Source organism: Schistocerca nitens, chromosome 2 (genome assembly GCF_023898315.1).
Source record: "Schistocerca nitens isolate TAMUIC-IGC-003100 chromosome 2, iqSchNite1.1, whole genome shotgun sequence".
In the NCBI taxonomy this organism is placed as follows: domain Eukaryota; kingdom Metazoa; phylum Arthropoda; class Insecta; order Orthoptera; family Acrididae; genus Schistocerca; species Schistocerca nitens.
Window position 1 is genome coordinate 700,733,049 of NC_064615.1, and position 144,179 is coordinate 700,877,227.

Sequence of the window (144,179 nt, forward strand, 5' to 3'; positions counted from 1 at the left end):
TATGTATTTCATATATGAAACTGGCTAATTAATTTAGCCGAAGCTAGTTATCAATGAAAAAAAATCATATTTGAGATGTTGATTAATGAAGGGCTTTTTCTGGATCCACAACTTTCGCACTTTGGTGCTCTATTATGGATTCACATTTGCATAGATTCAGAAATGGAATGTCCTTTCCATCTAACTCAGCCCATGACACTCCATTCAGATGTGTAAAGTGCTTGTCATCTTATCACTAGTACGATCTTATTGTATACAACTGAGGTAGCAGTTGAATGAAATAAGCGAGTCGAAGTATAGCTTTGATCCTCAAATTCACTGGCAAATTAAATTGCGTGCCGGATGGAGACTCGAACTCGGGTCATTTATCTTTCACGGGCAAGTGGTTTACCAACTGATCCCGATTCGAGTCTCGGTCCGGCACACAGTTTTAACCCGCCAGGAAGTTTCATATCTGCGCACAGTCCGCTGCAGAATGAAAATTTCATTCTGGAAACTTTGATCCTGAGAGCGTAACTCAAAACCGCTTAATCTTGCTCTGATTACGAAATCACCGAATCACAAGTACAGACATCTAAAGTAGTTTAATACCCACGAAATGTATTGCTGTTAGCACTTTAGCAACATGAGTCTCTCAAACGGGACGGTATTGTGTTAGGACCATGCATTTTCTGTGCTCTGTGAGATACTGTGTGTGTCACCGCAGAAAAATGTCAGAGAGAGAGAGGCGGAGGGAGGGAGGAGAAAGAAAGAGAAGAAAGAGAGAGAGAGAGAGAGAGAGAACGAGGGGTGAACGTCTGCATTCAGCATTGTCTGCAGCGTAAACCAGGATCTTGCGGACACTTTGGGAGCCTTTATGTACACGTGTTGACACATGCAAGTCGTCGCACCTGTTAGCGTCGTTTTTAGCTTCCTGGTCGCGGGCTCTGCTCTTTGTCCTGCTTGTTCGTTTTATTTTGATGAGCACTTAAACGCAGAGCCTCTGCTTCCCGGTACTTCGAATCACAATCGTTTCAGTTCTTTACCGCAGCTTACTCCCTAGTTGCGTGCAACTGTGCACTGGAGTGGAGGACAAACATTATTTAACGACCAGCAGCACTGCAGTCTCTTGGAATTAAAGGCAACGTAGCCTAAACTAAGCAAAGTGCCACGGTGATAACTGACAGAATAAAAATGCGCGTGACGTCACACAACTTTCCATTTAAAGGCCGACTGGCAAGTTTTTGCTTTTGCTGGCTACTCTGGTCATAAGGCGTCACTTTGAATTTGAACTCTAATATTAATCAACAAATACGATTAATCAACAAATACGATTAATATTACTTCAAAAACATCAGACACTCGTTATTTTTCACTTACTTTCCACAAGCCGGAAGCACATTGCTGGTCGGGTTATATAAGTGAGGAAATTCATCTCGTCGTGTCAATGATACATCGAAGAGACGAAAGCAATGGGATAGCGATACGCAGTAGTATTGTGTGCACAAGGTATAAAAGGGCACTGCATTGGTGGAGCTCTTATTTCTCTCTGGTGATTCATGAGAAAAGGCTTCCTATGTGACTATGGGCGTACGACGGAAATTAACAGACTTCGAGTGCGGAATGGTAGCTGGAGCTAGACACATGGGACATTCCGTTTCGGAAATCGTTACAGAATTCAATATTGAGACATCCATAGTGTCAAGAGTATGCCGAGAATACCTAATTTCAGGCATTACCTTTCACCACGGATAAGGCAGACGCCGGCGGCCTTCACTTAACGACCGAGAGCAGCGGCGTTTGCACAGAGTTGTTAGTGATAACATACAAGCAACACTGCGTGAGATACCGCACAAATCAATATGGGACGACGAATGTATCCGAGAGGACAGTGTGGTGAAATCTGGCGTCACTGGGCTATGCCAGCAGTCGACCGACGCGAGTGCCTTTGCTAACAGCACGACATCGCATGCGGCGCCTCTCTTGGGCTCGTGACCATATCGGTTGGATGCTAGACGACTGGAAAACCGTGACTGTTGGACCCTAGACTACTGGAAAACCGTGACTTTGTCAGATGAGTCCCGATTTCATTGATAAGAGCTGATGGTAGGGTTTGAGTGTGGCGCAGATCCCACGAAACCATCGACTCAAATTGTCAACAAGGCACTGCAAAAGCTGGTGGTAGCTCCGTAATGGTGTGGGCTGTGTTTACATGGAATGGATTGGGTCCTCTTGTTCAACTGAGCCGATCATTGACGGGTACTAATGGGAAATGGTTATGGGCGGCTACTTGGTGACCATATGTAGCTATTCATGGATTTCATGTTCCCAAACAACGATGGAATTTTTCCATCGATAACAATGAGACATGCCACCGGTTTCAAGAATATTATGGACAGTTGGAGCGAATGATCTGGCCACCCAAATCACCCGACAAGACTCCCACCGAACATTTATGGCACATAATCGAATGGTCCGTTCGTGCACAAAATCATGCACCTGCAACCCTTTCTCACTTATGAACGGCTATACAGGCAGCACGGCTCAGCATTTCTGCTAGGGTCTTACAATGACTTGCTGAGTCCATGCCACGTCGAGTTACTGCACTAGGTCGGGCAAACGGAAGTCCGGCAAGATATTAGGAGGTATCTCATGACCTTCGCCACGTCAGTGTTGACACTTTTTCTATTATGTTTGAAAAATTAATTCATTCCAGCTATGAAATGTTGTTTCTTGTATGTCTAAAACTTCCTTAATATTGTAATGGGCTGACTTACCCTTGAGAGAATCAACTTCGTAGATTTTTTCTCCGTGGCTCTGTATCATTATTTTCAACGTTAGATTAAAGTGTGAGGAAAAGTTCCATCTGAATGGTAAATTAGCACGTAAACCTATTTCTATTCCAGGGCGGAATACAGGGGATACAATTTGCTTTTATAACTTAAATTTTATCTCAGTATACGTAAAAATATAATTTTACACTGGTTTTGTGAGAGCTCAAGAATTCATTATACAAGGAAAGTTCTCTCAATCATCGACTAACATGAGGCTGTCTTTTAATTTTGTGGTTAGGCGCTGTTGGTTACATCATGTCATTCATGAACTTCGCGACTTAAAAAAAAAATAATATGAGAATGAATTTCTACGAAACTCTCAAAAGACGGAAGAAGAAGTTGGATGATGAGCAGACGATCCTGAGGCGTCTGCACTTCTGCGTCATCCTTTCAACTTGCACATTATCCTCATATCCAAAAAAATCTCAATTGGATTGTCTATTTACGAAAGAGATATTGATTTACGCGATCTGCGATTTTGTAAATAATTACTGTCGAATTCTTGAACGGTTCCTTAAATCCCTAGCCAGTTGTGTGAGATTAGAATGCTACATTGTTTCTGATGGTGTGGCATTATGTATGCCTGGAGTCGATAAAAACGAAGTCTGGGCCCCCATTCAAAATAGCGTGCCACAAATCCACCTTGTGGATTTTATCAGTGTAATGTGATAAGTTTGTCGGCTGCAGCTACTCCAATTCACTTGTGTAATCAAATTTTGTACGTATGCGCAATTTAAATTTTCATAACTCAAAACATGTCTTCGTACCTCTGTATTTGTTTCCTAAACAATCGATAAAAGACGTTTATAACTCACACGAGATGTGTTTATGCAATATTGCTAATCTACATTTGGTTGTCATTCACACAAATTAAAAGTATATCAGGTCTACGGGACTTACTTTAACTCAGTCTCAAGTGACCTTAGCGTCTAGCAAAAATATATTTAAAGACAGCCGGCTGGGGTGGCCGTGCGGTTCTAGGCGCTACAGTCTGGAACCGCGCGACTGCTACGGTCGTAGGTTCGAATCCTGCCTCGGGCGTGGATGTGTGTGATGTCGTTAGGTTAGTTAGGTCGAAGTAGTTCTAAGTTCTAGGGGACTGATGACCTCAGAAGTTAAGTCCCATAGTGCTCAGAGCCATTTGAACCATTTAAAGACATCTCAGTCTCTGCCAGTTTAAGGGATGTAACGTTACAAAACTAAGTATAACCGAATATTTGATAACAGAATTTAGCTACCCGACAGTCAGCTCTATTTTAATTTATATTGTAATAAACTTAAAACGATCTGCTGTTGCATACCAAATTTGTGTGAATGAGAGTTGGTAGCAACCATACTTGAGTGCGCTATTATTCCTACCAAGCTGTCTGCCATGTTAGCAAAGTAACATAAGGGGAAATTTTTCCTAGATTTCAAACGAATGACAATTTATCTGTAAATAGTCTCATTCTAAAAGGAATTTTTGTGCTGAATACAAAACCTGTATTAGTTTTCTCGAGTCTGTAATGTTTCAAAAGAGGATTTAATATTATGATGTATATATTAGTGAAATTAGTTCAGCTGAAGCAGTTGGGTTACAGCTGCGTGTATAAAACATGATGTTTTGTCAGCCAGCATCAGCTAAAACGTCCGCTTAATTAAATTTTAATATTGTAGAACAAATTCCTTTCTTTGTACGTCATTCAATATCGGGTTAGCCAAATAAGTACGTCCCCAATGAAATCTGTTATAGTCTTTGTTTGCTATAGATCCTCAGTTCGTGGTAGCAGAATATGGGATAACGTGTTAAAGTGAATTCAACACAGGAAATAAGGATTTCTTACAGGGATCCTAAAACAAATTTTCGGAATGATTATGTAGTATCGGTAGAATCAGCTAACAATAAGCAATGTTGTGCTGTTGTCATGAATACGTCTCATGTATAAGAACGAAATGAAATTCACTTGATGTAAATTTTGGTTTGGGTGAAAGAGTTTGTTGTTAGGGTTTTGATCGACTTTATTTCGGCGCTCTATTACGAAATTGTATCACAGTTGTTCCAAGAAAAAAGAAAGACATCAATTTCCAGTTTACGCAACTGCAAAGAAAACAGGAAAAGGAGTCTCTCTGAAAGTACTTTTCTCGAGGTACTTATGTTTCAGACAAGTGATATCGCCGTGCATGCTACATGTGCATTTGCACTTAACACCGGAGTCCAAGTCGTAATGCTATGCAGTGACGACCGTCGAGAGCTGAGAGCAAAGTGGTGGCTGCTCATTTGATGGGGGCCGGGGATGGGCGGCGCAGACGTCTAACACGCCGCCGGACGGTTACGACGCGGCAGCCCGGCACATTTAAGCACATAACGGAGCGCGCAGTCCTGCCGAACAAGACACTTGGAACGGGGAGCCCGTCCATTGCGATAGGCACGCACCCACGACCGCCTCACTGCTGTCCCCGTAACTAAGGTAAAAAAGCTACATCGGACTCTGTGGCCCACTGCTGAAAGCTACTTTTCCTTTCCAGTTTATTTCACCTTTTACCTCATTTTCCTCTGAAATTTAAATCAGTTGCATTGATACCCAACAAAGACGTCTTCCAAAATTTTCAGAGTGTTTTATTCTGATCGACAGACAAAGTTCTACATCTACACTACTGGCCATTAAAACTGCTACACCAAGAAGAAATACAGGTGATCAACTGGTATTCATTGGACAAATATATTATACTAGAACTGACATGTGATTAGATTTTCACGCAATTTGGGTGCACAGATCCTGAGAAATCAATACCCAGAGCAACCACCCATGCAGCTTCAACACGATACCACAGTTCTTCAAGAGTAGTGACTGGCGTATTGCGACGAGCCAGTTGCTCGTCCACCATTTACCAGACTTTTCAATTGGTGAGAGATCTGGAGAATGTGCTGGCCAGGGCAGCAGTAGAACATTTTCTGTATCCAGAAAGGCCCGTACAGGACCTGCAACATGCGGTCGTGCATTATCCTGCTGAAATGTAGGGTTTCACAGGGATCGAATGAAGGGTAGATTCAAATGGCTCTGAGCACTATGGGACTCAACTGCTGAGGTCATTAGTCCCCTAGAACTTAGAACTAGTTAAACCTAACTAACCTAAGGACATCACAAACATCCATGCCCGAGGCAGGATTCGAACCTGCGACCGTAGCGGTCTTGCGGCTCCAGACTGCAGCGCCTTTAACCGCACGGCCACTTCGGCCGGCGAATGAAGGGTAGAGCCACGGGTCGTAACACATCTGAAATTTAATGTCCACTGTTCAAAGTGCCGTCAATGCGAACAAGAGGTGACCGAGACGTGTAACCAACAGCACCCCATACCATCACGCCGGGTGATACGCCAGTATGGCGATGACGAATACACGCTTCCAATGTGCGTTCACCGCGGTGTCGCCAAACACGGATGCGACCATCATGATGCTGTAAACAGAACCTGGATTCATCCGAAAAAATGACGTTTTGCCATTCGTGCACCCAGGTTCGTCGTTGAGTACACCATCGCAGGCGCTCCTGTCTGTGATGCAGCGTCAAGGGTAACCGGAGCCATGGTCCCCGAGCTGATAGTCCATGCTGCTGCAAACGTCGTCGAACTGTTCGTCCTGATGGTTGTTGTCTTGCAAACGTCCCCATCTGTTGGCTCAGGAATCGAGACGTGGCTGCACGATTCGTTACAGCCATGCGGATAAGATGGCTGTCATCTCGACTGCTAGTGATACGAGGCCGTTGGGATCCAGCACGGCGTTCCGTATTACCCTCCTGAACCCATCGATTCCATATTCTGCTAACAGTCATTGGATCTCGACCAAAGCGAGCAGAAATGTCGCGATACGATAAACCGCAATCGCGATAGGCTACAATTCGATCTTTATCAAAGTCGGAAACGTGATGGTACGCATTTCTGCTCCTTACACGAGGCATCACAACAACGTTTCACCAGGCGACGCCGGTCAACTGCTGTTTGTGTATGAGAAATCGGTCGGAAACTTTCCCCATGTCAGCACGTTTCAGGTGTTGTCACCGGCGCCAACCTTGCGTGAATGCTCTGAAAAGCTAATAATTTGCATGTCATAGCATCTTCTTCCTGTCGGTTAAATTTCGCGTCTGTAGCACGTCATGTTCGTTGTGTAGCAATTTTAATGGCCAGTAGTGTATATATACTCCGAAAGTCACCGAACCGTGCGTGGCGGGGGATACCCCGTACCACTTCCAGTCGTTTGCTTACTTGTTCCATTAGTAAATAGAGAGAGGGAAAAACGACCGTATATGTGTCTCCATACGAGACCTGATTTCTTGTACATATTGTCTTCGTGGTTCTTAAGCGGAATGTATGTAGAATCGTTCGGCAGTCAGCTTCATATACCTGTTGTCTAAATTTTCTCACTAGTGTTCTTGGAAAAGAACGTCGCCTTTCCTCAGGGATTTCCATTGGAGTTCCCGAAGCTTCTCCGTAACACTTGTGTTTTGTTCGAAACTAGCGTAACAAATCTAGGAGCCCGGCTCAGAATTGCTTCGATTCTTCCTTTAATCCGACCTGATGTAGATCTCAAACACTCGAGCAGCACTCAAGATTAGGTTGCATTAGCGTTCTGTGTGCGGTCTCCTTTACAGATGAACCAAATCTACCTGGACTTCTCACAATAAAACGAATTCGATCATTCGCCTTCTGCAACACAATCCTCGTATGCTCGTTCCCTTTCGTATCGCTTTGCAGCGTTACTCCCAGATATTTAAACGACGTGTCTGCAAGAAGCAGGACACCACTAACGCTGTATCCACACATTACGGGTTTGTTTTTCCTACTCATCCGCATTGACTTAGATTTTTGTTATGTTTAGAGTTACCTGCAATTCATCACACTAACTGGAAATTTTGTCTAGCTCATATTGTATCCTCCTACAATCACTCAAATTCGACATTTTCCCGTACACCACAGCATGATCAGCAAACAACCGCAGACTGCTGCTCACCCTGTCCGCCATGTCACACTTAGCTCTTGACGATAGCCTCGTCTCTGATGAACACTCACCGTCGAGGACAACATATTAGGTACTATTACTTAAGAAGTCTTCGTGCCACTCAATACCTGGGAACCTATTCCGCACGTTCATACCTTCGGTATGAGTCTGTAGTTTGGTGCCATGTGAACTGCTTTTCGGAAATCAAGCAACATGGAATCTGCCTGTTTCTCTGCATCCATAGTTCGCAGTATATCACGTGAGAAAAGGACAAACTGAGTTCCACATGAACGATGCTTTCTAAAATCATGATGATTCGTGGAGAGAATCTTTTCGGTCTGTAGGAAATTTATTACTGCCACGAGACTGTAATTAACTGCAGCAATACCTGCAAAGGTTCGCTGATTGGTGCAGGGCCTGGCAACTGAACCTGACCTTAAATAAATGTACCTCTTTGCTCATCACTACGCGAAGACTTCCATCACAGTTCGATTACGCTATTGGCAATAAGTAACTGGAAACGGTAACAACCGAAAATATGTAGAAGCAATCGTACGAAGCAGCCGCGATTGGAATGACGACGTAACACCTATGGTAGGAAAAACAGTTGTCGGGTTGAGATTCGCAAGAATAATTTGAAGTAATGTAATTGATCTACAGATGAAGCGATTTACAAAGCTCTTGTAAGAGAAGTTTTTGAGTACTGCTCATTGGGAGAGAGAATATCTAATGAAGAGTGTCGTGTTTCGTCATGGGGTAGTTAAGCAAGCGCAAAAACGTTACGGAGACGTACAATACACTCTGGTGGAAGACCCTACAAACCAGGCGTTGTGCATCTCAGAGAGTTCCGGGATCGTACATAACAACGAGGGTCGGGTTTCCTGTCATATACGTCTCCCGAAATGACGACGACGACGAGAAAATCAGAGGCGTTACAGATTATACCAACGTTTATCGAGAGTCGTTCTTCCCACGCACCATTCGCAAATGGAACGGGGAAGAGGTGAAATGATAGTGAGACGGAAATAACCTCCGCCACGCACCAGAAGATGGCTTGCGGAATATAGATGCAGAAGCAGATGCTGAAAGCCAGGCTAAAGGTTCGGCCGCGACGGCTTTTAACTCGCAGAGCACGGGCCGGGCTGACGTATGGCGGCGCCGGACGGCAAATGCGACTCACTTGTTGCGCTCCGCAAGACATATGCGAAACACGGCAAAACACTCGCGAGCCTGCGCCCCTTATCTCGGCAGGCCACCGGTACAGAAGCGCCGCAAATGAGGTGGTTGCTCTTCGAGAGTCCGTCTCACAAAGGCAGGGCCTGCTTAAGTTCATTGGCATTTGCAAATTCTAATAGCAGAGCGAAGAGGAGGGGGAAGGGTGGATGAGGGGAGAACTGGCACCAACGAGAGAATCGAATCCCGCAGCATACCGTCCCGAACGTTGGCAGCCTCGTGACCTGGCGAATGTGCCAACTAATGGACAACCAGTGCTCTGCCATGTGTAGTTGATGACACCCGGAACGAACTGCTTGCTAAAAATCTTCTGCTCTATCTCATAGCGACAGAATGATTGACCGACTATTGCTTACTTCACTAATGCGTCCATTTTCTTAAGAGGCACCCAACAGCAATCAAGTACTGTTAAATATTTGGCTCTGGAATTGGATGGCGCGGCACAGCCCTCCGGAATTTGCAACTCGCGCTGTTGTCGATCTCATTGCGAGAATGGCACGCACACAGATTCAGTCACACACACACACATACACACACGCACACAACACATTGAATGTATCTAGTACTGACAGCGCGTTTAAAACCCACATCTAACCTTCATGATTCAGGTATTATGTAAATGTAAGGGGCACTCGACTTGTACCCGTGGTCAAGGGGTTCTGGTACGGTAGCTCAGCGTGTTCGGTCGGAGGGTAGGCTGCCCTCTGCAATAAAAACTGAGTGAACGGATAAACGATTAACCTGAACGGGCGTCATGGGACATCCGGCCCTAACAAACACGAAGAACGATAACGAACAAAATTAGATAAAAAAAGGGGTAGCGTCTTTGACTGCTAATCAAAACGTTCTCGGTCCCGGGTTCGAAACCCGCTACCGCTTAAATTTTGATAAATAATCAGAATTGGCGGTTGAAGACTTCCGGCATAAGACGTTACCCTTATTCTGTGAACGGCGTTGTCAAAGATGGCGGAGGAGCGGATAGAGGTTCAGGGCACTCTCTTGTCCTTAGGGTGGGATATTGCCCCTAAAGGCGGAAGGATCAGCAATGGTCAACGGCATGAGGATGTAGAAGGCAATGGAAAACACTGCATGAAAGGCACACAACGGGTATCCGTAGGACATGTAGCTTGTAGGATGACGTTATACCGAGTCGGAGAGTGGAATGTCGGACGCTTGAACGTGGCGGGGAAACTAGAAAATCTGTAAAGGGAAATGTAAAGGCTGAATCTAGATATAGTAGGGGACAGTGAAGTGAAATGGAAAGAAGACAAGGAGTATAGGGCAATATCAACAGCAGCATGAAATGGTATAACGGGAGTAGAATTCGTTATGAATAGGATTCGTTATGTAGGGTAAAGAGTGTGTTACTGTGAACAATTCAGTGATAGGTTTGTTCTTATCGGAACCGACAGCAAACCAACACTGACAACGATTGTTTAGGTATACATGCCGACGACGCAAGCTGAAGATACAGAGACAGAGAAAGTAAATGAGGAGATTGAAAGGGTAATACAGTACGTGAAGAGAGATGAAAATCTAATAGTCATGGGGGACTGGAATGCAGTTATAGGGTAAAGAGTGGAAGAAAATGCTGGGCACAAGGAATGAGAGAGGAAAAACAATAATTGAGTTCTATAATAAATTTCACATAGTAATAGCGAATGCTCTGTTAAAGAATCACAAGAGGAAGAGGTACACTGGAAAAAGGCCGGGTGATACGGGAAGACTCAGTTAGATGACATCATGGTCAGGCAGAGATGAAGAAATCAGATACTGGATTGTAAGGCGTAAGCAGGAGCATATGTAGACTCAGTTCACAATTTAGTGGTGATGAAGAGTAGGCTGAAGGTTAAGAGATTAGTCAGGAAGAATCAAAACGCAAAGAAGGGGGGTACAGAAATACTAACGAATGACGAGATACGCTTGAAGTTCTCTAAGGCTATACATACAGCAGTAAGGAATAGCTCAGTAGGCAGAACAGTTGAAGAGGAATCGACAGCTCTAAAAACAGCAATCACAGAAGTTGGAAAGAAAAACGTTGGTACCAAGAAAGAAACTACAAAGAAACCTTGGGTAACAGGAGAAACACTTCAGATGGTCGATGGAAGAAGGAAGTACAAAATGCTCTGGGAAATTCAGGCATACAGAAATACAAGTCTCTGAGAAATGAAATAAATAGGACGTACAGGGAAGTTAAAACAAAATGGCTGCATGAAACATGTGAAGAGATCGAAAGAGAAATGATTGTCGGAAAGACTGACTCAGCACATACGAAACACAAAACAGCCTTCACTGAAATTAAAAGCAAGGGTGGTAACATTAAGAGTGCAACGGAAGTCCAAGTGTTGAATGCAGAGGTGGAAACAGTACACTGAAGGCCTGTATGAGGGGCAAGATTTGTCTTATGTGATAGAAGAAGAAACAGGAGCCGATTTAGAAGAGGTAGGGGATCCAGTATTAGAATCAGCATTTAAGAGAGCTTGGAAGACTTAGGATCAAATAAGGCAGAGGGGATGGATAATATCCCATCACAATTTCTATAGTCATTGGGGGAAGTGGCAACAAAAAGACTATTCACTTTTGTGTGTAGAATGTATGAGTCCGGCGACATACCATCTGACTTTCGAAAAAATATGATCCACACAATTCCGAAGACAGGTGTGAGAATTGTCGGGCAGTCAGCTTAACAACTCATGCATTCAAGTTGCTTACAAGAATAATTTACAGAAGAATCGAAAAGAAAATTGAGGAGAAGTTAGATGTCGATTAGTTTGGCTTTATGAAGGCTTAAGGCACCAGAGAGGGAATTCTGACGTTGCGGTTGATAATGGAAGCAAGATTAAAGAAAAATCAAGATATGTTCATAGGATTTGTCGACATGGAAAAAGCGTTCGACAATGTAAAATGGTCTAAAAAGTTCGAAATTCTGAGGAACGTAGGGGTAAGTTATGGCGGGCCGCATCAAACCAGTCGGAAGACAGTTAATTTTGTACAAGAGCCAAGAGGGAACAATGAGAGTGGACGACCAAGAACGAAGTGCTAGGATTCAGAAGGGCGTAAGACAGGGATGTAGTCTTTCGCCCCTATTGTTCAATCTGTACATCGAAGAAGCAATAATGGAAATAGAAAATAGGTTCAAGAGTGCGATTAAAATTCTAGTTGAAAGGACATCCATGATAAGATTCGCTGATGGCATTGCTATCCTCAGTGGTAGTGGAGAGGAATTACAGGATCTACTGAACGGAATGAACAGTCTAATGAGTACAGGATGTGGACTGAGGAGAGGAATTAGTGGCGGGCCGCATCAAACCAGTCGGAAGACTGATGACAAAAAAAAAAGCCTTACTTGCAAAAAGAGTAAATAACTTACAGAAATGTTTAATACACTACTGAATGCGGTGTGTCTTCAAGTTATATTCCCGCATAACACTGTTGGTTCCTGATGTTCGCGCTAGGTGGTATGTGCGAATGAATTATTCCAGCAGTCATCCTGGAATCGTATAACGATGCAGAGCGTGCGCAGTATCGTGTTCAGCAACGAAGCCACCTTTCATACATGCGGTGCATCGGCATAATGTTCGGTTATGGAGTTAGCAGGAATCACGTAGCGTAATCGAACATGTACGGAACTCGCGTAGCGTAAATGTTTTTTTGGGTTGTAACCTGTAACAAAATATACGGTCCTTTTCTTTTGCTGAGTCAGCCTTAACTGGCGTATCGTTATCTGGACATGCTTGAACATTATCTAATGCCTCAATTACAACAAGATACGGGCACTGAATTTATTTTCCAGCAATAGAGGGCGCACTCACATTAACTGTGAAGTTGTCGCGTATCCCCGTAGGAATGTGCCGACCTGGATTGGAAGTGGTGGAACAATATCCTGGCCACCACGACACCTGAGTTAACCCCAAATGGACTTCTGTGCGTGGGGTCACATTAAAGACAGAGTGTTTGTTCCTCCGTTTCTTGGAAACGCCGACGATCTGCGACAACGAACAGCACAAGCAGCCGCCACCATACATCAAGACTTGCTTCATAGGATCTGACGGGAAACTGATCACAGATGGGACACTTGTTGTCCTAAAAATGATAGTTATACTGAACATTTGTAAATGAAACTTGAAGATATGCTGATTCAGTGCTCCATCAAACATTTCTCTGAGTTGTTTACCTTTTTCTCAATTAAAGGTTACTTTTGTGTAACTAATTTATAAACACCCTGTACACCCATCGCTCTCACTTATTTGTTCTATATATTCCCATATCTGTCGCCTTGTCTACAATTTTTACCTGTCTTCCCTGATGTCTTAATACGTTCCATTTTAGCTCATCAACTTCTCTAGCTAATTTTTTCCATGTATTCCTATCCTCGCCGATTCCGTAGATAATCTCTTCACCCTTTATTATCTCCGTCCCATTAATTCCCACCGCCTCTACAGCTACAACATCACATCTCAAATACTTCTTTTCTGGGTTTCCAATGGCCCGTTATTTACTTCTTCTGTGCTCCAGACACACATTTTCAGAAATTTATTTCTCGAAATAGTGCCCATGTTTCACATAAGCAAACATTTTTGGCGAGATAGACTCCTATGTTTGTCCTAGTTTGCTTCCTACATGCCCCTTCGTCCGTCGTTGCGGTCTTTGACTTGGTCTACCGTGTGTTCACAGACTTTGATTTTCAGTTTGTCACTAATGTGACTGAAAAGCGGTACATTGTCGGTGTGCTCGATGCTGGTACTGCAGCTGCGAGGATTCACTGCGCTCTTACTTGGCCGAAAGGCGGTATGGAGGCACGTCTTTATTTGGGAGCCCTCGTGCTTCCGACGTTTCGCGCGACTGTGATGGGCCTGGGCTTTAATTACAAAACCTGTACCTCGCAGCAGCGTTGTGCCGAGTGGCAGTTAACAGCGTCGTGGTTTGTTTGGAAGCGCTGGCAGAGTGGCAGGGGTCCGCTAGGGGCGGCAGCAGCACCTGCAAGCGAGAGACCTCTTCCGGTGGAACCCGTCCCACAGGCTCCGAGGCCGATTCGCACAGACAATCGCCCCAGCAGTCCGGCAGCAATTCTTTCACACTGTGCGCTGCATCCCTGTCTCTCGATCCCAGAATGGACGTTAGGGTTTTTCCAGGTGTCCAAATTGATATACTTGGACACTGTTCAAAAAAATTGCTCTGAGCACTATGGGACTTAACATCTGAGGTCATCAGTCCCCTAGAACTTAGAACTACTTCAACCTAACTAACCTAAGGACATCACACACATCCATGCCCGAGGCAGGATTCGAACCTGCGACCGTAGCGGTCGCGCGGTTCCAGACTGTAGCGCCTAGAGCCGCTCGGCCACTCCGGCCGGCTATTTATAGCTTCATGGTTTTACGCTTGGAAGCGATCGTGTTCGAAGAAGGATAGAGCTAGTAGTCACAGGTTTGTCTGACTCAAGGGATAACGTAACAGAACTGCAGCAACATATGAACTGCCAAGCATTCGACTAATTCAGAAAACATACATACGAAGTTCCAAGAAGACTTCTGGTGCAATCTTCAAACGTTCTTTAGCCCACTGTGTATTGCTGCTGTAGGGTCCATTAAGATAAAATCAGATTACACATCGAGCATCTCGCTTCCCACGCTCGGGTTCCCGGGTTCGATTCCCGGCGGGGTCAGGGATTTTCTCTGCCTCGTGATGGCTGGGTGTTGTGTGATGTCCTTAGGTTAGTTAGATTTAAGTAGTTCTAAGTTCTAGGGGACTGATGACCATAGCTGTTAAGTCCCATAGTGCTCAGAGCCATTTGAACCATTTTTGAACCATCGAGCAAGTTCCTTCAGATGTTCTCACTCTTCAGTGCTACTCGCGTTCGGGAGGACGTCGGTTCAAACCCGTATCCGGCCATCCTGATTTAGGTTTCCCGCGGTTTCTCTAAATCGCTCCAGGCAAATGACGGGGTCTTTCCTTTAAAAGGGCCCGGCCGTCTTCCTTCCCCGTCCTTCCCCAATCCGATGGGATCGACGACCTCGCTGTTTGATCCCATCCCCCGAATCAACAAACAAACCTGCAGTTCGAAGACTAGCTTGATGTGACTCATTCACAGCAAACTTCTCTGTGCAGTCCCCTTCATCTCTGCATAACTGCTGTAACCTACACGTATTTGCATCTGTTTGCTGTACTCAAGCACTGTTCTCCCTCTGCAATTACCCCACCCGCACACCCTCTCCCCCACGTACAAACACACTCTTCCCTTAATCACTAAATGGACAATTGTTTGGTGCCTCAGGATGTGTGCTGTCAGCCGATCCCTACTTTTAGTCAAGTGTCATATGACTGTCTGTTCTCTCCAATTCGAATAGGTACCTCCTTATCAGCAGTCATCCGATCCAGCCATCTAATATTCAGCATTCTTGTATAGCAACACATTCCAAAAGCTTCTATGAATTGTTTTATCACCCCCTTTCACTTCCGTACAAGGCTACGCTACACACAAATACTTTCAAGGAAAGCTTCCTAGCGCTTAAATGCGTATTCAGTGTTAACAAAGTTCTCTTTTTCAAATGCGCTTTCTTGCTATTGGCAGTCTGCTTATTATATTCTTTTTACTTAGCCTCACAGTCAGTTATATTGCTACCCAAATGTTTAAAACTAGTATTAGTGTCTCATTTCCGAATCCAATTCTCTCAGCACCGCCTGATATAATTCGCTTGCATTTAATTATCTCATTTTACTTTTGTTGGTGTTCAGCTTATAACCTCTTTTCAATACACTATCCGTTCCGTTCAACTATTTTTTTTTCTTTTTTTTCCCCGTCTCTGGCAGAACTGCAAGACCGTCGGCAGATCTCAAAGTTTCAATTTCTTCTTCCTGAATTCAAATCCGTTCCCAAATTTCTCCTTAATTTTTTCACTGCTTGCTCAATGAACACGTCCAATAACATCGCTGATAGCCTACAACGCTGTCTCGCTGCCTTCTCAACTACTGCCTCTTTAATATCGAACTAATAACGAACGCGCGTTACCGTCAAGCAGTTGCTAAATCTAGAAGCCAGTGGCTTGAGATGAACACTTCGCTCGCACTGCATTAAACGCCTGCTGCACGTTGTTTGGACAACTCACGTCATTGCTGCGCAGCTAGCGCACGTGAAACCTCGCTGCTTGTACTACAGCTCTGTTTAACTCCGGCGCTGCGTTCCTGCAATTTGCATCGGGCGGCTTGTTATTCATGTATAATCTAGGACCTGACACTCGTCTCTCTGTTTAATTATCTTGCTGCTGGGGAGAAGCTAATGGACGGCCGGTTCTAGAAAATTTATCACGCCCCAGCCGCGTCGAAATTGCCGCGAAGCATTTGCAGATATTTCCACGAGCTGACAACGTGTTCCGACCAGACGTGACTGAAATACTGCAGTCAGCAGGAACGGCCTGTCTGTTCTGTTCTCCGTGCAGCCCCAGCCACGGAGAACAAGTTTACCACTTATGATTCCTTGATCTGACCTTAAGTCATGGAAATGGCTTTCAAATGGCTCTGAGCACTATGGGACTTAACATCTTACGACATCAGTCCCCTAGAACTTAGAACTACTTAAACCTAACTAACCTAAGCACATCACACACATCCATGCCCGAGGCAGGATTCGAACCTGCGACCGCAGCAGTCACGCGGTTCCGGACTGAAGCGCCTTGAACCGCACGGCAACCGCGGCCGGCTCATGGAAATGAAAGGCATCGCGGTTACTACTCCTCATTTATAAATAAATCATTTGTGGCTTTGTAACAATGTGGGCCAATTCTGGCAACGAACTCATAGCTTTTAGGGTATTTTTTCTGACTCTTATGAATTCTTTGAGCTCTCAAAATTTATACGTGTAATATGATGTCAGTAATGCATTTGCTCTGAAAGCAATAAACCTTGACAAGGTTAAACCCAATCAAGATGTGATAAATATTAAGGGGGTCGTGTACGGAAGTAGACAATAGAAATTTTGAAATAAGAAACTTAAAACTTCCAGGCAATAGGCAACTAGAACGCTGCCATAAATAACGTACAACTGTCGCCTTGAGGCCAAGCCGTCTTATACCATACTGAGCCCCTGCTGGCTACCAACTACAGTTTTGTATCGATCACTGGTCTAGATGGACTGTGCGGCTGGACCCGGAGGAGGTTCGAGTCCTCCCTCGGGCATGGGTGTGTGTGTTTGTCCTTAGGATAATTTAGGTTAAGTAGTGTGTAAGCTTAGGGACTGATGACCTTAGCATAAGATTTCACACACATTTAAACATTTTTGAACTGGTCTAGAATGTCGTGATGGCGAATTCGAATTTCGGATTTCAGAGTTCCAAGCATTCATATTTCTTTCAGTTTGGCACTAGAATCTTTGTATAATATGCACGGAGCAAAAGATCTGATTTTATTATTTTTCTTTAATTTCTTGAGCTATATAACTCTTTGCTACTGAACCTTGGTAAACACATGAAGTAAAAACCTATTTTTACAAACGCCGACAAATGACTGAGCACATCTAATAGTTTACTATAGAAAACACTTGGTTGGTTCTCTAAGGGCAATATATCTCTGAGATATACCATCGTTATCAGATCCAGCAGACTTTTCTACGGGAACGTGTAAAGAGTTTGGTCCATTCGGAACCTGTAGAGAAAACGTAAGATCTCATGTGCTATTGTTCAGCTGTTTTCAAAATTGCCAGAAACTTTTGATTGCAGGACTGTCACCTCTCGACAGGCGTAGTTTCTGTGTGAAAGAAGTGTACCTAACCATTTCTGTTTTAACACTGTGCCAGGCACGGATTTTATATATGACCTACAGGCTGATAACACCATTTGTAACACCAACAACTGAAGTGGAAAATCTTCTCTGTAGATAGGACGGCACATTAATTTTACGTAACTAAAAGATCACCTAGTATAATTTTAGGAAGATTCAGCAGTATTTTTACTTTCCTTCGTGCAACTGTCATGTATAGGTCACAAGACACATGCTCCTTAATTTTACTTCTTACTATGATTTTCTCGTAATACCGTAATATAAATGATGTATTCGTCATATTTCTTGCTAGTGAGTAGTTCTAAAGTTTTAATAAACTTCTTCACGTCTAAGAGTGCTTTCTTACCAGTTGTCTTGAATAATAGCTGCACAACTCTTCAATTATACTTTCTTAATTATGAAAGAAATGTATTAAAAAATGCGATGCATTTCTTTGCATCAGACTAGTTACTGTCGTCGATTAGTAACAACTAGGGGTAAACATGTGAAAATAATTTCAGTCATTCATAGTTAGTTGCAATATTTTCTCATCAGTTACAGTCCGCTGTATCCATTACCAAAAATTTTGAGACACAATGTTGCAGTACTTTCTAACGGCAGGCGCTGTCACTTTACATCGATTTACAGAAACGATACATCTTTTCTGTATTGTAGTCACTACGAAAGATTCTGACTTATTAAAACAACCAAAAAAACTTTAGCGCTTTACAGAAGTTGTTTGAGGATCATGTACGTGTAATTTACCCTCAAAAAATGTCAAGAGAGAAAATGTCGGTTTCCTTAATATTCCAATTCACACTATCCTCGATTTCTGGCCCCCGTGAGACTTTGGTCGGTATTTCCAAAGCTTGGTATGAACAGTTTGCTGTGAAACTGAAACAAAGAATTAATATGGACGTGCAACATTAACGTGTACCAAAGGAAATCATTCTTTGTTAATACACACTGAGACGATTGGTACAAGGCTGACAAAAATATTTAGCAGAGCGTGGTTTCGATCCACGGACCTCTGGGTTATGGGCCCAGCACGCTTCCACTGCGCCACTCTGCTTCCTTGACACCAGGATTTGATACATCAGTTATACGGTAGAAGCGGCTGATGCAATCTTTCCGGTTTTGCGTGGCATTCCGGTGCGTCATGCAGTAGCAGCACAGAGTATACGACCTGTGCGAGGAAGTGCGCGCCGCTGCTACGGCTAACAGCGCATACGTTTATTTTTATGACGGGTCGCTTGATACGATCGATAAACGTGAGGAACGTAGATTGAGGTGGAGTGCAGTATCATGATACAGCGTGTACCTGCCTGTAACAGCAGAGAACAGCTGAATACGGCTTCAAGCAACAACCCCTTCACACTGATGAGAATGCTGGAGAAGGACCATTAGCAGCTTGCTGCATCACAGTGACCGTGGCAAACCTCTTTTCTTACACGTTTAATAGGCAAATATGACTCGTGACGAGTAATTATAAGGAAAATACAAATAAATTATCATACGAAAAATACAGAAGTTTTTTTCCATTTAGAAATAGTTCTACGCAGTTCTCCAAATGGGTGTTTTTTTGTATGAAAATCAAATAGATCATCAATTCTCCTACAGTTTAAATAGAAGAAACGTTCTAAACCTGAACCATCTTCAGTTTAAGTACCCGAGCCGACACTTATTTAGACAATCTAGGAGGATCTACTATTCTCGTATCAACAAAATCTTAACACAAGTTGAGAAGCGTCACTCAGTGTTCTCTTCGGGTAAGTTGATTTGCAAGTGGGACAGAACGGCTCTTTGAAGCGTGAAGAATGCTGGAAATAGAGGCGTTTTTCAACAGGAACTACATTCGTCAAACGTGCAATTGTTAGTACAGTGCGCAGTGTATAATAGTCTGCCGCTTATTTTTTTTCCATATAAGACTCTAGGTGGCGTAATGTTTAATGTACTGACAGGTCCAGTTCGAGAACATTTCTCCAGACAAGCGAGACACGATTTACCGCCCCGGTAATCCCACCTGCCCTCCCCCGTATACATTCACTCGTGTCTGTTTTTGCAATTATTTTTGATGATACACGCTGTATAAAAATTTTGCACTTGTGCGTCTCTGGCGCCCCTCTCAACTAAGCACCCTCAATCGGTTGCTTGTCGCGTTTGGGCCTTAAGCGAGCCCTGGATGGTGGTACAGTATTCGGATGGAGCAGAAATCAAGGCTCCTTCTAGCCATAGCGCCTGAGGTACTCGTAGTTAGCGGACAGTGAGAGTGGGCTAGGGAAAGAAAATGCTGGAGGGAGGATAGGATTTACTGTATCAACAATAGTGAAGCCGTTACGTAAATAATTAACTGATATGGAGAAAGAAATACGTAGAGGAATGAGATGTGACTCTGAGGAGTTGTGCAAAACATAAATCTAGATGGTCGCCCGGGGTTTAGGACCCTATTCTTCCCTAGTGTGAGTTCCATTTCTCCATCTGGCTCATTTTTCTCCTGCTGGGTCATAGCTTTCTCAGCCGGAAACGCTCCAAATAGCGCGGCTGCCTCTGTTGAGGTGCACTCTGACAGTGAGACATACACAGAATCACCCCCTCCCCCCTCCTCCCGTCTCACCCCGTCATCCTTCCGTAGTCGGCCCAATCGCTCGACGTGAAGATTATCGAGCATCTTTCCTTAGTTTAATAGCTGGGCAGATTCATTTTGGTATCGCAGTGTACGTTGGCAATAGTTTAAAAAGCTGTTGCTAAGCTAGTTGCAGACTACTAGAACTTTCTAACGAATTTGTAGTGGTTTGGCACACGAAATTGTCACGACACACAGGCGTTGTCGCTGGAAACGCATTGTCAATTGGTTGGAACATTTAATGCTGTTTTCGACATCTATTAGGAACACAGTAAATACGTGATAAATACTTTGAAGACACTTCTAACTCCTTTTACGAATAACATTCGAAATACCTTCCTAAGAGACAATCTCCATTCCTTCCGAACTGACCATGCAAATGTATACGAGATGTGGCTCAGAGTCAAAGATATAGTACCAACAGCAATTGAGAGATTCATACCTCATAAACTGGTAAAAGATGGAACTGATCCCCCATGGTACACAAAACAGGTCCGAACGCTGTTGCAGAGGCAGCGGAAAAAGCATGCGAAGTTCAGAAGAACGCGAAATCCCGAAGATTGGTTAAAAGTTACAGACGCGCGAAATTTGGCACGGACATCAATGCGAGATGCCTTTAATAGGTTCCACAACGAAACATAGTCTCGAAATTTGGTAGAAAATCCGAAGAAATTCTGGTCGTATGTAAAGTACACAAGTGGCAAGACGCAGTCAATACCTTCGCTGCGCAGTGCCGATGGCACTGTTACCGACGACTGTGCCGCTAAAGCGGAGTTATTGAACGCAGTTTTCCGAAATTCCTTCACCAGGGAAGACGAATGGAATATTCCAGAATTTGAAACACGAATAGCTGCTAGCATGAGTTTCTTAGAAGTAGATACCTTAGGGGTTGCGAAGCAACTCAAATCGCTTGATACGGGCAAGTCTTCAGGTCCAGATTGTATACCGATTAGGTATGCAATATCTGATACAATAGCTCCCTACTTAGCAATCATATACAACCGCTCGCTCACCGATAGATCTGTACCTACAGATTGGAAAATTGCGCAGGTCGCACCAGTGTTTAAGAAGGGTAGTAGGAGTAATCCATCGAACTACAGACCTATATCACTGACGACGGTTTGCAGTAGGGTTTTGGAGCATATACTGTACTCAAACATTATGAATCACCTCGAAGGGAACGATCTATTGATACGTAATCAGCATGGCTTCAGAAAACATCGTTCTTGTGCAACGCACGAAGTAATGGCCGCTATCGACAGGGGATCTCAAGCTGATTCCGTATTTCTAGATTTACGGAAAGCTTTTGACACCGTTCCTCACAAGCGATTTCTAATCAAGCTGCGGGCCTACGGGGTATCATCTCAGTTGTGCGACTGGATTCGTGATTTCCTGTCAGGAAGGTCGCAGTTCGTAGTAATAGACGGCAAATCATCGAGTAAAACTGAAGTGATATCAGGTGTTCCCCAGGGAAGCGTCCTGGGATCTCTGCTGTTCCTGATCTATATAAATGACCTGGGTGACAATCTGAGCAGCTCTCTTAGGTTGTTCGCAGATGATGCTGTAATTTACCGTCTAGGTAGGTCATCCGAAGACTAGTATCAGTTGCAAAGCGATTTAGAAAAGATTGCTGTATGGTGTGGCAGGTGGCAGTTGACGCTAAATAACAAAAAGTGTGAGGTGATCCACATGAGTTCCAAAAGAAATCCGTTGGAATTCGATTACTCGATAAATAGTACAATTCTCAAGGCTGTCAATTCAACTAAGTACCTGGGTGTTAAAATTACGAACAACTTCAGTTGGAAAGACCACATAGATAATATTGTGAGGAAGGCGAGCAAAAAGGTTACGTTTCATTGGCAGGACACTTAGAAGACGCAACAAGTCCACTAGAGAGACAGCTTACACTACACTCGTTCGTCCTCTGTTAGAATATTGCTGCGCGGTGTGGGATCCTTACCAGGTCGGATTGACGGAGGACATCGAAAGGGTGCAAAAAACGGCATCTCGTTTTGTATTATCACGTAATAGGGGAGAGAGTGTGGCAGATATGATACGTGAATTGGGATGGAAGTCATTAAAGCAAAGACGTTTTTCGTCGAGGCGAGATCTGTTTACGAAATTTGTCACCAACTTTCTCTTCCGAATGCGAAAATATTTTGTTGAGCCCAACCTACATCGGTAGGAATGATCATCAAAATAAAGTAAGAGAAATCAGAGCTCGAACAGAAAGGTTTAGGTGTTCGTTTTTCCCGCGCGCTGTTCGGGAGTGGAATGGTAGAGAGATAGTATGATTGTGGTTCGATGAACCCTCTGCCAAGCACTTAAATGTGAATTGCAGAGTAATAATGTAGATGTAGAAGTACCTATGTTGTAGCGTACCTGACGAATGACGAGCAAATGTGCTTACGCCAAAATCTGTATCTACATCTATATCCAAGCGATTACTCTGCAATTCACAATAAAGTGCCTGGCAGAGGCTTCAATGAACCACCTTCAAGCTGTCTCTCTACCGTTCCACTCTCGAACGGCACGCGGGAAAAACAAGGACTTAAATTTTTCTGTGCGAGCCCTGATTTCTCTTATTTTATTGTGATGATCATTTCTCCCTATGTAGGTGGGTGCAAACAGAATGTTTTCGCAATCGGAAGAGAAAACGGGTGACTGAAATTCCATGAGAAGATCCCGTCGCAACAAAAACGCCTTTGTTTTAATGACTGCCACTCCAATTCACGTATCATATCTGTGGCACTATCTCCACCATTTCGCGATAATACAAAACGAGCCGCCTTTCTTTGAACTTTTTCGAGGTCATCCGTCAGTCCCACTTGAGGCAGATCCCACACCACACAGCAATACTCCAGAATAGGGCGGACAAGCGTGGTGTAGTGGTGTAAGCAGTCTCTTTAGTAGGCCTGTTGCACTTTCTAAGTGTTCTGCAAATGAATCGCAGTCTTTGGTTTGCTCTACGGAATCGTTCCAATTTAGGTTATTTGTAATTGTAATCCCTAAGTATTTAGTTGAATTTACAACCTGCAGATTTGTGTGTCTTATCGTGTAATCGAAATTTAGCTGATTTCTTTTAGTACTCACGTGAATAACTTCTCACTTTTCTTTATTCAGGGTCAATTGCCACTTTTCGCACCATACAGATTTCTTATCTAAATCGTTTTGCAATTCGTTTTGGTCATCTGATGACTTAACAAAACGGTAAATGACAGCATCATCTACGAACAATCTAAGACGGCTTCTCAGATTGTCTCCTATGTCGTTAATATAGATCAGGAACAATAGAGGGCCTATAACACTTCCTTGGGGAACACCGGATATTACTTCTGTTTTCCTCGATGACTTGCCGTCTATTACTACGAACTGTGACCTCTCTGACAGGAAATCACGAATCCAGTCGCACAACTGAGGCGATATTCCATTCGCACGCAGTTTGGTTAGGAGACGCTTGTGAGGAACGGTATCGAAATCCTTCCGGAAATCTAAAAATATGGAATCAATTTGACTATGTGTCAACAAATCGTTTTCTTCGAGGCAGTTCATAATGTTAGAATACAGTAAATGTTCCAAACTCAGGGATTACTCCTACTTCCCATTTTGGATATTGGTGTGACTTGATCAATTTTCCAGTCTTTAGGTGCGTATCTTTCTGTGAGTAGGCGGTTGTATATAATTGCTAAATATGGAACTATTATATAAGCATACTCTGAGAGGAACCTGACCGTTATACAATCTGGACCGGAGGCCTTGGCTTTATTAAGTGATTTAAGCTGCTTTGTTACACCGAGGATATTTACTTCTATGTTCCTCATCTTGGCAGTTGTTCTTGATTGGAATTCAGGAATATTTACTTCGTCTTCTTTGGTGAAGGTGTTTCCGAAAACCGTGTTTAATAATAATTCTACTTTAGTGGCACTGTCATCAGTGATTTAACCGTTGTTATCGTGCAGCGAAAATATTGATTGCGTCTTGCCACTGGTGTGCTTTATGTATGACCAGAATCTCTTAAGGTTTTCTGCCAGATTGCTTTGAGGAAATTATTAAAAGCATCACGCATTGAAGTACGCGCTATATTTCGAACTTCAGCAAAACTTTGCAAGTCTTGGGGATTATGCGTTCTTTTAAATATGGCATGCTTTTTTCGTTGATTCTGCAACAGCGATCTGATCCGTTTTGTATACCATGGGGGATCAGCACCATCACTTACTAACTTATGTGGTATACAGGGTGGTCCATTGATCGTGACCGGGCCAAATATCTCACGAAATAAGCGTCAAACGAAAAAACTACAAAGAACGAAACTTGTCTAGCTTGAAGGGGGGAACCAGATAGCGCTTTGGTTGGCCCGCTAGATGGCTCTGCCATAGGTCAAACGGATATCAACTGCGTTTTTTGAAATAGAAGTCCCATTTTTTATTACATATTCGTGTAGTACGCAAAGAAATATGAATGTTTTAGTTGGACCACTTTTTTAACTTTGTGAGAGATGGCGGTGTAATAGTCACAAACATATGGCTCACAATTTTAGACGAACAGTTGGTAACAGGTAGGTTTCTTAAATTTAATATAGAACGTAGGTACGTTTGAACATTTTATTTCGGTTGTTCCAATGTGATACTTGTACCTTTGTGAACTTATCATTTCTGAGAACGCATGCTGTTACAGCGTGATTACCTGTAAATACCACATTAATGCAATAAATGCTCAAAATGATGTCCGTCAACCTCAATGCATTTGGCAATACGTGTAATGACATTCCTCTCAACATCGAGTAGTTCGCCTTCTGTAATGTTCGCACGTGCATTATCAATGCACTGACGCGTGTTGTCAAGCGTTGTCGGTGGATCACGATAGCAAATATCCTTCAACTTTCCCCACAGAAAGAAATGCGGGGACGTCAGATCCGGTGAACGTGCGGGCCATGGTGTGGTGCTTCGACGACCAATCCACCTTTCATGAAAGATGCTATTCAATACCGCTTCAACCACACGCGAGCTAATGCCGGAAATCCATAATGTTGGAAGTACATCGCCATTCTGTCATGTAGTGAAACATCTTGTAGTATCATCGGTAGAGTATTACGTAGGAAATCAGCATACATTGCACCATTTAGATTGCCATCGATAAAACGGGGCCAGTTATACTTCCTCCCATAATGCCGTACCATACATTAACCCGCCAAGGTCGCTGATGTTCCACTTGTCGCAGCCATCGTGATTTTTCGTTGCCCAATAGTGCATATTACGCCGCTTTACGTTACCGCTGTTGGTCAATGACGCCTCGTCGCTAAACAGAACGCGTGCAAAAAATCTGTCATCGTCCCGTAGTTTCTCTTGTGCCCAGTGGCAGAACTGTACACGACGTTCAAAGTCGTCGCCATGCAATTCCTGGTGCATAGAAATATGGTACAGGTGCAATCGATGTTGATGTAGCATTCTCAACACCGAAGTTTTTGAGATTCCCGATTCTCGCGCAGTTTGTCTGCTACTGATGTGCGGATTAGCCACGACAGCAGCTAAAACACCTGCTTGGGCATCCTCATTTGTTGCAGGTCGTGGTCGACGTTTCACATGTGGCTGAACACTTCCTGTTTCCTTAAATAACGTAACTATCCGGCGAACGGTCCGGACACTGGGATTATGTTGTCCAGCATACCGAGCAGCATACATAGCATACGCCCGTTGGACATTTTGATCACAATAGCCATACATCAACACAATATCGACTTTGTCCGTAATTGGTAAACGGTCCATTTTAACACGGGTAATGTATCACGAAGCAAATAGCCCGCATCTCGTGGTCGTGCGGTAGCGTTCTCGCTTCCCACGCCCGGGCTCCCGGGTTCGATTCCCGGCGGGGTCAGGGACTTTCTCTGCCTCGTGATGGCTGGGTGTTGTGTGCTGTCCTTAGGTTAGTTAGGTTTAAGTAGTTCTAAGTTCTAGGGTACTGATGACCATAGATGTTAAGTCCCATAGTGCTCAGAGCCATTTGAACCATTTTTGAACGAAGCAAATACCGTCCGCACTGGCGGAATGTTACGTGATACCACGTACTTATACATTTGTGACTATTACAGCGCCATCTATCACAAAGCGAAAAAAGTGGTCCAACTCAAACATTCATATTTCTTTACGTACCACACGAATAAGTAATAAAAATTTGGGGTTCCTATTTTAAAAAATGCAGTTGATATCCGTTTGACCTATGGCAGCGCCATCTAGCGGGCCAACCATAGCGCCACCTGGTTTCCCCCTTCAAGCTAGACGATTTTCGTTCTTTGTAGTTTTTTCGTTTGATGCTTATTTCGTGAGATATTTGGCCCGGTCACTATCAATGGACCACCCTGTATATCTCTCAATTTCTGTCGATACTATCTCTTTGAAATCATTCCACAACTTTTCTATGCTTACATGACCACATCAGAAGGAGTGAAGACTGTCTCTTAAAGAGGCGTTAAGAGCATTGTTATCAGCGCCAGCAGTGGATTCTGTGCTGTATTCAGAATTCCTCTGCTGCACTGTGATTACTGAGCAATTTTATTTTCTTTCTTTCCTCCGGGTCGTCTGGAAGTTCACTGCCGCCATCGTCTGCGGTACCTCGGCGAACATCCACAGGTTTTGCTGTATCTCTGCAAATAATCTGGTGCAGACCAGCAGCATGCCAGATTATAAAAACAGTCTGGCGAGTTACTCAGACGCTTTGAGTAGCTTCCGGTTCAGGTTCGACTCGTTAAATCTGGCGGTCGCAGAGACCCCGCCCCAAAGATACCATCTTTTCTTTGAGGACCTTTGTCCAACAGTCAGTTGTGTGCTATCATCTTTGACACCGACTTCAAATATTCGAATATCGTACTTAAACCTGTTCAGGGAATACGTAAATTCACTATGAATTAATTTTCAGTTTATTGCTTCTTCCATCGGCACCAAAATAAGTAGGTTTTCCGGACTCTCCTACCTACCATTACGAAAGACAGCCACCATTCCTGAACATTAGAAATACAACCCGTTGTCGGTAAGTTGCTTGTTTCGTCGTCTGTGTTCCAGCTTACATCTTCCGTGCGCTAATACTGCCCATCTTCCTCTGACGTTCCTGTCGATTAGCATATTCGAAACGTTCAGACTAAAAGGATGCTGTGTAGGGACTGTATATCACGTTACAACATCAGATAAAATGTTGCGAAACTTCTATCCTGGAGAGTAAATAATTGCTGAGTTAGTATACGAGATGTAACGACAGTTAAATTTTTGCACTGCCATCAAAGCGCTCGAGGTAACGCGCACAGACTAAGAATTGGGGTCTTCGTTGCGAATGGGCGGCGCTGCTTAATTGTATGCGCGCTGCTGTCCGTGACGAGGAATTCCATCCGAGTCCTTGCAGCTCTTCCCACACGTTAAGTGGCCGACGATAGAGGTCCTGCATACTGACATGGGCTCCATGTTCGGAGAGCGCCCATATGATCCTATAACAAAAAGCTAAATTACGTGGCGTAGCAGGAGTACGATCCACTTAAAATGTTTCTCTGTGCTAAACGATTTCCCTCTGCGAAATAGAGATTCATTCTCATGTAAAGAGTGCACTTGCAATGTTCCATTTCTAAAGCGACGTGTGGACATGAAACCAATTCAGAAGCAGGCTGCTCGATTTCGTGTCGGTAGGTTCGATCAATATGGGAGTACTACGGAAATGCTACTTCAACTCAAATGGGAATCGCTGGAGGAAAATGGAGTTGGGTTTCTCTCAGGACGATCCTACTGCCGTCAATATACATCTCGCGTAAGGGCCGCGAAGATAAGATACGATAATTCAGGGCTCATCCGGAAGCATAAAGACAAGTCTTTCCTCCCTCGCTCCATTTACGAGTATGAAGGGAAATGGAATGACTAGTTGTGGTAAGAGGTATTCTCTGCCATGCACTTGCAGAGTGTGTATGCAGATGTGGATGTATCTCGCAAAAACGAGATAGGATTTCTATTTGATGTGATGAATGGTATTTAGCTCTATATGTGGAAAACGTGACTTACTGCAGATGAGTAGGAAAAACAACCCTGTAGTGCCTACAAAATTCCAGTCCCCTAATGATCAAGTATGCTATTAGTGGTGAGCTACCTGACAAAGTCACGTCGATAAAATATCTCTGCATCATCTTACAAAGCGACGTGAAACCAAACGAGCACGTAACATCGGCTGTAAGGAAGTCGAACTGTCGTCATTGATGTATTGGGAGAATTCTAGGAAAGTGCAGCTCATCTATATAGGTGACTGTGTACAGAACACTTTTGGGACGCGTTCTTGAGTACTGTTCGAGTCTTTGAGATCCCTACCAGGTCGGATTCAAGACCATCGAAGTAATTCAGAGCTAGATTTCTTACCAATAGGTACGATCAGTCTGCCAAGCTCTGTTGGCAAACGGCATGCGCTCAGCCCTTGTGAGGCAAACTGAGGAGCTGCTTGATTGGGAAGTAGCGGCTCCGGTCTCGTGAGCTGACATACGGCCGGGGACGTGGTGTGCTGACCACATGCCCCTCCATATCCGCATCCAGTGACGCCTGTGGGCTGAGGATGACACGGTGGCCCGTTCGGGCCGAGTTCAGTTCTTCTAGGTGCGATCAGCACGCGGGTATTATTGAAATGCTCCGTGAATTCACACGGGAGTCCCTAGACGGAAGAAGAATCGCAAGAAAATATTGAAGAAGTTTAGAGGATCGACATTTGCGACAGACTGCAGAACGATTTTACTGCCGCCAACATACGTCAGTAGTAAGAGCCGCTAAGGCAAGATAAGAGAAATCAGGTCTCTCGCGGAAACATATAGGCAGTCTATATTTTCTGTCATATACAAGCCATTCATGTTGCGTGTGAAGTGTTGCTAAGTACTGAAACGTTATTGTGCAGTACAGGAGCAGACGACATGCTGCTGATGTGTTTAATAGTGTAATACAATGAGTGTGGCCATCGTGTGCACGATACTGCAACACAACGATTCGACCCAGACTCGGCACGTGTTGGGCCAAATACATGTGCACCCACGCAAATCTTCTAACACAGAGAAGACAATAACTAATAATCTAGCCATCCAGTTATAGATTCTGGATCCTTTCCTAATGACCCACCAACGGGTGAATCCTTTTTAGAACTGTCAATTTTATTTCGTTCTTCCTTAAATTTCAGTTTCAAATTAACCTCGTAATAATAATTCTAACATAAATGAATGCATAATAATCATATCCCTGAAGTAGTGAGGAACTGAAATCCGGAATGACATTTCGGTTTACATTCATTCAGAAAAAAGTTACAAACTTGCTCAGAATGGCGGTGATCGTTAAAAATTACGTAAAGTTTCACATGTAGAGGCAAAGGTGGAAAAATGGGCCCGTGCTGGTATTATGGGCCCCCTACATATTTGGAAGTACAGGCCACGAATTCTAGCGGAGAGCACATGAACTACTAAAACTAGTTGCCAAACTTCACTGTACAGTGCGCAGACGTAGTATCTGTCACGGTTTGTGAGTAGTTGTGCTGTGAATTTTTTCGCTGTCATCAAAAGTTTGAAAGGTTAGTGTTTACTTGAATAAAACTCAAATTTCTAATATGTTATTAGTAGAACTAAGGTAAGGTACGTATTTAGCTTTTTGTTGGGATACCGTTTTACGTTAATTAACGTCGGTTGCGAACCAAACTAACCGTAGGCAAGATCGTTTTTCCCAAGATGGCGAGGGTGGATATATGGGCCCCTTTTGCTGCTGGTATTATGGGCCCCGTAAAATCAATCAGATATTGTTACTCTTTATGTTTCAAATGCCTCGAACACATCTTGTACCCCCCAAAAAATCGAAACGGCAATCGTGGGACAAAGCAAATACGGGAAATGCTATTGTAGCTATTAAAAAGAAAAAAATGGGGTTGAAAAAAGCGGTTAAAGTGTACTCTGTCCCTCGTTCTACGCTCCAAAGGCTTTTCACCGGTTTTACCACAGGGACTTGAGGACGAACTGGTTAAATATCTTCTCATTATGGAATCCAAATTCTACAGCCTTACCAGAAATGACGTCAGGCGCATGGCCTACCAGCTTTGCACAAGAAATAAAAAGTTGGTGTTTCTGTCCCTGATGCTGACGACGCTGTATGTCTATTTTGTGAAGGGATTTTTTCAAAGGACACAAAAACTGAACTTTGGGTCCAGTGTATAGCCTGTGAGATGTGGGCTCAAAACGAATGCGCTGGATGCGAAACAGATACTTATGTGTGTGACTATTGTAAATAGGCTAGGCGTAGGCTGTGAAAATCATCCCACCAGTAGACTAATTAACAATGTTCAGAGTGAATCTTTCTTTCATTATACAGAAAAATTAAATAAAATTATATTTTTAAAATTTTTGTTTCTTTTTATTTCAAACTACCTTGGGGCCCATATTACCAGCACAAATTCTTGACGCAACAAAATGCAGAGTATCAGGAAAAAAATAAAATTTTGTTTTAAATATTAAAAAGTTGGACCAAAACATGTCGTAACTATTGCAGGACATACTAGAGAAATGTTTTATGTTAATTTCAGGTGATTATACTAAAAATAAAAGGTGTTACATAAAAAAACAGAGTGGGGGCCCATTTATCCACCTTTACCTCTACTCATTTTCCTCGTGGGCGCGCAGCGGTACACTGACAAGCGTTTTACGTCAGTTGGAGCTGAGGCAGTACGTTAAAGCTCAGTTAGCAAAATATGTGGTCTGTTCCCTGCTTCACAGCACGTTGTCCTCTGCCCTCGCTGCTCCCTGTAATTGGCAACGGCCCGTTACTTATGGTCGGAAGCTCACTGAAGTGCAGCAACTCCGAGGTCATAAAAACCCGCGGCTCAGCTGCCTTAAAGCCCATTCCGTTTGCGTGCATCTGGAACAACGACCGCAGATGCCGACTTGTTGGTAGTCTCAGTTCGACTGTTCATTACTTTCAGTAGAACTTCGTAGTGTCTCTCGCACACAGGCGTCACCGTTTTTATACGCCGTGCACGACTATATCGCGCCTTAGCTGTACACTGACAGCGCCAGCGAAGGGGTAAGAAATCACCGAACCAACCCCTTTTTTCACCTGGATCATGATCTCATGGTTTCAGTGCTCTTTCTCTAGAATTAGATGGTCTAATTGTTGTGGATTGGCAAGACAGCCAATCCACTAGGAGGAAGCCGAAAGGCACGCGTTTAAACTCACGCAGGCTGGCATGAGGTCTGGAACAGGACACGGAAATGAGACTAGCAAAAAAGGTACGTAGCTTCTGGAATACTTAACTTTAATCCATAATTGGTGAACATCGCTCCTGACGGTACATGTGTTACAGCATCAATAGTAACTGGTAACGGCGCCTTGCTAGGTCGTAGCAAATGACGTAGCTGAAGGCTATGCTAACTATCGTCTCGGCAAATGAGAGCGTAATTTGTCAGTGAACCATCGCTAGCAAAGTCGGCTGTCTAACTGGGGCGAGTGCTAGGAAGTCTCTCTAGACCTGCCGTGTGGCGGCGCTCCGTCTGCAATCACTGATAGTGGCGACACGCGGGTCCGACGTATACTACCGGACCGCGGCCGATTTAAAGGCTACCACCTAGCAAGTGTGGTGTCTGGCGGTGACACCACACTAATCATGCGTTCTCTACCGAGTACAGTACTAGTTTTAATTTGGTTTAAACAACTTTCTACTTTTAGGATTTCGTGTCTCAATTGATAAAGATGCAACCTTTATAGGATCACTTTATTGGCCGTGTGTCTGTTTGTCTGTCTGTCCGACTCTTGAAAACTCTTTTTCTCAAGGAACAGGTAAACGTATTAAGACAAAATTTATGCAATGTAGTGAGTTCATGGTCTCTTGGTGGTGTAAAAAACTGACTCTTCAGTGCAATAAAAAGATACGACCGTTTATGTCACATATTTAGATACTCGCAAATTCACTCTTCAAGACCGATAGCGTACTTCCCGTTGCCCCAGAGTCATGAAATTTGACAGGATGAAAGGTTTTACAGTACAAGTAAAGAAAAAACTTCGAAAACTGTTAATCTGTAATTATATTTCACGAAAAAAAATTATTTTTGGTCATGTTATCGGATTGCTTGTCTGTCTGCCTTTAAAACACATGTTTCTAAGAAACGGGAGGACGTATTAAAGTTGAAATTTATGTAACGTACTATGATATATGGCCCCTTGGCTGTGTAGAAAATGTAAACTCCTTCGTCAACGCAATCAAAAAATACAGTCATTTGCGTCACATGTTTTGCTACCTTGCCAGATAGATGTCGATAACAGTGAAAAATCGATGAATTCTCGATTCTCGGGATGGATGACTATCTACATACTTAATTAAATTTCTGCGGATCCGTCGATGCATGAGTCCTACCCGCACTTACCCAGATCTTTTTATGTAAATGCTATTAATTCTGGATAAGGTGTCTATCAATGTACCCTGCTAATCTCTGTATTGCTGAAAAGTCACTGAAGCCTGCTTTCAGCTAATATTTCTGACTGCTATCACAATGTATCTGATTGTTAATCTTTAAAATGGTTTTAAATGTAACGACTACCCACTTCCCTAATTTCCTCAGTAATCATGGATCCCCAGCAAGTAGATTCGTAGACGATGCTTTCCACGGTTAGTATTGAATATCAAGTTAATTTTTGCCTCCCGTGTAGACCGGAACAAACTGTTTATAAACTCCTATCTGCCAGAGGCTGTTAACTGTGGGAGGGAGGTACAAATAACATGAAACTGACAATGGCAGCAAAATAAAGAATTTTAAAAGTAATTTTGGCTGCTTGTATTCCCCATCAACAATCTTTAAAAAAAAAAATGGTTCAAATGGCTCTGAGCACTATGGGACTCAACATCTTAGGTCATAAGTCCCCTAGAACTTAGAACTACTTAAACCTAACTAACCTAAGGACATCACACACACCCATGCCCGAGGCAGGATTCGAACCTGCGACCGTAGCAGTCCCGCGGTTCCGGACTGCAGCGCGAGAACCGCACGGCCACCGCGGCCGGCCAACAATCTTTAAATCTATTTTAATTTTAGTATATATAACAACCGTATTTCATATAAGTCCAGACATGTTTGAGAACCTTTGTGCCATTGTGAGTGGGCATTCTTTATTTAAAAGTGTAAACTGTGAACATGTTTTAAGTGACATACTGGGAAAAAAGGTTTTTTATGTTGTTATCATTTCCTTAGTTGTTTTGCATTAATCGGCTACATGTGACAGTATGTACACTACTGGATACTTAGAGCTTGTCATCCGCAAATTAAGCTTTCGAAAATCCTGTTTCATCTGCATTCCCATAAGATGTTGAGAAACACAGCTGTGCACTACATATACTAGATCTAATTTTTTTTTCAAGGTCGAGTTGGTCGCAAAATTAAAACCACAGTGAAGATGCGATGACGCTTGGTGCATGTGTGTTGCGCAGTGTCTCTGGTATGCACATCGATTGTCTCACGTCGGATTTTCAGTGCAGTGAGGCATAGAACAATAAAGTTGACAGTTGATGGTTGGAGAGACGACACCACAGTTACAGGTAGTCTTCGTAAACCAGTTTTTGGCCACTGATGCATTGTATATATGGTTCGTGATAACCCCTTCAGCATCAACTAAGGCTTGAAGATGGTGCTTTGAAGCGCCAAAACTGGTAACTACACAATAAATGACATCAAAAAGAGGGCTACAGGTGTTTCATTTTCTGACAATGAAGCCTCCCGCCAAGTGTGAAGTGGGTGCTGTCATTCGATTTCTTCATGCTGATGGGTTCCGCCACAGAATGCAATTCTCATGCATGACAGCAAAGTGCCGTGGTGCAGGCTAAAATGGTTCAAATGGCTCTGAGCACTATGCGACTTAACTTCTGAGGTCATCAGTCGCCTAGAACTTAGAACTAATTAAACCTAACTAACCTAAGGACATCACACACATCCATGCCCGAGGCAGGATTCGAACCTGCGACCGTAGCGGTCACGCGGTTCCAGACTGAAGCGCCTTTAACCGCACGGCCACACCGGCCGGCTTGTGGTGCAGGAACTTTGAAGCCGTAAGTACAGAAGCTCATTATGCAGGCGGTCAGGGAACGAAGTGAGTGTCAACCGGTGATCTTGTTCAGCGAGTGGATCAAGCGATTCCAGAAAATCGTCTACGAAAGGCACTTCAGAACAAGCGAAGAGGAATGTCATCAGGCATTGTCCTCGTTCGTGACAACGCTAGGCCGCTCGCTGCAGTTGTGACAAAGACGCCCATGCAGCGTTTCGATGGCAAGTATTTGATCATCCACCACAAAGTCCGCCTTTGGCCTCCCTCTGATTTCGATCCCTTGCTGAGAGGACAACGTCGTGCCACAGACGACGATGTGCAGACCAGCTTGGAGAATTGACGGAAAGCCGAGCAGCTGCCTTTTATGACGACGGTGCTCCTAAGTTCGTAAAAAGCTACGACACATGTCTAAGTGGGAGCGGCGATTACGTAGGGAAAGTAGCTGGAAGGTGTAGGTAAATGTTGCAAATAAAACAGTTTTTTTTACTGTGGTTTTCCTTTCGCGACCGATTGAGCCTTAAAAAGCAATATATCCCTCGTATTTTGCAGAATTTCGTTCATGAACAACATTGTTCAGCTTCACCAAAACCTAGTGTTAATGTTGCTGTTATGTGTACAGTCCCAGTTGGCGTTCACTTGCTCTCGAGTCAGTCGTCAGTTTCGCTGGCGATTTCAACATTGTTTACTTTCTCACTCCCTTCGTGTGTGTGTGTGTGTGTGTGTGTGTGTGTGTGTGTGTGTGTGTGTGTGTGTGTGTGTGTGTGCGTGTGTAGCAGTTAGTGGCTTCTTATCTGTAAAGAGTTCCTTTAGTGTACTGTTTGCATAACAGGCGGAACTTATATACCGTAATTTCATCTTTAAACACGGCCCCTGCGAGAGCATCAAAACCAAATGATGCACATTTTAGTTTTATTTTACGTCACATGCAACAAAATTGGTAATTTTATAAAATCAGTTCCTTTTTTTAAACTTTAACTTTGATTTTTTTTCTATTTTAGAGTTGGTTGTCACGTATAAAACTCACTGCATATACAGTGAAGAGCCAAAGAAACTGTTACACCTGCCTAATATCGTGTAGGGTCCCCGCGAACACGCAGAAGTGCCGTAACAGGACTCGACTAACGTCTGAAGTAGTGCTGGAGGGAATCGACACCATGAATCCTGCAGGGCTATCCATAAACCCGTAAGAGTACAAGGGTTTGGAGATCTCTTCTGAACAGTATGTTGCAAGGCATACCACATATGCTCAATAATGTTCATGTCTGGGGAGTTTGATGGTTGGCGGAAGTGTTTAAACTCAGAAGAGTGTTTCTGGAGCCACTCTGTAGCAATTCTCGACGTGTGGGGCGTCGCATTCTCCTACTGAAATTGCCCAACTTCGTCGGATGCACAATGAACATGAATGGATGCAGGTGACCAGACAGGATGCTTACGTAGGTGCCACCTGTCAGAGTCGTGTCAGGGGCTCCATAACTGCACACGCTCCACACCATTACAGAGCCTACACCAGCTTGAACAGTCGCCTGCTGGCATGCAGGGTCCATGGATTCATAAGATTGTCTCCACACCCGTACACCTCCATCGGCTCGATACAATTTGAAGGGAGTCTCGTCCGAGCAGGTAACATATTTCCAGTCATCAACAGTCCAATATCGGTGTTGACGGGCCCAGGTGAGGCGTAAAGCTTTGTGTCGTGCAGTCATCAAGGGCGTACGAGCAGGTCTTCGGCTCCGATAGCTCATATCGGTGACTTGTCGTTGAATGATTAGCACTCTGACACTTGTTGATGGCCCAGCATTGAAATCTGCAGCAACTTGCGGAAGAGGTACACTTCTGTCACGTTGAACGATTCTCTTAAGTCGTCGTTGGTCCAATTCTTGCAGGATCTTCTTCCGGCCGCAGCGAAGTCGGAGGTTTGACGTTTTACCGGATTCCTGATATTCACGGTATGTTCGTGAAATACGAAAAAATCCCCACTTCATGGCTGCCTCGGAGATGCTGTGTCTCATCTCTCATGCGCCGACTGTAACACTACGTTCAAACTCACTGAAATATTTATAACGTGCCATTATAGCAGCAGTAACTGATCTAACAACTGCGCCAGACACTTGTTGTCTTATCTAGGCGTTGCTGACCTCAGCACACTATTCTGTCTGTTTACATGTCTGTATATTTGAGTACGCTTCCCTATACCAGTTTCTTTGGCGCTTCAGTGTAAAACAGTTTTGGTTTTCACCGTGGTTTTCATTTCGCGACCGATCGGGCTTTAGGAAGCAATATATCCCTCGTGTTTTGCGGAATTTCGTTCGTAAATAAGACTTTTCAATTTCACCAAAATCTAGTTTTAATGTTGCTGATGTGTGTTCAAAATGTTCAAATGTGTGTGAAATCTTATGGGACTTAACTGCTAAGGTCATCAGTCCCTAAGCTTACACATTACTTAACCTAAATTATCCTAAGGACATACACACACACCCATGCCCGAGGGAGGACTCGAACCTCCACCGGGACCAGCCGCACAGTCCATGACTGATATGTGTCCAGTCACAGTTGGCGTCGACTTGTTCTCGAGTTAGTTGTCAGTTTCGCTCCAGATTTCAATTTTGTCTACTTTCTCAGTCCCTTCGTCTCTCTCTCTCTCTCTCTGTGTGTGTGTGTGTGTGTGTGTGTGTGTGTGTGTGTGTGAGTGAGTGTGTGTGTGTGTGTGTGTGAGTGTGTGTGTTTAGCAGTTAGTGTCTTCTTTTCAGTAAATTACCTTTAGTGTACTGTTTGCATGACAGGCGGAGCTTATACTCAATAATTTCATCTGTAAACACTGCCACTGCAAGAGCAGCAAAACCAAATGATGGATATTTTAATTTGATTGGAAAGAAATTAGTGATTTTTATAAGATCAGTTACTTTGTCAAAATTTAATGTAGATTTTGTCCTAATTTAGGGTTAGTTGTCACTTATAAACAATGATCTCTATACAACCTGGATGTAGAAGTCTGGTCTCTGAGTATAGAACTGCAGCGTGTCTGCAGATTCGTGTGCTCTGCATCGTCCGCCATGTTGTAGTTTGGCAAACAAATTTGCAACGGGCTGTACGTGACGAAGAATTGGAGACTTATTTCTTGTCTTGAACTTTACGTCAACATGTGATGTAATAGGCTCATGTGGGGCGGAATCGAAAAGTATTTTCTTTTCGTGTTCTAGTGACACATCTAAGCAGCCATGTTGTAGTTTGGCAAGAAACGAAATATGAGCATCTATGGCTGGCACGATCAGACAGTTGAAGTTCAACATCCAGGTAGTATAGAGAGTCATGGAGGTATAAGGAGGGGAGATGGCACTATGGCCGTCTGCTGTACGTCTGTTTGAAGCCGGTGGGCCGCCATGTTTGATTGGTCAAAACAGTGACAGAGCTCTTGTTAGAATTGCGTGTTCCTCATATTTGACGTTATGTCTGCGAAATAATTTCAGATGATGAGTGTTACAATGTTTACATGCATAACACAACGTCAGAATAGCTTTTTCAGGTGTTTTCGTTTTGTTTTTAATGCGTTTTTGCCCCAGCAATACAACTGATTTGGTCTCGTTAACTTAAGTGTTTCTTTTGGATACGAACTTCGAATGATGAAAAATAACAGTGTACAAAGCTCTTTTCAAACTCAAATCACCTTTTACTGTATTTGTGTCGATGTAAACTGAAAGCAGAACCCGAAAGCTATGCTAGTTTACATACCGGATGATATTTCTTACTCGTTTACACACTTATACAAAATTTCATTTGTAAATACAAACATCGTTTGTGCTTTGTCAAGAAAAATAAGCATATGAACCCACAGAGCCCTACGAGCTTCATTGATCGGAAATCTGAAATAAAATAAGAAGAAAACAGTTTCACAAAACGTAAACAAGGCCGCACATCTCACGAATATAAACGACAATATTTTACGAACGGGGCCACTTACGCATGGAACATGATTCCTTTTAACTTGGTAGCACTATTCCAACGGTTAGTACACCCGTAAACAACGCAAACCGGCATTTTAAAATGAAAAAACCTTCATCAGCTCTAGACAGTAGCACAATCGGAAACGAGTCTTCTGACCAAACTGCAGTGGCGGAGCTCGGTTTCTGTCGGCTTCAAGTTTGTGACGTCATGGCATCTCCCCTCCTTATACCTCCATGTAGAGATCACTGCTTATAAGGCACACTGCATATCTTTGGAACAAATGAGGCTCTAGGACTGTGTCGACGACGAGCATATTGTGGACGAGCGCCGCTGACCTATTGTGTTGTCCTCGCTGCCGCAGGAGCGGGCGCGGTGTCTGCGCGGCGCGGCCGGCTGTCGCCGTCGTTCCGGTGCCCGGCGGCCGGGCTGTTCGCGGCGCCCGGCGACTGCTCGTCGTTCGTGCGGTGCGCACCCCCGCGCCGTGCGGCCGCCGACCCGCAGCTGCAGCTGCAGGCGGTGCAGTTCTGGTGCGCGCCCGGCGCCGCCTTCGACCCCGCCGCCGCCGCCTGCGTCTACGGCAGGGCCTGCCCCACGCCCGTCGCCGCGGCGCTGCGGTCGGACTCCGACGCCGAGAATGAGGTGGACCCCGGCAGGCCGGCCGCCGGCACGGAAGCCGCCGGGTGCTCCTCCGAGGGCTTCTTTGCCAGGAGCGACAGCTGCACCAAGTTCTACCGCTGCGTCTCCTCTGGCGACGGCTTCGCCAGGTGAGGGACGCCAGTTTTGCCTGTGCTATAATCCGGAGATAGCTCCATGTCACTGTCCCGGAACATCTATAGCTCCTAGATCTACGTGTGCATTCATAAGTCACAAGCCACTGTATAATGCACGGTGCAGGATACTTTGTACCAAACGGAAGGAAATACCCGAGGTCATGTTGCTGCTCCGTCCCTTGGCTTCAAGAAGGCATACGATACAGATCTGCAGTAATAATAATAATGTCATGTGACGAGGGCCTCCCGTCGGGTAGACCGTTCGCCTGGTGCAAGTCTTTCGATTTGACGCCACTTCGGCGACTTGCGCGTCGATGGGGATGAAATGATGATGATGAGGACAACACAACACCTAGTCGCTGAGCGGAGAAAATATCCGACCCAGCCGGGAATCGAACCCGGGCCCTTAGGATTGACCTGCCATCGCACTGACCACTTTTTTTTTTTAATCTCATTTTGTTTGTTGAATCTGATCGGGGCGCACGTCGTAAGACACCCTTTTAAGTTCGTTGTTGATCTATTAACTCAGTTTCTTTTTATTACAGAGGGCAGCTAACCCTCTGACCAAACACGCTGAGCTACCGTGCCGGCAAACGTTATTGTCAGCGAGAGAGGAACCGCGTACCGTAACGATCGCTTCTTCACAGGTTAGCCCGTAACCACAGAGCTAGGGAAGAGGTATGAGCCCCAGCTGAAAAACTTTGTTTTAAGCGTGTGATGTCTAGCTCTACCACTCAGCTACCGGGGGCAGACAGATCTGCAGTGTCGCTTAACGAACAAAATACTAGCATACGGAATAACAAAACAACTTTTTGGTCCACTGTTTCAACAGAGCTTTGGAAATTTGTGGTAAGGACTGCTGAGGTCATCGGTCGCTAGGCTTATACACTACTTAATCTAACTTAAACTAACTTGCGCTAAGGACAACACACCCACCCACCCACGACCGAGAGAGGGCTCTAACCTCCGACGGGGGGAGACGTGGACCGTGACAAGGCGCCTCAGACCGCACTGAACGGAGCTGAAACAAGAGGGTTGGGGTTGTTTGGGGAAGAGACAAAACAGCGAGGTCATCGCCCTCATCGGATTAGGGAAGAGCGGGGAAGGAAGTCGGCCGTGCCTTTTCAAAGGAACCATCCCGGCATTTCCCTGGAGCGATTTAGGGAAATCACGGCAAACCTAAATCAGGATGGCCGGACGCGGGATTGAACCGTCGTCCTCCCGAATGCGAGTCTAGTGTGCTAACCACTGCGTCAGTACGCTCGGTCGCTGAAACAAGACTGTCTATAAATTAGACAATGGGTCTTTGTTCGAATTTTCACAGCCAAATGAAGGATTGGAAATAGACAATGGCGTATCAAATTGACCAGTATAAGGTCTACTTTTGCAAAAAAAAAAATATTTAACTGCTTTAACTCACGTCTCTCTTCGGCCAAGAGCTGGACATCATACGCTGAAAAGAAAGTTTTTGAGCTGTGCCTCTAGTCAGTTACTAAAATTCATTATTTGGCTCTGTATCCATGAACTCTATCCGTATTTCCACATCGGTCTTGGTGGCCGAGCGGTTCTAGGCGCTTCAGTCAGGAACCGCGCCACTGCTACGGTCGGAGGTTCAAATCCTGCCTCGGGTCTGGATGTGTGCGATGTCCTTAGGTTAGTTAGGTTTCAGTTGTTCTAAGTTCTTGGGGACTGATGACCTCAGATGTGAAGTCCCATAGTGCTCAAAGCCATTTTCTTCGTATTTCCACGAAAGCTTACACATCTGACAGGCAATCAATAACTTTTTTCTACAATCGCCTCTGTTCCGCAATATGTTGGAGGGCAGCCTGCGAGATTTTCCACACGAAGACACGGCATTTTTTCTTATCTTTTGTTCTTTACCTAACTGTTCATTCAGCACTATTATCTCTAACGTTTTACATTAACCATTCAGCAATAAAGTAATGAAGGATTATGATTTACGTCCTGTCGACGACGATGTCATTACGGACGGAGTGAAAATTTGGATTGGCGAACCATCACAAAATTAGCCTTGAGCCATTTAGAGAAAGCACCTAAATCCTAAATCTGGAAGACCGAGCGAGGTGGCGCAGTGGTTAGACACTGGACTCGCATTCGGGAGGACGACGGTTCAATCCCGCGTCCGGCCATCCTGATTTAGGTTTTCCGTGATTTCCCTAAATCGCTCCAGGCAAATGCCGGGATGGTTCCTTTCAAAGGGCACGGCCGACTTCCTTCCCCGTCCTTCCCTAATCCGATGAGACCGATGACCTCGCTGTCTGGTCTCCTTCCCCGAAACAACCAACCAACCTAAATCTGGATGGTCGGGCGAAGATGTGAAACTCGAGCTTCCCTCATGCCCAGTATATGTCTCAATCTCTCAGTATTTCGCATTGTATGTAGTGACCCTGCGCTAGAAATTCTAGGAATGGTTGCCTAATGACAGACCGTGAAAGCATTCTGTACATGAATTCTTTGCACAATAATAACTTGTACTATTAGAGGAATGTCATTATAAATCGAACAAAGTTCGGCTAAACTTTCAGTATTTCCGTAAATCCATTTCACTCTGCCAGACAGGTTTCCTTTCACATAGGCTATTCAAAAGTTTGATTCAAACATTCGATATCTGAAAACACTCCAAATTTCAATGACTCGAAACTAAGCGCATTCAATATTGCTGTTTCTGACAAAACATTATCACTCTTGAAATTGGTTGATAAAGAATTCCCTTTCCAGTTTCATGTTTTGTATGCCGTTAAATTAGGCACTGCTGCCTATTCCGACACACAGTTAACAATTTCCTTGATGATCACATGCTTCCTTTTCTCTCTGGTTGTTATTTGAGAGATAATCTTGGCAAGCTATGATTTTCCATTTGTAAGCCGTATTGATGCCTTCGTTTTCTACAGTTTCCAATTTTATCACCAAAGGAAGTATCTTCATGTTTTTCTCAGAACGTGTAATTTCTGATGTTGTCTGGTCTAACACAGCAGTGACGCACAACAGTTAATTGCTCTGAATTTCTTTCCGGCTGTCTGTAATATTTTTCTAATCCCATTCTATTTTCCGGATGAAAATATAAGTATAATATTAATAATAATTTCATATTTCTTTTTATACATTTTCTACGAAATAGGAAAAAAGTGCAGCTTTAGCGAGTTTATTTATCAGCTGAACACATTTTCTATTTGAATAATTTATTTAGGTATTAGACAGGGTCGTTATGAAATACAATAGCTACTTTAAAACCGACTTTTCGAGTGTCTCCTCAGCGGTCCCGTTCAGGACGACTAAGTTGCTCAGTATATTCATCTTCAAGAGTATCGCTGCAAAGACAATCGAAACGTAGGTTTTATAGTGGTTTTAGTGTTTTTTAATGCTCCTGTATAACATCCGAAAGTATTTTATTCATACTGACGCTGGTCATGGGTGCCCACCCTATCATACATTTTTGCATGTTATTTCCAGATTCTCTGAAAGCAGAAAAGTCTTATTAGAGATGTGACGACGTTGCTTTATATCTCAAAGCGCATAATTCTTGGATTTCCTACTCTAACATTCAGTAAAATACCCTACTGCTACTTAAAGAAATCGATAATGTAAAATCATAAATTAAAAATATTTAGCAGAGCGTGGTTTCGATCCACGGACCTCTGGGTTATGGGCCCAGCACGCTTCCACTGCGCCACTCTGCTCTCGTGCCTAAATGTGTTCGACTACAGCAATAGTTTGTGAAGTTGCTGATGCAATAACCAGTACTTGTTAACAGCCCGGTATTGCGACACGAGATAACGGGGAGAGCGTAGCGAGCTGCGAGGTGGGTTCAGCGCAGCTCGCGACTGCAACGCAACCACTTGACAAGCCGCGTAACGAAGTCTCTACATCAGCACAAAGTGAAACTAAAGCAGTTATTTACTCGAATTGTACTTACTTCTGCACAGATGCTGTAGCATGTACACTTAAGGACATACTGGCCTTATTCATTAGTTATGCGGGAGTAAAATAAAATGCAAGGCCCTTTCTAAAATAAGATTACGGTTGCGATTAAATTAACAACATCACTGATCTGTGGCTTGAATGATCTTATTTCTAAAGAAGTATGGAATCACCCTCAATATATGTCACTAGCACTCACTGTATTCACTGTGAAAATCCACCATAATACACTCTAAGACAAAAAAAAAAAAAAAAAAAATGAAAGAAAGTGCGACGCACCAAGAAGGAATTATCAGCATAGGACGGAAATCGGTAGATGCGATGGACATGTACAGACAAACAACTGATTACAATTTCGGGAAAATTTGGATGATCCATCCAAGAGAAAGAACTTTAGAAACTGAGCAAATCAGTAACGCGTTGGTCCAGCTCTGACCCGTATAGAAGCAGTTATCGGTTTGGCATTGACGGATAGAGTTGTTGGATGTCCTCCTGGAGGGAAATCGTGCAAAATTCTGTCCAAGTGGTGCGATAGATCGACAAAATTCCGAGATGGTTGGAGGGTCCCGAGCATACTACTCCAAACGTTCTAAACTGGCGACAGATCCGCCGACCTTGCTGGCCAATGCACGGTTTGCCATGCGTATAGAAAAGCAGTAGATATTCTCGCTGTGTGCGGACGGGCTTTATCTAACTGAAATGTAAGTTCAGGGTGGCTTGCCTTGAAGGGCAACAAAACGCGACGTAGACTCTCGGTGACGTACCGCGGTCCTGCAGCGGTGCGGCGGATGACAACCAAAGCGGTGCTACTATTAAAAGAAATGGCAACAGAGATTATAACTCCATGTTGGCGGGCCATAGGACGGCTGATCTCAAAGATAAATTAGCCGAATCATGGCTACTAAAGAGAGCATGAAGCCGACAATCTGAGAAAACATTACACCACGAGGAGCACTTCCCGAGATCAAAATGTACCTCCATCAGTTTTTAATTACACGTTACACTTTCATAATATTCCTTGAATGTTGCTTTCGCTGCAGACTCCTTGTAAACCAGGCAAAGCACTTCATTTTTTACCCAGGCAACGCCGTAATTTTCGAGGCTGAATCAGTTAGTATTCTTCAGCTCTGGTACACTGAAACACGCTGTTTCCTGGCGACCTCGTCATTGATGTAAGATGTTCGCAACTCGCCACGAAAGTCGATATGGAAACATATTTGTATCACTTATCGAGAAAACGTTCCAACCATGCACAGCTGTCAACGTTTAGCTTTTGTCATCGTTCACATTGCTCGTTTCAAGTCGTGCTCACAGAGATGAAAAAAATTAAGATGTTCAGCTACTCGTTTAACCTGAGATTCTCAGTTGTCTGTTTAAGGTGATCATATCGGAGGCTCCAAGCCCTGCCTCACATCAGAACACTCACACAGCTTGTTCATTAGAGACGACACACTAGTTCGATAGTGCAAGTATGTAGAAAATACTCGCCTATGGATTTATTCAGAACTTTAAACTATAAATCCCACCTCTCAAGGACAGTGAATTAAACATGTCGATTCTCTCGATATGTATACAGACATTTTCTCGGCTTTGGAAAGATGGCACGGCCCACTCTTCAAAGAACTGTGTTGCCCAGTTTTATTACACGAAAGCAGATACATATTAACACAGCTTTAACCTGCCAAACTGTAAGGATCCTGTTTTTCGTTTGAGATATTGCAGTCTTCCTACGTTTGTTATGCAACAGTAAAATCCACAGAAGAGGCTTACATGACTCAAGCAGTACAAACGCAAGACTCCCGACCAATGGAACATGTGTTGTGATCCGAAGAATATAAACGAAAACGTACACTATAGGCTTCTCGTAAGCACAGTCGGAATTCTGTAAAGCTTCGGACAGTCATGTGGTAATTTTCAGAGGATCCTATACAGACACTGAAAGAAAAATCGACTACAAATCGGCGTCTATGTTCATCGATTAGCGCAGGCATGAATATCTCTACTTACCTGACTGTTAACAACTATGATTCGATTGACGACTCCACAGTTGACAAATAATTCAATACGGATTTTGATAGATACGGATTTTGACATCGTAGCGTGACATTAAATGGCTCCCCATTCCGTGGATCAAGTCATCCAACACAGTTTGCGGGAATTAAACCAATTGCTGGACAAGTGCCCTCTAGAGACAAGAAGTGGGGTTTGGTGAAGGTGTTGAAATTCCTTACCTCCAGCCTACAGCGTCCCAATACACGTTCAATACATTAAAGTTTGTGGAGAGAGCTGATCACTCTCGACACTTGATGGTCTCATCTACTAATTAGCTCTGACTGCTCCGGTATTATCATCCAACAGCTGGAAAGTGGTTCACATTCGTCACAAAAAAGGCGCACATAGCACTTCAGGGAATCATATCTACAGACCGCAGCTGTCACAGTACCCACAAAAAACATACACAGTTGGGTAAGTTCTCGTTATAGAACACAACTTCTGCAATATATGCCTCTTTCAACAATATTAACAACTTCGTAAGAAGTTCCAGACCCACCATAGATGGGTAGAATGTTCCACGCACCGCTCGCGACGGACACGGTACCACGTTCAACGAGCGACGTGTTGTCTTTGTTTGAAGGGAGTGTATCTGGTAGGCGTACAGGGCAACGTGTCGAGGCTGTGATACAGAGTCTGGCGTAACGAGTATGAACCTGAGGCAGCCAAGGGCTCTCTAACCAGCCCAGATGCTCCGATTTTTGCAGTTCTTCTGACAAGATAACGAGCCTGGTGCTGGGTTGCTGCTCTTGCCTGCGCTGCTGTTGAATTTTTTGCTGTGTCCTATAATCTTTTCCGCAGTGTCCTATAATCTTTTCCGCAGTTATGAAATAACGCTACGGATGACATTCTAATCCTGGCCCATCACTCAGTGACTTTGTGGTGCCTCTGTTCTGTCCATGAAGTGACCAGAAGTAATGTCACCATTCACTTTGCCACTCTGCATTCCTTCGACTCAAATATTGTGTGCTACTTGGAAGTATTACATGGTGAGACTACTGTACGCAAGACTTCTGTCCACAGTATTGCAAGCATGGAACTTGAAATGAAACTTCGTGGCAGATTAAAACTGTGTGCCCGACCGAGACTCGAACTCGGGACCTTTGCCTTTCGCGGGCAAGTGCTCTACCAACTGAGCTACCGAAGCACGACTCACGACCGGTACTCACAGCTTCACTTCTGCCAGTACCCCGTCTCCTACCTTCCAAACTTTACAGAAGCTCTCCTGCGGTCGGGCACACAGTTTTAATCTGCCAGGAAGTTTCATATCAGCGCACACTCCGCTGCACAGTGAAAATCTCATTCTGGATGGAACTTGAAAGTTTGGCGAAAGAGGATGGTGATTAAGTGCAGAATATGTCAAGTTTAAGGAAAGGTGTCAGCTCCAAAAACAGAGAATATTTATTACAATTTTTCTGCTCCACATAATACAGGATGGAGCTAAGAGCTGATAAAATGGATCAAAAACGATATAACATTACACAAAATTAACAACAGTCTATTTATTGAAAACAAGAAAAACTTTCAGACCGGCTAGCAAACATTAGAACGTGGTTCTATAGTTCAACAACAAGTTGGGAGTTGCTACTACCCACGTTTTTTATCATGGAACTTAAACAAAGAAAACGACGCAGATGAAATTTCACTACCAAAGAAAATGGCAGGTGCAACTAATGTTAACTGTCTGACGTAAACTCGTCAAAAGTTCAGAGCTATGCTTACCACCATCATCAAACCTTAGTGTTGTCTTTATATTACTTCTTAACCGTTTCTATGTCTCCTGCAGCGACTGCCTACCTTCGCCAAAAATTTCCGATAGGAGTATATTTAGCGCAAGATTTCGAAGGAAAACCAATTTTAAAGCTCTGCTGATAATAGTAATAGCTGACAAATTCTCTCTCCCCTTAAACCACTTACATGCTGGAGCGCATTTAATACAGTAAAATCCCACAAATTAAAAAAAAAAAGACTGAATCAAGATGCGTAAAAGGATCGTAATCAATGAGCCACACACATACTCGTATTTCTCAAGAAGTGTACTGAGTAATTAAATTGCTCTTATCGCAAAAAATTCTCAGCCACGCCATATCACAAGTTGAAGTCGCCTCAGATACCAGTTGGGCCACATAAATACGTCATCAAGAATTTGAATAAATTCTCTCAAACAAAAAGTTTCAGAAACACGGTGACTGACATCGCCAGAGTAGTCATCCGGATGCTTGCGTAGTTGAATAACAGCGATTGCCGGCCCAGTTGCTCCCTTCCGCCGACTCTAGGTGACAGACAGACTCGAGTTTTGTGTGGCTCTCTATTCTCAGCAAATAGATCAAAGATAACCTTGCCGCAGAGTGACCTCTGGTTGGTCAAATATTTTATGCCACCACAACTAATATCAGTGTTACTCGATAGCGGTCAAAGAGAGAGAGAAATTGAATGAAACACGTCCGACAAGGTGCAGAGTTTGTAAATGACTCTCCAGGGCAGCTTAATTTATAGACATGATTGAATTACCCAGCTATTTATGTTTGTATCAGAAAAACAAGTAAGCTGCTACCCACCTCCAGTATCAGTCATCAACGAGAAGGACAGGTTTCATTGCCAGGAGTGATATCACATGCCATTAACGACTTACATACATCGAGCCTCGAAAAAATTCTGACTGTTTTGAGTGCCAAAGATTAGCCAGCACCATACTATTGGAGTACATTTTAAAGTGACGTTTTTGATGATGGGGAGGGGATTGAACTATGATTATGTAAGTTGCCGGTAGAGGACGGGTCTGTACTTCCTCGTTTACGGCATTACCAATCTCAGTAAATAATTGGGCAGTAGGCGTTACTGCATACTGTAACGAGTCGGTCTATTCCGGGCGGCTACGCGTCAGGATGGGTGTGCGAGATGGTGAGAGAGAGGGCAGATTTGCGGCGGATCGTACAGCCAAACAGTGGTACCATTGACAGTGTTTATTCAAGCAGCCTTATACAGCACTCCGGCTGCCCTCACGGCCTCACTGTGTGTTTGAAAAGGCAGTCTATCGCGGAATGCGTTGACGCCCCGATACGACAATGACGTCCGTTGTCCTGAGTCGCGGGCTGCAGCTGCCGCGATACGAGCAGCCCACCAGCAAGCGACGCAGTGTGTGCCGCCAGAGGTGATGATCCAGTTTGGCCCGCCCAGATGCTCTGGAGTCTTGCCGACTGCTCACCGCCGCGTTGAATCGTGGTCCCCATGTCGGACTCTCGGGTGTAGTAGCCGACATCACATGTCCGTTGTCCAGCAGCAGTGCCCCGGTTCGACCAGAACAATGGCCGATAACGTGTAGTTGGCTAGGAGGCTGATAGGATGCGTCTACCCCCGCTGGATCGTAGACAGGTTCCAGTCCGTCGGCCAAGTCCCTGGCCAAGTTTCGCAAGTACCGCGGTCACTACGCCGAAGTTAGGGGCTCCTCGCCAGAACTCGATGAGTCCATCAGCAGGCAGTCAGAAAGCCGATCTTCATCACCAACCATCGTGGTTTCTCTGAAACTCAAAAGTCCGTCATTGTTTGGTTTGGGTTGGGTTGAGTTGATTTGCAGGAGGAGATCAGCGAGGTCATCGATCTCATCGGATTAGGGAAGGATGGGGAAGGAAGTCGGCCTCCCCTTTCAAAAGAACCATCCCGGCATTTCCGTCAAGCGATTTAGGGAACTCATGGGAAACCTAGATCAGAATGGCTGGACGCGGGATTGAACCGTCGTCCTCACGAAAGCGGGTCCTGTGTGCTAACCACTGCGCCACCTCGCTCGGTAAGTCCGTCATTCCCTCCGGTTCAGAACGCAGACAGAATGGTGGCACAAGTGAATGCTTTGAGCCCCTAAGGTCGCTCATTTGTACTCTTATAGTTATGCTTGTTACGTAATTCTACTGGAGGGGGACTAGTAGGTTAGCTTTATATTATATTGTACAGAACTGGGGACCTAGAAACGACGGAGAGGTTTCGTCCCCGCCGTAGACCTCAGTGGTACACAATCCCATAACAGGCCGGGCGGATTAGTGCCGGAGACCGACACGCCTTACCGCCCGGAAAGCACTGCGTTAGACCTCACGGCTAACCGGGCGGGCTAGCTTTATATTACTTGTCCTGGGAGTGTTTCCGATTTCGCTCTGCGCTGTGCACGTGTTGCTAGGGGTGAACTGAAAAACGCGCCCAGTGAGATTCGCGCCCAGAAAGGGTCGAGGAAGGGTCCGCTAACCCCCTTGCCTGGCAGACAAAAGAGTTGAGGGACTCTACCTGGAGGTTTCCGAACACCACTTCAAACTGCAGTAAATACAAGAGATTACATTCTTTTGCTTCACTTGCAGTACCATTCAGCAGTCATTATCAATATCATTTTCATTATAACAACTACACTTCTTGAATACTCAGAAATATCAGGTGACTATATACTTAGCGATTCGTAATGTCACTTAATTTTAACTCTCAATTTATAAAAACCAGCGAGGAATTGGGGTGGTGACTCTTGAATGAGAAGTATAATTGTAAATGGTTGACCCTGAAAAGGGTTCGCTTTTGTTTTGGTGTATTGTAAAACACATATATTGTATTTCAAAAATAATCTGATTTCCATCACACTTTACCCAGGCTTTGGACTGGCTAAAGAGCAAAAGTCATTTAGGCGTGTTTAAAATCAGATTATAAGCATCGTCAATATTTTTTAAATTTTTATTATTTTTATATAAGTTGCTATTTACATTTGAACGCTATTGTATCTATATACATCTTCTGATAGATTCAGTCAAGTTTCTGTAGGTAGGATATGGGTTTCAAGCAATCCTTGATCTCACCATCCTCTTCGTACTTTTTTTTACTATTTTTCCCACCCTTTCATCACGTTTCATGTAGAATGCTTTTTTTTTTCGTTTACCTTCCATGCTCAGTTCTGCCCTCGCCGGCCGGAGTGGCCGAGCGGTTCTAGGCGCTACAGTCTGGAACCGAGCGACCGCTACGGTCGCAGGTTCGAATCCTGCCTCGGGCATGGATGTGTGTGATGTCCTTGGGTTCGGTTAGTTAGGTTTAAGTAGTTCTAAGTTCTAGGGGACTGATGACTTCAGAAGCTAAGTCCCATGGTGCCTCATTAAGGCGCAGGCTGAATTATCTGCTTCTCTTTTCAAACACCTAATAACGTCATTAATTTTCGGATTTGGTTTAGCAAGCATGTTATTAATTTTGTGGTGCCAACCTTCTACAGCGTTGGTGGTTTGGTGGCGCCGTTTGTAGCAACTCCAAAGGTTGATAGGGGTTTCTTCATTTTCTAACCATCTATCTACGAAGTAGTCCTAAAATTCAGAAAGTTTGGGGATATCCGGTGCATGTTAATGTATCTCCACCCAACCATCACATACATCTTCAGGCCGTAGAAACGCCAGCGCAGAACACATGCGAACATGTTGTGTCACTTCGTAGTTTTCTTTGTATTCACGAGTAAGTCCTAGCTCTTGAACTTTTCTCCAGAGACACTTTTTCATATGGAAATAACATCCAAGCACTTCAGCTGTCGGAAATACAACTTTCATTGCTGAAATCGCAGCTGATTCGAAGTCTACGGTCACGTTTGCAGGTTTCCATTCTGGAATTTTTTCCATCAAATTTCGGAAAAGACGGACGTACGTCTCTTTTCTTTTGTTTGGCAGTAGTGCAAAGGCAACTGGATTGATGTTTGTCTCGTTATTTGTACTCCCAAAGTCGGCGTGAATGGTGTATATTTGCGAAAACTGTTTGCTGCAGCACTTGAACGTACCATCCATAAAAAAAGTCTTGTTTACTCCTTAGAGCCTCTCTTCCTGCCCTTGCGCTAAAAACTATTATCCTCTCTCCTAATTTGTCGTCGCTTAACAGAAAACTGCTGCCATCGTTCATAGCTAGTAAATCTGCCTTTAGGTCAATTTCTTCTCTTGTCGTTGGATCTCTCTCATTTCCCTGTGATTTTTCCCGCTGGTAGCACAAAGCTCTCTTCGTTGTTTGCTGCTCTGGCATTTCAGTGACAAAATCATAGCCTCGATTTTGCAGGCAACCCAGCTCCTCTGAATATATTTTTGAAACAGACGTCTCTTCGTCTCTTGCCCTCTTCTTTGTGTGGTTCAAAGTCTTCCTTACTTCCAACCGAGCGACATCCGGAGGTCCACATTGATACTCGAATGAAAAAAAACACTGTCGAATCCTTCGTTTTCAGCATTCCTCGGCAGTGGTTTGCTCTCTGTCTTGGACAGCGCCACGTTACTTTTCCATCTTCTTTAGTTCTCTTCACTATGCAAGAATAACCTTCGTAGTGGCAACATGGCTTACCGTGATTAGTGGTTGATAATTCCATATCTGAACTACTGTGTCAAAAATACACGAATCGCGCGATGTGAACTCTTCGACAGCCAAAGCGGCAATAAGGCTGTGTTTGTGTATCAGACAGTCGGCGGCTGTGCCTAGTACCAGGGGGGCAGGTCCCTGTGTCCGCGGAGCAGCTAGTTTAGGATGATTAGGACGGCCCGGGCGCGGGTAAGCCCGACACAAAGGGAGCAGGTATTGGGCGGGAATCTCACACATTTCTGGTTGGGCGCGAATCTCACTGGGCGCGATTTTCATAGATTCGTTGCTAGGCCCGGTTAAATTTACAACGTGTGAGTTTCTCTGTAGCACTAAAGTGCCAGAGATACAAAATATTACTTCACTCTTGGTCAAGCTGTATTAGCTGCTCCAGTCGCTCGATAGTTGACTGATGTCGCATAACCCCGTCTCCCGGAGTGTTTTGCGGAATGTCAACAACACCGACCAGTGGCTTAAGTGATTAGCACATCGGCCGAACTGACCTATACTGCCTAGCCACGGCAGGAAAAAAACTTTAAAAATTCTCAAATCGCACACCGAACTTTTCCGGGGTGCAGCAATGCTTTACGTACTCCTCTGTCAGTTGCATCGTGCGTGTGAAGCGACTAATTATGTTCAGTCGTGGGGCTGAGTATTATTCTCACGACACCACAAAGAAACGGCGACCCCTGTAGCGATGTGCCGGTTCTGCTTTTGTGGTAAAACTCAAGGATGTAGACTGCCACCCCTGCGGGAAGAAGGCAAGACTTGTTCCCCTGCAACTCTCTCCTCCCCGTAGCGGCAAAAGTGTAATTTGTTTATGGTCGCAGACGACTAGAACAATAAGTGCCTGAACTACAACTGGATGTTTGTGTTTTCCTGTCTAGCACCACACTCTAGAAACTACTGTTCAATGCACGGCTGAGAGTACTTCCTATTGTACCAGTTGCTAGTGCTTCTTCCCGCTATACTCAGGTACCGAATGGGCGAAGAATGATTACGCCCCTGTGCGTGCTGTAATTAGTCAAAACTTGTCTTCGTGATCCCTACAGGAGTGATACGCAGGAGACTGTAGTAAGTTCCTAGGTACCTCACGGAAAGCTTGACCTTGAAACTTTTTAAGGTTTCCACTCGATAGTTTTCGTCTAACTGCAAGCGTCTGCCAGTTGAGTTTTTGTCAGCATCTCCGTGATACTCTCTCGTGGGTCAGACAAATCTGCATTCGTGGTATCCTTCTCCGTATACGTTCAATCTTTTTTGGTATGGATCCCACACACTTCAACAGGATTCTAGGATGAGTCTCGCAAGTGTTTTGTAAGCAGTCTCTTTGACTGAACGTATTTTGTCAGTATTCTACCAACGAATCAAAGCCGAGCCACCTGCCTTACGTACGACTGATTCTGTTATATCATCCCTTTTCAGACCCCTACGACGTGTTACACTGAGATGACAGAAGTCGTGGAACACCTGTTAATATCGTGTCCGATCTTCTTCTGCCCGGCGTAGTGCAGCAACTCGACGTGGTAGGGGCTCAACATGTCGGTGGCAGTCCCCTGCCGATATATTGGGACAGCTGGCCGAAGTGGCCATGTGGTTCTAGGCGCTGCAGTCTGGAACAGCGAGACCGCTACGGTCGCAGGTTCGAATCCTGCCTCAGGCATGGATGGTTCAAATCGCTCTGAGCACTATGGGACTTAACATCTGTGGTCATCAGTTCCTTAGAACTTAGAACTACTAAAAACCTAACTAACCTAAGGACATCACACACATCCATGCCCGAGGCAGGATTCGAACCTGCGACCGTAGCAGTCGCGCGGTTCCGGACTGAGCGCCTAGAACCGCTAGACCACCGCGGCCGGCAGGCATGGATGTGTGTGATGTCCATAGGTTAGTTAGGTTTAACTACTTCTAAGTTCTAGGGGACTAATGGCCTCAGAAGTTGAGTCCCATAGTGCTCAGAGCCATTTGAACCATTATATTGGGACATGCTGCCTCTATAGTATGTATGTATGTATGTATGTATGTATTTTGTATGTATTAAACCGGGGACCTAGAGACGACGGAGAGGCTTCTTCCCACTGTAGCCCTCAGTGGTTCACAACCCCACCACAGGCCACAGAAGTCCACCCACCCCATCGCCGCCCCACACCGAACCCAGGGTTGCTGTGCAGTTCGGCCCCCAGAGGATCTGCCCGGGAATGTCTCATGCCACTAGAGTAGTCCTTAACTGTCAAAGGATTGCCGGTACATGATTTTGGCACGAACTTACCTCTTGATTATCTGCCAAAAATGTTCAAATGTGTGTGAAATCTTATGGGACTTAACTGATAAGGTCATCAGTCCCTAAGCTTACACACTACTTAACCTAAATTATCCTAAGGACAAACACACACACCCATGACCGAGGGAGGACTCTAACCTCCGCCGGGACCAGCCACACAGTCCATGACTACAGTGCCTGAGACCGCGAGGCGATTATGTGCCATGAATGTTCGATGGCATTCATGTCGGACAGTCTGGGTGGCCAAATAATTCGCTCGAACCGTCCAGAATGTTCTTCAAAACAATCTCGAACAGTTGTGGCATGGTGACAAGTTGCACTGTCATCCATAAAATTCCATTGTTGTTTGGAAACATGAAGTCCATGATTGGCTGAAGATGGTCTGCAAGTAGCCAAACATAACCATTTCCTGACAATTATCGGTTCAGTTGAACCAGAGGACCGAATCGATTCCATTTAAACACAACCCACACCATTATGGAGCCACCACCAGCGTGCTCAGTGCCTTGTTGGCAACTTCGGTCCATGACGTGTAAGGTTCTGCGCCACACTCGAAATCTACCATCAGCTCTGACCATCTGAAGTCGGGACCCATCCGACCAGGCCACGGTTTTCCATTCGTCTAGGATCCAACCGTTGTCGTCACGAGACCAGGAGAGGCGCTGCAGGCGATGTCATGTTGCAAAGTTACTCGCGTCGGTCGACTATCGCCATAGCCCATTAACGCCAAATTTCGCCGCACTGTCATAACGGTTTGCCCCCCCCCCCCTCTCCCTCCCCCCTCCCCCACTTATGAACCATGGACGTTGCCGTTGGTGGGGAGGCTTGCGTGCCGCAAATGCAACCACACGGAGCGGTGCCTGTTGAGAGGTCAGACAAATGTATGGTTCCTGAAGAGGGGCATCAGCATTTACAGTAGTTGCAGGGGCACCACTCTGGATGATTGACTGATCTGGCCTTTTAAAATTAACGGAAGTGGCCTATCTGTGCTGCCACTGTGAACGGCTGAATGTAAGGGGAAACTACAGTCGTAATTTTTCCCGAGGGCATACAACTCTACTGTATGGTCAAATGATGATGGCATGCTCTTGGGTAAAATATTCCAGAAGTAAATTAGTCCCCCATTCGTATTTCCGGGCGGTTACTACTCAGGAGGACGTCGTTATCAGGGATCGGAACGTGAAATGTCAGGTCCCTTAATCGGGTAGGTACATCAGAAAATTCGAAAGGGGAAATGGATAGGTTAAAGTTAAAGATAGTGGGAATTAGCTAAGTTCGGTAACAGGAGGAACAGAACGTCTGGTCAGGTGAATACAGAGTTATAAACACAAAACCAAATAGGCGCAATGCAAGAGTAGATTTAATAATGAGTAAAAAAAATAGGAATGCGGATAAGCTATTATGAACAGCACACTGAACGCATTCTTGTAGCCAAGACAGACACAAAACCCACACCCACCACAGTAGTATCAGCTTATATGCCAACTAGTTCCCCAGATCAGGAGGAGATTGACGAAATGTATGATGAGATAAAACAAATTATTCCGATAGTGATGGGAGCCGAAAATTTAATAGTCGTGGGAGATTGGAATTCGATAGTGGGAAAAGGAAAAGAAGGAAAAGTAGCAGGTGAATATGGGCTAGGGTAAAGGAATGAAAGAGGAAGCCGCCTGATAGAATTTTGCTCAGAGCATAATTTAATCATAGCCAACACTTCGTTTAAGAATCATGTGAGAAGGTTGTACACGTAGAAGATACTTGGAGACACCGAAAGATTTCAGATAGATTATATAATGGTAAGACAGAGATTTCGTAACCAGGTTTTAAATTGTATGACGTTTCCACGAGCAGATATGGACTCTGACCATAATTTATTGGTTATGAACTGCAGATTAAAACTGAAGAAACTGCAAAAAGGCGGGCATTTCAGGCGATGGGACCTGGATAAACTGAAAGCACCAAAGATTGTAGAGGGTTGCAGAGGGAGCATTAGGGAACGGTTGTCAAGAACAGAGGAAAGGAATACAGTAGAAGAAGAATGGGTAGCATTGAGACATGAAATAGTGAAGGCAGCAGAGGATCAGGTAGGTAAAAAGACGAGGGCTAATAGAAATCTTTGGGTAACAAAAGATATATTGAATTTATTCGATGAAAAGAGAAAATATAAAAATGCAATAAATGAAGGAAGCGAAAGAGAATACAAACGTCTAAAAATTAGATCGACAAGAAGTGCAAAAGGGCTAAGCAGGAATGGCTAGAGGACAAATGTAAGGATGTAGAATCATGTATCACTAGTGGTAAGATAGATACTGTTCACAGAAAAGTTAAAGAGACCTTTGGAGAAAACAGAAGCAGCTGTATGAATATCAAGAGCACAGATGGAAAATCAGTTCTAAGCAAAGAAGGGAAAGCTGACAGGTGGAAGGAGTATAAAGAGCGTCTATGTAAGGGAGATGTACTTAAGGACATTATTATGGAACGGGATGAGGACGCAGAGGAAGATGAGAAGGGAGATATGACACTGCACGAAGAATTTGACAAGCCACTGAAAGACTTAGTTCGAAACAAGGCCCCAGGAATAGACCATACTCCGTTAGAGCTACTGATAGCCATGTCAAAACTATTCCATCTGGTGAGTAAGGTGTATGAGACAGTCGAAAAACCGTCAGATTTCAAGAAGAATATAAAATCCCAATTCCAAAGAAAGCAGGTGCTGACATGTGTGAAAATTGCCGAACTATCAGTTTAATAAGTCACGGCTGCAAAATGTTAACACGAATCCTTCACATATGAATGGAGAAACTGCTGAAGGCCGACCTCAGGGAGGATCAGTTTGGATTCCGGAGAAATTTAGAAACACGCAAGACAATACCGACCCTACGACTTCTCATAGGAGCTAGGTTAAGGAAAGACAACCTACGTTTATAGCATTTGTAGACTTAGAGAAAGCTTTTGACTGTGTTGACTGGAACACTCTCTTACAAATTTTAAAGTTGTAGGGGATAAAATATAGGGAGCGCAAGCCTATTTACAATTTTTACAGAAACCAGATAGCAGTCATCAGAGTCGAGGGGGCACAAACGGGAAGCAGTGGTTGAGAAGGGAGTGAGACAGGGTTCTGCTCTATCCCAGATATTATTCAATCCCTATATTGGACTAGCAGTAAACGAAGAAAAGAAAAAAATTGGAATAGAAATTAAAGTCCTGAGAGAAGAAATAAAAGCTCGGAGGTTTGTAATTCTGCCAGAGACAGCTAAGGACTTGGAAGAGCAGTTGAACGGAATGGACAGTATCTTGAAAGAAGGATATAAGGTGAGCATCAACAAAAGCAAAACTGGGACAATGGAATGTAGTCGAATTAAATCAGGTGATGTTGAGGGAGTTAGATTAGGAAATGAGACACTTAAAATAGTACATGAGTTTTGTTATTTGGGAAGCAAAATAACCGATTATGGTCGAATTAGGGAGGATATAAAATGTAGACTGGCAATGGGAAGCAAAGCATTTCTGAAGAAGAGAAATTTGTTAACATCGAGTACAGATTTACGTGCCAGGACGTCTTTTCTGAAAGTATTTGTAGGGAGTGTAGCCAAGTATGGAAGTAAAACATGGACGATAAACAGTTTAGATAAGATGAGAAAAGACGCTTTCGAAATGTGGTGCTCCAGAAGAATGCTGAAGATTAAATGGGTAGATCACGTAACTAATGAGGAGGTACTGAACAGAATTGGTGAGAAGAGAAACTTGTGGTACATCCTGACTAGACGGAGGGATCGGTTGACAGGATACATTCTGAGGCATCAAGGGATCACCAATTTAGCACTGGAGGGAAGCGTGGGGGATTAAAAATCGTAGAGGGAGACCAAGAGATGAAAACAGTAAGCAAATTCAGAGGGACATAGGTTTCAGTAGTTATTGAGAGATGAACAGGCTTGTACAGGAGAGAGTAGCACGGAGAGCTGCATCTGATCAGTCTTTTGGACTGAAGACCGCAACAACGTCCTACGGATAATTTCGCCGTACGTCAGACGTTGATTTCTGCGATTATTTCAGGCAGTGTTGCTTGTCTGTTAGCACCGATAACTCTAAGCAAACGCCACTGCTCTTGGTCGTTAAATGAAGGTCGTCGGCCACAGCACTGTCCGTGGTGCGAGGTAATGCCTGAAATCTGGTACTCTCGGCATACTCTTGGCACTGTGGATCTCGGTATACTGAATTCCCTAACGATTTCCAAAATGGAGTGTCCCATTCATCTAACTCCAAGTACCATTCAGCGTTCAAAGTCAGTTAATTCCCGTCCTGCGGTCATAATCACGTCGGAAACTTTTTTATATGGATCACTTGAGTACAAATGTGAGCTCCGCTCTTTTTTTTTCTTTATTGTGATTTCATTCCCCTGCCCCATATGGGCAGGGGAGGGCTGTCAGCAGCACAATTCGCCGCTCTTCAGCCGAGTGATATGACAACTAATACAAGAATAAAATATTACATATAAAAATGTTACACATGAAATTCCAACGTGGAAGTGTCATTGTGTAAGGCCAAATTCACATGTAAACGATTCCCTCGCATACATGTAAAAAAGAAGATTCCAGAGCGCTTTCAAAATAAACAGTGTATATTAAATATGGAGGTAAAAATACACTGACATGGAAACGTTCATGGGGGGGGGGGGGTCGTCTAGTACCTTCCGCCGCGGAAGTCGAACACGCGGCAGAACAAATGGACGTGGTCAGCCTATAGAGGGCTCCGCCTCCGCGGCGGCTATTCCGCGTAGCGGCTCTCGCGCAGCGAGGGCGCCACCGCTAAGCCACGTGCAGACAGCGGCCAATAGCCGCTCCCTCTGGTTTCGTATATGGGGACCCGCTCTGCCCTAGTCCAGCCAGTCTGGTACTCGCTCTGGATTTCGTTTCTATCTCGGCGGTACTGCGTTCTGGTCGTTTCTCGTTGCTGACATTTGCCTGGCTCTGGTTCCGAGTGGATTTACGTTTGGTGTTTGGTGTTGTGGTTTCCACAAGCCTCCGTTGTTTATCTCTTCCTTGTTGTGTCGCTCATAGTCGGTCGTGGTCGGTTGTTGTCAGTTGTCGTTGGTCTGTCGTCCGACTCGTCCTGTGTTTGCCCGGTTGTGCGTGCTCCACCGCCGGCGGCTTCCCCGCCTGGCGGCTCCGATCCGCAGCCCAAGGCGTTCCCGCTGTTGGTTGTGGTTACTACAGGGAGACAATTAAAAATGTCGAGATAAAGTTAAAAAACACAGTTGGCGATTCTTAAAACACAAAGAAGACACTGAAGTCACACGCACAGGTTACAAGTCGGCCACGGTATTAAAAACACTCCAGAACAACACACTTTTAACCCACTTGGAGCACACACGATGAAGAATAAAATTGCCAGGTGGGACCTGCCGAGGGAGAGTCCGGAGAGGATGTAAAAGGAGGGGAGAGCCAGGTGCAGCAGGGGAGGGGGCGGGATGAAGATAGTAGGGGCGTCAGCGGGTGCAAAAAAAAAAATGGTCAAATGGCTCTGAGCACTATGGGACTTAACATCTGTGGTCATCAGCCCCCTAGAACTTAGAACTACTTAAACCTAACTAACCTAAGGACATCACACACATCCATGCCCGACACAGGATTCGAACCTGCGACCATAGCGGTCATGCGGTTCCAGACTGAGGCGCCTAGAACCGCACGGCCACAACGGCCGGCGTCAGCGGGTACACCAGGAGGCAGGAGACTAGTGGGACAGGAGATGAAGAGGGAAGACAAGGCAGGAGGGAGTGCAGAGACACTGAGGGGGAAGAGCTCCGCTTTTTTTTTTTTTTTCCTTTATTGTATTTCAATTCCCCATCGGGGCGGGCTGGCGGCAGCATAGGCGCTGCTCTTCAGCCGAAAGACATAGAACAAAACAATAGAAGACATTTAAAAACAGCAAAGGAGAGACTAAGGTGAACATAGATATAAAAAAGGGGAACATCATGGAAGGCAATAGACAAAAAACGGGGTGACTGTAAAATGGAGATAAAAAACTGTTTAAAAGTAGCACACACAAAAAGCCACACACTGCGACGGTTAAAAGAACACGAGGCACAGTATGACTGGAGCATAAAGGTAGCGACGTATGGCATAGCACATAATGTAACACTGACGGCGAACCTCAAGGCAGGACACAATTAAAATCACACCTCTTGACGCACACGAGAAACAGCACTAAACAACACTGATGTGGCACACTGATGAAGAGCAACACAGAGGATCTGCCAGGCGCTAGGAGATGAGGGAGACCTGAAGAAGGGAGGGAGGGGAAGAGATGGGGGAGGTGACCGGGGGGCGCGTGGAGGAGGGCCAGGGAGGGAGGGATGTGGGAAGGAGAGAGGCAAGTATGGGGTGCAGGGTCTCAGGGGAGGGGGGGACTGAGGAAAATCCGCTCTGGGAGAAGGAGGAAAGAGGGAAAGGGGCCCTGGGGAGTGGGGGGGGGGGAACAAGGCCAGGTTATAGTTGGAAGGAAGGGTACATGTCACGGCGAAGTTCGTCATCCGGGAGGGAGGCGTTGGAAATTGCCCTGACGAAGGAGATGGAGGGTGTGGAGGTGGAGAGAGGGAGGGATACAGCGATAGAGGCGCGGCAACGGGCGGGGGGTGGAGAGGAAGGAGGAAACCAGAGGGTGGGGGGGATCAAGCCTGCGAACAATGTAAAGGATGCGGAGATGTTGGAGGAACAGGAGGAGGTGGGGGAAGGGGATCAGTTCATACAGGAGCCGTGTGGGGGAAGGAAGGCGGATACGGAAGGCAAGGCGGAGCGCATGGCGTTCAAGGATTTGGAGGGCCTTGTAAAAGCGGGTGGGGGCGGAGATCCAGGCAACGCTGGCATAACAGAGGATAGGACGGATGAGGGATTTGTAGGTGTGGAGGATGGTAGAAGGATGCAAGCCCCATGTCCGGCCAGACAGGAGTTTCAGAAGGCGGAGGCGGGAAAGGGCTTTCTGCTGGATGGTCAGGAGATGAGGGGTCCAGGTGAGGTGGCGGTCAAGGGTGAGGCCAAGGTATTTCAGGGTGGGGGTGAGTTGGATAGGACGACCATAAAGGGTGAGGTAGAAATCATGGAGGCGGAAGGAGCGAGTGGTGCGGCCTATGATGATTGCCTGGGTTTTGGAGGGGTTGAGACGGAGGAACCACTGGTTACACCAAGTGGTGAACTGGTTAAGGTGGGTTTGGAGGGTACGTTGAGACCGTTGAAGGGTAGGATAGAGAGCCAGGAAGGCGGTGTCATCAGCATACTGGAGAAGGTGGACTGGTGGGGGTGGCTTGGGCATATCAGCTGTATACAAGAGATAGAGGAGAGGGGAGAGGACAGAACCCTGGGGGACGCCAGCCGTGGGATAAAAGATACGGGAGTTGGTGTTGTGGAGGGTGACATAGGAAGGACGGTGCGAGAGGAAGGAAGCGATCAGACGGACAAAATTGATAGGCAGGGCGTAGGTTTGGAGTTTAAAGAGGAGACCGGGATGCCATACACGGTCATAGGCATTTTGGAGGTCAAGGGAAACAAAAATGGCGGAGCGACGGGAGTTGAGCTGGAGGGACAGAAGGTGAACAAGGTTGAGGAGTTGGTCGTCAGCAGAGAAGGAGGGTCGGAAGCCACACTGGGTAAGGGGGAGGAGGTGGTGTTGAGCAAGGTGCTGATGGATACGGCGGGAGAGGATGGATTCAAAGACCTTACTGAAGACGGAGGTGAGGCAGATGGGACGATAGGAAGAGGCGGCAGAAGGGGGTTTGTTGGGTTTGAGGAATAAGAGGACGCGGGAGGTCTTCCACAGGTCAGGGTAGAAGCCCGTAGAGAGGACGACATTATAGAGATGGGCGAGGACAGTCAGGAAGGAATAGGGGCTTTCGCGAAGGTGACGGTAGGTGACACAGTCGTGACCAGGGGCCGTGTTGCGTTTGGACCGGAGGATAAGTTTAATGTCTTGTGCTGTGATGGGAGTGTTTATGTCGGAGGGGGGCAACTGCCCCAAGTACTGGAGACTAGGAGCAGGAGGAGCGACCGAGGTATCGGCACGTTCCATGACCGTGGGGAAAAGAGAATAATCAAAGTGGGGATCATCGGGGATGGAGAAGACCTCGGAAAGGTGGGAAGCGAAATGGTTGGCCTTACTGAGGTTGTCGGGAAGTGGGCGATCGTTATGGAGAAGGGGGTAGTGGGGAGCGGAAAGGGAACCAGTAAGACGATGGAAGGCGGACCAGTACTTGGAGGAGTTGATAGGGAGGGTGGCGTTGAGTCGTGTGCAGGTCTGGCGCCAGTCTCGGCGTTTCGTTGCTGTAATAAGGTTCCGTACGTGTCGCTGTATTTGCCGGTGGCGTTGGAGTGTATCCCTGTCACGAGTGCGCAGGAAGGAGCGATAGAGGCGGCGGGATTCACGGAGGAGCAGGACAGCCCGCGGAGGGAGAGTGGGACAGTGTGGGTGGATGGTTTTAGTAGGAACATGGGCCTCCACGGCGTCAGTAATTACCTGCTGAAGGAAGGACGAGGCGTGGTTGATGTCGTCAGGATGGTGATAGGTAAGAGGGTGGCTTTCGACCTGGGCGGAGATGGAGTCCCGGTAGGCATCCCAGTTGGCACGGCGATAGTCATGGACGACCTTGGGAGGGGGTGCAGGGTGCGGAGCCGGAGGGGGGCGGTTTGCAGATGTGATGGTGAGGAGGACAGGGAGGTGATCGCTACCTGTGGGGTCAAGGACGGCGACAGTGATACGCCCAAGGAGGTTGGCGGAGGCAATGACAACATCGGGGGTGGTGTTACTTTCAGGTCGGGTGTGCTGGGGAAGAGGAACAAGGTCACCTTGAAGTGTGGAGAGGAACTGATGCCACCGCCGAAGGGCAGCAGGAGTGCGGCTATGGATGTTGAGGTCGGCGGCAATCACATAGGTGGAGAAGGTGTGGTCAATGTGTGAGATGAAGTCATAAGGAAGAGGAGCAGTGGGGCGGACATAGATGGTGGCACAGGTAATGGTGAGGGAGGGGAAGAAGACGCTAAGGATAAGGTGTTCAGTGGGGTCATTGAGGAGAGGTTGTGGCCGGACAGGGATATGCTTAAGGTGGCCAATCGCGACTCCACCCTGCGCACGAGGACCAGGAGCGTCAGTGCGGTGGAGGATATAGGGGGAGGTGCGGATAGAATGGTGGGGCTGGAGAAAGGTTTCGTTCAAGAGGAAGGTGTCGACCTGGTGGTGGGAGAGGGTGTGCATGAGGAGGTATTTGTTGGAGCGGAAGGAGCGAATGTTCTGGAAGAGGATGCGAGACTCGTGCCGCGCCATGACGGGAAGGAGGGGGGGAAGAGAGGGAAGGGAAGAGACTTAAACTAGGATGTCGAGGCGGGTGAAGGTGAAGTGGGCTTGGTTGTGGGAGTAAGTGGCGAAGGCGTTCAGGTGGAAAACAGAGCGAGCAGCAAGGGATATTTGTTGGAAGGTGTGGGGGCGCTGAAAAGGGTGAATGTTTTGGAGGACAACGGTAATGAACCGGATGATGTCCTCGGCCGTGGGGGGTGGACGGAGGGAATTGTTGGGATGGACAGGGGGATCGACGGGACGAACTGGGACCGTAAGTTCAGGGGTGGCTGGAGGGGGTTTAGCTTTACATTTGTGGGAGTATGTGGGATGGGGGCCATTGCAGGTATTACAGGAAGGAGGAGCAGCGAGGTTGGGGCAGTTTTTAAGAAAGTGGGAGGCCTTGCAATGGGGACAGGTGGGGGGGTTTTTGCAGTTGGGAGTCAGGTGGTCATTGTACATCAGGCACCGCTGGCAACGGTAGGATTGGGGAGGGGATTTGGAGGATTCAACAGGGTGGCGACGGTGGTATATCAGGGCACCCTGGGTGAGGAGATGGTCTATGGAAGGGGCGGATTCAGAGAATACCCGCATGAGGTAGGTGGGACCAGAGGCATTGTGGATACGGCGGGCAGAGCGGATTTCCAAGTCCGGGTGGGAGTTCAGTTCTACCAACACTTCATCCTCTGTGATCACCGGGCTGAGCTTGGTGATCACAGCGGTGTAGGTGGGGGGGGGGGGCGACGGGGAGGCTGGGGCTGACGAGGAGTGGAAGCGGAAAGGAAGGGTGTCAGAGAGGCGTGGGGGCCAAACATAACTCGTGGGAGTTTTCGCAGGAGGTCTGTGTGAAAGGATGGGGACGGGGACTTGATAAGGACTGAGTCCCTGCGGGGAATGAGTTGGGAAATGGGAGCACCAGGTAAGTACTTTCGTATTTCCTTGGTGAGGGTACGAGCGTCGAGGAACTTAGGATCGGGAGTTGACAGGACGAAGGTGTGGAGGGTGGGGGCCAAGGTATGGGTGGCAGGAGGAGGGGTGGTGTCCATGGTGACGGCAGGGGGAGGGGGAGGGGGAGGTGGTGTTGATTTTTTGTGGGAAGTCTCGGGAGCAGAGTCGGTAAGGACGCGCTTTTGGGGTTTTTTGGAGACTGGAGGCTGGGAGGAGGGGAGAGGGACGGGAAGGAGAGGGAGGTGGCGGGTGGCAGATCCCTGTGGCGTAGCGGAGGCACCGGGAGAAGCAGCTGGTTCAGTGGTGGCGATGGTGGCTCGGCGCGACGTGATGCGTGCGGGAGATGCAGAAGACGAAGCGACGGGGTCGGTGAGAGAGGGGAAGCCAACGACCTGAGGGGCGGCAGCAGAGGCGGCAACAGAGGCGTACGTGAGGGCGGGGGTAGGAGTGGGAGCTGTTGAGGGCGTGGAAGCTGGAGGAAGGGTGTAGAGGTGTGGGTATACAGCAGGGGAGGATATAGGGGGATGTGTGAGCGGGGGAAGGGAAGGGGAGGCGGAAGGAGGGAGACCAGGGGCGGCACTCCAGGAAGTGACTGTGGGAGAAGGGGAGGGGGAGGTGTAGATGACGGTGGAGGTGGGAGTACTCATTGCAGACGAACGGCGACGGACAGACGGACGTGCAGCAGGCAGCGGCGGCGTCAGCGTCGGCGTCGGCGATGGTCGGCGGCGAACAGCAGGCGGCGGTGGCGGCGGCGGCGGCGGCAGCGGTTACGACGACGGCGATGGACAGCGAGCAGGCAGGCAGGCAGGCAGGCAGGCAGGCGGACGGACGAACGAACGAACGAACAGCGACAGCAACAAGCGGCGGGCACACAGACAAACACACACAATCTTCGAAGACGGAGATTCCACCCTGAGAGTAGCCCAGGCTTTGCAATCTGACGCTTTCGAAGGAGGGGATCCAACCCTCTAGATGAGAGCTCCGCCAATGCACTGCCCTTTTATCCCTTGTGTACTAGATACCACCGCCATCTGTATTTGTGAATATAGCTCTCCCACGACTTTTGTCACCACAGCATAGACCCAGGTATTTAAATGATTTGCTAGATTGCATTTGCGACTCGTTGGTATTGTTTTGGTCTGGCCAGCCCTGCCCATGGAATAGCGTCGTGCCAGTGTGTTGACTGCTGTGCTGAGGTTGCCTTGTGCACTGTTGCAGGTACGACTTCGAGTGCGGAGAGGGCGCGGTGTTCGACCCGGCGACGGGCGTGTGCAACCACGCGTGGGCCACGGGCCGCTCCGAGTGCGGCGGCTCGCAGGCGGACGACGCGTCGCAGCTGGTGAGTGCGGCTGCCGCCACTGCTGCAGGTGCAGGAGCGGGCGTGGCTTCTGCCTGCAGGGCACCGGGCCGCCTGCTACTGCTGCTACTGACCTGCTCCTGGCTGCCCGCAGCCCTCTCCGTGGACTTGTGACACACAAGTCTCCCCGTTTGGTACAGAAATAAATGTGGCAACCACACAGGGATGGTCAAGCGAATGACCCGTGTGATACCTCTCTGTGGCTATACTCGAGACGGTGTAAGAAGATCCCTGACAGCTCACAGCACTGACGCCACCTTTCAACTGCTAACGGCTGCAGGCGAAAGAGTAGCCGTCTGCAGAGCTCTGACAAGAGTGTAGCGTTGCCATAGATACGTTTACAAAATGGCGAGGCTGCCGCGCCCAGGCCACTGCAGCTGTCAAGGATAAACGTACCTCACTCAACTACAACTGCCATTCTAAGTAGACTTCAAAGTATTTTTGTCTGAAAATATAATTTACAGTTGGCACTCGTGCAGGTATTTCCTGCCTCAGCAGTCATTGTATACTGTGTTTTGTTCCGATGTAGAAGCCAGTGGGGTGCTTCTTTTATTTCTGGTATCGTGTTGGTTAACATTGTAATATCGTATTTTCAAAAATAGCGTGTCACTCAAATTATAATTTGAATTGTGACGAGACTAAATATTTAAAATGTTTTATTAGGCGATTTCTCAAAAAACTTTAGTATCGATTTTAGGTGATTTCTCAAAAATGTTTATAATCTGTTTATAACATTAACTTTGGAAATTACGTCAGAATTTTTCTCAAACTAAAATCTCACATTTTAAAGATTTGAGTCACTGAAGCACAGACAAAAATAAGCTGTCAATCAAAGCCTATATTTTTATAATATTTATTTACTCATTTATTTATTTTTATGCACATACTAATAATACCACAAGTAATTGTCTTAATAACAGTGTTGTACTCATATTTAATTTTCAGACTTTCTCTTTCCATTGATTTCTTTGTAGTAGCTTTATTTTACTGTACTACTTCAACATCCAACAATAGTCGGCCACTATACTTTCATTCCATATTCTCCCATAACTTGTATTATCACCGTAGTGACCTGATGCCGTGTGGCTAAGGCCTCCCGTCCGGTAGACTGCTGGAAGTGTTCTCCTTGCTACTCAAGAGAACAGTCACTGTGTGAGATGTTTGAGAGTAGGAAGAGGACTCTTTCTCTCATATCACAACCCAACTTCTTCAGTTTGGATGTTCTGTATTCTCCTGACAATTTTCAGTAACGAACATAATTAAACTGTTCAGAAAATTGACGACGTCCAACATCGATTCCACTGACACAGACATAGACACTAGCAGCCTCACCGCGGACCACCAATTTCGGCAGTTAATACGCTGTGCGTGTTCAGTTGTTGTTAATTGTCATAAGTACAATCTAGTTTTTCATTTATTTAATAAAACTAATAATGTCATTATAAACAGCTAATTCAGCCAGAAGTTTCTGAAATCGTTCCAAGTGTGGGTCCTATTCTCATTCAACGATGAAATCTGATACAAACAAAAGATAATTTTGGCGTGCAGAAATTTGCACATTCTCATTCTGTAGACGCATAAGTGTTCACATGGGATCTATTATGGCAACACAGCAGCTTAACGTAGCTGAATATAATCATTAAAAAGCCATCATGTCGTGGGAACAGCCCCTACTGCTACTGTATAAAACTTTTAAGATGGGATAACGTTTAACAAATTGATTAACTGAAAATAAATTAGGTTGAAAATAAATGTAATCATTAATAACGTCACAGATGACACATATGCACGTGGTAACTACTTCCTGTAGTTGAAAATTAAAATAATGCAAGTGGTTTCCCTGGTCCCAGTGTTAATAAAGTTGAAAAAGCAAGACTGAGGCTGAAGCCGAGCTCTATAAGAGTCACGCTCGGCGAGCACAGAATGCCGTTAACACCCCTTCCGCCCACTTACACAGCCAGTGTTAAGTGTATGTGAGCTGAATGGTCGACATTTCTCCACACGTGACACCAACAGGCCGCCAGAGGAACAAATTGTTTGTAAACAGGACAATTATAATTCTAGTCTCGTGTGCCTACAAACACGTACCTTGACGAGTTGTTGGAAAATGACATTTGCTGCGGGAGCGATTCGTTAGTGGTGTGATAAACCAGGGAAGATATTTAGCAAAAGCTGACGTGTGGCTAATATGTTGGAGATTGAGGAATTTCTACAGCAAATAATGTTTTATAACGTTACACACTTGATAATTTTCAGTAGAACACAGCTTTCCAAAACGATACCGCTTGCACTAGACAAGCCCAAAAAGTAGGTAGTACAGATCTGCGAACTGATTTTTACAATTGCAATTATTAATATCTCATACTTTTCCTTAAAGATCATCGACTGTTTATTAGCATTTGACACGATCCGAATTGATAGCAAACTGTCGTAAAAAAAAATAAGAAAAACAGGGACCTTCACACTGTCTCCTGTACAGTCGTAAGGACCGTGCACATATTAGTTTTATCGCACAGTTTAAGCGATGTTATAATTATCTGGTAATCCCTAACCCTCTATCCCTCAGCCAGGAAATCCAGGTGCACGGCATTATGAGAGCTAACTAAAAAACTCTGTATGTTCCTACGGGATAATAGTGCGTATGTCATGGGGAGACATCAAGCACAGCCTCCAAATTCAAACGAAGATAGAGTCCCTGAGTTCGAATTGTCAGCTTTGGATCTATAATACCTAAGACCAAGCAGGTCTACTATCACATCTAATGATAATTTTATTAGTTTAGCCGTCTTTCTCTTACCTGTGTTTTCACTTATATGTGGTGTCTTCCTTTCTCTGCTCGCTGCTCTCTGCAGTTGCCCCAAAGCCTCTCTGCAATTCAAGTGTCAAAGCGAATACAGCGGTTTTTGGCGTATCTTTAGGAAAAGAAACTTAATAATTGCTTCTTTTTATAACTTTCTTCCGTAAAAAAAGGTTACATTACTCCAAAAGAAATTTTTTATGATATTTAGATAAAGCACAAAGCGAATGTGTCGATTGTAGAACATCATTTCCACTTGTCGCTTTTGTTGTTATCAGACATTATTTATTTATTTTTATTTTAGGTTTAATGACTGTAATAATTCATTTTTATAATATTAAAGTACTGTAGCAATACATTTGTGTTTCATTGATATCTTCATCAATAACACCCACTTTTTTCCCGTGATGAATATACAGTACATTGACAGTAGGTACTAATTCTATAACTGGTTGCACTCTTACAGTCTTGTTGGCCGTCAAGTTAATGAAACAGGTATGAAATAAATATAAAAAATACTAGAGAAATATGAAGCAGTCGTTCTTAGACCAAAGAACGTTGCCATTACAAAAGGTTCAAATGGCTATGAGCACTATGGGAGTTAAAAATGGTTCAAATGGCTCTGAGCACTATAGGACTCAACAGCTGAGGTCATCAGTCCCCTAGAACTTAGAACTTCTTAAACCTAACTAACCTAAGGACATCACACACATCCATGCCCGAGGCAGGATTCGAACCTGCGACCATAGCAGTCACGCGGTTCCGGACTGAAGTGCCTAGAATCGCACGGCCACCGCGGCCGGGTATGGGAGTTAACATCTAACGTCATCAGTCCCCTAGACTTAGAACTATTTAAACCTAACTAACCTAAGGACATCACACACATCCATGCCCGAGGCAGGATTCGAACCTGCGACCGTAGCAGCAGCGCGGTTCCGGACTGAAGCCCTAGAAACGCTCGATGGCCATTACAATTTCTTTATATGCCTTGACGATAACTACGAGTGGTTAAGACAGTTATGCACACAAACGAAAGATTCCTAACGAATGAACCACATCAGCAATATTCAGGCTTGTATTTAGTGCAGTTCAGATGAAGAGAACGATGCTGGAAATATCATATACAAAATTTACTTTGAAAAGTCAAAATGAATTTAAGATATTTCCTCCTCACAAAATAGATCTATACAAAGTCTTTTGTCTCCTGCTATTTTAAGAGGCGAAGGGCGACGCTTAGTAATTTATTTCTTGAGTGAAGTAACTGACTGAAGATTGGAGTAATTTTAACGTTGAAAGATTCACATCCTTTTGCAGTAGCATTTTTCATCTTAATAAAAGGAACTAGATAGTAATATCGTATTACAATAGCCTAATACGAATTTAAAAGAAACACTTTTCTGTGTCAACTGAACCGATCACACTTTTACACCTTTTCATTACTGATATATCGAGATCATTTGAGAAATCGAAGATTTCAGAGACATCGACAATTTCCATTTTGTGCGTTCAGTTGCACATTTCGTCGACAGAACAATCCTTTGAGATCCTCGAGCTATTAGTTACATTCGAACTACGTACACTATTCCTCCTCTGCGAGTGCGAGTGTAACCTAAAACTTAAACTTATGCTTAACAATCAGGATCCGTGATAACAAGAAGGAGTTACTTTGACTCGCGTTCGCGTAGTCATTCAGTCAAGTAAAGTAACACAGATATGCGCAGATCGGCCCATTGCTTGTAGTTGTCCAGCGACAGAAGTGGGGAGTATAAAAACCATGTATCTTCATACAGCGTGGTTATAATTGAGCATTCGGTACTAGAGACAGTGTAGACGGAAAACTATTTAGCTATGGGTACCCAACGACGTTCAGACTGTGCGCTGAAGGATTTGCGTTGTTAATGGTGTTAGTCTGATGACTAGCCGTTAGGCACCGGTGGTGGTACGGCGACGTAGGGTTGAAACACAAGCATCAGTGTGCACAGCGGCTGAAGACCGTCAGCCTGGTCTGGACGAGGTGAGGTGGGCTTTATTCGTAAAGCTTATTTAACAAAACAACAGCTCTTCACGCGTATCGACGCATTAAAGGAATACGGGGAGGTCCTCTTTCCGCACCGTCGTTGAAGATCATGATTGGGAACTCTGGATTAACAGGCGATTTGGGAACTACTCCTGCGGGAGGCAGACTGTCAGTGGCGCCACAAAGAAGTTACGGTTGCCACAGCTGAGAATGCTGGGCGCGATATGCGAGCTTCAAGCTTTGCACGAGCTGTGTCACGACAGCCGAATATTCCATGCTCCACCGTTCAAAAAGTGTTGCGAACAATTGTGAAATGGTACCTCTTGTACAGTTCCAAGCTGTCGTGGATACACATTGTAGTCACGCTAAGCAACGTTTGTAACCTGGAACCTAGAGATGGTACGCAGTTAACAAATGTTACATCTCACGTGGAAATCAAAATATGTTCTTTCAATGGTTTATTCGTTATTGCTCTTCCCCGTGTCCTTACAGTTCTTTCCATTGTTTCATTATCCTGCGATCACTCATATTCATTGGCGCTCTGTAAGTAGCGAATGTTTAATTACACTACTGGACATTAAAATTGTTACACCACAAAGATGACGTGCTACAGATACGAAATTTAACCAACAGGAAGACGATGCTGTGATATGCAAATGATTAGCTTTTCAGAGCATTCACACAAGGTTGGCGCTGGTGCAGACACGTATAACGTGCTGACATGAGGAAAGTTTCCAACCGATTTCTCATACACAAACAGCAGTTGACCGGCGTTGCCTGGTGAAACGTTGTTGTGATGCCTCGTGTAAGGAGGAGAAATGCGTACCATCACGTTTCCGACTTTGATAAAGATCGGATTGTAGCCTATCGCGATTGCGGTTTATCGTATCGCGACATTGCTGCTCGCGTTGGTCGAGATCCAATGACTGTTAGCAGGATATGAAAGCGGGGGGCTCAGGAGAGTAATACGGAACACCGTGCTGGATCCCAACGGCCTCGTATCACTAGCAGTCGAGATGACAGGCATCTTATCCGCATGGCTGTAACGGATCGAGCAGCCACGTCCCGATCCATGAGCCGGCAGATGGGGACGTTTGCAAGACAACAACCATCTGAACGAACAGTGCGACGACGTTTGCAGCAGCATGGACTATCAGCTCGGAGACCATGGCTGCGGTTACCCTTGACGCTGCATCACAGACAGGAGCGCCTGCGATGGTGTACTCAACGGCGAACCTGGTTGCACGAATGGCAAAAGTCATTTTTTCGGATGAATCCAGGTTCTGTTTACAGCATCATCATGGTCGCATCCGTGTTTGGCGACATCGCGGTGAACGCACATTGGAAGCGTGTATTCGTCATCGCCATACTGGCGTATCACCCGGCGTGATGGCATGGTGTGCCATTGGTTACACGTCTCGGTCACCTCTTGCTCGCATTGACGCCACTTTGAACAGTGAACGTTACATCTACCCTTCATTCGATCCCTGCGAAACCCTACATTTCAGCAGGATAATGCACGACCGCATGTTGCAGGTCCTGTACGGGCCTTTCTGGATACAGAAAATATTCCACTGCTGCCCTGGCCAACACATTCTCCAGATCTCTCATCAATTGAAAACGTCTGGTCAATGATGGCCGAGCAACTGGCTCGTCACAATACGCCAGTCACTACTCTTGATGAACTGTTGTATCGTGTTGAAGCTGCATGGGCAGCTGTACCTGTACACGCCATCCAAGCTCTGTTTGACTCAATGCCCAGGCGTATCAAGGCCGTTATTACGGCCAGAGGTGGTTGTTCTGGGCACTGATTTCTCAGGATCTATGCACCCAAATTGCGTGAAAATGTAATTACAGTCAATTCTAGTATAATATATTTTTCCAATGAATACCCGTTTATCATCTGCATTTCTTCTTGGTGTAGCAATTTTAATGGCCAGTAGTGTAAAACCATGTCATACTTCGCAAACTCTGGTATTCTTCTATACTGTTCAAGTGAAGAAAATAGCCTCTTGAGAACATAAAAGGGAAGAAAATTTACTTTACGATCTTATGACCTACAGACTACAGAAAATCAGTAACTTTTCAACATGTGAGTTACGTAATTGAGAGAGCAGATTATAAAACAGCAGACGTTACACTAGCCGCGCGTAATATTAGCAACATGTGATAACACTAATGGCATAGATGGAGCAAGGATCGGCGAACTTGTTTCAAAATAGCTATGCTACCGAATGCCAGTCACACAACCCAGTCAGAAATTTACCAGTGTACGCTTTATATTTATTTATTTTTCATATCATAAACGTCGGCAAAATATACAGCACAATTCCCAGAGATACAGTTTTTAATAACAGACCGTTTCTGTCGCACTTCTCGATAATCGACGCTTTAGTTGTGGGTAGTCATTGAAAGTTAAGTTTAGCTCCGAAACTTGACCAGAACATTAAAAACAGTAAACATATAGAATCGAAAAGAGAGAAGATTTCGGCCTGGTTCAAAGATAGCGTTCATACCATTTAAACTTGTTTCTGATTTGTTTATACTCTATGTGATGTGTAATAGTGTAAAGTGAAGACTGTAGCATAAATTTGTTTATATGGCTTTTTCATGCAGTTGTGATCGTTTCGCTCAAATGGATGAACGTGCCGACATAAAATTATTTGCTTTTGACGGTCACGAGTGGAAATTCATCCTTTGTTGGTGAAGATACCGGGTATGCGACTTTCAAACACAACGTCTGATCTGTACGGGAATACACATACTGGATGTGCGAGTACAGATCGTGGACGTATGGTTGACGACATATGGAAGTTTGGGTCTAGCCGTGACTCGTGTACGGATAGCCAAATGGTTGCCAGCGCGGTAGCTCAGCGTTCGATTAGAGGGTTAGCTATCCTCTGTAATAGAAAAATGAATGAATGGATCAACGAAGTACGTAAACGGGTGTCATCGGACATCCGCCCCGAACAAATTCAACGAACAATATAGAACAAATTGAGATCAGCAAAAAAGTAATTGGTAAGGCAACCACTCCCGATAAGGGGGAAATCCGGGTTCGAATCCCGGTCCGGCACAAATTTTCGCTGTCATCCTTTCATTCCGCAGCTGATGGTAGTCATTATTCGCAACTGCCAATTCATCTGATGTGTTTCATAACAGCTGTCGTCGCCGCAGTGCATTGTCATCATAATAACACAGACACTGCAATATCGTACTTTTCTACTTGTGTCTTATACAACAACTGCGCAGTATCCGCCATGCTGCTGACTGACATCTTTGTTTACATCGGAGTATTATATCTATGGACAAAGACATATTTTACGCGCAGGTTCTGAAAGTGCTATCCCAGCCTAACACATACAGTCGCGACACTCCTGCTCAGTTATTTTGTACTTTGCGTCAGCAGTGCTCCAAGCAGCCAGCCAGCAACACTTCTGAACACGATATCAGATGAGTGCGCACAGTATCGTTTATACTGATTTGTAACATAGGTCCTACAACGGAGAGCACATGCAGTGCCATAAAAATCGACAATAACCATAAGAGGACACCACATTTGAGTTTATGTAGTTTCCTAAGGACCTTGAGGGATGTGAAACGGTACACTACGGAACGGTTTATTGACGATTCTCTTGTGATCTAACTAGAACTAGCTTAGCGCCCGCTTCTTCGCTCACATAGACTGTATGGTCTGCAGCCATTTTTCTGTGTTCCTTTAATCGAATTTTTATGTTGTTCACTAATTGCAACACCTCCTAAAGTATTCACGCTAATTAAGATCATGGAAGGATGGCCTCTTCCGAATGCACTTCTCATCGAAAAGCGATCTAATAGTTGGAGTCCAAGGTTTTTGCTAATCATGCCTTTTGCGTTCCTGTGGTAACATTTCGGTAGAAACTTCCGTTCCCTAACACATATATCTTCATAGCTAACCGGGAAGTGAAATTCCAATTTTTATAGATTTAGTTTAAAACTGTTTTAATATGACGGAATATTTTCTTAAAGATTTTCGTCCCCTATTTCACCACTTAGGGGTTGAATTTCCGCAATTTGTGAAACACTTGTGACCGAGAAGTCACATACCAGGTTTCATGTATGAAGCTTTAAAAATGCTTTTGTAGTTCTTTAATAACGATTTATTTTAAAAAAACTTTCAACTACTTCGAGGATTTCATCCCCTTAGTGGTTGAATACGCAAAAAATTCTGAAACACGTACTTCTTGGTTTCTGTCACAAAAACCAAACACCAATTTTCGTAGCCCTAACTTCAAACTTGTCTTAATAGCGACATATTTTTTTAAAAAAAGTTTCATCCCCAATTTAATCACCTTACAAGTGGAATTTTTGAACGTCCCAAACGATGGCTACAATATAAGATCAACAACGTCTGCAAATTTCAAGTTTCTATCCTTAATGGCTTGGGCTAGGCAATGATGAGCCAGTGAATCAGTCTGGGTCTATTCCACCCTCATTTCCAGCCGGGAAGCGAAATACCAATTTTCAAAGATTTAACTTTAAAAATGCTCTAACAATGAACCACTTTCATGGAACATGTCACTCTCTTTTTCACCCACTTAGGGCTTGAATTTATAAAAACAGTGAAATGCGTATTTTTTTTTATTTCTAACAGGGAAGCGAAATAAAAATTTTAATAGATTTAAATTAAAAAAATTCTTTCATAATGAAATATTTTCGTAGAACATATCATCCTTTAATGGACCCCATTAGGGATTGAATTTCCGAGGGCAATGAAACACGTATTTTTTATTTCTAACCGAGACGTCAATTATCAGTTTTCATACTTTAGTGGTTCTTTGTTAATCATATACTTTCAAAAAAAACCTTTCACCCACTATTTCACGCCCATAAGGGTTAAATTTCCAAAAATGCTGAAACACTTATTTCTTTATTTGTGGCCGAGAAACCAAATACCAATTTTCGTTGATCTCACTTCAAAATTGTCTTAATAGCGGCATATTTACGAAAAAAATTCTATCTGCTATTTCAGCCTCTTAGGTATCTAATTTCATAAAGTCTCTCCTTAAACGACGCCTACAGTGTAAGATCAACACCTTTAAATTTCGAGTTTCTGTCTGTAGTGGTTTTGGCTAGGGAATGATGAGTGAGTCAGTCAGTCAGTCGGAACATTGCCTTTTAAGAACAAAAAAATAGTTAGTAATCAGAAGAATACCTGACCTTTTGCAGAAAGACTTCGTATGTCTACTCAACAATGTGAAGGTTTGTTCACTGAACTTCCAGCCAATGCAGTGAATCTAGAATGTGGGGAACTTGTATGGAATGCAATACCTACATTATGTAAGGTACCAAGTAAGTTAACACAACTGTGGCTGAAGGAAAAGCCAGGCAGACTTGGCAATAAAACGTCAAAAGTAATAAGACAGTTTCCCAACAAAGAAGAAGCCAATTCCACTATTTTTATTAAATTAGAGCCACAAACAGCAAGAATCTTCGACAAATCTTTGCAGCAAAAATGATGAAATTAACAAAAATATTCCTCCACTGGACAGGCGAGTAAAGTGTAATAATATGTGAATCATTAGACCCCACAAGAAATTGTTAGATGTCAACGAAAGTGCTATCATAATAAGAACAGACAGCTACAAAAATATATGTTTCTCATACATGAGATGGGAGTTTATTTTATCTTGATTTCAGCGGTATAAGCTGAAGTTATTCACGTATTAAAAAGTACTTCTTCATGAATAAGTTGTAGATTTTGGCACTGAATTTGAAGCATTAGGTTGTTTCTACATTTATTTCACGATAATTCACTGTCGCTCGATAGTTTATCAACGCTTCGAACGCAGAACTATAGTAACTATTTCGTTAATTATGCAGACAAATAGTTAATTAAGCAGACAAATAGTTAAAAACAAATATTAAGTCTTACGGCTGCTTCCTCGCTGCTAGGGGCAGCAGTGTCGTTCCATCTGTCAGACGGTAAGGTAGGGGCCCTAATTTTGTCACCTTAGTAGGTTAGGACCTGTATAAGCCCTCCAAAGTCATGAAACAGGCTACTAATTGGTATATGTATTCCTGAATTTATTCTCCATTTGTAGGTAAATTACAATGAAATTCTTATAACATACTAAAGATGTATTTAACACAGACGTTAGCACGGCAGAAACAGAAATACAATAAATGTTCGCAATTTCGTCCTCGCTAAAAGTTCTTAAAAATACTATTAATATCGATTTATTTTTCTAATATAACTTCGCAAAACACTTGCACTATTACAACCATTTGAAGGCCTGAATGAACGCTGCTTTCAACTTCGTTTCAGCTTTCTAAACTTGTGCCACATATGAATTTGTGTGCATGGGTAAGTGAAGATAAAAAACCAAGCATTTTAAGTAACGAAACCATTTCTCTACGTTTGCCTTTTTCAATAGGAAAAAGTAAAATAATCCTGTAAACACCAAATAAAACGAATTTTTGACACCGGTTCCCAATTTCGTCCCCAGGACGAAAACAGAAATTGCAAGGGGGACGAAAATCCCAGGGATTTACTAATAGCCACTTGAACAACATAGGCCAATCTGCTGAAAATAGGGATTATATACCAGAAACTACAACGCACGACTAAATAAAACCCCATATTTGAACACAAACCGGTAATCACACTAGGAATAGCAGGCAGTTAATATGACTGCTGCATTAACTCACTTCAGCGTAAAAATATGAATTTCTTCGTAAGCTGAACGTGGTGCACACAGCGGACACAACAAAATTGTGAACTAAGGTCAAGCATGCATGCACAGTTAGACATTTCTTACCAACAGCGGGAACCGTAAATTCCTACGGGGACGAAAGTAGGAGCAGCTACGATATTTGGGCACGTTACCTTAAACAAGTTTCTTATCAGTGAGTGTCGCGACTGTATATGTTAGACTGCAGAACTATTGCATTTCTAATTAAACTTCTCTATGATTAAAAACTGAAATTGCTTAGCATATATATGTTGAGTGCTACTATGGGTATTTAAAAAGGTGCAGTAGGGATTGAGTAGTTAAATTATGTTGAGTATTTTACAAATAATATGGCACCGGCCTTGCCGCAATGGATACACCGGTTCCCGTGAGATCACCGATGTTAAGCGCTGTTGGGCGTGGCCGCCTCTTGGATGGGTGACCATCCGGCCGCCATGCGCTGTTGCCATTTTTCGGGGTGCACTCAGCCTCGTGATGCCAATTGAGGAGTTACTCGACCGAATAGTAGCGGCTTCGGTCAAGAATACCATCATAACGACCGAGAGAGCGGTGTGCTGACCACACGCCCCTCCTATCCGCCTCCTCCTCTGAGGATGACACGGCGGTCGGATGGTCCCGGTAGGCCACTCGTGGCCTGAAGACGGAGTGCTTTCTTTTAACAAATAATATAGTACATTATATAAAAAATAATTAACATTATATTTCTTACTCAGTTGGAGTGACATTTACAAACAATAAAACCAGAACGTTTTCAATGTACAATAACTACGTACACTGGACGGACTCTTATTGGATTACGTGTTTTCACAGCTGTAATTACTGTGCGACTGTATAAGTAAATTATGGAAATCTTTCAGAAAACTTATTGTTGGGTCATTTAGTTCCAACTTTCTTATGACCAGAAAACTTGTCGTTCATTGCGACTCATCAGGAAATTTGTTGTTCGCAGGGAGGAGGAGCAGACGGGGAACAAGGAGCACCAGAGTCTCAGGAAGGCAACGAGGTGGCCGCTGGGAGCGAACCACAGGGTCAGCCGCAGCCGCAGCCGCAGCCGCAACCCGACACTCCGCCCGGAGCCGCGGAGGACGCACAGGCGCAGCCGGGGCAGGACAGCTCCACCGCCGTCGGACACCCGCAAGGTGCGTCTAGCAAACAGTGTCTCCCACGTGACTTTGTTTTGAGCGATCCGAAGTACACTGAGGTGACTAAAGTCATGGGATAGCGATATGCATATACAGGGTTATTACAAATGATTGAAGCGATTTCACAGCTCTACAATAACTTTATTATTTGAGATATTTTCACAATGCTTTGCACACACATACAAAAACTCAAAAAGTTTTTTTAGGCATTCACAAATGTTCGATATGTGCCCCTTTAGTGATTCGGCATACATCAAGCCGATAATCAAGTTCCTCCCACACTCGGCTCAGCACGTCCCCATCAATGAGTTCGAAAGCATCGTTGATGCGAGCTCGCAGTTCTGGTACGTTTCTTGGTAGAGGAGGTTTAAACACTGAATCTTTCACATAACCCCACAGAAAGAAATCGCATGGGGTTAAGTCGGGAGAGCGTGGAGGCCATGACATGAATTACTGATCATGATCTCCAGCACGACCGATCCATCGGTTTTCCAATCTCCTGTTTAAGAAATGCCAAACATCATGATGGAAGTGCGGTGGAGCACCATCCTGTTGAAAGATGAAGTCGGCGCTGTCGGTCTCCAGTTGTGGCATGAACCAATTTTCCAGCATGTCCAGATAAACGTGTCCTGTAACGTTTTTTTTCACAGAAGAAGAAGGGGCCGTAAACTTTAAACCGCGAGATTGCACAAAACACTTTAACTTTTGGTGAATTGCGAATTTGCTGCACGAATGCGTGAGGATTCTCTACCGCCCAGATTCGCACATTGTGTCTGTTCACTTCACCATTAAGAAAAAATGTTGCTTCATCACTGAAAACAAGTTTCGCACTGAACGCATCCTCTTCCATGAGCTGTTGCAACCGCGCCGAAAATTCAAAGCGTTTGAGTTTGTCATCGGGTGTCAGGGCTTGTAGCAATTGTAAACGGTAAGGCTTCTGCTTTAGCCTTTTCCGTAAGATTTTCCAAGCCGTCGGCTGTGGTACGTTTAGCTCCCTGCTTGCTTTATTCGTCGACTTCCGCGGGCTACGCGTGAAACTTGCCCGCACGCTTTCAACCGTTTCTTCGCTCACTGCAGGCCGACCCGTTGATTTCCCCTAACAGAGGCATCCAGAAGCTTTAAACTGCGCATACTATCGCCGAATGGAGTTAGCAGTTGGTGGATCTTTGTTGAACTTCGTCCTGAAGTGTCGTTGCACTGTTATGACTGACTGATGTGAGTGCATTTCAAGCACTACATACGCTTTCTCGGCTCCTGTCGCCATTTTGTCTCACTGCGCTCTCGAGCGCTCAGGCGGCAGAAACCTGAAGTGCGGCTTCAGCCGAACAAAACTTTATGAGTTTTTCTACGTATCTGTAATGTGTCGTGACCATATGTCAATGAATGGAGCTACAGTGAATTTATGAAATCGCTTCAATCATTTGTAATAGCCCTGTATAGAGGTGGCGGTAGTATCGCGTACACAAGGTATAAATGGGCAGTGCATTGGCGGAGCAGTCATTTACACTTGGGTGATTCATGTGAGAAGGTTTTCGACGTATTATGGCCACACATCGTGAACTACCAGACTGAATGCGGAATGGTAGTTCGTGCTAGACTCATGAGACATTCCACTTTGGAAATCGTTAGGGAATTCAATATTTTGAGATCCACAGTGTCAAGAGTGTGCGCGAGAATATCAAATATACGGCGTTATCTCTCACAAGGGATAACGCAGTGATCGACGGCCTTCACTTAACGACCGATAGCAGGGACGTTGCCAGTGCTAACAGACAAGCAGCACTGTGTGAAATAACTGCAGAAATCAATGTAGGATGTACGACAAACGTATCCGTTAGAACAGTGCTGCGAAATTTGGCGTTAATGGGTTATGGCAGTAGACGACAGACGCGAGTGTCTTTGCTAACATCACGACATCGCCTGCAGCACATCTCCTGGGCTCGTGACCATATCGGTTCGACCCTAGACTACTGGAAAACCGTGATCTGATCAGATGAGTGGTAAGCTTCGGGTGTGGCGCAGGACCCACGAAATCATGGACTCAAGTTGTCAACAAGAGAATGGGCAAGCTGGTGGTGGTTCCATAATGCTTTAGGCTGTGGTTACATGGAACGAATTGGGTCCTTTCAAAGAAATGTTCAGATGTGTGTGAAATCTTATGGGACTTAACTGCTGAGGTAATCAGTCCCTAAGCTTACACACTACTTGACCTAAATTATCCTAAGGACAAACACACACACCCATGCCCGAGGGAGGACTCGAACCTCCGCCGGGACCAGCCGCACAGTCCATGACTGCAGCGCCTTAGACCGCTCGGCTAATCCCGCGCGGCGAATTAGGTCCTTTAATACAGTTGAACCGATCATCGACGGCAAATGGTTTTGTTCCGCTACTTAAGACACCATATGCAGCCAAACAACGATGATATTATTATGGACGACAATGAGCTATGTCACTATGACACAGCAGTTCGCAATTGGTTTGAAGAACATTCTGGACAATTCGAGTGAATGATTTGGCCACCCAGATCGCCCGACATGAACCTTATCGAACATTTTATGGGACATAACCGACAGGTCAGTTCATGCACAAAATCCTCCACCTGCAAGACTTATATATGGCTATAGAGGCTCATAATTTCTGCACGGGATTTACAACGATTTGTTGAGTCCAAGACCACGTCGAGTTGCGGCACTACCCCGGACAAAAGGAGGTCCGACACTAAATTAGCACGTATCCCACGACATTTGTCATCTCAGTGTAACGTTTTATTGGAACGTAGCCAGCACTTAGAATATACCAGTCTTGTGAAACACAACTGGCTCTTCATTCCCTTCGCCCGGGGACTGGGTGTTTGTGTTGTCCTCATCATCTTATCATCATACGTGAAGGGCTGAGAATGGAAATGGAAAGTTTTGGAACTTGTACGGGTGCTGTTGACCAAGATGTTGAGCGCCTCACAAACCAACATCATCATCTTCTTTATTCCGATAATGTGATGAATTTTATTGACTGGTTGGAAATTGAGTCCATATTTCTCTATTTCCAGAAAGCTTTTGACATCGTTCCTCATAAGCCACTGCTAATCAAATTGCTTGCCTATGGAATATCGTCTCAGCTGTGCGGCTAGATTCGAAATTTCCTGTCAGATGGGTCACAGTTCGTAGTAACTCACGGGAAGTCATCGACTGAAGCGGAAATTAAACCTGTCGTTCCCCAAGGAAGGGTTTGTAGGCCCTTTGGTGTGCTTAATGTATATAAATGATTTAGGAGACCATCTGAGAAGCCCTCTCAGATTGTTTTATTGATGATGTGTTTTACCATTTAGTAAAGTCTTGAGAAGACCAAAATTAATAATTATATGATTTTCATAGGGTATGTACATTGAAGCGCGGTCAGCAACGTCTATATAAGACAAGTATCTGGCGCAGTTTTTAGATCGGTTAATGCTCCTGAAGAGGCAGATTATCAAGATTTAAGTGAGATGCGAATTGGTTCAAATGGCTCTGAGCACTATGGGACTTAACATCTAAGGTCATCAGTCCCCTAAAAGTTAGAACTACCTAAACCTAACTAACCTAAGGACATCACACACATCAATACCCGAGGCAGGATTCGAACCTGCGACCGTAGCAGTCGCGAGGTTCCGGACTGCAGCGCCTAGAACCGCTCGGCCACCGCGGCTGGCTAAGTGAGTTTCAGCATGGTATTACAGTCGACGCACGAGCGATGGGGCACAGCATCTCCGAGGTAGCGATGAAGTGGGGATTTACCGGTATGACCATTTCACGAGTGTACCGTGAATGTCAGGAATCCGGTAACACACCAAATCTCCATCGCTGCGGCCGGAAAAATATCCTGCAAGAACGGGACCAACGACGATGGCGGAGAATCGTTCAACGTGACAGAAGTGCATCCCTTCCACAAATTGCTGCAGATTTCAATGCGGCGCCACCAATAAGTGACAGTGTTTGAACCATTCAATGGAATAACTTGGATATGGGCTCTGGAGCTGAAGGCCCACTCGTGTATCCTTGATGACTGCATGACACAGAGCTTTACGCCTCGCCTGCGCCCGCCAACACCAACATTGGATTGTTGATGACTGGAAACATGGTGCCCAGTCGGACGAGTCTCGTTTCAAATTGCATCGAGTGGGTGGACGTGTACGGGTATGGAGACAACCTCACGGACCCTGCATGTCAGCATGGGATTATTCAAACTGGTGGAGGCTCTCTAATGGTTTGGGGCGTGTGCAGTTGGAGTGACATGGGATCCCTGATACGTCTAGATACGACTCTGATAGGCGACACGTAAGTAAGCATCCTATCTGATCACCTGAGTCCATTCATGTCCATTGTGCATTCCGACGGATTGGGCAATTCCAGCAGGACAATGAAACATCTCACATGTTCATAATTGCTACAGAGTGGCTCCAGGAACACTCTTCTGCGTTTAAACTCTTCCGCTAGCCATCAGACTTCCCAGACATGAACATTATTGAGCATATCTGAGATGCCTTGTAACATGCTGTTCAGAAGAGTTTTCCACCCCCTCGTACTCTTGCGGATTTATGGACAGCCCTGCAGGATTAATGGTGTCAGTTCCCCCCAGCACTTCGTCAGAATTAGTTGAGTCCATGCCACGTCTTGTTGCGGCATTTGTGCGTGCTCGCAGGGGCCCTACACGGTATTAGGCAGGTGAACGAGCTCCGTTAGCTCCTTAGTGTATGTTGTGCGAAAAGTGGCGATTAGGCCTGGACAGTAAAAAGTGTGTGTTTCACATCAAAGACTGCATTTTATAGACGGAACATATAGAAGATGTAACAAATTTATTAAACTGCTTGTCGCCACTACACATGCTCGTCTTCTTCTGGAGCACTGCAGCACAGTATGGGATACTTAACACATAATACTGAGGCAAAACATCGAAAAATATCCAATAACGGCAGCTCGTTTTGTGTTACCACGATATACGGGCGAGAGTGTCACGGATATGACAAGCAACTTGGTGTATTATCCATTAAAAGAAAGACACTAGTTACAGCGAGATCATTCCACGAAATTACGATCACCAATTTTCTCCTCCGAATGCCAAACTACAATATTTTGTTGACTTCCTCTCAAATAGTAAGAATTAAATATCGTGATAAAATGAGAGAAAACAGAGCTCGCTCGGAAAGATTTAAGCGTTCATTTTTCCCATGTGCCATACGAGAGTGCAAAAGGAGGGAAATAGTCTGAAATTGATTCTATGAATCCTCTGCCAAACACTTAATGTGAGTTACAGAGTAATCATATAGATGTGGAGGTAAAAAGTGGTCGCTTCATTTTACAGGCGTAGCTGCTCCGGTTCTTCGTGGCAGAAGTTTTCATCACCAACAAGCAAAAGGATGGGCGGTGAAAGCGAACATCTCCCAGTCACCAAACGGGACACTAGTGGCATAGTTTAATCCCAAAACCTTTGATGATGATGATGTTTGGTTTGTGGGGCGCTCAATTGCCCGGTTATCAGCGCCTGTACAAATTCTCAACCTTTGCTTAGTCCAATTTAGCCATTTTCACGAATGATGATGAAATGATGAGGACAACACAAACATCCAGTCATCTCAAGGGGGGTGAAGATCCCTGACCCCGCCGGGTATCGAACCCAAAACCTTTCTGTCATCTCATGGAAGGAGGGAGGGTGTATAACTCTACAGTGTGAAGAATAACAACTTGATACTGTCAGAACTGAGTAGAGGACGTCGAATTCAAATCAACGGTGAACTCAAGGAAATCAACACCCATGTAGAGCTGATCGCAAGAATTTTCGATGCCGCGACAATCATTCACAACGTGCCAGGAATTTTCGAGAGGGTGTAACAACCATTTTTCTTCGACTACATTAACTTCGACAGCTGTTGGAGGCAATAAATTGAAGCACATCCTATAAAAAATGATTTTTGTTCCGTACCTTGCTCTGGGCTTCTTATTACGTTATTATTCTCTCCTCTGTTCAAATGGCTCTGAGCACTATGGGGCTCAACTGCTGTGGTCATAAGTCCCCTAGAACTTAGAACTACTTAAACCTAACTAACCTAAGGACAGCACACAACACTCAGCCATCACGAGGCAGAGAAAATCCCTGACCCCGCCGGGAATGGAACCCGGGAACCCGGGCGTGGGAAGCGAGAACGCTACCGCACGACCACGAGATGCGGGCTCTCCTCTGTAATGCTGAATCTGTACATCAAACAGCGTTATTAATACCGATAGGAAAAAAACGATCATTTAAAATTGGTATCGGTATTTCACTTCCGAATAACGGGTATTTTTTCTCGGTTATAACAGGTATTTTTATTTTTTTCTATTAACCGGGTAAAATACCGAAATATCAGTTAGCCGTAGCAGCAATGCTAAAATTTTTGTTTTTAAATAAACTTTTAATGAAATAGTATTTTTATACTTAAAATTTGCATTGTTTTGAAATATTGAGTTATTACAGAAAATGAGGAAAATCGATCAGTGCTGTTTTAATAACAATGCCGATAGAAACAGGCAACAAACACGTGGCATTAGAATTGGTACAGCCCTGTTGAGACCATAATGTTCCTGTCACCATGAGGCATGGCCTATTACAGTAGATGGTACGCGTGTAATTGCAGTGTGCAAACTTTCCCCATTTGTTCTGTTTGGTAGTTTCTTACTATCATCGTCGGACATCAGTTGTGTTTCAGAATGGCACCATCGCTAGTCTAGAAATATTTTACAGAGCGCGGTATGAATGAAGTGCAATGCTCCATTCGCTTTAAAAGGTTAAAAACAGGAGGAGCCACAACAAACTTACAAATTAATATAAAAAGAAAACTTAAAACTTGATAATTCATTCATGGTTTACAATAAAAATAGAAAGCGGCTGATTTGCTCCGTGTGTATACAAAACATGCCTTTATCTGCTTCATGGCAACCATGCACTTCCGGACACATGTTCATAGGATCTTTTTTCCACCATTTCCTATCAGGAATCCGTCCCAACAGTTTCTGTTTCATTGACGTTGATCCTGTATATTCGATACCTCGAAATTTGATGCAGTATACCCGAAACATAAATCCAATGACAAGATATTCTTCAGACGAAAGAAAACTCGCTATCAGTAAAAAAAAATATATAGGTGGAGAGAACACAGCACCTCCTACAACAACAGAACATACATTTAAGAAGTGAACAGAAAAATTATATTTGACAGTCGGTAGCATATCTTAATCAAGTGGAATAACTTGAAGAAACAACTAGCATATTTGTTTACCACTGAAAAATAGGGAAGCATGCGAAACAGAATGTACTGCACACGTAAGCGTTACGAATCCTACATTCGTATCCTGATGTAGTGCAAAGGAACTGCGACCCTATGGTTCAATACACCACGAAACGCGACAACAATTCTTTTCATTAAATCTTATACAACCAGAAATCACTAAGCAAAATACTCCAGTGAAGTTTTATGTAATGAATAGAAACATTTTATAAAGATGTACTGGTACATGGGCTGGCCTACAGCCACGTGGTTAAAAAAATTGCGTAATTAAATTGGAATGTATATGAAACACATAAACAAAACACTTCTACGCTACCTTACAAGTAACTGCCACTCACAACTGTTTATGGAGAAGATACAGCAGCTCCTCACACGGGACCAAAGTGTTAATCTGTGCAGACTAGCTGCACCTGCGTCAGCCATCGATGCCACCCAAGATGAAGTCCCTTTGACAGTTCGCGAAGCCACTCGCTCCTCCTGCAGTTCCTGCCTCGCGTGATTTTACCGTTGCCTTGCTATTGCCATCTTAGCAGAAAAGGCAGATTCGTAAACATCTCTGCTCAATGATTTGTGTACGCAACCACAGTATTAAAGATAACCCAACGCAGTTTCGTTTGAAAGTTGGCGGGATTACTACAAGTTTTTAAGAGGACATTTCAACTACTGTTAGCACACTGATATTACGAAAGAAATACGGAACATGCCTTCAATTGTACTACATGTTAGTCATTTCTCCAGTTATGTGTATGTCCTTCGCCTTCAGCGTCTGGGGATAGCTTGCCGTGGTTCGACTTATGAGACCCGTCGGCATGTCATGTTGGAACACAGTTTGCTTTGTCGATGACGATGATGATGATGAAGTTTGGTTTTGTGGTGCTCTCAACTGCGCGGTCATCAGCGCCCGTGCACATTCCCAATTCGTACACAGTCCAATCTAGCCAATTTCATGAATGGTGATGGAATGATGAGGACAACACAAACACTCAGTCCCCGGGCAGAGAAAAATCCCCAACCCTTTGTCGAGTTATACAGACACGCATCAAGGCCATATACGAGAACTGTAACTGCAACACTGGCAGCGATTAATTTAGAACTTTTAGAAGAGAGATACATGTTTCAAAGTTTTACTGTCCTTCATAGTAGTAAGCATCAGTGTGTATAACAAAGGGTTCTAGTGTGGGGCACTTTTAGGATGTCCTTAAGCAGCGCCAGTTGTCTCGAGTGGATCGGGCGACTACCCTACGAATCTCTGTATCAATTCTGAAGGGAATGCCATAAAGGGCTTCCTTCAATTTGGGAGTCAAGCTGAAGTGACAAGCTCATAAGTCTGCGAAGTGTGGTGGGTAATGCAGCACTACCCAGCACCATCGATCGAACAAAACAGTTGCAACTTGCGCAGTATACGGCCGAGCATTGTCCTGCAAAATGATTGGTGGGTCTTACAGAAAGTGTCGCCGATTCTTGCTCTAAGCTGATTATTCCTGGAACACAGCCCGCAACTAACTAAGAGAAAAAAACGGCGACAGTTTCTGCATGACCCGCCCATCATTTTGCAGGAGAATGCACGGGTGCACAAGGCGCAAGTTGTGACTGATTTGTTCCGTCGGAGATGGGAAGTTCTGTGCCTCCCACCACACTCCCCGGACTTACGCCCTTGTGACTTCAACTTGATCACACAGATGAAGGAACCACGTCATGGTATTCGCTTCAGAATCTTTGAACAAAAGGCCCCTCCACTCGAACTATCAACACAACTGACGCTTCTAAGGTTATTCTATGACTTTCAGACCGCTGGTAAGGTGTTATACACTACTGGCCATTAAAATCGCTACACCAAGAAGAAATGCAGATGATAAACGGGTATTCATTGGATAAATATATAATACTAGAACTGACATCTGATTACATTTTCACGCAATTTGGGTGCATAGATCCTGAGAAATCAGTACCCAGAACAACAACCTCTGGCCGTAATAACGGCCTTGATACGCCTGGGCATTGAGTCGAGCAGAGCTTGGATGGCGTGTACAGGTACAGCTGTCCATGCACCTTCAACACGATACCACAGTTTATCAAGACTAGTGACTGGCGTATTGTGACGAGCCAGTTGCTCGGCCACCATTGACCAGACATTTCAATTGGTGAGAGATCTGGAGAACGTGCTGGCCAGGGCAGCGGTCGAACATTTTCTGTAACCAGAATAGCCCGTACAGGACCTGTAACATGCGGTCGTGCATTATCCTGCTGAAATGTAGGGTTTCGCAGGGATCGAATGAAGGTTGGAGCCACGGGTCGTAACACATCTGAAATGTAACGTCCACCTTCAAAGTGCCGTCAATGCGAACAAGAGGTGACCGAGACGTATAACCAATGACACCCCATACCATCACGCCGGGTGATACGCCAGTATGGCGATGACGAATACACGCTTCCAATGAGCGTTCACCGCGATGTCGCCAAACACGGATGCGACCATCATGATACTGCAAACAGAACCTGGATTCATCCGAAAAAATGACGTTTTGCCATTCGTGCACCCAGATTCGTCGTTGAGTACACCATGGCAGGCGCTCCTGTTTGTGATGCAGCGTCAAGGGTAACCGCAGCCATGGTCTCCGAACTGATAGTCCATGCTGCTGCAAACGTCGTCGAACTGTCCGTGCAGATCGTTGTTGTCTTGCAAACGTCGCCATCTGTTGACTCAGGGATCGAGACGTGGCTGCACGATCCGTTACAGCCATGCGGATAAGATGCCTGTCATCTCGACTGTTAGTGATGCGAGGCCGTTGGGATCCAGCACGGCGTTTCATATTACCCTCCTGAACCCACCGATTCCATATTCTGCTAACTGTCATTGGATCTGGACCAACGCGAGCAGCAATGTCGCGATACGATAAACCGCAATCGCGATAGGCTACAATCCGACCTTTATCAAAGTCGGAAACGTGATTGTACGCATTTCTCCTCCTTACTCGAGGCATCACAACAACGTTCACCAGACAACGCCGGTCAGCTGCTGTTTGTGTATGAGAAATCAGTTGGAATCTTTCATCATGTCAGCATGTTCTTGGTGTCACCACCGGCGTCAACCTTGTGTGAATGCTCTGAAAAGCTGTTCATTTGCATATCACAGCATCTTCTTCCTGTCGGTTAAATTTCGCACCTGTAGCACTTCATCTTCGTGGTGTAGTAATTTTAATGGCCAGTAGTGGATGAAACATGTATGTATTTTGTATAAGTTGTAAATAAATAGTTGCCAGAATTAAAGTTCTAAGCCTCGTACATGAGATATGTAGACATAAGACACGACATAAATTTCACGACGAAAACAACCAATGTCTTCCAAGGAAGACAACGTTTGTGAGGCGCAGATACCCATTCTACAGGTCTGTCAGCCAACAGTGCCATGCTACATCACTTTTTTCTTATTTTTAAAGACGTACATCTGAACACTATTTCAGTGTAGTTATTTATCAATTAATACCGCGATGTTAATAACGAGTGTGCAAGAAGAACTCTTGTTTTGCTTGTAAATGACAGAGCGAACTGGGGATGTCAGATAGGGCAGAGACAACCTGATGGGTGTTTTTCGCATGTGACAGTTGGTACGCGTGTCTGCAGGTGAGGGCTCGGCGGACTGCCCGTCTGAGGGCTTCCACGCCGTGCCTGGCGACTGCACCAAGTTCGTGCGCTGCGTGCAGGGCGACGGCCGCAGCCTGCTGCGCTACGAGTTCTCCTGCGGCCCCGGCACCGTCTGGGACCCCGACGCCGGCGTCTGCAACCACGCCTGGGCCGTCGCCAGGAGCGAGTGCCGCGCTGCAGGTACTGACCCAACACTAGAGGCCCCTCTCCCGCAAAGCAGCAGCTGTTTCTCTGAGGGAAGGCGAATCATCTTAGCCTCGAATACGCTCTTTGAAATCTGATACTATCACGGTTAAAATACAGGGAACGAGGCGTTGTTGCAACACGTACTACACTGATATAGGACTCAAAGGACGCGAATGCCAGGCAGTAGTTGAGAAGGGAACGAGACAGCGTTCTAGCCTTTACCCTGTGGTGTTCAATTTGCACATAAAGCCAGCAGTGAAGGAAACCAAGGAGAAATTTAGAAAAGGTGTTAAGGGCCAAGAGAGAGAAAGGAAAACTTTTAGGATTTGACGATTATGACGTAATTCTGCCAGAGACATCAAACAATTTGGAAGACCATTTGAACAAAGTGGATCATTGAACAGAAGTAAATCAAGGGGGAATGAGATGTAGTCGTATTATATCATGTGACGATGGCATTTGTACTGTGTCCTCCTTTTTCTAGCCATAGTAGTAGTTCGGCGGTGAAATTTTACACAGGGTCCTTCATTGATAGTGACTAGGCCAAATATCTCACGAAATAAGCGTCAAACTAAAATACTACAAAGAACGAAACTTGTCTAGCTTCAAGGGGAAAACCAGATGGCGCTATGGTTGGCCCGCTAGATGACGCTGCCATAGGTCAAACGGATATCAACTGCGCTTTTTTAAATAGGAACCCCCAGTTTTTATTACATATTCGTGTAGTACGTAAAGAAATATGGATGTTTTAGTTGGACCACTTTTTACACTTTGTGGTAGATGGCGCTGTAATAGTCACAAACATATGGCTCACAATTTTTTACGAACAGTTGGTAACAGGTAGGTTTTATAAATTAAAATACAGAACGTAGGTACGTTTGAACATTTTATTTCGGTTGTTCCAATGTGATACGTGTACCTTTGTGAACTTATCATTTCCGAGAACGCATGCTGTTACAGCGTGATTACCTGTAAATACCACATTAATGCAGTAAATGCTCAAAATGATGTCCGTCAACCTCAATGCATTTGGCAACACGTGTAACGACATTCCTCAGAACAGCGAATAGTTTGCCTTCGGTAATGTTCGCAAATGCATTGACAATGCGCTGACGCATGTTGTCAGGCGTTGTCAGTGGATCACGATAGCAAATATCCTTCAACTTTCCCCACAGAAAGAAATCGGGGGACGTCAGATCCGGTGAACGTGCGGGCCATGGTATGGTGCTTCGACGACCAATCCACCTGTCATGAAATATGCTATTCAATACCGCTTCAACCGCACGCGAGCTATGTGCCGGACAACCATCATGTTGGAAGTACATTGCCATTCTGTCATGCAGTGAAACATCTTGTAGTAACATCGGTAGAACATTACGTAGGAAATCAGCATACATTGCACCATTTAGATTGTCATCGGTAAAATGGGCGCCAATTATCCTTCTTCCCTTAATGCCGCACCATACATTAACCCGCCAAGGTCGCTGATGTTCCACTTGTCGCAGCCATCGTGGATTTTCCGTTGCCCAATAGTGCATATTATGCCGGTTTACGTTGCCACTGTTGGTGAATGACGTTTCGTCGCTAAATAGAACCCGTGCAAAAAATCTGTCATCGTCCCGTAATTTCTCTTGTGCCCAGTGGCAGAACTGTACAAGACGTTCAGAGTCGTCGCCATGCAATTCCTGGTGTGTAGAAATATGGTACGTGTGCAATCTATGCTGATGTAGCATTCTCAACACCGACGTTTTTGAGATTCCCGATTCTCGCGCAGTTTGTCTGCTACTGATGTGCGGATTAGCCACGACAGCAGCTAAAACACCTGCTTGGGCATCCTCATTTGTTGCAGGTCGTGGTCGACGTTTCACATGTGGCTGAACACTTCCTGTTTCCTTAAATAACGTAACTATCCGGCGAACGGTCCGGACCTTGGATGATGTCGTCCAGGATACCGAGGAGCATACATAGCACACGCCTATTGGGCATTTTGATCACAATAGCCATACATCAGTACGATATCAACCTTTTCCGCTACTGGTAAACGGTCCATTTTAACACGGGTACTGTATCACGAAGCAAATACCGTCCGCACTGGCGGAATGTTACGTGATACGACGTACTTATACGTTTGTGACTATTACTGTGCCATCTATCACAAAGCGAAAAAAGTGGTCCAACTAAAACATTCATAATTCTTTTTTACGTACTACACGAATATGTATTAAAAAATGGGAGTTCATACTTAAAAAAACGCATGTGATATCCGTTTGATCTATGGCAGCGTCATCTAGCGGGCCATCCGTAGCGCCATCTGGTTTCCCCCTTCAAGCTAGACGAGTTTCGTTCTTTGTAGTTTTTTCGTTTGATGCTTATTTCGTGAGATATTTGGCCCGGTCACTATCAATGGACCACCCTGTACATGAAGTTCTTGCTTTCTTGTTGAAGATGACAAGTTAACTATCGTATTTTTGGGCACTCTGGTGGCCTTGTAGTTGGTGGAGAGCTGCGACTCAAGCACACACATAAATTTAGACAACATTGTCTATGAAGTACAGTGACCTGGTGGTTTAGTTAGGTTAAAACCACACTGTCCAAGTGCACGATCAAGGTATCACGAGAAAACCGAGAAGCCGCCAACACCAGCCACAGGGGGCCAAAAATTCTGAAGATAGATTTAACATAAACCGAAACTGATAAATAAACAAATATTATTTCGATCTCGACTGTTGGTTTTAACTTAAACAAGTAGACGCAGCCTGCTTCATCGTACCTTTTCACTTTGAGTCTAGAGTAAAAGAAGATGCTTTAAAATGCGTGCGATTCGTACAAATATTCGCGATGCACGGCGGTACATAACAAGCTGTATCGATGATTATCCAAGCCTACGCTAAAATGGAGCACTTTATTTATTTCTAGTTGGTTTAGTAAGGTCCTGAATTGAGTTATATCCCTTGCATATCTAGCAAGAAGCAAACTAATGGTCGTATGAAATGTAATAATGTTCGTCCCGTCTAGCGTGATTGACGTAGAAATCAGACATTATAACTGTTATTATCTTCGGAAATCACTTAAACAGTTGACTACCGGCTAGCGTAAAGTTCACTACGTTAAAATTTCAGAAAGCAAATATCAAGTATTATCATCTCAGTGTTGTTCATTATCCATATTCTTTATCTGTTGCTCTCACTATCTCCGAAAATAAGTTTTTTTAACTGATTTATCAGACTTGGGAAAAATGGTGATCTTTGGACTCTATGCCGTCCATACGGTGAATTCGCTTTTATGCACAATTTTAATAATAGTGATATGATGTTTCAACTTCCAAATCACAATTCCACATCACATCTGAGCGAGTAGTGCTAACGGACAATTTTCTTACAGAACAGATCTAAATACACAGATAAAACAAGCTATGGCGTTGAGCTTTAATTTCTTATGGTACGTTTACTCTTCGTTACCATCCTTCTCCTTTTACACATTTTTATTTAAATATTATTCAAGTATCTTTCCGAAACGTTTTTTAGAAGAGGGGATGAACTGAAAGTAACATCTAGTAAACTAGTTTTGTTACTTGGGCAGCAAATAAATGACACAGAAATACAGAGGATGTAAGATATAGATTGGCATTAGCAAGAAAAGCCTCTATGAAAAAGAGAAATACGTAACGAGATTAAATAGGTAGTTATGATAACTAATAAAATGATACTCAATCGAATCGGAGAGAAAATAAATCTAGGGCACAATTTGAATAAAAGAAGGCGTAGGTTGGCAAGACACGTCCTGAAACATCACGAGTAATTTGGTAACTCAGGGAAATTCGTATGGGGGGAGCGGGTTAGAAATTGTAAAGGGAGACCAAAATCTGGTTTCAGTAAATACGTTCAAGTGGATGTAGGCTGCGGCAGTTACTAGAGAGATTTGCACAGTACAGACTGTCGCTTAAATCTGCATCAAACCAGTCTTCAGTCGGAAGACCATTAAAGCATCAACAATCTGGTTGATGAGAATGAGATACTTGAATTCCATTTGCTTGAATCTTCAAACACCATTTTTAGGACACATGAACTTCTTTCAAACCTGGTCGATGGGACTGTGCTATGACCTGGCATTTGCACAATATTTGTACAATCCCTAATAAACTACTTCTATTCAAAATGGAGTTATAACACTGCGTAACTGGTCTGGATAGTAAAAATATTTTGTAGATGAACGATGAAAAATGTTCCCTTAGTTAATAAAGACCTTATCTGCGGGATTCAGTGCATTGCACTACAAGAATACAACGCCAGATGCAACGCACACGACTTTCTTGTGAAACGTTATTACCCTGCATCCCGCAATGAAAACATTTTGCGTTTGACGTGTTTTGTTTTCTGTACTTTTAAATTAATTGTCCATTTTCTCCGTTCATGTTTCTGAAACTGAAATAAGACTAACTAGGCACAACTTCTACACTACTGATTTAAATCCAGTTGCAAATAAAGTCACTACTAATACAGTCACTGGACTATAAGCTATAAATCACTAACTGTTTCATTTTTCATAACTGGTGTTGCGAAATACACTCATCTCAGAGAGTAAGTCTCCGGATAGTAGTTTAAGAAGCACGATAATCCAATCGTCATAGAAGATCAACTAAAATGTCGCAGTCCGTTATCTTGAAAAAACTTTATCCAGCTTACTACGACCCTGCAACCTATCACAAATCACAAGGCTGTCACAAAAATTAATAAGTAAATATATAAAAAATGCGACTAGCGTGATTCACAAATCACAAACCTTGCTCTCCTAAAATCGCGTTTCGATCCGAAACTACCATCTTCGCTCTGTGTGCTGCAGGGCGGCTTCCTTCCCACAAAACTACACGAGGCCTCGTGACGAATTAAAATTCCCGAAGTCCAGAGCAGCCCCCAATACTTGTATAAACGCTCAAGACTTCTAACCACCTAGCACTTCAGTAGTTGACTGGCGTTTCCCTCAGTAATGGGCGTTCCCACTGTTTCTTCTTCTTCTACTACTAATGGTATGTTTCAAGATTGGTAGTACCTCCTGCCTGTACCTCCACTACCCGTTGCTATTACTTGCGGCCTGGCTTTCAAGAAAGTTTCCACTGATCTAAAATTAATTCTCTAAGTCTTTGCCCGGCATTTCTTGAAAGTCTACCAATGGTCGTCGTAGGGGGTGTTTACTGACGAAGAAAACGACCGGGCCTGCAAGACGATCGGGCGCATCTTCCATGGAAAGTCCGTTGAACACTAGCAAGGCACAACACGCAATGCTGTCTGATGTTCCTTTTTTTTATTTATGAATTTGGTCAACTATGGACCGCAAAGAGCATGAGACTTCTTGGCTTTTGTTCTTTTCTTCTCCCAGACCTTCACTATTCTTTCACTTGTTTTTTTTTTTTTCCTCGGAAAGGATCCGTTTGGGCCTCCTATTTGATGGTTTCTCTTGAAACGATTTTATACTGTTAACTCTGCATCTGAACTCACTTCTATTGTGGATCATCTATGGCGTAATTTCAACTTCCGCTGCATCCCTCTTCCCCTTATCTATACATTTAGATGGCTGCATAATGTCTATCACTAAACGTTATTAAAATTTTCAGTGATTGTCTAAACTGCAATTTCAACAACATAAATCGAGAAGTTTCTCTCACTAACATCTTTACAGTTCATTTAAATAATCTTTCACTGACGTCCCGCTTCTTTTACCCAGGGAGCCAGCAAACGACTATGACGACGTCCTCCTCCTCATCTTCATCATCGTCCAGCAGTATGAGCAGCAGCAGCAGCAGTGAGCAGATGTCGAGCAGCAACCAGACCACAGCGACCACCGATTCCGGAGGCTCCACGACGAGCAGCACTTCCAGTTCTTCCAGCAACTCCAGCAGCAGTTCCCAGCAACAGTCTAGCTCGTCGCAGTCGTCTAGCAGCAACATGACCAGCACTACCATCACCACCTCAGGTAGCCAGACAGCCACCACAGCCGCTGCCGGTAACCAGGAGTCTACATCCTCCTCATCTGGTAGTCAGAACCAACAATCGACCACTTCATCGCAAAGTGGAAGCCAACAGTCTTCCTCTGGCAGTCAAAATCAGCAGACCACATCTTCTTCGGGCAGCGAACAGCAATCGACCACGTCATCTATGACTGGGAGTCAGCAGACGTCTTCAGGTGGCCAGAACCAGCAGGGCACTAGTTCGTCAGAAAGTCAGAATCAGCAGACCACTAGTTCATCAGGAAGCGAGAATCAGCAATCTACAAGCTCCTCAGGCAGTGAACAGACCTCGTCTTCGTCGACAACATCTTCAGAAAATCAGCAGTCCACTTCTTCAGGAAGCGAAAACCAGCAAATATCGTCATCTAGCAGTCAGAATCAACAAGGGACTTCGTCATCTGGATCCCAACAGACTACATCATCTTCATCTGAAAGCGGTCAGTCCGGATCGTCATCTGGGAGTGACAGTCAGCAGTCATCGTCGTCAGGCAGCCAACAACAGACAGGATCGTCCTCTGGCAGCGAGCAAACAGGGTCGTCATCTGGCGGCGGAGAGCAACAGCAGACGTCAGGAGGAGCAACTCAACCGATGACGCCAGCCACGTCGACCACTGCCAAGCCAGAAGGAAGCGGCGGAAGTGGCGGTAGCGGGGGTAGTGGTGGCAGTGGACAATGCTCTTCCGAAGGATTCCACCCAGTTCCTGGTGACTGTAAGAAATTCATACGATGCGTAGATAATGGGCAGGGTGGTTTCACAAGGTACGAATTCACGTGCGCTGAGGGAACTGTGTGGGATCCTGCCACTACAGCTTGCAACCACCCTTGGGCCACGCAAGGTGAGTGTGGGACAGGAGGCGCATCCCAACCGTCTGGAGACGGAGATACAGGCGGCAGTGGACCTACTGGTGAACAAAGCAGTTCTACAGCTTCACCTGAGGACGGAAGCTCATCACCAGATGGTGGATCGACAACTGGAGGTCCACCAGCAACTGATGGCTCATCGACCACACCAGGAGCTGGCGACAGCGCGCCTTCGCCGCCAGGCGCTCCTGAAGGTGGTTCGACACCACCTGCTGGATCTGGAGAAGGAGGACCAGCAGAAGGTTCAACAACTCCAGCTGGTACTGGAGATGGCAGTCCGAGCAGCGAAGGAGGTCAAACTCCAGGATCTGATGGAGACGGAGGACAATCACCAGGGCCTGATGGGGATGGAGGCCAATCACCAGTGCCTGATGGGAACGGAGGCCAATCACCGGGGCCTGATGGGGATGGAGGTCAGTCACCAGGACCTGATGGAGAAGGGGGTCAGTCTCCAGGAACAGATGGTACTGGCACAGATGCGTCGTCAACAGCTTCACCTGATATGAGTTCCATTTCGCCAGGAGAAACTGATGGCTCTTCTACACCTGCAGGGACTGATGGCGAAACTTCTTCCCAACCTACCGATTCAGGTGAAGCTTCATCACCACAGCCAGAATCCGAAAACACTTCTCCGTCCACTGATGGAGGTCAAAGTCCGCCGTCGCAGGGAGGGGACGGAAGCGATCAAACTGCACCAGATTCAGGAGACAACACTTCGTCAGGACCTGAGGGATCGGGAGAAGCAAGTACCGCGACACCGACCGAAACAGCAGGAGGTACTCCAGGACAGGGTGGTGACGGCACCAGTACTTCAGGTACCGGGGAAACGAGCGAACCACCGGCAGAGGCGACGAAGCCATCCGGCGACGGCACTAATACCTCAAGCACGGCGCCCTGCAACACGACGCCGAAACCACAAGACATTAAGTGTACGGAGGCCGGATACTTCCCGCATCCTACGGACTGTCGCAAGTTCTATCGTTGCGTCGACTGGGATGGAAACAAAGGCGAGCGCTTCTCCGTGTATCACTTCGAGTGTGGTGAAGGAACCATCTTCGATCCGAGCTTGAGTGTTTGCAACCACGCAGACTCAGTATATCCGCCAAGGGACTGTTCCGGTGGAGGCGGCGGTGGTGGTGATGGAGGAAGCGAGACACCGGCTGCTGAAACCTCAACACCAGCTGCTGGCAGTAGCAGCCCTCCGCCGGGAGAAACGACTGGTAAGTTATTATTTCACAGTAAGAGACCTCTTGCATTGCCCGCTGAGAATGTAAGTATTTTTTCTAGTACTAACAGCACTTCATCATTCTGTATCTTGATAATTACGTAATTTGCATCACATGGCCAGAAAAAACAAAAGCGGAAATAAAACGAATTTTCACTCGCTGCGACTGCGAATCAATTTATTCAGCACAGCACGTGGTTCAGAAGTCTTCCATCATCAGGTGTAGTAAGGTGAAAACAAATTAACTGCATAAGTGTGTAACTAAATTAGCTCAGCAGTGACAATTTCTGAAACTTTCAACGAAACACAAGAAGAAAACACATAAACCGTGTACGAAGAGGCTAGATTTTACACATTCTTTGCACTCCGAGAGAAGTACAATATAAAACCTGACACTAAGGAAACATACATGCACGTGGCTTGTCATGACGTCGGGATATAAACAGGCCACATATGATTATGGATGTAATCTTCTGAAACACGTAGTGTCTTGAATAAATTAATTCCCAGTGACAGAGATGGAACATTCCTTTTCTTTCTGCTGATTCTCAGGTTGCCATAGTAGCCACCACTCCATTTGTTTCAAGACGGGTAAGTTTATGCACAAAAGGAATTTTTTCTCAAGCACAAATGTATAAACGACGTACGTCCCGACACTGGTGATCGAGATTGCAGAAGAAACAATAAACAGTATGGCACTACATCAGTGGTTTGTAGCGTACATTCTTCCCTATGAGTCTGCACAGCCTTTTTTGCACCCTCTGGACTGCACTGTCATGAGGAACGTGGACACAGCAGCTGATGATTGCCAATACACTATGACTAAATGGTCCAGCACGAAGAAATATTGCTTGATAGATGTAGAAATTTAGTTCTTAGTTTTCCTGTCATGCATTCAACGAAAGCGGTAGAGATTCTCAGTAAATAACGGTACGACGACTTTCACCTGTTATGGCAATATACCCTGATGCTGATGTTAACGAAGTCACAGGAACCAGAAAGGTGAGTGCACCAGAGAAATTCTTTAAGTTACAGAATTCCGATTCGTGTCACTATTTATTCCAGACTTCAGAAGAAACTTGTGTGCAACGTGGTGCACTATTTATTTTGGAACCTCAGTACTGGCCCATTTATGTTACAAGATCTCTCTGCTTACAAACAAAGGTAACATGGGCCACTGACAACAGCACAGGAAAAGCGACTTATTCTCATGAAAAAACCAATTATGTTGTATTAACACATTTACTCCTTTGATTACACATGGCAAACGTCAAGGTGAACGAACCCAGGGAATTATTATTTCTAGGACAATATTTTAGATACTGGTTAGCTCCTTCTTTTATTCTTACTAAACCTAGAGATAAATGAATTGTTCCCACCTCCATACCCCCCACTTTTATCAAACTTCAATCATTTCTATGTCTTTGAAATTAGATAAATGACAAACGTTTCTAACAAAAATCTAGAAACCTAATAGTCAATCATTACTTCGGCAGCAATACTTCAGTTTCTATGTTGGGAAAAAACTGTCGCAAAGTTTCATTTCCAGTTTATGATGTCGGATTTCTTTTACAACTAAGGTCTGCTTCCCGTAAGACTCTAAGCTATTTTGATATATGACATTTAGTATTCATTAGAACTACCGTATCCCTTAAACATGGTTCATAGTATGACTTATTCACAGAGATTCTTCTACATAAATTCCACTTGCAATAATATATGTTTGAAACATTCCATGCAAATGTCTTTGTTTATGATGCTTATATTTACATTATGAACTCAGTTTGGGAATTATGTGACTACATCCTCAGACTCGACGCTGCTGTCCAATCAGTTGACCACGGAGCATGAGGAGCAACTCAAATGGTGTGCATAAAGAATATCCACTGTGCAAGCTAACTTTAACAATAGGTGATTCAAGAAGACACGAGCAGCATATGTATGCTTGTGTAACAAAAATTGGACAGATAATCAAAAGCGTCTCGACGTGAGTACACCTGTCTTCTCGAATCATTTACTCCTAAAGCTGGCTTGCACATTGCGTCTTATATGTTTGTATGTATTTGAGTTGGACGATATACCCCAAGGCTGACTGATTTTGACAGCCATGTGGACGACAGAGGATGGATTTAGGTAAGTTTGAAGTCGGTAACGTAATGTCAATATGACTCCAAACATATACAATTTGTAAATACAGCAAGAGCACTATTGGAAAGATATATCATACAAAAGAAATTGTAATTCTAGTGCAAAAAATATTCCAGTAGTGTTTCGGCGTAAAACGTAGAAACAGCATGAACACCCATACACACTAATTGTTGTTGCCAGTAAGAACAATAATGTTGTCTTCTCGTCCCTCTGGATACGATTTAACTCATTTCTTATTTTCCCGCTAGGTACTGCAGAGGGTACTTCAGAAGCACCGGGAACCACGGGTTCTGAGGAATCTAGTACCACTCCCGGAGCAACTGAAGGCGGTACTCCAGAAACCACAGGCACAGATGGATCGACGACTCCTGCCGGCGAAACGACAAACACAGACGGCGGTTCGACACAACCTGAAGAAACTGGAGGCACCGCGCCCGAGCAATCGACGACACCAGGAGAGACCACGGGAACCGACGAAGCAGGCACTACGACGCCCGCAACGGCAGCCACCGATGCTCCTCCGACTGATCAGACTTCCACGGTGAGCACCGGCTCGACTGATACCGAAGGAACATCTCCTGGCGGTGAAACTACAAGCACTCCCGAGGGATCGACGGGTGGCGAAACTTCTAACCCTCCTACGGATACGACTAGCGGAGGAGAAACAACGGACGGAACAGAGACTTCTACTCCCACCACAGGGGCGGAGGAAACCTCGACGCCTGGCGGAACAACCGGGACGGCAGAGACTTCGACGCCCGGTGAGACGACGAGCACCGGAGACTCTTCGACGAGCGGTCCGGACGGAACGGAGGCCACGGAATCGCCAACGTCCGGAACGACAGAAGCGCCTTCAGGAGGCTCTGGCGGCCAGCAGGGATCGTGCCCAGGTCCGCTGAAACCCGGCCAGGCACTGCTCGTCTGCCCCACCGCTTTCCGGCAGCATCCCACCCGCTGCGGCCTCTTCTATCAGTGCACAGTCTCGCAAGACTGGCGCGACGTGAGCATCCAGGTGTTCGCCTGCGGAAACGGCACCGAATACGACGAGAATGAAATCCAGTGCTTGCCGCCAAAGGAACCACGCGCCTGTGAAATGTCGGATGCGAGGACGACTTTCCAGCAGGTAAGATTTGGCATTAGATTCTTTTCTTTCTAAATCTCATGCACAACCTTGTCCTCTGTAAGTTTCCAGACTACTGTCTACTCAAAATAAGATCCACTGACGTGATACATTGTTTAGAGTGAGTTTTCAGTGTCTTCACGGTCTTGTATATGTCTTGAGTTTGCACGTCACAGCTCCACGAATCTTCTCATACCCGTCTAATTTTTACCCTTCAAGTGTGTTTTCAGTGTTGGGGAAGTAGTGAGGAGAGGGACGAAGGAACACCGAGTCTTGGTTTCCAGCAAAGAACGTCACTTAACCTACAACCAGCCCGCCCGGTTAGCTGTGCGGTCTAACTCACTGCTTCCAGAGTGGGAAGGCGTGCCGGTCCCCGGCACGAATCCGCCCGGCGGATTAGTGTCGAGGTCTGGTGTGCCGGCCAGCCTGTGGATGGTTTTTAAAGAGGTTTTCCATCTGCCTCGGCGAACGCGGGCTGGTTCCCCTTATTCCGCCTCAGTTACACTTTGTCGGCGATTGCTGCGCAAACACTGCCTCCACGTAGGCATACACCATAATTACTCTACCACGCAAACATTGGGGCTACACTCGTCTTGAACGAGACGTTCCCGGGAAGGGGAGGGGGGGGGGGGTCCACTGGGGCCGAACCGGACAATAACCCTAGGTTCGGTGTGGTGCGGCGGTTGGGTGAAGTGGACTGACTGCTGTAACCTGTTGTGGGGTTGCGTACCACTGAGTGCTACGGCGGGGGAAGCCTCTCCGTCGTTTCTAGGTCTCCTGTTCAAAATGCCTCTGAGCGCTATGGGACTTAACTTCTGAGGTCATCAGTCCCCTAGAATTTACAACTACTTAAACCTAGCTAACCTAAGGACATCACACACATCCATGCCCGAGGCACGATTCGAACCTGCGACCATAGCGGTCGCGCGGTTCCAGACTGAAGCGCCTAGAACCGCTCGGCCACACCGGTCGGCGTAGGTCTCCAGTTCAATACATACATACATAGCTTACAACCCCTCAACCTCGTAATATGAACATATTATACCACAATGCCAATGATCATAGTACTTCAGGGTGCTGCATATTTTTCCGCCAACGTGTTCCTCAACCTTTACCCAGTAAACATAACAGAAAATTCGATTCTAACGTAACCAGCTATGAATAGGCGTTTAAAGTTTGCCTGGTTTTGAGTGATCAACTGAAATCATTATCTCCAGCTAATTCAGCCTAACATAACAGGCATTATCTGGGATAAGCTTACTGAAACGCACACACTTTCAAGCACTCTTCGTTGATTGGCTGTCGCGTTGTGGCCGTAGCCCCGCAATGTTTCATTTACGACCTACGGTTATCGGGAAAGTTTGTTCGATTCCACGTCTTCTATCCTGATCTAGTTTAACTATTAGGTTGCGGGCCGGCCGAAGTGGCCGCGCGGTTCTGGCGCTGCAGTCTGGAACCGCGAGACCGCTACGGTCGCAGGTTCGAATCCTGCCTCGGGCATGGATGTGTGTGATGTCCTTAGGTTAGTTAGGTTTAACTAGTTCTAAGTTCTAGGGGACTAATGACCTCAGCAGTTGAGTCCCATAGTGCTCAGAGCCATTTGAACCATTTTTTATTAGGTTGCATTTCTTTACCATGTCAGCCCTGCAAAATCCGTCCTTTGCAAACCAATGCGAAGGGCATTACTCTTCCCATTGTACCAGGTACTGAGGCTTCTTCCATTTCCATTTACATATGGAGCGCGGACGGAACGACTGCTTAAACGACTCCGTGCGTGCTATGACTATTCTAATCTTTTCTTACGGATCTCAATGGAGGAGGAGGAGGGGGGGTGCAGGATTCATAGAGGCTTGTGGAATATTCCTAGATCCATCATTTAAAGCTAGTTCTTGAAAAAAAAATTGTAAGTAGGCTTCTACCGAATTGTTTGCATCGCTTTTCAAGAATATCCCTTTTCGTTTCTTCAGTATCTCCATGATGCTCTCCCATGGCACAAACAAACGTGTGTACATTCATGCTGGTCTTCTTCGTTTTCGTCCATTATACCTTGTCGTCCTATTTGACATGGGACGCACACTTTGACAAATATTCAACGTAGGGCCGTATGAGAGTTTTGTAAGCAATTTCATTTGTGGACTACTGCATTTCCCTAGTAGTCTACCAATGGACAGAGCTCTACCACTTGCTTTTTCTACAAATAAGAGTATCTAATCGTTCCATTTCATTTCCTTACAAATTATTACATTCTGGTATTTCATGTTGAATAAGAATGTTGGGAAATGAGATTTTTCGGATTTTAAGCAGATAGCTTCTATAGAAACAAACCTAATCGCTTTTAATTTCCATTAACTGTCATTGCGCCGGCCGGGGTGGCCGAGCGGTTCTAGGCGCTACAGACTGGAACCTTGCGACCGCTACGGTCGCAGGTTCGAATCCTGCCTCGGGCATGGATGTGTGTGATGTCCTTAGGTTAGTTCGGGTTAAGTACTTCTAAGTTCTAGGGGACTGATGACCTCAGAAGTTAAGTCCCAAAGTGCTCAAAGCCATTTGAACCATTTTTGAACCTGTCATTGACAAAATTCTGATAAGATGTATTACGCATTTGTATACACATAAACACCTGTTGATACAAATATTGTTTGCGAAACTGATCGTGCCTTTGAATAAAGATTTTTAACAGTCGCCGCGGTCCTCCTTACTCAACACGAAATATTGCCCTGCATACAAAGTGTTATCCTGTTATTTGTACAAGTTGACCCATTTCAATTGTGACTCATCGATAATTCAGTCATAGGGCAGTACACCTTTTTTTCGTTTTGTGAAATGCACTATTTTACATTCGTGTACATTGAAGGCATGTTGTCAGTTCTTGCACCTCTTTGAATTCTTATCAAGATCTGACTGAATATTCTTTCAGCTTTTTTCAGTCAGTAGTTCGACATACATTACTGCACCATGTGCGAAAAGCCTGAATTTATTATTAATATTTTCTACAAAATCTGAATTTGCTATTAATATTTTCTGCATATTCTTTAATGTAGAACAAAGGAGCAAGAGTCCCAACACGTGGGATGCATCTGAAGTTCCTTCTGCACCCGTTAACGATTCTCCATCCCAAGATAACAACCTGCGCCCTCCCTACCAACAGATCATCCATCCAGTCACAAATATCTCTTGATACCCCCTACGGTCCTCCTTCCAACAATAATCGTGGGGGTAGTACTGTTTGTAATGCTTCTCAGAAGTCAAGGAATTATGCAGGTATACTTATTTTTGGAAGGATTTGTTTTAAGGAGCTACTGGTTCCAGGATTAGGTGGACTGATTGAAATGTAATCTACAAAGGTCACTTCAAAAGAAATGCACACAATTTTTTTAAAAATCCATCTTTTATTCTAAATGTTTGAAAGTTTTACAGTGTGTAGATACATCCTTTAGGAACAATATTTTCATTTCTCCACATAATTTCCATACCTCTCAACTGCCTTACGCTATCTTGGAACCAGCGCCTGTATATCCGCACGGTAAAATTCTGGACCAACCTGTTGGAGCCACTGTTTGGTAGTGTGCACAAGGGAGTCATCATCTTCAAGGCTCGTTCCACGAAGAGAGTCTTTCAGTTTCCCAAAGAGATGATAGTTACATGGAGCCAGGTCAGGACTGTAAGGCGGGTGTTTCATTGTTGTCCATCCGAGTTTTGTGATTGCTTCTATGGTTTTTTTGATTGACATGTGGCCATGCGTTGTCGTGCAACAGCAAAACATCCTGCTTTTGCCGATGTGGCCGAACACGACTCAGTCGAGCTTCAAGTTTCTTCAGTGTCATCACAAATGCATCAGAATTTATGGTGGTTCCACTTTGCATGATGTCCACAAGCAAGAGTCCTTCGGAATCGAAAAACACTGTAGCCATAACTTTTCCAGCAGAATGTGTGGTTTTGAATTTTTTTTCTTGGGTTAATTTGCATGATGCCACTCCACTGATTGCCTCTTCGTCACTGGTGAAAAATGATGGATCCATGTTTCATCACCTGTCACAATTCTTCCAAGAAATTCATCTCCAGCATTCTCATACTGTTCCAAAAGTTCGCTGCATACCGTTTTTCTTGTTTCTTTGTGAGCCACTGTCAACATCCTGGGAACCCACCTGGCACAAACCTTTTTTAAGGCCAACACTTTCAGTATTCTGCAAACACTTCCTTCCCCTGTCCCAACGTAGCGTGACAATTCGTTCACTGTCACCAATTCGCTAACTAGCACATTGTGTGGAGTGTGTGCAGTACGAGGCCTGCCGCTGCGAGGAAAATCCTCAATATTGCTGTGCCCGCTTTCATCACGTAACCTGCTTGCCCGCCGACTAACTGAACTGCGATCGACAGCAGCATCTCCATACACCTTTTCCAACCTCTTGTGGATATTTCCCACTGTCTCGTTTTCACAGGACAGGAATTCTATGTCAGCACGTTGCTTCTGACGAATGTCAAGTGTCGCAGCCATCTTGAAGACATGCTCTGAGGCGCCACTTACGGGAACAGGTTGAACTAAGTTCGAAAACAAGCGGGAAGGATGTATCTACACACTGTAAAACTTTCACACATGAAGAATGAAAACTGTATTTTTACAAAAATAGTGTGCATTTCTTTTGGAGTGACCCTCGTAGATGCAGGTTAGACCAATTATCAGTTGATGCTTCGTAGAATAAGACAGAAGTAATTTCGATAACATGATCGAACCACAATCTGTCATAGTGATAATTAAAAATAGCCTTCGCTTGTGGTATGTCCATCATAGCTTAATGTGTGACGTGTGTCTGCAGGTCCCCGCGGGCGTGGCGCTGTGTCCGACGGAGGGCCCGCAGCCGATGCCCGGCGACTGCCACACATTCCTGCGCTGCTCTCGCGACGACGGTGGCCGCCTGGCGGCGCGCGCGTCGCGCTGCCCCCAGGGCTACGGCTTCTGGCCCGTGTCGCGGCGCTGCGAGCGGCCCTACAAGATCCCCTCCTGCCCCTACGGCGAGTACTCCTCCGACGAGCCGCCCCCAGGCTCCGCACCCATCGAGACGTCCAACCTGGGCTCCGCACGAAGTCTGAAGCTGCTTTAAATGCCCGGACGCGTGATCCACAATTTTCCGCAGTCATGAAGACTTCGGCAGGGACTTCAGAAATTTCCTGCCTATCTGACGCCTAGATCAACAGTTTATACTAACATTTATGAACGAAACACAAAACTGATGAATTATTCTTCGCTTTAGAACTAACCGAAAACGTTCTATATCGTGCTTCAAAAAGAGACTACGTACGTATTCTCAAATTACATCCGAGGCATTAACATGAACGAAACGACCATGTCTAATGGCCGCTGACAGTGTTTAGTGGTTGACAGCAGAGATACTTATTTAGGCAACATTGTGACTTTACACCACTGAAGTAGTAAGTCATTTTTCGACAGAACATGATGTCAACGGTACTGCGCAGTACAGCTGCTGGGAACTATATGTCTGAACAATGTATGATATAGATACGTTGATTGGCTTAATGACTGAAATGTACCAATTATCGTTTTGTAAAGTTATGGTCACTGTAGGTCAGTAACAGATTGAAAAGTGTAGGGTCATAAACGGTCAGTTAGCGGTTATTCAGGATCAGTTTCATAACTCGTTACTGTGGTGGTGCGGACGTAAGGACGCGGGTGGTGTTGCGATGCGCCGTAGGAAGTGACGTTCCAGGCTGTAGCGTCATTCCGTCGCGCATATACCTGTATCGTGCGCCTCTGTGTCCATGTAAAACATTTAGTGTCCATTTTTCGTATTACTTTGGGCCTAGAGAGAGTGATTAGCGACTGTAGTGTTCATTAGGGGTGCCGTAAAGCAGACACTCCAAGTGTTGTGCTGACAGGCGACAGCTGTTGTTTTCCAAGCATTAAATTCTTCTAGAGAGCATCAGAATCATAAACTAAGGCCCAACGTGGCGCTTTCCCCAGCGTTCAGTTACTATAGCAGGCAACGCCGCGGATCACACTCACAACTCGGCAAAGTATCCTTCTTCCCTCTTGGAGCACAACGCACCACGCAGTCATCATCTTACTTGCACACCATATAGTGTAGGAGGATCAACTCGTTCCCCCTGAGAGTTGCAGAGTCTCTACTTGAAAATTGTGACGAATGTTACATATCACAAACGCATAGTGAATTGTCTTTGCGATTAAGTTTGTGCGCACGCCGTGTAGTCGGCTGCGCTTGCAGCAGCCCCGTTATGTTGGTTGCCTAGCTTCAGGATACGTCATCCGTGCCCTCCGGAGACATATATGTCAAAAAATCTTATCTCAGTTACCTCTGAGATTACTTGCCTACTGGTGTGAGCAACATAGCTCTCAAGTACACATACTACATCACATTAGTTATTCCGCGAAACAAGAGAAACTCACAATCGCTGATAAGGAATATAAACAGATATCACACTTGTTGCCATGCGTGTGAATCAGCAGACATTTTCTTCAAGAGTCTGCAGTGTAAAACTTCCAAAAAATGTTGCAAAAGTACCGTTAATTTCAGAAGATCTGACTTCAGAAACGTCTTGACTGTTCCGGTAGTCCGAACGTACAAAGTAGCATCGCTAGCTGACTAGTTGTCATTGAAATAGTTCATCAGTTTGAAGCGAGAATCGCGTGTCTGAAATTTATCACACAGTACCCTGAGTGATACGAGCTTACGGACCGCGTCTTTATACATTTATTACAAAAAACATTAGTTTTAAATCTAACTAAAGATGTCTGTATCTGAAACTCCTTTCGGATGCAGTTATTGCTCAGGTGTCCAACGCAGTGCGACGGTGTTGAATTAATGTACGGTGTCGGGGAGGTGGTGGTTCCTAACTTCTACCATTGGCGCTTGGGCGAGCCCGGAACAAGTTTACCGCGGTTGGCGTGTGTCGACACGTGGTCTGTTTCCACAAACAGGGCAGTCGCGAGAGGCCGCGGAGGGCTCGCCTTACCGCCATGTTATTTCTGTAGCCGAGAAAAGAGTCTACAGCGTCAGAAACGAATTCCCTTTTTTCTTATCTCTTTCACGCCTATCCGTACGTTACTGATGATCTTACAGTGTTGGAACTAAGTCAAGTTGCCGCATTTTATTGTTGCACTACAGAGGCACACACATCTTAACATTACATATTGGTAACATTAACGTGTTCTCGACCAAAAATACGTCCATACAAGTTTATACAATGTGTAGAGTACTTGTTCTGAACCACGCACGGATCGTTACGAATTTTCATGGCGTTTCGTGGAAGCGTATACCTTCTGCCCCTGGCAGGATGATTTTCAGTTTCCTGGGAAGACGCGCATGAGTCTTCTCGGCTACGGAGTCGTATGGCCTCATTGCTTTTTATTTATTTATTTGTTCTGCACCAGCAGTCAGACCAGACGACAATATGAAATGTGTTTTTACAAATATGTACGCCAGCTTTAATAGTTATTACTGACATAGTTTTAAGAGTCAAATGTCACTGACGTGATTTCATTGCGTAGTCAAGAAACATCAGATGAAGTTCCATTATTTTTTATGATGGATAAGTGATTATAGTTTCATGGGCAGCATTATGAAGCTGCTACAGCCAACAAAATAGGTTGTAAATATATGTCTTCTTGTAAATAACTACTGAAATAAAGATTTTTTTATATGTACGTGAAGCTTCTTTGTTACTATCCAGATTCCTAACTGTGACAACACCAAAATCACACGACTGAGATAGACGAACAATACCTTCATTTTTTTAGAGTTAACATTTCTACAGACTACTTTAAACTAAATCTTTATACTTTGTCTCAGTTCCTTAGAAGGGCTAATTTGAGAAGAAATCAAGAAGATTCCAGAATGAGATTTTCTCTCTGCAGCGGAGTGTGCGCTGATATGAAACTTCCTGGCAGATTAAAACTGTGTGCCCGACCGAGACTCGAACTCGGGACCTTTGCCTTTCGCGGGCAAGTGCTCTACCAACTGAGCTACCGAAGCACGACTCACGCCCGGTACTCACAGCTTTACTTCTGCCAGTACCTCGTCTCCTACCTTCCAAACTTTACAGAAGCTCTCCTGCGAACCTTGTAGAACTAGCACTCCTGAAAGAAAGGATATTGCGGAGACATGGCTTAGCCACAGCCTGGGGGATGTTTCCAGAATGAGATTTTCACTCTGCAGTGGAGTGTGCGCTGATATGAAACTTCCTGGCAGATTAAAACTGTGTGCCCGACCGAGACTCGAACTCGGGACCTTTGCCTTTCGCGGGCAAGTGCTCTACCAACTGAGCTACCGAAGCACGACTCACGCCCGGTACTCACAGCTTTACTTCTGCCAGTACCTCGTCTCCTACCTTCCAAACTTTACAGAAGCTCTCCTGCGAACCTTGTAGAACTAGCACTCCTGAAAGAAAGGATATTGCGGAGACATGGCTTAGCCACAGCCTGGGGGATGTTTCCAGAATGAGATTTTCACTCTGCAGTGGAGTGTGCGCTGATATGAAACTTCCTGGCAGATTAAAACTGTGTGCCCGACCGAGACTCGAACTCGGGACCTTTGCCTTTCGCGGGCAAGTGCTCTACCAACTGAGCTACCGAAGCACGACTCACGCCCGGTACTCACAGCTTTACTTCTGCCAGTACCTCGTCTCCTACCTTCCAAACTTTACAGAAGCTCTCCTGCGAACCTTGTAGAACTAGCACTCCTGAAAGAAAGGATATTGCGGAGACATGGCTTAGCCACAGCCTGGGGGATGTTTCCAGAATGAGATTTTCACTCTGCAGCGGAGTGTGCGCTGATATGAAACTTCCTGGCAGATTAAAACTGTGTGCCGGACCGAGACTCGAACTCGGGACCTTTGCCTTTCGCGGGCAAGTGCTGTACCAACTGAGCTACCGAAGCACGACTGACGCCCGGTACTCACAGCTTTACTTCTGCCAGTACCTCGTCTCCTACCTTCCAAACTTTACAGAAGCTCTCCTGCGAAGTTTGGAAGGTAGGAGACGAGGTACTGGCAGAAGTAAAGCTGTGAGTACTTCTGCCCAGTACTCTGGGGAGAGTGTGCATTAAGAAGCAAGTGTGCACAATCGGAAAGTTGTTTCTTTGCCAGATACGTTTATCGCGATCTGTAACACTGCAATTACGTGCATTGATTTATATTGATGGTATTCCTTGAGCATTTGGAAAAAAGTTATCTATTTACATATTTAATTACTTTTTTATGATGAATTTTACTAGACCAACATCTTCCAAAACAGCAGAGAACGATGAGATATTGCCACCAAATAAAGGAGAGGTGCAACCCCTGTAAAGTGAATTTTATAAATAAACTCTATATTATTATACTATATGGAATTTTGTTGAATTTCCTGTCATGGGATCCTTCCAGTCCACCAACTCAGAGATATTTCCCAGCAATTTTTTCTGCGAGGTGCAAGGAGGGAGCAGGGAATGGGTTGGACAGCCTCTAGTGGTGGCATTGTGGTCTAGTCAGTCGATCCCTGCACGTCAAGGTGAGCACACATGTGAATAATTTCCAACAGCACAGTAACTCCAATCTTCAACAGTGTAATTATGTAATTAGGACAGGCAGTTGCTGGACAGGGTAATACTTCCATATCCCACACCAACAGCTCTGCACAGACTGGGCGATATTCCCACCAATTTTTTATGGCTGAGAGGCGGAAATGAGGATAGAGGAGAACTGAGGAATCTCACAGGAGGGGATGCAGTAATTAATTGATCAGTTTAATTAATTAGTCAATTAATTTGATGTATGTGCAGTGGGGGGGGGGGGGGGAACGCTGAGGATTTTGAAGAGGGATCAGGGAGGAGGAGGGGGAGGGGTGAGTGTTTCTCAGAAGGACGTATTATGCCCAGGGATCATAATTCAACCCCCCCCCCCCCTTAGTCATAAAGCAATTAGCATAAAAATAGGTTAAAAGGTGCGGAGGGTGTCATAAATCTATCAACTTTGACCCTGAATTCTTTGCCCCCCCCCCTCCCTGGATGTATACAGCCCGCACTAACAAAATGTGCTTGTACTGTCATTACCCTAATGCTCCTGTGTTATCGCAGAGTTTCAACCAATGCCACTGAGGCAGACCACCCATTCCCCAGAGGACGGTAGTGAAACTTCTGCACCTAGATCTACATGGCTATTCTGGAATTCACACTTATTTGCTCGCAGAGGATTCATCGAACCACCTTCACACAATGTCTCTAATGTTGCACTCTCGAGCAGCGCACAGGAAAACTGAACGCAGAGATCTTTCTGTACAGGCTACGATAGTTAACGAACGACAGAGCTGATCCCCTATGGTACATGGTACAGGTCAGAACACTGTTTCGGAAACAACGAAAAAAACCATGCCGAATTTAAACAAATGCAAAACCTCCAAGATCGACGATCTTTTACAGAATCTCGAATTTTAGAGCGGACTTCAGTGCGAGATGCTTATAATGGGTCCCACAACGGAACTTTGTCTCGAAACCTGGTATAAAATACAAAGAGAGGCTGGTTATATGTAAAGTATGCTAACGGCAAGACACAATCAATGCCATCTCTGTGGGATAGCAACCCAGTGCTATCGATGACAGTGCTGCTAAGCTAGAGTTACTAAACACAATCTTCTGAAATTCCTTCACCAAAGAAGACGATGTAAATATGCCAGAATTCGAATAAAGAACAGCTGCTTACACTAGTAATTTTCAAGCAGATATCCTCAGAGTAGTGAAGCAACTTAAATCACTTAATAAAAGCAAATCTTCTGGTACAAATTGTGTACGAATTACGGTCTTTGCCGAGTATGCTGATGCAATACCTCCATACTTATGAAACATTTACAGCCACTCGCTCGACGAAAGATCTCTACCCGAAGATCGGAAATTTGCACAGGTCACACCAATATTCAAAAAGGTAGTAGGATTATCCACTAAACTACAGGTCCGTATCATTAACGTTGAAATGCAGCAGGATTTTGGAACATATATTGTGTTTGAAAATTATGAATTACCTCGAAGAGAACGTTTTATTGACACATAGTCAACACGGATTTAGAAAACATCGTTCCTGTGAAACACAACTAGCTCTTTATTCACACGAAGTGTTGACTGCTATCGACAAAAGATTTCGAATTGATTCCGTGTTTCTAGGAGGCTTTTGACACCGTTCCTCACAAGCGGCTTGTAGTGAAATTGCGTGCTTGTGAAATAACGTCTCAGTTATTGCGACTGTATTCGTGATTTTCTGTCAGAAGTTGTAGTTCATAGTAACTGATGGAAAGTCATCGAGTAAAACGGAATTTATTTCTGGCGTTCCCCAAGGCAGTGTTATTGGCCCTCGACTGTTCCTTATCCGTCGATTTAGGAAACAATCTGAGCAGCTGTCTTAGGTTGTTTGCAGATGATGTTGTCATCAGAAGATCAGAACAAATTGAAAAACAATTCAGAAAAGATACCTATATGATGGGAAAATTGGCAGTTGGCTCTAAATAATAAAAAGTGTGAGGTCATCCACGTGAGTGCTAAAAGGAATTCGTTACACTACGGTTACACGATAAATGAATCGAATCTAAAGGAATTATAATTACGAACAACGTAAATTGAACAGAACACACAGAAAATTTTGTGAGGAAGGCGAACAAAAGACTGCGTTTTATTGGTAGGACACTTAGGAGATGCAACAGATCTACTAAACACACTGTCTACACTACCCTTGCCCCTCCTCTTTTGAAGTACTGGTACGCGGTCTGGGATCCTTACTAGATAGGATTAAGAGTACATCGAGAAAGATCGGAGAATGACAGCAGGTTTTGTATCACCGAGAAATAGGGGAGAGAGTGTCACGGACATGATACAGGATTTGGGGTAGACATGATTCAAACAAAGGCGTTTCTCGTTGCGGCGGGATCTTCTACGAAATTTCAATCATGGACTTTCTCCTCCGAATGCGAAAATATTTTGTTGACGCCGACCTACGTAAGAAGAAACGATCATCATAATAAAATAAGGGATATCAGACCTCGCACGGAAAGGTGCAGGTGTTCGTTTATCCGTGCGCTGTTCGCGAATGGAACAATATAGAATTATTATGAAGGTGCTTCGATGAACCTTCTGCCACGCACCTAAGTGTGATTTCCAGAGTATCGATGCAGATTTAGTTGTAGTTCAAATGGTTCAAATGGCTCTGAGCACTATGCGACTTAACTTCTGAGGCCATCAGTCGCCTACAACTTAGAACTAATTAAACCTAACTAACCTAAGGACATCACACACATCCATGCCCGAGGCAGGATTCGAACCTGCGACTGTAGCGGTCGCTCGGCTCCAGACTGTAGCGCCCAGAACCGCACGGCCACTCCGGCCGACTTAGTTGTAGTTGTAGATGTAAATATAGATGTAGATGCTATTCGGATTTCCTGCGCACTTTTGCAGATTCGTGAAACATTTTGAAGTTGGTGAATGGACGGCTTGTGAATGCGCCGTGATGACTGCCTTGCACCTATAACTCCTTTAGAATAAGTCAACCATGGATATAACAGCAGTAAGTCCAATCGAAATAAACCCTTTGTGACAACTACGTCATAATTTTTGTCAGGTTCCCATGGATTCAATAAAATCTTATACTCTAGTAGCGAATCGTTTACCTCCATTTCTTTTTTCAGATATACTGATTGGGAGACTATTATCTTTTTAACCGAAGAGCCTAAAGTCAGCAGGGGCAGACCTTAGGTTTAAATTATAGTGCAGTTATTAGGATTTTTGATAGAGATATTTAAGTCTCAATCGCCATTCTCTTGCGATGTTTCATCGTAGTTAGTATATTTCTCGGTTACCGCAATTCCATTTTCGGTTTTCAGTCATTTACGAGGTAAAAAAAATTGCGAATATCGGTCATTTCTTTACTCTATTCATTGCGCTTTTAAGCCGCACAATGCACAAAATTCCGACAACACTTTCACGTCGTACCGATCAGCTGGGATTCGTGACAGCGCATTTAGAGACCATCATGCTTATTTGCAGACATGAAGATGAAATTAATTAAATGAAATTTGTTGTATCCCATCATCATCATTTGTGTGGCACACATATACAGTATATTTATGGTACGTAATGGATGTCATTGCATAAAACAAAAATAAAAAGACTAAATATTAATATCTAGGTTTATAATCAATTCCACCGCTGTGGCATTGGCATTCATAAAATCATTCCACGTCTTCTTATAGCATCGTAACACGCACTCCTCTCTTATATGTCTGATAGATTGATCCAGTGCACCACAGTCACAACTCGGAGACTCCACAACACTCTATTTACAGAGTGAGTCAGAGCACCTTCCACATCCATTGCGGATTCTACTTAATTTGACCCACAGTTCCTGTCAAGTTCGGCTCATTCGCGTTCTTGTTAATTTACGATACGTTGACAGTTCTTGTTGCAGAGATCTCTTACTTTGTTGTTACTTGTAGCTAGCTGTTAAGCGTACAGAAGTGGCGGGTGTGTTGAACGAAGCCTATTCCTTCGTAAGACAGATATGTTGTGGTGAATCCGAAGTTCTTCGCTCTCTTGTACATTGTGGTAATCTCTAAGCAGAGTTTCAGTCCTGCGAATCTGCGGTGGGTATAACAACTATTACACCACATTGAAGCACAATACTCTACGGCCGAAAAAATCAGTTCAGGTGACGATATGCGTAAAGTCTCCATTGAAGTTCACCGGGTTCTGCCACACAGCCTTTCTACAACAATTACTCACTGCTGGATCGCATAGGTTGGCAACAGGTCCAATGACGACAGCTGCCTACGCCTACCGACAAGTACCATTTAGTGGCAACACAGTACAAATGAACACTTAAATTACTACCTGACAGTTTTTAATAATTATTTGAATTCTGAATTTTGTCGAGTGACTTTTGTCGCGCAACTCTTTTTTTACACCACCAGCCGTTTGATGTTTATGAAAATGTGGTACGGGAACTGCGAGGATGTCTCGGTCGTTCCCTAGGACAGCACAATTTCCGCTCTCACCATGGATCTACCTGCTTATTAGCACTGCCCGGCGTTTGTTAACTGTAATCTTTCTTTGATTATAACCTACACATTGTTCACAAGCACTAAAATTCAGAATAGTCTGGCTATTGAAATCTAAATTTAATGCTTTATTTTTCGTCACCTATGTACCCTAATGTGTTTAAATTTCCGAGGATGATGTCATTTTTAAGAGTTTACTTCATTTATTACATGCTTGTGTTTAGCGTCCATTTATGACACAACACATCATTCTCTTAATGTAGGTAAGAACAAAAATGCTCGTGCATCTAGGAATACGCAACAATATTGCTCAGGAATGTATTCAGAGACGTTAGAAATAAATTTATAATTCTTCTGTTTAATATCACCTCCGCGTCACTTATTCCAGGTATCACGCTTCCAAAGTCTCCACAATACCGTAACGGCGGACAAATTTAATAGCGGCCATAGTGGTGGTAAAATTACGCACGTAATTCTCTCTTGCTTGCACTTAAGTGCCTTTAAAGTTCTATGGTTAAAATTAGATAAACCCTACCCTTTACAAAAATAATTAAATTCTGCTGTATATGGTTCGGAAACGAAAGATTGATGAAACAGCATCATCTTTCAGTCTTCTGCAATTTACTCAAACAATTCGCAAGGAAACAAATTCCCTTGAAAGTTTCCGAACATAGAAAAAAGTTCTCTGTCGGTCGGAAACCTTGCCTCCTGGCAGCATTTAATTATTTTTCTAAAAGCCGTTTCAAGCCTACCATTAAATGGACAGTTATTATATTATAACGTTGTAGACACGTTTATCAGTGAAGTGCATTAACATACAAAAAATATAAAAATATCTATGAACCTATGACAGATAACATTGGTCCCTTATTATATTCATTTATGCAATGAATTGTGACGCAGTTCTTCACCAGTCCTTTATTTTCTCGTACACTGGAATGTGTAGGACAGAGGTTCCCAACCTGGGGCTAATTACCCCATGAGGGTAAAACGAAATTTTCTGAAGTGTAAAAACTAAACGATTCGTTTCTGTTACAGTCAGAAACTAAATTGTTTTCAAAAGATCATTACTTTTATCAAAATTTTGTAAGACTCTAATACTGTTTATACAAGTTACCAATAATTATTTTTTCTCAATTAGTAGTAGTAATCCGGTGGAGGTTACAGATTTATCACATAGCCCACCCGCTACACACACACGTTGTGCTTTGTCCTGTACACTGCTGACGATAAAAGTGAGACATATACGTATCAAACGGTAAATCTCTCAAAAAATGTCTTCTCCAAGCTATTGTTAGTACTTGCAGTCGTCCAGAAATTGCTCTATTACTCGTTTCGAAACAGATGAACGAATTAATTGACAGCACTAGACAGTAGTAACCACCTAAGGCTGTACACAGCATTATTGTTATTATTATTATTATTATTATACTTGCTAGACAAAAAACATTAACATCCTCAAGTCGTCCAATTTCTGCCAGTTCAGAAGTAAGGGGTTCAGCAGTCGAGTGATTGACAAACAGTAAGTATAGTCCACGCATATGAAGTTGTTTAATTTTAAATGGGGATGCAGTGTGTAGTTCTATGGAAGTGCTGCAATGGAGAGAAGTAATGCAGGGTAAGTACGTTTCATGGCAAGTGTCTAACTCACTGTGAATAGTTAGCTTTATTTAGCTGAGAAGGAGTTGTGGGTAGCACTTGCGATGCACGGCAAATTGCTTCATCATTAATGCAGGGTAAGTACGTTTCATGGCAAGTGTCTAACTCACTGTGAATAGTTAGCTTTATTTAGCTGAGAAGGAGTTGTGGGTAGCACTTGCGATGCACGGCAAATTGCTTCATCATTCATTCTAACACACACACTCTAAATATCATTCATCTTTCACTTCTTTCACCATTTTAAAAATAAAGATGCTCCAAGAAAAGTCTTTCATTCTAAAGTTTAGTTAAGAGCTAAAACTGGTCATAATTTGAGGGAGTGTGAAACGTCCCCTTAGAAAAATTATACAAGACTGTGCTTAAACTGACACACAATATTTTTAGCGCAACGCAATCTGACTTTCAAAAATCCATACAAAAGAATGGCCCTGACTAACATTAACCTATACGTTTCACAAATCACTTACCTCACAAAAATCTTGGTTACTCGAGCTACTGCAATAAAGCGAGCGCCACTACTGCCAGCTAAATAAAAGGTTCAAACTACTGAAGGCACTAACTACTGATAGGCATAGTTAGCAAATGAAAGATTTTAATAGAGAACAAACAATGTATTTACCTTAATAGTCATAATATATATAGCAGTTCATGACAAATTTCAAAACTCCGCCATTTCTCTCCCCACATCCACCACTGCTGGCGGCTCACCTCCAACTGCGCAACGCTACGCGCTGTTAACATCCAGCTGCCGCTGCCCAACACTACAATGGCAGACAACAATGCAAACTAGCCACAGACTGCACACAGCACAGCCAGTGATTTTCGTACAGAGCGCTACGTAACGTTGCCAATAAGAAAACATAAACAGCCTACTTACATAGCCCCCATGCTCCCCACAAAAAATTTTACAAATTGTTTTGGGCAGTGGCCAATAATGATTTGATAACATTTTTCATAATTACAATAACAAAGAAATCAAATGCACACATTTATTGATACAATGTTGGTCAAAAGCTAAAATTTTCTCACAGTCCATAAAGACAGTCCTGATCGTTCATCACAGTAAAATAGCAGTGTTTTTCTCAAAGTCTGAGCAGTAAAAGAAAATGCACACGGAAGTAGTGGATGTCCATGCAGTCTTGAAGAAGTAGTGTTGTCCTTCCAACGAAAAGACAGTGCTGACTCTTGACATGCAGACAGGTAATGGGCCACAACAGAGCAAACCCACAGCAGAGTCAGTCGAAGTTTTGAAGAATATTGGTAGGTAGGTCATCACAGAGCAGACCCACAGTAGTGCTGGTAGAGATTATGGTATTGGTGGGCCACCAGAGGTGCAGACCCACTGTAGTCCTTGTAGAAATAATGGTATTGGTGGGCCATCAAAGATGCAGACCCACTGTAGTCCTTGTAGAGACGGCCAGCAACCATCTGCGGCGACTGTGCAGGTGCACAATCACCATCGAAGAGTCTTGCGGACAATATAGCAAGTCCATAAACCACCATTTGTGCACTCACAATTTTTTTTTTTTGAAATGTCCTTAGAACCAGCAATGCTGTTATCCAGTCCCTTGCTGAATTATTAACACACGTGTAAACACTAACAGTCCCTACTTCTCACATATTGTCCATATACTATGACCAACAGAAACGTGTGCAGTGAAATGTAACTTACAAGTTACTTAATTTGTTGAACTGGTGTCAATTACAATTTTATAACATAAGAATACAATAACAAAGGTACAAAATACATCATTAAAGAACATAACAATACAGATAAGATTTGTAGTAAAACAGGCTTTACAAAAGATAGAAATAAAGATGTACATCAGTGTTACAAGAATTATGACATAAGTACATACATAAAGATCAGAAGAACTTTTGAAACATCACCTTCACATGTGAGCAACAAACCAGAATAAATAATGTCTAAACATCTTTACAAAGTAAATAACATAGTATTAGAAAAATTCTACAACATAGGTCTTATCAGATAAACAACTAAAGACAGGAAGTACACAAATACACAAGGGTACACAAACACATAGCATAATAATACAAAAGGAAAGGACAGGGTTTGTTTTACTGCAGTATTTTGCAAACAAAACTTTCTTTACTTCTTGGAGATCTCCCTTCATTCATCATTATTCCCAAAAAGTCCTATCTATACCTGCTTTCTATATTCTATTCATATTTCTTTCAAAATAATTATTTCTCAGTGCACAATACTCAGTTTTGCCAAATCTGTTTCTTATAGCTTCTCAATGCATTTCTTCTATCTATACCTGCTTTCTATATTCTATTCATATTTCTTTCAAAATAATTATTTCTCAGTGCACAATACTCATTTTTGCCAAATCTGTTTCTTATAGCTTCTCAATGCATTTCTTCCAATTCATCATAGTTAGTTTCTTATATAGTCTACCCCCTCTTAAGCTAATTTAAATCTACTGAGCTCAGATATATATACCAAGTGACGAGGCAATGCAGCAGCACATAAAACAATTAATACAAACAGCAATGAGAAAAAAAATGGAAATTGTCAAAGCAAGCTGCAGTAAATCTAAATTACCAAACGAAGCAACATTACAACTAATATGAGCCAATGTGCAGCAACAAGAAAAATAAATCAGTAGCATAACTAGATTAACAGAGTAATGCAAAGTGAAATTTAATAGCACTATGCCTGGCAAGCAGAAGCAGAAAATGAAATATCTTATACCTAAACATGACATAGCTCAAGCAGAAAAAATAGTACACTAAAGATAGCAATGCAGATAAGGGAAATGTATAATCACATCTTAATGTCTAAGTAATTAAAGTGGTGCACCACAAGAAGTTATTCTACCAAAAAAGTTACCAAGTACTTGAAAAGAAAATTATATATGCAGTTACTGTTATTAGTCCCTTCTTATTGTTCTTTCCATTCCAAGAGCTCCTTTTTTCGAAGAATGTGGTTCATAAAATAATTATTTAATAGATCTGTTGACAGAAAGTTTTCACATTAGCAAATGCATTTAAGTTTATTTTATAAAACCAATGCTGCAACACAGCTGGAAAACAGATATCAAATGAAATAAGCAACTATGAAAAGCAAAGCACAAAAATATCATTCAATAGTCATGTGACATTTCATAAGTTAGTAGAAATTCTCTCAACTCTCGTAGAAAGACGGTTGTCATAATCAGGTGTGCAGATGTATCTTTCCAAGTAATGAGCGTGTCGTATTTGCGATGCTTTCTCTAAAGGAATGTCAATGGCGAGGATAATGGCCTCTTTTTTTCTCCACCTAATGGCTTTCTTTTGTCAGACGACTACCTCTCAGCTGGGCGCCAAAAACGCATTACGTCAAGGTCACTTACCTTTCTTAACGAAATATTTACGACAGCAGTTTCCGCTACAGTGGCGGTCTCACATAAAAAATTTCACAGGTCGAGAATTTGAGTTGCAAATGTGTAGAAACAAAATCCTATGAATATAACAGTGTCCAAAAAATTTTCAATGGCATTGTGATACATTCACACATGTACACACATTTCATAATTCTAAAGTACGATTCTTGGTTTCCAACAACCTTTTTCACAAACCAGAGTCCCTAACCACTACTCATTATTCCTTACCTTATTCGTCGACACTTCTTCAATATTTCATCATAACAGATACGTAGCATACTCAAATAACTCATATAGCATCAGCTTATTGATCATAAACATACCGCAACAGCATAATACACATAGTCATCGTAATAATAACATCATAACACCTCAGTCAACTCTCAAAATCGTCGTAGCTTCCTCCAATAATTTAAAAACCTAAAAAAAAATTCTCTGCTCATTTAAATAGTGTCATCTACCTCAAACGTACTTTAAAATCATGCTCCCTTACCAAATACATCATTCAAAGCTCTCATAGTATCACAATGGTTCCGAAAAAATATGAACAGTTCACAAAGTACAGACAAAATACAGTTTCATAAGTGTGAAGTTATCCATCTGTGTAATTACGTAAACATCTGTCACTGATGTAGTAAAATAAATTGTTGTCTCTCCCAGTTAAATGATCAGATAGCTGTGTAATTCTGTGTTGGGGAAATATGGTACCGATGTGTAAAGTTGTATAAGCAAATACCATATTAGCTAGGGCTCCTTGTGCTTGCCAAACACATGGTACACAAAGAAAGCGTGTACCCCCCTGAGGATTAATGTAATTATACCCTCAGGTGTTACAGATTACAGCAATGGAATGAAATCTATCACGGAAAACTTTCTTTGTAATTCAAAAATTTTTTAAAATAAGTGTTTTAAGTACAAAATTAATCACTGAAATGCGTGTCCTGTAGCGCTAAACTGTGCGGCTTGTTGTAAGATAATCTCTGTGGAAGTGTCGTAGTTATCGTCCTCCGAAAGCTAAGTTCCGCAAAAGTCAATGTACTTACCTCATGATAAACAAAAGTGAAATGCTTTGCGTATAGATATCTTAGTTATTACTCTTATTACAGTGATGAAGAAAGTACTGTGCTGTAACGTATTGTTGAGCTACAGAAAAGGCTGTCTCCTTGTAGCTATACCACTAAAGTTACTACTAAAACATGTTTTACTTTCCAGAAGAATTCAGAAAAATTGTGCAGATATAAAACAGATACACTGCAAAAGCAACATTATAAATTGTCACTCATTAGTAGCGTCGTGATAAAATCGTGTAGCTGTGACATAAACTAACCACTGTGTCGTCTGGTATCTCACAGAAAGTACTTTAAATCCAGAATGTATTTTCAAGTAAACCAAAATGTTGCATTAAAGTCTCATTAGCAGTACTGGTAAAAGTTCTAAGTATGTGAGCCTTATAGTCGTTACGTAATCGTGCAACTAACAAGCAAGAATGTACAAATAACAACACTGTGTCGTCTACAAAATTGTTGAGGCTTTCGTGGCCACTTGTTGACAAACTGCCTATTGGCTTCTGTCTCGGGTTCTTCGGCCGACGTTCATCTAATGATTTTTCTGACGTTTCGCCAGCACGAGTGGCTGGCATTGTCAAAGCTTCACCCTCCATTGCCGGTGGTGAACTGGAGCCGAGCTCGCGGGCGCAGGCTATATGTACCTGGCGCGCCAACGTCCGAGGGCTTCTCCGCGGTCATTTCCGGTGCGGTTCTCCTCTTGCTACCTGCGACGGTCGTTCGCTGCAGTACGGGAAGCCAGGATCCGTTGACCTTAAGGCTTTCCTCTTTCTTGTTCAAACTGTTCGCGTGTTTTTGTATTTCTACAGCTTCTCTGAACAAGCGCGTGTGATAGTGCTTCTCTACAGCCAGAACTTCCGTGTCGGCGAATTTAATTACATGGTCGGTCTCATTCAGTGCGTGCTCTGCCACGGCCGATTTCTCCACCTGCCCCAACCTGCAATGTCGCTTATGCTCTTTGATCCTGGTGTTAATGGATCGTCCAGTCATTCCGACATAAACTTTTCCGCATGTGCATGGTATGCGGTATATTCCCGACATTGCAAGTGGGTCTCTTTTCTCCTTCGCCGATCTAAGACACTCTTTGATCTTCCTTGTCGGTTTGAAAATCGTCTTTACGCCATGTTTGCGCAATATACGGCCGATTCTGTCCGTCACTCTGGGAATGTATGGCAGAAAGGCCGTACCCGACAATTCTTTTTCCGGTTCCTTACTTCGCCGAGGGTTGGGCTCTGTTACACTTCTAATATAATTTGTGGAGTAACCATTGCTCCTCAGGACAGTTTCCAGGTGTTGCATTTCTCGTTTGAGGTGTTGCGGCTCACATATTCGTCCTGCTCTCGTTACGAGCGTACTAATCATGCCTCTTTTCTGGCTCGGGTGGTGGTTTGACAGTTTGTGCAGGTATCGGTCCGTGTGAGTCGGTTTTCGATACACGCTGTGTCCCAGATCTTCGCCGTCCCTTGTGACCAGAACATCTAGAAATGGCAGTTTCTTGTCCTTTTCTACTTCCATGGTAAATGTTATGTTGGCATGGAGGCTGTTCAAGTGTCTTAGGAAGTCACTGAGCTGTTCTTCACCATGGCTCCACACCACGAAAGTATCATCGACGTACCTGTACCACACCTTAGGTTTGCAAGTCGCCGAGTCCAGTGCCTGTGCTTCGAATTGTTCCATGAAGAAGTTGGCCACCACTGGACTGAGAGGACTACCCATGGCGACGCCTTCCAGTTGTTCGTAGAAATCGCCATTCCACGTGAAATAGCTCGTGGTGAGACATGCATGGAAGAGCTTTCTGATGTCTAGCGGAAAAATGGAACCGATGTGCTCCAGAGCGTCACTGAGTGGCACTTTCGTAAATAACGAAACAACATCAAAGCTGACCAGGATGTCGTTTGGTGCAAGTTTCAGTTTCTTCAGCTTCTCAATGAAATGAGGACTCAGGACATTTCATTGAGAAGCTGAAGAAACTGAAACTTGCACCAAACGACATCCTGGTCAGCTTTGATGTTGTTTCGTTATTTACGAAAGTGCCACTCAGTGACGCTCTGGAGCACATCGGTTCCATTTTTCCGCTAGACATCAGAAAGCTCTTCCATGCATGTCTCACCACGAGCTATTTCACGTGGAATGGCGATTTCTACGAACAGCTGGAAGGCGTCGCCATGGGTAGTCCTCTCGGTCCAGTGGTGGCCAACTTCTTCATGGAACAATTCGAAGCACAGGCACTGGACTCGGCGACTTGCAAACCTAAGGTGTGGTACAGGTACGTCGATGATACTTTCGTGGTGTGGAGCCATGGTGAAGAACAGCTCAGTGACTTCCTAAGACACTTGAACAGCCTCCATGCCAACATAACATTTACCATGGAAGTAGAAAAGGACAAGAAACTGCCATTTCTAGATGTTCTGGTCACAAGGGACGGCGAAGATCTGGGACACAGCGTGTATCGAAAACCGACTCACACGGACCGATACCTGCACAAACTGTCAAACCACCACCCGAGCCAGAAAAGAGGCATGATTAGTACGCTCGTAACGAGAGCAGGACGAATATGTGAGCCGCAACACCTCAAACGAGAAATGCAACACCTGGAAACTGTCCTGAGGAGCAATGGTTACTCCACAAATTATATTAGAAGTGTAACAGAGCCCAACCCTCGGCGAAGTAAGGAACCGGAAAAAGAATTGTCGGGTACGGCCTTTCTGCCATACATTCCCAGAGTGACGGACAGAATCGGCCGTATATTGCGCAAACATGGCGTAAAGACGATTTTCAAACCGACAAGGAAGATCAAAGAGTGTCTTAGATCGGCGAAGGAGAAAAGAGACCCACTTGCAATGTCGGGAATATACCGCATACCATGCACATGCGGAAAAGTTTATGTCAGAATGACTGGACGATCCATTAACACCAGGATCAAAGAGCATAAGCGACATTGCAGGTTGGGGCAGGTGGAGAAATCGGCCGTGGCAGAGCACGCACTGAATGAGACCGACCATGTAATTAAATTCGCCGACACGGAAGTTCTGGCTGTAGAGAAGCACTATCACACGCGCTTGTTCAGAGAAGCTGTAGAAATACAAAAACACGCGAACAGTTTGAACAAGAAAGAGGAAAGCCTTAAGGTCAACGGATCCTGGCTTCCCGTACTGCAGCGAACGACCGTCGCAGGTAGCAAGAGGAGAACCGCACCGGAAATGACCACGGAGAAGCCCTCGGACGTTGGCGCGCCAGGTACATATAGCCTGCGCCCGCGAGCTCGGCTCCAGTTCACCACCGGCAATGGAGGGTGAAGCTTTGACAATGCCAGCCACTCGTGCTGGCGAAACGTCAGAAAAATCATTAGATGAACGTCGGCCGAAGAACCCGAGACAGAAGCCAATAGGCAGTTTGTCACTGTGTCGTCTGTTCACTATAACAATGCATTCGTAATTTCTGTTTAAATAAGTTCTCTTGGTTCTTGATTGGATATTTAACTTCAAACATTGTTGCATGGTAACAGTTTCTAAGTCTGACAATGCATACTAGAAATGTGAAGTGAAGAGTTTTATGGTAAAGACAAAGTTAAAAAGCAGATTATCTTTCAATAAACGGTTTTACATGTGAAATGTGGTGTAAACCTTTACTCTTCATAGTACTCAGAGTTTCAACTTGAACGCAATTATCATGCGGTATACGTCGGTAAAGAATACTGGAATTTTTCTCAAGGTTAGCGCCTATGTTATTTTTTCTCTGAGCCAGCCGGCGCATGCGGCTGCCTGCGGTGCGAGTCATTGTCTGTCTCTTTGTTGGCGCGCGTCGTTATTGGGATTAGGAGACCTAGCTTCTACAAATTCGCCTTGCCGAGAGGGCCCAGCCGTGTTAGAATCCCGCCAGTTCTGATGAAATTGACGTCTGTCGTTATGATTATATCGTCTGTCGTCATGTCGGTAGATTCCATAGTTAGTTTCTTGTCGGTCACGTGGTGGAGAACTTCTCCCTGAATAGTAACTGCGCGCTGGACCGTTGCGTCTAAAGTTATTCTGTCTCCCTTGATAATAATTATTTTGGTTCCCATATTGTCTGTTTCTCTGATTGTCTCTGTGATAGTCACTACCGCGGAGAGGTGATCTTTCCCTGTAATTATTACTACTCTGCCAACGGTTGTCATACGGGTGGTGTCTGTTTTGGTCACGATTTGTGTTTTGAGAATAGCCTTGTCGCGTCCAGTTATTATTTCTTTCATCGTGGAATTGCGACGGATATGACCTGTAATTGTTGTGTTCCTGTTTCCGCTTTCCGCGATTGTCAGTGTCAATTTCTAATTCTTGTAAGAGTCCCTGAAAAGCTTCAATGTCGTCTTTGCAACGTCCTGCCAAAATAATATGTCGTAAATGTTCAGGCAATTTGTTTAAGCAAATGCGGATGAGTTCTGAGGGGCTGTATGGGTTTGACAGGTATTGATTCTTGTGCAACATGTCTTCAAAATATTTCACAAGACTGGAAAATTCAGATTGTTCGAAATGTTTCATCATTATGATGCTATGTTTTACTCGGTCTTGTGTAGTTTGAGCCGGCCGCGGTGGTCTAGCGGTTCTGGCGCTGCAGTTCGGAACCGCGGGACTGCTACGGTCGCAGGTTCGAATCCTGCCTCGGGCATGGGTGTGTGTGATGTCCTTAGGTTAGTTAGGTTTAAATAGTTCTAAGTTCTAGGGGACTTATGACCTAAGATGTTGAGTCCCATAGTGCTCAGAGCCATTTGAACCATTTTTTTGTAGTTTGAGACCAATATGCTGAGAGGAAGGCATGATAAAATTCTCCTTCACTGTGGCAATCGTGAATGACCGATCGCATTCTTACAGATGGTTCATTCTCTAAGTAGCCACACTTAAATTCTAATCTGTGTTCTAACGACCAGTTGGGAGGAAAACAATGAGAGAATTGATGGAGCCATGCTTGTGGATGAATGTCGTTGCCAGAATTCTTAAATGTTTTGAATTTACGTGTAGTAATGCACAGCTTATAGTCAAAGTCATCATGTCGGCGAGTCGCATATCGGTCATTGTTACGTCGTTTCGGTGGTTCCATTTCAAAATTCGGTGCACCTTGCCAATTTCTTTCATAGTTTCCGAAATGCCCTGTGTTATTATTTTGTGGATTTTCCGTATTCCTATGTCCCTCTTCCCGTATTGGGGCGCGAGTGTCCTCTGAAATACGTAATTCTTGTATTACCTGTGTCAGCTGATCTTGTACTTCCCGGATTTCTCTTTAGTGTTGCGTATTTATTTGATTCTGATTTTGTTTGAATTTCCTAATTTGTTCGCACTCTTCTGTGTCATTAAAGACTACCGGTCTTGTGTCATTCAGATCATCATCTACCTTTGTAGATAAGTTAGTGAACTGATCCGAAAGTTCGGCTACTTTCTCCGATAGTGTACTTATTTCCTCAGTGTGTTTTTTCTGAACCAAGTTTCAGAGTATTTACTGTGTCCTTTAAATTTTCCTGAGTTTTTGCAAGTTGCGTAACCGAATCGGTAGATGCAACTGGGTCAATTTTAGCTTGCAAGGTGTCGTGATTTTCATGAACAATGGTTTGCAGTTCTTTTATGGCTGCTTCGTGATTCTGTAATGCATTTTCATGCCGCGAAAAAATAGGTTGGAAATGCTCACAAATTTGTGTTTTTACGTCATTACAGACTTTTTGACATTTCGATTCGATGTTATGTAACTCAGTAGTTAAGTCTTCACGTGTTTGTTCAAGCGTATGTTCCACTGAGTCTAACTTTTGAAGCTTTTGTTCCATTGCGTCTAACTGTTGCTGCGTTTGTCTTTGGTGTTGTTCCATTGTGTCTAACTTTTGAAGCTTTTGCTGTGTTTGTCTTTGATTTTGTTCCATTGTGTCTAACTTTTGAAGATTTTGTCCCATTTATTTCTGATTTTGTTCAAGTGTTGTGTCTAACTTTTGTAGCTTTTGTCCCATTTGTTGCATTAACTGTAATAACAATGCACTGGTGTCTGAAACATGTTCCTCAGTGCTTTTCGACAGTGAATTTGCACGACATTTTGACAAGCAGAAAATGTGTCTTGACTTATTTGAGAAAACGGTGAGGACCCAAAAACTGAATCTGCGGTATTTGCAAGATTGTGTCCTGTCATTCCCGATTCCTGAGGCGAGCTGTTGCCGACCGATCGATCGATAATGCTTCCCTGTTCACTACTTGTTTCACTGTCTACACCATTATTTGCCGCCCGATCCATTTCCCTATGCACTATTTCCAAATTACTACTTTGAATGTCTGTTACTTCATTACACAGTGGTGCTGATAAGCTACGCTCGTCGTCACTATTATTTCTCAGTTTACTTTGGAGCCTAGTGTTACGTTTTTCACACGCCATTATTGTCACAATATTTCACACGATAACACAGAAAAGCACAATTTGAAGAGCAAAAATAAGAGGACACATTAACATAGCACTGAAAATAATATCTAGTTAATTGCAAGCGCAGCTGCGAAATACTTGGTGCAAATTTACATGCATGCCACAACTGTTTTACTGTACAACAATGAAAAACTACAACTACAAAGGAGATTTTCTCTACAATTACGCGCTAGCAATAAACAAAAGCTACACTAATTACACAAACTACAAGAAAAAATCGGAAGATTCCAGTGAGGTATCCTCGGCTAAGGGTCGACATATGAAACGTCCCCTTTTTTAACAATTATACAAGACTGTGCTTAAACTGACACACAATATTTTTAGCGCAACGCAATCTGACTTTCAAAAATCCATACAAAAGAATGGCCCTGACTAACATTAACCTATACGTTTCACAAATCACTTACCTCACAAAAATCTTGGTTACTCGAGCTACTGCAATAAAGCGAGCGCCACTACTGCCAGCTAAATAAAAGGTTCAAACTACTGAAGGCACTAACTACTGATAGGCATAGTTAGCAAATGAAAGATTTTAATAGAGAACAAACAATGTATTTACCTTAATAGTCATAATATATATAGCAGTTCATGACAAATTTCAAAACTCCGCCATTTCTCTCCCCACATCCACCACTGCTGGCGGCTCACCTCCAACTGCGCAACGCTACGCGCTGTTAACATCCAGCTGCCGCTGCCCAACACTACAATGGCAGACAACAATGCAAACTAGCCACAGACTGCACACAGCACAGCCAGTGATTTTCGTACAGAGCGCTACGTAACGTTGCCAATAAGAAAACATAAACAGCCTACTTACAAGTGGAGCCACTGATGTCAGTGGGTGAGGAGGCGGGGGTACTAGCTAATGTCTGATTCCTCTCTGGGGTAATGGTCTAACGTAGTTTGGGAACCATTGTATAGACAGTACAATCACGACTAACAAATATGTTACATATCCCCGATAAATACATAATATTTGATCTGTATCCTAAAAAGCCACAATACACTTCTATTTTACAGACTCTTTATCACCACAATGGCGTCCAGTCGAAGGTTCAAAATATCCCGCGACTGTAGTGCCCTCGGAGAGTGTAGTTATTTTTTGCAAGGCCTTTAGGCTATTGAAACAAAAATATCGTTATTTGCGAAATGTGTGTATGTCGATTTTTTAGATCCGTTTTCGAAAGTATACGAATATATTAAAATGCACGCTCGTTTCTTCACTGAATGCTGAGCGATTTTCTACCAACAACTTACTTTCGAGAACTCTTCATGCTCACTGCCATATACTTTAATAACTCTCAGATGGTTATACAACAATTTTCGTACATCTTCAAAGAATGAGATTTTTTAAGGATTAAGAAATCTCATAGCAATTTTAAACTAATTATCCTTTTCGTAATTTCAGTTCCGACCTCCTATAAAGTTTTGCATTATTCTACTTCATTTTATAACTCGTTTTATACAAGTTTTATATCAGGTTTATGTCGAAATTTTCATGTTATTTTATTGATAATTGTCCCAGTAGTTTAGGTCATAAAAATCTGGGCCCTGAGGTTACAGGTTCTCTATCAAATTCGTAAACTAAATGAATTCTCGGTTGCTGCCACATGCATGCTCCTACCTGGTTACTTCGCTGGGTCATTACGTTTGAATGAATAAGAGGAGCAGACGTGGTTCGTGACCAGTTGAATGTAACGCAAAATGGTGTTCGGAATAGCTAACGTAGACTTACCTACCGCCCAAATCATAAACATTTCCCTTGACTAAGAAATCATTGCGAGTGCATTATATTACGTCCATTCGGTTATAATGTTCTGGGGCCACGAAAATGGGTGGATAAATCGCAAAACTGTTCTGTATTGAGTCTAAGCATATTTTAAGTTGTTGTTTCTAAGCACCGTACTTCTTTAACACTTTGCAACAGGAGGAGGATCACCGCGAGACGTAGCTGCTGTCATAGCTGGCAAAACTGCGTTTCTTACGAAAAAAAGAAACGAGCCTTTTAGAGCGTCACACAAAGAGTTTGTTTGTTACATCTGCGAGAAACGGCGACTTCATGATACATACTCGTACCTGTTTGGATCGTATAACATGTGTGTGCGGTAGCTGAAATTTCAAAAAGGAATACCGTGTCACGTAGGAACCTCCTAAAGGCTTGAATGCAAAGAATGCTTTATTCTAAGCGTACAGTAGACTTTTGTTTGTCCATTTCAGGGCACCAGCTATATGTAACTGAATAATCACTATGGATCCATCATCATTCTGTTATTCGACTTCAAGAGTGCGCAGGATATCTGTGAATAAGGTAATGCCGTAATGCTAACAGTGAATTTGAGGAGCGTTAGTGGGTGTAAGAAGTGTTTTGGTAAAACCTCCAACAAAGTCTGCAATGCAAAATGTAGCGAAAAAATGGCTTGAAACGGGCTTTGGAGCGATTAAAAACCGTAACTTTTCGAAAGAGTTTGGCCATCAGGAAACGTTACTCGAGTAAAGGGAAGTCTGGAACAAACTCTGGAGAAATCTCATCGTCACTGAATAGAAAATTAGTCGCCCCCTAGGAAACATCACGTTCTTACATTGTACCGCCGCTTATATCCGCGGTAATTGCTTCACTTCGACGAGAAAGAGAGTCCAAAAGTTTCTTCAGGTATTCCGTATCCATCTGAAGCCATTCGTTGGTGATTAGGTCGGCCAATGTTCCATACAATGCACTACATTTTCTTTAGGACGAAGAGCTGTTGATTCAACGAGCCAGACGTTGCAGCTGATTGTTCGCCAAAACAGGAACTTAAGTGTATTATTCTGTGAACACAGCGGTTGTCAACTTGAAGGCGGGAATGTCCACAGCTTCCTCACAATGAGATGTATAAGAAAGGGCAACACTCGGTCACCAAGAACGATGTAATACACATACTGGTTCATGTTCACGGTAACGGTAATGAGTGGACCAGATTCGTGCTACTAAAAAAAGCCCCAAAATATCACAGAGACACCTCTGGACAAAACTACACTCGACGACACACTGAGGATGAAAAACTTCTTTGGGTCGTCGGTATACTCGACACTTGGAATCACTTCAAAAGAGGCGAAAACGCGACTCGACCGACCAGACTGCACATCTACAGTAAGGTGTGCGTTCTTTGCCTCGCTGAAGACGTGCAGCTTTACGTGCCGCTGGGATAAATATCCTCATGCGAGGTACCGTACTTGAAATGTCTACCGCACGCACCTACCTTCCCAACGTTCACTTGTAAACTGATTGAGATGCACCTGCATTCATTGACAATAGAAGTTCCGGTCAGTAACAAGGCGTGACGTTCGTCTCTGCTCTTTTTACGGCCACTGTTCTTACGCTTCAGTTACACGGTGTGTGTGTAGTACACCTCCTTGAAGACTCTGTTATACGGCGACCGATCGAGCACCTTCATTCACGGTATGGCTGTAATGCTCCTTACACTTTCTGTTTAACCTGAATGTGTTGATATTTAATCGTTATTTTATCGAACGGCAAGGATAAATCAGTGTCGTAGACAAGAATAAATAGGGAGAGCAGTATTCAAGACTGAGCAACACATAACGTAGGTTGTATATGTTGTTATTCCATCTCAATATAAAAATAATAATGGACACTTAATTTTTATGTTCTGAACTGATTATTATTGTGATTTAATGTAAGCAAAGAATATTATAAAGCCAAATCTTGTGCATGTAAATACACGTTAACAACAGTGATACTGCATTACTAACACAAAAACAAATTCTCAGATAAACAAAACATTTTTTCATCAGTTGGAACAACTGCGTAAATTTATAAACGCAACGTCAGTATTAAACAACTTCGTAATCAGTTTAGTGACACCTCATGGTACTTTATGTGATCAAAAGCATCTGGACATCTGGCTGAAAATGACTTACAAGTTCGTGGCGGCCTCCATCGGTAATGCTAGAATTCAATATGATGTTGGCCCAGCCTTAGTCTTAATGACAGCTTCCTCTCACACAGGTATACGTTCAGTCACGTGCTGGAAGGTCTCTTGGGGAATGGCAGCCCATTCTTCATGGAGTGCAGCACTGAGGAGAGGTATCGATGTCGTTCGGTGAGGCCTGGCACGAAGTCGGCGTTCCAAAACATCCCAAAGGTGTTCTCTAGGATTCAGATCAGGACTGTGCAGGCCAGTCCATTACAAGGATGTTATTGTCGTGTAACCACTCCGCCACAAGTGCTCGATCATGTTGAAAGATGCAACCACCATCCCCAAATTGCGCTTCAACAGTGGGAAGGAAGAAGGTGATTAAAACATCAATGTAGGCCTGTGCTGTGATAGTGCCACGCAAAACAACAAAGAGTGCAAGCCACCTCCATGAAAAACACGACCACACTATAACACCACCGCCTCCGAATTTTACTGTTGGCACTACACACGCTGGCAGATGACGTTCACCGGGCATTCGCCATACCCACACTCTGTCATCGGATCGCCACATTGTGTACCATGATTCGTCGCTCCACACAATGTTTTTCCACTATTCAATCGCTTGTACCGGCGTGATGTGTGGCTTATGAGCAGCCGCTCGCCAATGAAATCCAAGTTTTCTCACCTCCCACCTAACTGTCATTGTACTTGCAAAGGATCCTGATGCAGTTTGGAATTCCTGTGTGATGGTCTGGATAGACGTCTGCTTACTACACACCCTCTTCAACTGTTGATGGTCTCTGTCGGTCAACAGACGAGGTCGATCTGTACCCTTTTGTGCTGTACGTGCTCCTTCACGTTTCCGCTTCACTAACACATACGGAACAGTGGGCCAAGGGATGTTGAGGAGTGTGGAAATATCGCATACAGACACATGACACAAGTGACACTCAATCAACAGACCACGTTCGAAGACCATGAGTTCCGCAGTGCCCCATTCTGCTGTCTCACGATGTCTAATGACTAATGAGGTCGCTGTTATGGACTACCTGGCAGTACGTGGCAGCGCAATGCACCAACTAAAAAAAAAGTATGTTTTGGGGGGGTGTTCGGATACTTTTGATCACATAGTGTACATGTTTTTCATGGAGGGGGCTCGCACCCCTTGTTGTTTTGCGTGGCACTATCATAGAACAGGCCTACATAGATGTTTTAAGCACCTTCTTCCTTCCCACTGTCGAAGAGCAATTCGGGGATAACGGTTGCATCTTTCAACACGATCGAGCACCTGTTCATAATGCACGGCCTGTGGCGGAGTGGTTACACGACAATAATATCCCTGTAATGGACTGGTCTGCACAGAGTCCTGACCTGAATCCTACAGAACACCTTTGGAATGTTTTGGAAAGCCCACTTCGTGCCAGGCTTCACCGACGGACATCGATACCTCTCCTCAGTGCAGCACTCTGTGAAGAATGGGCTGCCATTCCCCAAGAGACCTTCCAGCACCTGACTGAATGTATGCCTGCGAGAGTGGAAGCTGTCGGCAAGGCTAAGGGTGGCCAACACCATATTGTATTTCAGCATTACCGATGGACGGCACCACGAACTTGTAAGTCATTTTCGGCCAGGTGTCCAGGTACTTTTGATCGTCGGAGGTAATGCCATACATCGATTTATAAGGCGTGTATAGTTTTTAACATGGATATTGTCAACAATACTTATGAGTGCATGTAGAACCAAGACCGATTGTGGTAGTAACATGGTCGTTGCGATCGTTTTTTTGACATCTGGCGGCTTGTGAAACCTCTCTTTCTAAGACACAGTGGGACCACTCGCAGGAAAAACTTATGAGACATGTCCACCCATCGCTGATTTTTTCTCAGTATTGTTTCATATCACTGACAATCAGTTATTGGCGACGTATTATACTTAGTAGCAGGGAATGTGTGATAGGTTCACCTTGAGCATCAGGCTTATAAAGTATGTATGTGTGTTTCGACATGTGCAAGGAAATGACTATTTCCAGTCGTAAGGAAGGTGTGGATTTGACGTAGAATATTGCAATAGCATAGGGAATGCAAGATTTTTTTTTACTTGGAAAAGTATGTCAAGTCATAATAATGGTACAGATATTTCTATTTCCAGAACCACAGCCATCAGCAGGAGGTATTTCTGATACTTCGCTCATTGTCCAATCGTCCAGTTGAGACCGCAATCGTAATATTTAATAGTAAATGGAGCGATGAAATATACACTCCTGGAAATTGAAATAAGAACACCGTGAATTCATTGTCCCAGGAAGGGGAAACTTTATTGACACATTCCTGGGGTCAGATACATCACATGATCACACTGACAGAACCACAGGCACATAGACACAGGCAACAGAGCATGCACAATGTCGGCACTAGTACAGTGTATATCCACCTTTCGCAGCAATGCAGGCTGCTATTCTCCCATGGAGACGATCGTAGAGATGCTGGATGTAGTCCTGTGGAACGGCTTGCCATGCCATTTCCACCTGGCGCCTCAGTTGGACCAGCGTTCGTGCTGGACGTGCAGACCGCGTGAGACGACGCTTCATCCAGTCCCAAACATGCTCAATGGGGGACAGATCCGGAGATCTTGCTGGCCAGGGTAGTTGACTCACACCTTCTAGAGCACGTTGGGTGGCACGGGATACATGCGGACGTGCATTGTCCTGTTGGAACAGCAAGTTCCCTTGCCGGTCTAGGAATGGTAGAACGATGGGTTCGATGACGGTTTGGATGTACCGTGCACTATTCAGTGTCCCCTCGACGATCACCAGTGGTGTACGGCCAGTGTAGGAGATCGCTCCCCACACCATGATGCCGGGTGTTGGCCCTGTGTGCCTCGGTCGTATGCAGTCCTGATTGTGGCGCTCGCCTGCACGGCGCCAAACACGCATACGACCATCATTGGCACCAAGGCAGAAGCGACTCTCATCGCTGAAGACGACACGTCTCCATTCGTCCCTCCATTCACGCCTGTCGCGACACCACTGGAGGCGGGCTGCACGATGTTGGGGCGTGAGCGGAAGACGGCCTAACGGTGTGCGGGACCGCAGCCCAGCTTCATGGAGACGGTTGCGAATGGTCCTCGCCGATACCCCAGGAGCAACAGTGTCCCTAATTTGCTGGGAAGTGGCGGTGCGGTCCCCTACGGCACTGCGTAGGATCCTACGGTCTTGGCGTGCATCCGTGCGTCGCTGCGGTCCGGTCCCAGATCGACGGGCACGTGCACCTTCCGCCGACCACTGGCGACAACATCGATGTACTGTGGAGACCTCACGTCCCACGTGTTGAGCAATTCGGCGGTACGTCCACCCGGCCTCCCGCATGCCCACTATACGCCCTCGCTCAAAGTCCGTCAACTGCACATACGGTTCACGTCCACGCTGTCGCGGCATGCTACCAGTGTTAAAGACTGCGATGGAGCTCCGTATGCCACGGCAAACTGGCTGACACTGACGGCGGCGGTGCACAAATGCTGCGCAGCTAGCGCCATTCGACGGCCAACACCGCGGTTCCTGGTGTGTCCGCTGTGCCGTGCGTGTGATCATTGCTTGTACAGCCCTCTCGCAGTGTCCGGAGCAAGTATGGTGGGTCAGACACACCGGTGTCAATGTGTTCATTTTTCCATTTCCAGGAGTGTATATGTAGCCAGTTTCTTAGGACCATTCTGTCTAGGCGTTCGTGAAGCACGGTGACGGTGGCCTGTGGTGGGAATGATTCACGTTTCCAGCTAACAGCAGGAGCTGTCCAAATGGAAAGGCCTGTTGGGGTGCAGGAATGAAGCTGACCTAATTGTGTCGTCATTTAGATGGCTGAATAGCGCACTAATAGTATGTGTTGGACAGCCTTCGTGATGGCGTATGATCCTGTGGAAATCTGAGAAGATTCAATATGGACGTGTGTTTGCGGTGCACCATTATTCCCTCCAATGTAAATTGTCTGGTTGACTGCTTCTGCACATTTCCCGTCTTTATTTAGTTTTGACAACATCGATTGTGATGTATGTTGTGTGCATATAGCAGGTGAAAAACGGGTGGAAGAAATGTTTGATGGTTCTCTAGACATGAGAAGCACCTTAGTTGACTTTGTAAATTACAAGGATGATCTGGAATCCGTTATATCACCAGCATCGGTATTCGCGAATGGAAATATCAGTTTCCTCTATTTTTGGAGTTTTCATGTAAAGGTCTTCGCAGACGAGATAAGTTTCTATTTACTCAGTGGTTTACAACACGCTTTACCTCGCTCAAATTTCGAGTTTGTAGAGAAATCATGTGAATGGAACAGGAAGAAGCCCTAACAACTCGTACAACGAGAAATACCCTGGATCATGTCCATTCACAGTGGTTTGCAGAGTATGTATGTAGATGTAAAGAGCCAAGATTCCAATGGCTAGACTCAGGGCATGCCGTACTGGCTTCTCGCGCAAACTGCTGGCGATACGACGTGACGTCATTATGAATTCGGGAAGCAAGAACAATATGCTTGGATTGTTAATGCAAGCAAATTCCCAAGTCCTTCTGTTTAAATAAATAGACTGCAGCTGATTGTTAGATAGATTTCCGAAGGATGGAGAACAATAGTGCAAGTGTATGTCACGCTGTGAAAGAGCTGCTCTGTTAATGTTAATAATGCAACGATTTCTTCAGATCATTTCCTCGCCGAAGATTGCGAACAGGACTTAAAAACTGAGTTTCCGGGTTTGTATTTGAAAAGAAAATTGAAGGGTGACGTTCTAACATCAAAAAAATCCAAATTGGCATGGAGATACATCAGACGTTGTCGCAAGTATCACCAAAGACAATGTAGAGGTAACTGCTAGATATTCATTCTCTTTGGAATGTATGTATTACCGATTTTCGAATTATTCGCGCATCGTTCTTTCTATAGCAATTACAAACGTTTCATTTCTACAACAACAATAATAATTTGATAAGAATACTAGCCTGCCATCTGTGGTGATTAGGGATATAGGCATCATAATCCGTTACAGAGGCTCACCTAGATGATGACGATAATGTTTGGTTTGTGGGGCGCTCAAGTGCGCGGTGATCAGCGCCCGTACAAAGTCCCAGTTTGTACACAGTCCAATTTTTACACAGTCCAACTTAGCCACTGTCATGAATGATGATGATGATGAAGTGAAGGCTCACCTATAAATAAGCGAACGACCTCGGCAGAATGTACGAATGGCAGCACAGCAGTTTTCACGCCGTTGAGATCGAGCTATTACATACCTGCTAAGCAAAGAGCAAGAAAGAAATTTAATTGAACTGATCAATAACACATTTCATGTGTTAAACTCAAGGGTTCCTAAGACACTCTTCGAAGTGACTATGGCCTTAATTTTCAAAGACAGAAGAACACACTAAAACGCTTCCTCGAGGTTTGTTCTAACATGCGTTGTGGAAAAAAGCAAGGCCTGCTGTCATTCCAGAAGGGTTTCACAATTTCAGTAAACCTTCTCTTTAGACTTTATAGCGACATAAAGAATATGGGAGCTTCGTACATCTTGACTTCCAGGATAAACAAAGACTGTTTGGAGAAATTTTTTTTCTAAAATTCGTGTTCTGGGCCCATTTTACAACAACCTAATTACCACTGGCAATGACTGGGTCCCCGCAATCTCCAAAGATGGGTTATCTTCTCCTGCAACTGACTGCATCAGTAAAACAAAGGAGTTTGAAATGCTGTTTTGCGGTTTTCGTGGGTGACATGTAGTTAAGTATGACGGAAGGATACAAAAGTTAATTTCTATAATAAACTCAGATTGCCGAAATGTATTACAAAGTTGTGTTCTCTACGTAAGGACAAGAAATTTCATTAAAATAAGGCATCTGAAGATAAAACTATAACGAGAAACATAGAAAAAACCGCTGCAAAGAAAAATCTTCGACGGTTTGCGTCATTTTCCTGAGCTACAGTAGTATCTACGAACGCAGTAAGAAAGTGGTTCAAACGGCTCTGAGCACTATGAACTTCTGAGGTCATCAGTCCCCTAGAACTTAGAACTACTTAAACCTAACTAACCTAAGGACATCACACACATCCATGCCCGAGGCATGATTCGAACCTGCGACCCTAGCGGTCGCGCGGTTCCAGACAGTAGCGCCTAGAACCGCTCGGCCACTCCGGCCGGCGCAGTAAGACGTTCTTGTTCTTATTATTATATCGTTGGAGATGGTAAATATTATAACATACAAGTGTTTATTTCTTATCATTTTAGATTTAAGCAACGCTTAATAATGTTCGTCAGCACTTGTCAATACCCCAAAACCCAGGTGATCCTTGTAGGCAAAACCACCCCTTCCTTCCGCCTCCTTGATTTCTATCTCACCATCTATGGCCGTCCTATCGCCCTCACCCCCACCCTTAAGTACCTTGGCGTCACCCTCGACCGTCGACTCTCCTGGACCCCCCATCTCCGGACAATCCAAGCCAAGGCACGCTCCCGACTCCGTCTCCTCAAGCTCCTTTCCGGCCGTACATGGGGTCTGGACCCCTCCACCATACTCCACACCTATAAATCCCTCATCCGCCCTATCCTTTGTTACGCCCATCCGGCCTGGATCTCCACCCCCCTACCTTTTATAAATCCCTCCAAATCCTTGAACGCCATGCTCTCCGCCTCACCTATCGCATCCTTCTCCCCTCCCCCACGCGGATCCTGTACGATCTCATTCCGTTCCCCCACCTCCTCCTCTTCCTTCAAAGGATACGGATCCTGTACACCTCCCGCAAACTCGATCCTCCTCACCCGCTTGTCTTGCCCATCCTCTCCCGCCCCAGACCGCTGCCGCACCTGTATTCCCACGTCCCACCCGGTCTCCATCTCTCCACCCTCCTTACCCTCTCCCAAGGTGGCTTCCGCCAGCTCCCCCTCCCTGATGATGCCTTCCTCCCCTCCATCTGCCCCTCCTATCAACTTTGATCCTCCCCTCCCACTTCCTGTGTTTTTTCCTTTGGGCACCCTCCCTCCCATCTCTCTCCTTTTTCCCACCATCCCCCCTCCTCCACCCCTCTTCCCCCGGGCTTCCCCTCCCCTTTCCTCCCTTCCCCCTATCTCCTCTGCCCATGGCATCTGCTCTCCCCTCTCCCTCTCCCACCCCCCTCCTCCTCTATGGGCAGGTCCCCGGACTCGTACACGCTTAGTGAACTTTCGCGCGCCGGAGGTCAACGCCTCGTGTTTCTGTGTGTACCGTCGTTTTGTGCTGAAGTGGTTCAGTGTTATTCGTTTTGTGCACCTACTTTCACGTGTGACAATTTTCGTCTATGTATGTGTCCAAGTGTCTGAACAAATTTTATCTTGGACTCTATGCCCGTGAACGGCTCCATGTATTTTAAAAAGTGTTTGTCTCCGTTTATATGTCCACCATATTTTTATCTCACATTGTCTTCATTTGTCTCTTTTGTGTTTCTCTGAGGCCAAAGATCGGCGTAGTATGCTGCTGCTGGCCTGCCTGTAAACAGGTTTAAAAATAACAATAAAGAAAAAAAAATTGTCAATACGGAATTCATGAGGCTGGGGTTAAACTCTCGCGGTAGAACAGTATTCCCGATGACGCCATAAGCTTTAGCCAATAGCAGCGCTACCCTCCGGAGTCACCTACCTGATTGTATTCTAGTTGCCTTGGGCTAGACTCTCCTAGAACAGCCTTCATGTCACTATGTGGAAACTTTCGGTGTTACGTAAGTGATCTCTGTTAATGTAAACGGAAGCTGGATGTACGTGTAACTGTGCGGAAAATCAGGAAGATCTTCATCTCACCCTCTTTAGCGCTTGTAGATATCAAAACGCTTCTAACGTCTCCAGGATACAGCACATTCGAGACAATTAAAAGACATTGAATCCCAAATGCGTAATAGTAATAACTTAAGTAGTGATAATGATAACTAGAACTTTTTGGCCTATTAAATTTGCTGGGCCGGGACTCGAAACAGGGACCTCTACCTAACGCGAGCATTTCCTCTAGCGATTACGCTATCCAAGCAAGACTCACGACTCTTCTTTATACCTTTACTTCCGGCAGTACCTCTTCTCCCAGTCCGCACAGAGTTTTAATCTGCAGGAAGTTTCAAAACAGCGCACACTTCGCTGTATGGTGAACATTCACTCTGGAATAACATTCATTACGATAGATCACTTGTAATTGAAAAACAGACAAAGATTGCGATATTGACACTGTCCTTTAACCGTTAAGCACAAAGTAATTATTATTACGGGTATTTGCAGATACACCTGTGGATATCAGCATGCGCGTTGACCTGTAACTATGAAAGACCTTCTTTGCCTGAGTGAAGGGCGTTGCTCACTCAGAGTGTGACATTCCAGTGGCTGGGTGTTGTGCAGACGGTTGGCTGTGAGCTATGGGGCAGGAGCGGCGTCAGCGCTGGATGTCGCTGAGTGGGCACTCGAGACCTGCCGTCAGTCAGCTATGTGCCCAGAGCACGGCGTCATTCGTCAGCAGCCAACTCCCGCTACACCAGCTGACCAGGTAAGCCACGCTCCGACTGCTGCATTTCGTAGTGACACGACCTCCTCATACCAGTACCATAATGAAACAGCGGTACCTAACTGTAGGCCTGTATCTTCGCTTCCCTTTATCACTCGCTACGCCTACGAAAACCGCACCACACTTACATCTGAAGAAATTAATGGATAATGTCAGGTTTATTTCCCGTTCTTGCGGAGCGACTTGTGAGCACTAGCTCTTGGATGTATCTTTTACGGAATTCAACCCGCTCCAATGCAGGTTTAGGAGCACTGCGGAAGCTTAGTTGATTTTTCGTTGCTATCGCAACCAGAGATAAATGTCAATTGTGGTGTCTTGGTATGTCATAACCTCAAAAAAAAAAATGGTTCAAATGGCTCTGAGCACTATGGGACTCAACATCTTAGGTCATAAGTCCCCTAGAACTTAGAACTACTTAAACCTAACTAACCTAAGGACATCACACACACCCATGCCCGAGGCAGGATTCGAACCTGCGACCGTAGCAGTCCCGCGGTTCCGGACTGCAGCGCCAGAACCGCTAGACCACCGCGGCCGGCCTGTCATAACCTCCGCGCTGAGGGTTGTTAATTATGTTAGAGTAAATACGGGTTACAAGGAAACGTTACCAACTTTGGGATCCACTTTTTGAATCCATCTAAACGGTTATGTAGGGTAACATCCCAGGCATCACACACTGCAGCCATTCATCCTGGTGGACCCACATTTGCGAGTAATAGACGAAAACAAAAAAATCAGAATTTTGCGTGACGCTCAGTTGCATTAAAAAGATCTGTTACAGTAATTGGTTGCGTGAGGTAATAGATATGATAAGGCCTCCACGTGTAGGACGTTATAGGTTCTAATCTCATAATGGGCATTAACTTCTTTTTTTTTTAAATCGAAATGACTTTGATCATCACATCATTTTAATCATAATATCACCTTCTTCATTTGCTCTCATTTTTCTTTCTATCATTCTTTTTCCAATTGAAATCTTTGTTTTGTGTTTTTAATTAATTTTATGTATTGATTTCGATATAATTTCTTTTGTTTTTATCATCCTACTTTTTCGTCCACGTTTTTGCTCGAATTTCGTTTTACTTATAAACCATTCTTTCCTTTAAATCGTCAACTGCGTTTTTTGTCCATAATGTAGTAGGAATTTAGGCTGTTTTCCTCGTTTCTATGACGATTAAGATGCAAAAAATTGCACTTCTTGTAACGAAAAATACATGTTTACACCATTGTACAGTCAATAGAAATAGATTATTCTGTCTTTTGTTTTTTAGCCAGTAGGTCACAATTTCCATATAGTTGAATATTATAACAGATAAATATAATTAGATTCACACTCATAAAAATTCCGAGTGGAAAAAGAATGGAAAAGGAAAACGATCAGTTGAAAAAGTTCATACGTTGATTAAAATGATGTGACAAAGGAACACAATAAAAAATTAGATTTAACCAATTAATTGAATAAAAATAATGATCAAAGTCATTTCAATAAATATTTTAAAATAAAAGATTAACGCACCTGCAGAAATTTTTGATGAATTTTCTTTTACATATTTCAAAATAAACCTGCTCCCGGCTTTTTTAAATAGATCGTTGAACTCTATCTACCTGAATCAAACTAATGAGCTTAAGGTGGGAGCTTCAACAGTGAGAGAAAAAGAAAGCTTATAAGGCAAATAAAAGCCTTGTTATTCGAGTGACAACGATAATTATAACAAACTAAAGACATTTATACCAGAGGAACACCTTTAAAGAAAACTCTGTCTAGATGAAAATACGTGTGAATGAGTTATTGAGAGAGTAGATAATATAACAACTCTGGTTATGAACCATGCTCACCTGTACTCCTTACAGGTTGATTATAACAAAAGTTAAACTTTAAAACCGCTGTAGAAATAACACCACTGGTCAGAATGACGTCAAATTGCAACGGAATATTATCGGAGAAGGGGGAAAACGTATGGCAGAAGGAAAATAAATAGTTACAAAATGTAGCAATATAAGGCGCTGAAATCATCACAATTTAATAGTGGTCCACTACAAATGACAAATGAATCATACAACAATGCCTAAGCTGTACGTCTGACATTAAACAAACTGTACTACTCAGTGTGCATAGATGTAAGGGTGTGATACTGTTAGTTACGTAAGCCCATCCACCATGGGAAGATCATATCACATCGGATGGGAAAAATCAATTTTTAATTGTACTGAGGCCAAAAACCGCATTGAAAGCATCAATCACATCGGTTTTTAACTGTCCTGAGGCCAAAATCCTCATAAAAAGCATCAATCATAATCATATAGGTTTATTAATTTCCGTGTGACTGGCGCAAAACATGTTCAATATGCTGTCCACCGTTTTCTGCAAAAACTTGAAATCGGGAAACAGCATGTTCCACAACTGATCGAAGTGTTTCCGGGGTCAAAGTTCAGAATGTGTTGCACAATGCGTGCCTTCAATGCAGTTAAGTTTGCAGTCGGAACACTGACCACAACATCTTTCAGATAGCCCCACAGCCAGAAGTCACACAGATTAAGATCAGGTGATCGGGACGGCCAGGCTGTAGGGAAATGGTGGATGATAATTCTAGTATTTCCGAAATTGCGCTTCAGCAGCTGCTTAACTGGATTTTCAATGAGCGGAGGTGCGCCACCTTGCACAAAAATGATCCCATCCACACATCCACGCTGTTGGAGAGCTGGAATGACGTGGTTGCGCAAAAGACGTTCATAGCACTTACCAGAGACGGTACAGGTAACAGGACCGGGAGTACCTGTCTCTTAGAAAAAGTATGGTCCTATGATATGTTACAGTGACCTTTTCAGGATGAAGTGGTATTGGTTCATTTGCGTGTGAATTTGCAGTTGCCCATATTCGACAGTTCTGTGTATTGACATATCCTGTTAGATGGAAGTGGGCTTCGTCTGTCCACAAAATCTTCAACAGCCAATCATTGTCCACTTCCATGCGAGCAAGAAATTCTATAGCAATGGTCTCTCCTGCTGGCAGGTCAACAGGAAGCAACTCGTGCGCATGAGTAATTTTGAATGGATAGCAAAGAAGGATGTTTCGTAGGATTTTACGCACCGTGCTCACGGGTGTGTCCAATGTTCGGGCAATTCTCCGTGCACCACATGTTTGCGCACCACCACTCGTCTCCTCCTGCATTGTTGTGGCCATTGCTTCCACTGACGTCGAATCAATTCGTTTCCTCCCTCTAGCAGGTTGCACACCAAAAGAACTCGTCTTTTCGAATTTCCAAATCATTTTCTCCAGACCCACGGCAGTCATCGGACCAACGCCTTTCTTCAAACCCTTCAGTGTCCAGAACTTCTGCAGAGCGATGTGTGCACACGCATCATTCTTGTAATACAGCTATATAAGCAGAGCGCTATCCTGCATTGAGACAGGCACGGCGAACGTCGCAGACGCCAAAGGAGGAAAAGCCGTGTGTTCGGCGTGTGTATACCAACCTCGATGGGTCATGCGCATGACAGGTGTTTTCATTTACGTATTCTGACACGTACAACGCTATCTATAGATCAATTTTCACACTATTTTTTTTTCTTTTGCCATACATTTTCCCCCTTCTCCGATAATATTCCATTACAATTTGACGTCATTCTGACCAATGGTGTTTTTTCTACAACGTTTTGAAAGTTTAACTTTAATTATAATCACCCTGTGTACTACAAACAATTTACAATTTGGAAATCAATCGTTTGGTTTCAGTAACAGTAGACGCAAGGGTCGAAAATGTAGCGGTGAATTACTAGTTGTTGCTTTTTCAAACATAAAAATGTTTTACATAATAGGTGGAGTTTACAGTCAATTTCGGAGTATCTTGCTGTATCCGTCTTCTAGAGCCGCCGACAGATAATTTTGGAATAAATGTCTATAGCTGTTTACTGATCTTATTCTTTGGTGCTGTGCCCATAAACAGGAGAGATACGAAACAGCGTCGCTAAGTTTTATGGTCTATTATGACGAAGGCCGTGTGACCTAAAAGCCACATCATCATGTTGTGTTTCGGCCTCGGAAAACGTTTAAAGTCAGGCTCCAGGCTGCAACTGACGGTCACGAATGTGGGTGTGGACCGACAGAAAAATGCCAACACTACTCGGCACATTTCCCAGACCGTTGACACGCTAGGACATAGGAAGCGTTGCTCTCGTGTGTGAGGCCTATTACACGTACTCCAAATTTCTGAAGCCAGTAGGTTGATGTTTGCGAGACGTTCGTCCGTTGATGTCGCATTGTTTATTAATTTATATCAAAGCGCTATCACTTGTTGGCAATATGGGATTGTTAACGTTGGACCACAACTGCCTCCTGTTCACAAAGGGTAGTCGAAGCCCGAGCTTGGACACTGGAGAGCGCCCTAACATAGCCATGTAGAGTTTCGGAACTGATCTGTATTTGTAAGTGACAGTCTCCGGTAAGTAGCTCCTGTTGAGGAAGTACTCTTTGATGAATGATAGCTAGAAAGGAATGTGCGCTTGCGAGGTGCCGGGGTGGAGAAGAGTTTGTACCTCTTCAATTCAGACGAATTTTGCATGAGAACGAGACATGCACTCG

At 44.3% G+C, this 144,179-nt stretch overlaps 1 protein-coding gene and 2 non-coding genes across 3 annotated transcripts; 1 reads left to right on the forward strand and 2 right to left on the reverse strand.

Moving 5' to 3' along the window:
• Positions 1 to 18,766: 18,766 nt before the first annotated feature.
• Trnam-cau (transfer RNA methionine (anticodon CAU)) lies at positions 18,767 to 18,838 on the reverse strand. Its single transcript has one exon. It is a non-coding gene; the product is annotated as a tRNA-Met (tRNA).
• A 15,637-nt stretch (positions 18,839 to 34,475) lies between these two features.
• Positions 34,476 to 108,234, forward strand: LOC126235268 (uncharacterized transmembrane protein DDB_G0289901-like). The gene is made up of 8 exons (XM_049943998.1): positions 34,476 to 34,497; positions 38,753 to 39,155; positions 65,248 to 65,368; positions 77,884 to 78,073; positions 88,995 to 89,195; positions 94,920 to 97,283; positions 99,685 to 100,559; positions 105,371 to 108,234. Exons 1-8 carry the CDS (start codon positions 34,476 to 34,478, stop codon positions 105,653 to 105,655), a joined length of 4,461 nt encoding a protein of 1,486 aa, XP_049799955.1. The 3' UTR covers positions 105,656 to 108,234.
• On the reverse strand, positions 42,788 to 42,859 carry Trnam-cau (transfer RNA methionine (anticodon CAU)). The gene has a single exon. It is a non-coding gene; the product is annotated as a tRNA-Met (tRNA).
• Positions 108,235 to 144,179: the final 35,945 nt, after the last annotated feature.

Bases quoted from the DNA above. Each gene is read 5' to 3' on its own strand.
- LOC126235268 (XM_049943998.1), top strand. From the start codon at position 34,476: ATGCAGGCGGTCAGGGAACGAA. The intron at 34,498-38,752 runs GTGAGTGTCAAC...TCGCTGCCGCAG, and splicing joins GCAGGCGGTCAGGGAACGAA to GAGCGGGCGCGGTGTCTGCG. The intron at 65,369-77,883 runs GTGAGTGCGGCT...TGTTGTTCGCAG, and splicing joins CGGACGACGCGTCGCAGCTG to GGAGGAGGAGCAGACGGGGA.